This window comes from Fringilla coelebs, assembly GCF_963513975.1.
Source record: "Fringilla coelebs genome assembly, chromosome: 8".
NCBI lineage: Eukaryota > Metazoa > Chordata > Aves > Passeriformes > Fringillidae > Fringilla > Fringilla coelebs.
In genome coordinates, this window is record NC_140066.1 from 4,281,853 (window position 1) to 4,420,659 (window position 138,807).

At 53.1% G+C, this 138,807-nt stretch overlaps 5 protein-coding genes and 2 pseudogenes across 8 annotated transcripts; 4 read left to right on the top strand and 3 right to left on the bottom strand.

The window, feature by feature from the left end:
• Positions 1-10,582: 10,582 nt before the first annotated feature.
• On the top strand, positions 10,583-39,956 carry ADAMTS14 (ADAM metallopeptidase with thrombospondin type 1 motif 14; the record flags this gene model as incomplete). The annotated part of the gene is made up of 22 exons (XM_084210680.1): positions 10,583-10,655; positions 11,040-11,461; positions 18,023-18,179; positions 18,848-19,044; positions 26,191-26,274; positions 28,262-28,418; positions 31,265-31,370; positions 31,470-31,613; positions 32,169-32,301; positions 32,414-32,527; positions 32,678-32,826; positions 33,425-33,600; positions 34,651-34,784; positions 35,644-35,767; positions 35,877-35,957; positions 36,097-36,260; positions 36,698-36,863; positions 37,562-37,694; positions 37,813-38,020; positions 38,549-38,675; positions 39,016-39,126; positions 39,631-39,956. 22 exons carry the CDS (start codon positions 10,583-10,585, stop codon positions 39,954-39,956), a joined length of 3,486 nt encoding a protein of 1,161 aa, XP_084066806.1.
• A 5,581-nt stretch (positions 39,957-45,537) lies between these two features.
• LOC311156697 (microsomal triglyceride transfer protein-like) lies at positions 45,538-64,289 on the bottom strand (the record flags this gene model as incomplete). Its single annotated transcript, XM_084210882.1, has 18 exons — positions 45,538-45,685; positions 46,238-46,408; positions 46,599-46,723; positions 47,024-47,251; positions 47,716-47,837; positions 48,320-48,417; positions 48,987-49,201; positions 49,299-49,511; positions 49,626-49,733; positions 50,098-50,263; positions 50,465-50,622; positions 50,773-50,929; positions 51,010-51,149; positions 51,924-52,040; positions 52,588-52,695; positions 53,161-53,304; positions 54,768-54,946; positions 64,091-64,289. The coding sequence occupies 18 exons, from the start codon at positions 64,287-64,289 to the stop codon at positions 45,538-45,540; spliced, it is 2,796 nt and encodes a 931-aa protein (XP_084067008.1).
• Positions 64,290-67,593: 3,304 nt separating this feature from the next.
• LOC311156624 (C-type lectin domain family 2 member G-like) lies at positions 67,594-70,362 on the top strand. 2 transcript variants are annotated; one of them, XM_084210682.1, is made up of 6 exons: positions 67,594-67,665; positions 68,039-68,428; positions 68,759-68,857; positions 68,958-69,139; positions 69,340-69,440; positions 69,532-70,362. In XM_084210682.1, exons 2-6 carry the CDS (start codon positions 68,107-68,109, stop codon positions 69,647-69,649), a joined length of 822 nt encoding a protein of 273 aa, XP_084066808.1. In that variant the 5' UTR covers positions 67,594-67,665; positions 68,039-68,106; the 3' UTR covers positions 69,650-70,362. The 2 variants fall into 2 exon arrangements, with proteins under 2 accessions (XP_084066808.1, XP_084066809.1); XM_084210683.1 differs by lacking the exon at positions 68,759-68,857.
• Positions 70,363-75,046: 4,684 nt separating this feature from the next.
• Positions 75,047-76,319, top strand: LOC311156698 (C-type lectin domain family 2 member B-like; the record flags this gene model as incomplete). The annotated part of the gene is made up of 6 exons (XM_084210883.1): positions 75,047-75,079; positions 75,322-75,325; positions 75,435-75,533; positions 75,632-75,813; positions 76,014-76,114; positions 76,205-76,319. 6 exons carry the CDS (start codon positions 75,047-75,049, stop codon positions 76,317-76,319), a joined length of 534 nt encoding a protein of 177 aa, XP_084067009.1.
• Positions 76,320-79,539: 3,220 nt separating this feature from the next.
• On the bottom strand, positions 79,540-88,167 carry LOC311156623 (protein ecdysoneless homolog; annotated as a pseudogene). The gene is made up of 13 exons (XR_014617053.1): positions 87,980-88,167; positions 87,034-87,151; positions 86,591-86,678; positions 85,439-85,617; positions 84,551-84,746; positions 83,536-83,664; positions 83,267-83,392; positions 82,423-82,508; positions 81,674-81,780; positions 81,075-81,252; positions 80,566-80,633; positions 80,269-80,489; positions 79,540-79,752 (listed from the first exon to the last, which is right to left on the bottom strand). The product of XR_014617053.1 is annotated as a protein ecdysoneless homolog (transcript).
• Positions 88,168-95,024: 6,857 nt separating this feature from the next.
• On the top strand, positions 95,025-96,014 carry LOC311156626 (early activation antigen CD69-like; the record flags this gene model as incomplete). The annotated part of the gene is made up of 4 exons (XM_084210686.1): positions 95,025-95,220; positions 95,324-95,508; positions 95,709-95,809; positions 95,900-96,014. The coding sequence occupies exons 1-4, from the start codon at positions 95,145-95,147 to the stop codon at positions 96,012-96,014; spliced, it is 477 nt and encodes a 158-aa protein (XP_084066812.1). The 5' UTR covers positions 95,025-95,144.
• Positions 96,015-113,849: 17,835 nt separating this feature from the next.
• On the bottom strand, positions 113,850-123,259 carry LOC311156622 (protein ecdysoneless homolog; annotated as a pseudogene). The gene is made up of 13 exons (XR_014617054.1): positions 123,072-123,259; positions 121,884-122,001; positions 121,444-121,531; positions 120,294-120,472; positions 119,406-119,601; positions 118,392-118,520; positions 118,120-118,245; positions 117,288-117,373; positions 116,437-116,543; positions 115,838-116,015; positions 115,330-115,397; positions 115,033-115,253; positions 113,850-114,512 (listed from the first exon to the last, which is right to left on the bottom strand). The product of XR_014617054.1 is annotated as a protein ecdysoneless homolog (transcript).
• Positions 123,260-138,807: the final 15,548 nt, after the last annotated feature.

A 138,807-nucleotide genomic window follows, 5' to 3' on the forward strand; every position in this document is an offset into this window, starting at 1 on the left:
TTTGGGGCTGTGTGCTTTTAATTTTTTCTTTTCCTTCTCCAGGCAGAAATACCTGCCTGAACGTTCTGCCCCTCGCTGGGTGTTGCAGTGTTTGGATAGCTGATGCAGTCAGACAGTGGATTGAGTAATTTCAAGAGGCTTTGATTCTATTTTCCCTCTTTTTTTCCCCCTCTTAGTTTAGTTTTTAGCAGAGCACATCCTCTCTATCCTCACACCCCCATTTATTCTGCCTTGCTAAAGCAATTACCTGCAGGCTCTTTGGCTGCAAATCCTTCTCCTGCCCCAGCAGCAGCCCTTGGAAGTCCTGCCCATTAGCCCTGTCTTAATTAGGCAGAGTTTTTAATTGCTTAGGAAACCCCAGCCTCTTTTAATCTTGGTAATGAAGGCTGGAGCTTTGCATCACCTGGTCTGAGGGGCTCAAAGGCTCCTTTCTGCTTTCCCACCATCCTAACAAGTGGTTTCCAAAGCAGGGCTGCAGCAGTTGCCTGGGGGAAAAAAAAAAAAATTAAAATATCCTGGGAGATGGGAATGTGTTTGAATGTGAAAAATCAGCCCTGCTGTGTTTATTCCTTCTTTTGCCCAGGCTGGGGAGGCAGGAACCCAGAAACCTCTCCTGGATGAGGAGTTAAAACCTGGCTCTGAATGGCCTGGATTTTCTGCCCCCAGGGAAAAGGATTGGCAGTTCTGAAAGGATTCAGCCAGAGACAAAGCAAACGAGGGGTTATGGATCATATATGACATATCTGAAATTTAAAATCCTTGTTGAGTGGATATTGTGAATTTTGAATGCTATATATTGCACCTATAGCACACATCTTATTACATATACTGTGTATACATAGTGATAGAAAAATACACATTCTAGAATTATTCTGTACAATGTAAATTCTAGAAATATTAAATAGGTGAAATATTTGAAATTCTATATAATATAACAACCTGGGCTAGTGGAGGGTGTCCCATGGCAGGAGGATAAAAATCAGCTGTTAATTGGATGCTGTTAATGAGCTGACCTCCAGCCTCACTGGGGTTTATCCCCTGCAGGAGCAGCAGTTCTTCCCAGGGAAGCACCAGCAGGAGAGGCTGTGTGGACTAAAACACCTGCAGAAAAAGAAGCTCAGAGTGTGTTTTTACACTAAAACACCAAGAGCTCGTTGATCAATTTTATTGATTTTCATGAAAACTGGGTTTTCTGCAGGTTCCTGACCCTCAGTTAACTCCTAATTCTCCACCTCCCTCACCTTGTTCAGGGCTTGGGAGTGTGGGAGTACAGCCAAGGGGACCTGAGGTTATTTTGGGGTAGGGAATTAAATATTAAATCCCAGCCTGCAGCGCTGAGGGATGGATTTCAGGGCAGGAAACACGGATCTGTGCCTGCTTGTCTGCCCTGCTGCTGCTGATCCCAGGTCTGCATCTCATTTCCAGGGGGTATCCCTACAGCCATCACCCCTTTTGGGGGTTTTGTTTTGTCTCCTTTTCCCCAAAATCACCCCACTGCACTCTTGGTTGTACACACAGGCTGAGGTGGGTCTTGGAAACTCTGAATATCCCTTAAAAAACCCCAAATCCACCCCTTATTCCACCTATGGAAAAAGTTATTGGTGGCATTGGTGCTGCTGGAGCTTAGAAGAAAATCATCATCAGAAAGGATTTTCAGGCCAGCCTGGCTCCATTGGCATGAAAACAGTGAGGTTTTAAAATTTTTCTTTCCCCCTTTTTTTTCCTGGCTGCACTGTGGTGGCAGTGGGGCTGTTTGTAGCTGTGCTGCTGCCTAACAAAATTATATTTGACATGGATAATGAATTAATGAATGGATTATTAATGCTTCTGCTGGCCTTGCCCATCCCTGAGGGTTTGGGCTATGCTGACATGTCCTTGCCAGGCAGATGTGCTGCACTCCTGTTCTTGCCCCATAGCAAAGGTCATGTTTGAGGCTGTAATTAAAACATTTGATAAATTGAGGCATGATTAACCTGGCTGAATGGTATTTGCTATTCATAAGGGACAAAGCCTCAATTTTTATTCAATTTTTAAAATGAATTTTTAATTATTTATGTTATTTGTATTTATTTTATTTTAAAGTTTTTATTTGTTTATTTTAATTTTTTATTTATATTTTAAATTTTATTATAATTTTTTTATTATTAATTTTATTCAAAGTACAAAAATACAGCTGGCCTTGGCCAGATTCTCCCTTCCTGCAGCTTTGCATCAGACAGGGGCCCTGGCAAAGGGACCTTGGGCTCCACAGAGGTAAAAGGAACAGGGCTGCTCTGACCTCAGCCAGGGATTTTATTCCTCCTCCTCCTCGGGGTGTGTAGCAATCCCTGGAAGCTGAACTTCACGTGTCTTGCTGGTTTTTATCCATCCAAAAGGGAAAATGTGCCGAGGAGCCAATGTTCCACTGGCACATGGGGCTGCAAGGGGAAACCTGCCACAGCCCCAGCCAAATCACTGCAGCTATCAGAGCCTTCAGGGCTGTGTTTTTCCCCAAAAAATCCCATTTTTCCCTGTTTTTCTGCCAACTGCAGCCCAGCCCCACAGCCATCAGCTTTTCAAGGCCCAGCTCAGGAGTGTTCCCCTTTAATTTTGGTGAAAATTGAGGGTGTTTGGGGCTGGGGGTGAGATAATTTCTATTTGCAGCAGCAGGGAAGAGGCATGTGCTGGCTCGGGGCCAACCACAAACAGCTCTGGACATGAGAGCTCTTAAAATAATAATAATAATAATAATAATAATAATAATAATAATAATAATAATAATAATAATAATAATAGTAATAATAGTAATAATAATTTCCATGTTTTCCTTGCTGGGGTGTCCTCCTCCAGCAGAACTCCCCGATGAAACCTCTGCAAAGGGAGCACATCTGGCTTTCATTTTTACAGCTGAAGAATAGTAATTAAGATGCTTTTGCAGAGCCAGGGCTTGAAAAACTAAAAATAAAAGCCATCCAGGCACAACACCAGACCTCCAAGCACCAGAAATTCAACTTTGCCCCCCGTTTTCACCCTCCCAGCCCCTGTTCTGGGGAGCAGGGTCAGGAATAAATCATGGGCTGGAAGGGGATGGTGCAGAAAAGTGGGATTTTTGGCTGAAAACCCAGAAGAGCAATGGCAATGCTGACCTGTGCAGAGGGTGGCAGCAAGGGGGATATTCCCAAAGCTCCAAAACCTTGGGACATGGAGCAAAGAATCAGGCTTGGCTTTTTTTATTGCAGCAAAATGTGTTGCAATAAAAAGTCATCCCCAGGCTTGGAATGACTTTCTCCTCCTGTTTCTCACTTTTCTTACATGAATATTGCAGGGGAAGGGGGAAAAAAAGCAGCTGTTTTGCAGCCCTCCCACCACCTCAGGGTGCTTCTGGCCCCGAGCAAATGAAAAATTAATTTTCCCCAGCTCGAGCTAAAAGAGGAGATGGGGCTCAATGAGAGCACTCTCTGGCTGGGGAGGGTCATGCTGGAAAAATATCTGTGGGATGAGGGGATGAGCGAGGCCCTGGGGACTGGGAAATGCTCAGGAGTTCGATTTCAGAGGTGAAAAATGAAAAAAAAAAGAAAAAAAGAAAGGAGGATTTGGGGTTTACGCGGCAGTAAGCTTAATTTTAGCGGGAAGATGATAAAAAATGAATGAGGTGGTCAGTGTGTGGAGAGGGAAAGGCTGTTCTGGGGGGGTGCTGGGCAGGGTTAACCTAGTTTGTATCCAGCACCAGCAGGGAGAAGAGAAAGGGAAGGGCTGGGAATGCCGAGGCAGCAGGGATGGATGTCTTCAGACCCAGAGCTGAGGGGGTCCTGGGGGGACTTGGGTCTTAAAGGGAGGCTTTAGCACCCTGCTGGATCCCATGGATAGTTTTCTGAAAAATCCCTCCAGCCTGGATTTTTCTCCTGGGAAGCTGAGAAGCCTCAGAGAAAAAGGAAAACAATTCTTATCTCATTTGCTTCTCCTGTGTTGTGCTCACATGTGGAATGTGTTTGGAGATTGTTTATCCAACAGGTGATTGTTCCATTGGATTCTGCTGTGAGTTGTTTTGGCTCTCTGGTCAATCAGTGCCAAGCTGTGTTGGGACTCTGGAAAGAGTCAGGAATTTTCATTATTATCTTTTTAGCCTTCTGTCTGTATCCTTTCTGTACAGTTTAGTATAACATTCTTTAATATAATATAGTACCATAAAACAATTAATTATCCTCCTGAGAGCATGGAGTCAGATTCCTCATTCCTCCCTGCCACGGGGCACCCCTCAAACACAAAAACATTTCCCTCGGACGCCACGGCCACCAGGGAGCTTTAAGGCTCTGTGCTTTTGGCAAGGAGGCTTCTATGGATTTCCCACCCCTCTAGTGACCACCTCAGTGCTGCTGACCTGCAGTTCAGCATCTGCTGCAGCTGTGCTCAGAGAAACAGAGATTTTGGGGATCTTCTCTGCTTCCCCGTGGCGGGGACGCGGCCACGCCGGCGCAGCTCTCTCTGCGGCGCGGTTCCTAGAAGGAGAGCAAGTTTTTCCCTCCTCTTTTCCAAGGCTCTGCTGCTGACAGTAGGGGCTGGAAGCCATCCAAGGCTGTCGGTATAAATCTCACTGACCTTGTTTCACCATCCCTTAACTCGCGGCTCAGCCGGCACCGGCGTCGGCTTCCACTTTCTGGCTCATTTCTCCCTTTTCCAGCTTTACAGTTTGGGTTCCTCAGCTTGTCTGCTCATCCCTGGGTGGGCAAGGCAGTGAGGGGGGACTCCCAGCCCCTAGAAAACCTCCCAGCAGGGCTGCCAAGGCAAACATCTTGCAGGAATTTGCGGATGCAGCTGTAGCTGAGGAGCGGCGATGCTCGGAGGCAGTTTGGTGGGATGAGGGAAAGGTGCTTCTGTTTGGATTGGGCTGAACACGGGGCTCTGGTCCCAAAAAACACTGCCTAGGTGCCATCAGGAGATGAGCCTCGGTGAGATTTGAGCTCTGCTCCCACCATGATGTGCCTGAAGAGGAGTTTGCTCCTCTCCAGAGGTTTTTCGCTGTCACCCTTGCAACCTCCTGTGGTGACTCGGTGTCATCTTTGCTGTGCTGCTGCTTCCAGGGGTTTGGCTGTAGGGGAATGGCTCAGCTGTGGGATGCTGGGCTCACTGAGGGAGCAGGGAGGATGGCAGCCTCTGGAGATGTGGGATGCAGAGCAGCTGGCCATGGGGAGAAGGTTGGAAGGGGTGGTTTCCCACCTTGGCACACCCAGCTCTCTCTTCTGGGTCCTGGAAAAAGGAAACCTCTCAGAAATCCACAGCACTGTGTGCTAAACCCTTCATTCTCCAGCTCCAGTGAAGCCTCACAACCTCTAAAGTGTTGTGCTGGTTCCAGTGGGTTTGGGGCCTCGTGGAAGAGCTTTGCCAGTGGCTGCCACTGTCACTTGGTTCTGTGACAGCATCCAGAATCTTTGGCATGCTGGCAGGAAGAGTTTGGTGGCAGGATACGTGTTTTACCCGGGCTAAACTTGCAGATATACAGATTAACCAGGGGGAAAATCTTTCCAGGATAAGGAAAGTGAGACATGGCCAAAAAAAAAAAAAAAAAAAGAAATGTTCGCTTGTGGAGGCTCCCTCCATCTTTGGAGGTCTTAAAGTAGGGATTAGGGAGAGATCTGCCAGGAATGATCGTGCCTCGGGGCAGCCGGAGACCAGATGATGTGTCTGTCAGCTCCCCCCTTCCCTCCCTCCCTCCCTCCCTCCCTGCCTGCCTCCAAAATCCAGGCTCGTGCTTCTCCTGCTCCTTTCCTGGACCAGCGCAACATCTTCCAGCAGGACTCCTAAAAATCCCCCCGGGAAGAGCTGAAATCCCGGAAAATGGGTGCTTTCGGCCAGGGGCAGCTGTGGAGAGGGAGGGGAAGATGCTCAGGGGGGTTTTCGCTCCCCTCCTGCCCCGGTGCTCCCTGCGGCTGCTCCCTGCTCTGATCCCGGGGCAGCTCCGCGTGGCTGAGGGATGAGGTCATGCTCGCTCACCCAGAGCCCGCCGAGCTCCTGCTTCCATCCCTCCCTCCCTCCCTCCGCAGGGCAGGGTGCGACTGGAGCCGGCTGAGGCTCCAGGTCCCCGAGCGGTGGGTTTGGGATGCTTCCCTAACCGAACAATGCCTTGCTCTGAGCGTGGAATTGGGAAAACAGAAACTTCCACAGGCACGGAAGGGTTTGATCTGCACCCTTGGGAGAAGCTTGGATTGATGTAAAAATAAAACACACAAAGGCATCAAGCAGAAACACCATAAACTTGTGTTTCTATAGTTGTAAGAATATGCCTTCAGTAAGTGAGAAACTGCACTGATAGAATGGTGAAGGGTTCATGATGTAGAAAACTGCATTGATAAGATGGTGAAGGGTTCATAATGTAGAAAACTGCATTGATAGGATGGTGAAGGGTTTATAATGTAGAAAACTGCATTGATAGGATGGTGAAGGGTTCATAATGTAGAAAACTGCATTGATAGGATGGTGAAGGGTTTATAATGTAGAAAACTGCATTGATAAGATGGTGAAGAGTTTATAAGGTAAAAAACTGCATTGATAGGATGGTGAAGGGTTTATGATGTAGAAAACTGCATTGATAAGATGGTGAAGGGTTTATGATGTAGGGGTGTGGTTGTATGGAATAAGCTGAGAATTTAGAAGTTATAATAGAAACATATGTGTATAAATGTGGCAGAAGCCCATTAGATAAAAGTATCCACAGTGAAGTAAAGGTGGTAGGTTGGAAAAGCAAAATAAACCTTGTGGCATCTATCCATTGCTTTAGAAAGTTCTGTATTGCCTTGTAACGAAGAACTTGTGACTACTCTGAGCTATGGCCGAGTGCTTGCTCCTCTAAAACCTCACAGCCTCTGGGACTGATGTTTGTCTGAGAAATAAATCCTTTTGAGCCTGAAAATAGTCCCATCCCTTCATCTCTAGCAGTGACAGTGATCGATGTGCTGCACCTGGGCAGCATCAGGTAAAATCCCTGGCTCTGCCCCCTGCCCATCTTACCTGTGCCTAGGATGCTGAGCCATCCCTCCCAGTGCTTCTTCCTTCTTCCAGCTGCTTTTAAAACCTCAGACTAACCCAAACAGCTGCAAAACACTTTTTCCCCCCCTTCTTCTCCTTTAATTTTTATTTTTTTGGTGATTGTGACCATTTCTTGCCAGAAATCAGCCCGTGGCGAGGAGGTGGTTGCGCAACCTGAGCACAGGGGCAGCTGTTTCAGAGCCTTCTGGATTAACAAACAGAAGGTTTAAATCTCTGGGAAGAAGACATGTGGTGAGCTAGAGCTGGAAATACAGCCTTGTCCTCTCACTCTGGTACAACCCCAGCTCCTGGCTCCCAAACTCATGATGTTATGGGCAGAAAAGCCAGTTGGTGGAGGGGATTTGGAACATTTCACCTGGGCCCTGGCTCAGGGCTTGGACACTGGAGCACTCCAGGATGGCCAGAAATTGGCCAGAAATTGGCACTGCCAGATAAAAATCAGGCTTTGGGAATACTGGCTGGAGCTTCCTGCAGGAAAAGGAGCCTGATTTGGGGTTTTGGAAACAGCAGCTGCTGTCAGCTTTCTTCTCTGGAGGCTGGAAGGAAAACCTGCTCCTCCCCAGGCCTAGAGGTCACCTAAATAATGGGAAAGACCCCAAACTCACTGGTAAATCTCCAGGCTGCAGAGGGAAGCCTTGAATCATAAAGGATTCCAGAGGGCATTATCCATGGAGGAGATGGGGACATGAGATAAAATAGCACCTGAGAAGGGGAAAAACAGGAAAAGGAGCCCTTTGGACTCCAAAAGGGAAAGGAAAAGGTTAAGCCTAAAGTCAAGGAGAAGGGTGGGACAGAGTTAAAGGCTGGGAAAGGCAAAGCCAGGAGCCAGAGAGGAGAATGGAGGGGCCAAAGCAGAAGGAAAGGACAAGGGGAAGTTGCCTTGCTGCTCCTCTTCCCATCCTCTGTGACAAGAGCTGGGAAGAAAAAATCTGGGATAAACAAATTTTTCTGACTTAAATGATGGTGTATTGATGGAGATAACACCAAAATCCACACTAATATTATTGTATGAATATTTCAGGCAGGTAAGGCCAACACTTAGTGTCACAGTGACAAACAAACATCTTGTCATCTGTGAGCCCGAGAAATCCCCCTGGAAGTTGTTTTTTCAGCAGGTCCAGCATGTCACAGGTATCCAAACATGTTTAATTATTACCCTGAGAAGGCAATAAATGAGGCAAGCTGTGTGTCAGGTCATTGCCACTGTCATTCAGCCAAGCTTTTGCTGCCAAAGCCAGAGATTTGGTAACATCAGGGGAGGCATAAAGGTCTAGAGGGACTGGATGAATTCACAGATCTTGTGGATGAAGAAATAGTTTTTGCCTCTGAAAAACAGTAATTAAATGATGCTTTCCAGGGCTGTTCTTCACAAGTAAAGTATGCCCTTTATTGCATGTTTCCTCATAAATCTATTCAGCCAAACTAAGGGCTCATTCCAGCTTTGATGCTCCAGTATCTTCTGAAAATCATCCGAAATGCTCGGAGCACAAATTCTTTTTCTATCTCTTCTGCAAAGAATCTCTTGCAGATCATTTCTCCTCTTTAATTATAGATTGCACGAAGCAACAGAAGCATGAAAACACTTAGACTGGGAATTAAAATCTGTTTTTCTTCCAGCTTGAAGTTCTCTACTTGAAGTAAGTGTATTCCTCTCTCCTTTTGGAGGCATCCCGTGGCTTTAGCTACAGGGAATTTTGGATTGGATTTTGATCACTGCAGCCTCAGCCTCTCCTCTTTGCCCCAAAACCCAACCCAATCACCCAGCTGGAAGGCAAGGCTCTCCACCCTCCTCTGGAGGGATGCTCTGGCAGCAGAACACAGGAGAGTGGTGCCTCACCAGAAATGGACCATCTCCAAGGGGTTCCCCATCTCCACCTCTGCATCCTCCTCCTGGCACCCACACCTGCAGTGGAGGCAAGCAGGGCATTTTCCCAAATGCTGATCATTTCCTACCATTTCTGGACATTGCTGTGCTGATGGGTTGGGAACAAAGCTCCAGCTGGGCTCCTACCAAAGAAATCCAGACCCAGAATCCTAATTCCTGACAGGAAGCTTGCAGGCTGGCACGTTGTTTTCCCTGCTTGCCTGGATGACAAGTTCCTCAAGGCAGGAATTACCTCTTGGGAAAGGTTTTGGGTTGCTCAGTGAAACCCCCCCACAGCAGTAAAATCCCAGCACAGCCCACCTCCCTGGAGCTGGCCTTGGAGTCCCATCCAGAAGAAAAAATTAGCTGGACACAGCAGATGGAAACAGTGCCAGGTTTGTTTCTCTGTGCTGATGGGGGCCCCTGGATCCCTGGAAGTGTCCAGGGCCAGGTTGGACAGGGCTTGGAGCAACCTGGGATAGGGGAAGGTGTCCCTGCCCGTGGCAAAGGGGTGGAGCAGGATGATCTTGATCTTCCAACCCAAACCATTCCGTGGTTCCATGATGTGGGAAGCCCTTTAGGCACAGGGCTGGGTTTGTTGAGTTTTTTTAGGGGGATACTGGGTTTATTTGCCCCTTGTCAGGGTGGTGGGGAGGAGGAGTCTGAGGAAGCACAGCACATATTGAACTGTGGGGTCCCAGCTCTGGAGCTGTGGAAAACCCAAGGAGTGTGGGTTTTCCTTGGAGAGCCAGCAAGATGGCATCCAGGCCAGCACCTCCTTCTGTCTGTTTCCCCCCAGAAACAGGAGGAGAGGGAAGAAAGAAAAATTAAATGGGATCATGGAATAGTTTGGGTTGGAAGGGACCTTAAAACTCATTGTTTTCAACCTCCTGCCATGGCCAGCCACACCTTCCGCTATCCCAGTTTGCTCCAAGCCCCATCCAACCTGGCCCTGGACACTGCCAGGGATGGGGCATCTTCAGTTTCTCTGTTAGGGACGTTTCCACATCTGGAGGGCATCCCAGATGTTTCCAAAAGGGATGTTTACCTCCAGCTCACGCTGCGGCAGCGCCCTAAGCTGGGAGACGATGTGGCTCTCCCTGTGGAGCATCTCCCTCCGTGCGGGGTCCCGCTGCAGCGAGGGGCCGGGAGGTGGGACTGGGGGATTGGGGGACAGGGGCAGAGCTGGGGGCGCTCCCCGGCTCCCGGCGCCTCTCGCCTTTGTTCGGGCAGCGCTGGAGCCGGGCGGCCGCGGGGCGGGGAGGGATGGGGAGGCGGGATGGTGGGAGGGAGGAAAGGAAAGGAGGGAGGGCTGCCCGAAAACGCTTTTTTTTTTTTTTTCTCCTTTTTTAAATCTCCAAGAAAAGAACGATCCACAGGCAACGCGAGAACTTTCCCCCCCCACACTCCCCCCCCTCCCCCCCCGCGTCTTTAATAAGAAAACTATGTTTAAAAAAAAATTTAAAAATTCAAAGAAATTAAATTAAAACGAGCCCGACCTCCCACCCCCTGGCCCAGACCCGGCCCCCGGCCCGCCCCACGCCGCCCGGGAGGCGGCAGAAGCGGCAGCGGCGGCGGCGGGAGCGCCGGTGGCCCCGGCGGCGGCGGCGGCGGCGGCGGCGGGGGGAGGCGGTCGCCGGGCGCCGCCCGCCCCGCATCCCGCATCCCGCCGGCCCCGCATCCCGCCGCCGGCCCCAAATGGATTATCTGCGGCTGGTGCTCTCCTGCCTCGTCCCCCTGCACGGCTGCCTGGCCGCCGGCAGCGCCCCAGGTACGGCGGCTGCCCCGCGGGCGGGGGGCCCGGCGTGGAGCGGGGCTGGGGGGGCTGACAGGTGGCTGCGGGATGGGGAGAAGGCAGAGGGAACCCGCCGCTGGGGGTTTGGTTTCAATGGGAATTGGGGGAGATGGAGGCTGGGCGAGAAATAGTTGGCGTGCTTGGCGTGCGAGGGGACGTCAGCCCGAGTTCCTTCTGCTACGTTGGACGCACCCGCTTAAAACTACAAAGCGGAGCTGGGTCGGGACGGAAAAGCCGCTCTCGGGTTCGCCGGGCTCCGGCGTGCCCGCCAGAGGCTCCCCCGGCCGGGGCGGCCCCCGCGGTCCCGGCGGGATGCTCCGTGCCTGCCCACGGCCCTTTGCCCCGCCGCTGTCTCCGCAGAGCTCCTCCTGTCCGGCAAACTCAGCGAGTATGGAGTGATCGTCCCCTTCAGCACCGACTGCCGCGGCCGCTTCCTGTCGCACGTGGTGTCCGGCGAGGCGGCGGCGGGGCTCGGCCAGCCCGCCTGTCCCCCGGAGCCAGCCCCGGCCCCGGCCCCGGGCCGCCGCCGCCGCGTCCCCCGCAGCCCCCCGGAGGAGCCCCCCCAGCGCCGCCTGCTCTATTTCAACGTCACGGTTTTTGGGAAGGAGCTGCACCTCCGGCTGAGCCCCAACCGCCGGCTGGTGCCGCCGGGAGCCGTGGCGGAGTGGCAGGAGGATTTTGAGGTGCTTTTCCGGGAACCCCTCCAGCAGCGGTGCCTTTTCACCGGAGACATCTCCGGGATGCCCGGAGCTGCCGTGGCCATCAGCAACTGCGATGGGCTGGTAAGATGAGGGCTGGTGGTTTTGGTTTGTTGGGTTGAGATTTTTTTGTTAATTTTGAGATTTTCTAATGGGTGTGGTGGGTTTTAGTGCTGGATAATCGCTGGTGTACTTACCTTTTTGCTGTGAGGTAGGATTAGGAGAAAGGCAATGTAGGCTTAAAACTTTTTTAGAGTATAAAGAAAAATTTATTCACAGTAACTAAGAGTAATAAAAATCAGAGCAAAACCTTCAGAATACTTTTCTTCTCACTGACAATGTAAAGAAACAAAAGGTAAAAATATCACTTCCCTAAACGCCTCCATGCTAAACCACCACAGGTGCTTTGTGTGTGCTGCCTGTGTTTTGGTGCGGTTTCCTCTTAAGAGATCAATCCTGGTGTCCTGAAACCCGATTTCTTGGGGATGCTTTAGGTGTCTGTGCCGTGTGTTGCCCTTTAGGCCTTGACAGCAGCGGGTTCCCTTTCTCCTGGTGCTACCTGCCTGCTCCATCAGGGCGGTCTCTGCACCAATATTTGTTTAAAAGGCTTGAAAAAATTGCCAGTCCTGTGCCTGAAGTGCCTCCTGCCCACATGCTGTGCCCAGCCTCTGGGACAGGGACCCACACTCATGGTGATGCTGTTCCATCCTTGCCCGTGTTTTACCTTGGGACTGCTCCAGGAACTTTTCCTCTGCGTTTCCCACCTCTCAAATGATGCTGTGTGAGCTGGAGCACCTCCTGAAACCACTGTTAGCCGCAGCCTGGCTCCCACCAAGCATCTTTTTGCAGGAGGATGTCTTTTTTCTTCTTTTTTTTTTCCCCCTAATCACTCAGGGGCTCAGAGGCTCTTGGCTTTCTGAGCACAGTTCAGCATCAGTAACTTGCTGCCACAGCGCTTTAATTCCTTTAAATGGCTCTGTTACCTCATTATCCCCAGCATCTGCTCTGCCTGTGGGTTCCCTACCTTTGATACGCTTGGGGAAGCGCTTATTTTTTAATACCCTTGGCCCGCTGCCCTTCAGATTTCCTTTGAGCCAATTTAAATCTTGTTTGAGGTGCCAGAGTTTGCTGTTTTCTCCTGGCACCGCTTTAACTTACTGCTGGGTTGGAAGAAATGCCTTATTTTGTGCCTTCTTAAAAAAAAAAATTTTTTTTTTAATATACATTTCTTTTTTAGTTGCTTTATTCTGGGAGCTCTTGAAGCCAATTTTGGCCACCAGCACAAACAATTTGGCATTCCTTTCTTTTTATACAGTGCCTGATGCTACTGTACAAGCAGAAATGATAGAGCAGCACAGCTAGAAATACGTACTTCGCCTACGTACAGGAATTAAATTTTTTTAGCACGTAATCCACACCTTTTGAAGCATCCTTTTGGGAATGGGCTGGGGCTGTGGACTTGCAGACATTTCTCTGGGACACAGAATGTGCTGGGGCTGGCCGGTGTGGGCAGGCTTGGAAGCTTCAAAGGCATTTCCTACAGACCCAGCAAACGGTGCCGAGTCTGGAGCAGAGAGCAGGGTTTGGAGCCTGCAGGTTCCCTGGCAGTTCTCATTCCCTTTGGCATCACGAGCTAAAGGATGCTGGAGGCCATTGGCAGCTGATCCCTCTCCTGCTGTGGCACAGCTCTGGGAGTTTCCTTGCCCAGACCCCACTCTGTTGTTAATGTCAATCCCAAGGAGGCTTTAATTTAATTTTTCCAGGCTTTCCTAGGCTTTAGCCCCACGTTTTCCCGTCTCAGCCCTTTGCACACCTTGTTGGTTGTCATTCTTTTTGCCCTTGTTGCAGCTGGGTTAGGGTGTAGCTTGTGCCACAGGATGCTTTTCCATGTGAATCTATGCAGCCATATCCTGCAACCTGTGGATAAGCCCACCCTTTTAAGCCCATGTAAAGGAAGAAGTGGCTTTTCCCCTGTGATAAGGATTTTTTTTTCTATTTCCTACAATAAATTTATTGCTGAATTGCTGGTCTGGTGAAGGACACGAGGCTGAGGGGACAAGCAGGTGCTTGGCTTCCTTGCCCTTGGAATACATCCAAGGCCACAGTTGGTTTCTCTTTTCCCTGGGTTTTCTGGTTGTATGGCCCTCTGGCTTAAGTGACATCTACAGTCTGCTCAGGATCTCAGCTTTGGAGGAGTGGGGAGATCAAGAGGATTCCCTAAAAGCAGTGAGAAGAGCTTGATTTAGGAAACAGAGCCAAAAACAGAACCAAAACCTGGTTGTAGGTGTGGATGGGATGGGATGGGATGGGATGGGATGGGATGGGATGGGATGGGATGGGATGGGATGGGATGGGATGATGACGTTGCTGACCTGAGAAGCAGCAGAGCATCTGGGAGGGATGCACGTGGTCGGGAATGTTGCTGATGGGCTGGAGGAAACTCTTCCATGAGCAAGGACCCTGGAATTGCTGTGGACCTTAGCTGGGAGTTGTCCATGACCTTTGGGAGGGGGTTGTGGCTTTTGCATCCCGGGATAGCGCGCGTGGGAGGCGCGGGGCCGCGCTTGGCCGCCGCTGCCCGGCCAGAGGAAGCGCTCCGGGATGCTGCGGATGAGGGCTGTGCACACAGAGAGATTAGGCTGTGTGTAAACCGAGACTGAGATTATAAATAACAGGGGGGGGAGTGCAGGGGAGGAAGGAAAAAAACCCCAACACCCCAACCCAGCTCTTGAAAAAGAGAGTCCACCCAGAGTCTTTGCTAAATCCGTATTTAGCCGTGCCGATGCTTTTCCCAGATGCCAAAGCCGTGGCACCTTCCATGGCTTCATTCTCTGCAGGCGCCCACGCGTGAGAGTCTGGCCTTGCATATTTTGCAAGGGTGTCTCATACCAGGCTGGGAAGGTGCTGTGGCCCATAACATAATTTCAAAGCTGATCTAAGCCACCGAATTCCTGACTGGTAAAGTAGCGTTAGGCGGGAATCTCCGCCGGCAGACACGTCTCGCTGCAGTGGAGGCATCCCAGATTATTCCCCGCCGGCTTCAGCAGCGTGTGGTCGACCTGGCTTCCTTCCTGCTTTGCTGGTTTGCAGGGATGGGTGAAGGATTATCACCCACAGACACCATATTTGTGTGCCTGGCTTTGCCCTGGGGTGATCTGCCGGAGTGCTGCAAACTGTAGAGCCAGCGTTTTCCGTCCCCGTGGCCCTGGCTTGCTTCAGATGGGTGGCAGCAGATAAGCAGAACACAAAACCCCTCAGGAACAATAATTAATAGGGAACGGAGGGAGAAACAGCCCCCCCAAATTATGCCCCACTGAAAAAAGCGTGGCTTGGTTTTCCAGGATTTTCCTTGCGGTTCCTGAGCTGCAGGGTTAATTTTGGGGAGGAAAAGGGTGCAAGATGTCCCTTTGGCCACATGGATCCCACTGGCCTCAGCTGGTGTGGGTGTTAATATGGATATGAGGGCTTTTCTCCCAGGTGATAATCCCAAGTGCTAGCAGTGAGGTGCAAACCAGGTTCTGTTTGGGTTGAAAACCCAATTAATTAATTAGTGCCGAGCGTGTCTTCGTGTCCTCAGTCCAGCAGGAGCTACATTTGAGCTCAGGTCAGCTGGCAAAGCCTGGTCTGTAGCCACCTCAAAAACCTCTCACCTGGGCACAAAGAGCAGGGAAAAGGAGTCAAGGAAGGCAGAGAGGCATGAAAATAGTGATGGAGCACCTCTGGACCACGCCTGATGCCCTCTGGATGGAAGGGGAGCACTGTTATCCGTGGTGTCTGTGTTCACACTGCCTGGTTTTCCAGGACTTTTTGTCCAAATTATGTGTGAATCTTACAGGAAAAATACATACTGTGCACGCAGCTGGATTTCCCCCTGCTGTTAGCTTCCCTGGTCGAGTGCAGCAGCTTTATTAATTTTTCCACATCTCAGCTGTGTGAAGTGTCAGAATTTCCTCAATTCCTGTGGGACTTGGAGCTTTTTACCCAGCAGTGGAGGAGGAGTTTCTTACTCAGGGTCCCCTTAGTGAGGCAGGAATTCATCTCTCCCTCAGCCTGGGGAGGCATGGGAGAGCTGGAGAAGACGCTTCACCTTCTGTGAGCTGGTAGGAGTGAGTTTGGTGTATATTTTCCCTCTTTCCAGTGGAATTGTGTTTAAAGGGCCATTTTCTAGTTGGGGAGTACCTTCACTGAGAGCTGCAGGCAGCATGTCATGTTAATAGTCTCGCCAATTGATTTAATTCGATTTGGTATTATTAAACCAAATTAAAGTCAAGGGTGGGAAGCATATGGCTAATTGATCACTGAGGATGGGATTGAACTCTTGGAAAAAGCCCAAGAAAAGCTGAGTGGGATTTTTTGGGTGACATCTGACCTTTTCTGCTGCCTCTCTACAGTTACAACCCTCCCAAAATGCTGAAACACAGCCTGAGCTGCTCCTCTTTGTGAGCGGGCAGGTTGGTGCGCGCCTCTTGCGACGATGTTTTTTGGGTTGTTTTGCTTTTTAAATTTATTTTTGTGAGTGCCAGGGTGACCACTGCAGCTTCTGTTTCATTTCTTGGGCTGCTCTGATCAGATGGACACAAAAATCCCCGCGTTGTCCCCTATGCCCTCGGCCATCCCCGGAGTCGGCGGCGCGTTGCATCCCGCGCCTTTGGGAGAAAGTCCGGGCTGCTTTATTCCTTGAGCCAGATATAATTAGTCACGAGCTGCAGAGCAGCTCAAACCCAAGTGGGCTGGGGCTTGGGACCAGGCTCTTTTCACGTTTTAATCCAGCCTTGCCGCGGCACGGCTTTCCTCTGGCCGCCTGACTCAGCAAGTCCCAGCTTTGGCCCTAAACCCATAAACCGGCTTTGGGGTGCCTGGCCCCGAGTGAAACGCCCTGTGGCAGGGCTGGGAGGGGGTAGTGGTGTCCCAGAAGAGCTCCTCCCAGGGCAGGGGCTGCTTCTGCTCCTTCTCTTATTCTATAATGAAGAGCAATTATTTTGGAGCTGGAAACGAGGGGAATTTCTTCACGGAAGGGGTTGTCAGGCCCTGGCACAGGATTGTGTTCCCCATCCCTGGAGGGATTAAGATGTATAAATGTAGCACTTGAGGATGTGTTTTAGTGGTGGCCTTGGCAGTGCTGGGTCAATGGTTGGGCTCGATGATCTTGGAGAGCTTTTCCAACCTAAATTCTGTGGTTCTGTGCCTGCCCCATCATCGTGGCCTTGCCCAGCTGTCACTGAACCTCACGGGTGGTTTCACTCCCTGGCTTGTTCCCTGCCTCCACCCTGCCTGCTGCCCCTGGTGAAACCTGGCTGTGTTCTTCATCTCCTTGGCTGAGGGAGGGAGGCATAATCCCTGGCTGCCCTGGTTTCACCTGGATGTCTCCTGTGGGAACAACCCCAGATACGTGTGTCAGGCAAGGACTTGGATTCCTCAGGAAGGAGGTAAATCAAAACCAGCCAAAACCCCGCTTTGCAGCAGAGTTAAGCAGTTCATGAAACCCAAGCAGAGCAGGAAATCTGGTGGAATCCAGCAGAGTCAGGTTGGCCATTACCTGATGAATCCAATGGGATGTGAACACAAAGGAGACCAGAAGAGCCAGGCGGGTTTGGAACAGCCCCAGCCTCTGTCCGAAATACATCTCTGTATATATTTTACCTTTATTTTATTTTATTTGATGAGCACCATTCAAACACCCCAACACCCTTATGAGGACTCCAGTAAATCCACGCTGCTGAAGGCTTTGCTCCAAGAGCAGATCCAAACATTCTGCTGGAGCTTTCCAGGCAGCCCTTCAGCAGCGGGCAGCGCCGGAGGAAGGAACGCACGCGTGCGCCATGCAGGGAGCTGGGAAAAACGCTGAGCTGGGGGGGCTGCCTGTGGGAGAGGAGCCAAATCCTGGTGATCCTTTTCCTTGCCCGAGGTCTGAGCCGGCCGGCGCTGCGGGGTGTGAGCGCTCAGGCTGATGTAAGGGGGATTTGATGGGAGCTTGGTGTTAATTAGGAGCAGGTCGGTAGCCAGGACAACATTTCCAGCGATGTTTGCCCTGTCATTCATCTTCCCTGTGTTTGGGAGGTGGAGTTGTAATGCTCTCCGGCTTCTGCCCCGATGGGATTCCCCTGTTAATTCCCTAGTACTTCATGGGGCAGAGAGAATGGTTTCTCTTTCCTTCTTCTTGTTGCAGCTGGTGGTATCAGTGAAATGGCAGATATCCTAAAGGCACCGTGGGAATGGAAAGGGGAGGGTTCAGGGAGGCTCAGGAGTGTCTTGAGGGCTCCTTCAGCCTTGTATCCCTGAGTTCAGGGTCCAGCACAACTAGTAGAGGAGGCAGAAGGGAGTTTTGTAGCCATATAAAGACACAAATTGAATTGCAGCCAGGTTGGGTTTGTTTTTTTTTTTTTTTTTGTTGCTTGGTTTTTCCTTACTTTTTTTTTCCCCCCCCCATCTACAGGAGAAATTAAGGGTTGTCATAGATGAACACAGTATTAGAAGCATCCTGGTGTCATGGAGTAGGATCAAAACAAGATTATTTGGGATGCCTTTCCCCTTTGTGCGTGCTCTGCATCAATCTTTACCAAGCATGCCGAGCGTGCATGTCCCCCTCCACTTACACAAAACAACACCGGTCTTCCCCCCTTTTCCTTGCTTCTTTGTGGAGTCCAGGCTGGCCTGATTCGGACAGACAGCAACGAGTTTTTCATCGAGCCCCTGGAGAGGGGCCAGCAGGACACAGAGGAGCACGGCAGGGCCCACGTGGTCTATCGGCGCTCGGCCATCCGGCAGGACGGCGCCGAGCCGCCCCACGACCTCCACCCCGAAGGTAGGGGCTGCTGGAATCCAGTCTATCCCAGAAACTGGTAGTAAATATTGCACCTGGGCAGAGGATTTCTCCTTCCACGAGCCCTTGTATATCTCACCCTGTGGCTTCAGGCTCTGTTTAACTGCTAGAGTCAAGAAGAAGAAAAGGAAATGCTGGGCTGGAGGTGCTGCAGCCTTGCTTTGATCACCTGTGTTGTGAGAGTGTTGAGGTACTGGAAGTTGTTGTCCAGAGAAGCTGTGGCTGCCCCTGGATCCCTGGAAGTGTCCAAGGCCAGGCTTGGAGCAGCCTGGGGCAGTGGAAGGTGTCCCTGCCCACATCAGGGGCTGGAACAGGATGAGCTCTAAGGTCCCTTCCAACCCAGACCATTCTGCGATGATTCTACGAAATGTGGCCTCGATTTGGCTTTTTCACAGATCATAGAATCATTTAGTATGGAAGAAACCTTTAAGGTTCTCCAGTCCAATCATTAACATGTTGTCTTTTAGTGCTGGCCTTCCCAATTCAGAGCCATTTCCCTGCCACAGAGCGAGCTGGACCATCAACCAGCCGGACCTCAAATCCCATTAGGGTTAAATCTCATATTCTGCTTTCCCTACTGAATTTCTCCTTCTGTGGAGCGTCACCGTGGTGTCAGGTCACCTCTAAAGGCTCTTCCTTTTCCTGCCCAGGGCCCAGGGTGCAGGTTGGTGAGCTCCCCAATTCCCTGGAGCTGATGGCGGAGCGGCTGGGGGACGCGGAGCGCAAGCGGCGCCACGCCAGGAAGGACGACTACAACATCGAGGTGCTGCTGGCCGTGGATGACTCCGTGGTGCGCTTCCACGGCAAGGAGCACGTCCAGAACTACGTCCTCACCCTCATGAACATCGTAAGGCTCGGCTCTGGGGGTGTGGGTCCCACCTTCCCTGGGTTTTAGTGCTCTTCTGATGGTGCAAATCCTGGGAAAAGAAAGAGGTTTGGGAGGGGGAGCGGTGCTGCGGGGCTCTGGTGTTTGATAGCTGTGGGAATTGGAGGGATGGAAAGCAGAGCCCTTTGGTGTTCATCTCCATCACCTTCCCCTTGCCAATGGCATGTTGGTGCTGTCACTGTCACCTGAGTCCAAAAGTTTCTCCTGGCTGAGAACATTTCCTCCTCGTCACTGAAGTCTCAACAAATGCTAGAAAAGAGAATGGTCGTGGCTTACTTAGTTAGAAATGGCAATATCTGTAATTTGTTTTGCTGTGATGATGTTCAGGATTTATTCTGAATACTGTTTGTTGGTAGAGGAAATATTTTTATAGGTTTTCAGGAGCTTTTTGGAAACCTGTGCGCCTGGATAACCATTCAGGATATGTCTGAAAAGGAGTTTAGAGCAGCTCTACAGCTCCTGCACCCTTCCTCACTCTGAGGCATGGGGCAGCCTGTGCTGGTTCTTTACGCCCCCTTTCATTCCTTTCTAAGATAAAAAACATCCCTATTCCCTGAGTCCTGAGAGATGTGGAAGGATCAATATTTATTCATCCACTCATCCTGAAGGGAGGTTTGCTCCTCCAGCACCCGAATGTCTGCAAATAAGGTCTATGCTCAAGGATCTCTCCCAGTTTTGTTTTGTTTTCCATGCTTTCTTCTCACCTCTATTTATTTATTTTTCTTTAAGTGTTCTTTGACATAGTGGTGGAAAATGTTCAAAAGGCTCAACCAGCTCTGAATTGGCCGAGTTACAAAGGTGCTCTTGGGTGCTTGGTTGTTGCTTTGGACATTATTTCTGCCACATGTCTGGAAATGAAGAGGGAAATTATCAACGGGAGGGGGGAGGATTTGTGGGATTAGAGGGTGATGAGGTGAAGGATGAGTGAAGTGGCTGGTCCTGAACAGGTAAAATGTTGAAGAAGCAAACACCTTCATCACAATATTTTATTCTCTGGCGCGTTTTCCCGATGCCTGTCGTCCGATGCTCTCAGCATCACTTAAATTCACTTTCCAAACATTAAATCTTCCTGCCAGGGGGAAACCACCGGGCTCCCTGCTCTGCCCTCCGGCTCTTCCCACGTTACAGGGGTCGGAGATGATGTCATTTTTCCTTTCCGATCCCCGGGGGGGGGGGGGTCGGGATGGCCAGTTTGGGCGCCCGGGGATTGTCAGCTCTAATCAAAAGGTCGGTTTTCAGGCGCATTTCATGGTTCCTACCCCGCGGGCAGGACTTTTCAGGGAGTGAATGCGCGGGATGCTGCGCTGGGAGAAGGGAGGACCCGCTGCCTATTCAATTAAAGGCGGCGCTGGAGACTTTAATGAGGGGGGGAAAGCCCCAGGATAATACAGGCAACAAATACTTCCCCCCAAGTATTATTTCCTTCTATATATTCACCCCCCACCACCCCCTTCCCCTTCTTTCTTTCTGGTTTTTAGTGCGTTTTCTTTCCAGCTTTGCCGTGACCTCCGTCCGCCTCCTCTTCCCTTGGCGCCGCCTCGTTTCCTTACCGGCTCAGATTGCCTGAAAACACCCGATTCAGCAGAAAAAAGAGAGTCCTGCTTTCTGGCCTGGGTGGCAGAGGGAGGGAGAGAGGAGGAGCCTGCTGGGACCACACAGCTGAACATTAATCCCATTAGCTGGAGGCAGAGGGAAGAAGGATGAGAGGCTTGGCCAGCCCTCTAACGAGGAAAGGACTTAACGAGCTGGGCTGGAGTACATCAGGCAGCCAACTGGGAAAGTTTTCCTATCGAGATACATCCCAAGGAAAGGGGGCAACGAGTTTGGAAGTGGTGATAAACTCTCCTGGGTCTCCACTGAGTGAGGGAGCGGTGGGACACAGATCCCTTCCCAGCGCTGCTGTAGGTAGGGTCCCGGGGCTCTTCCCAAGACACAAAACCCTTTATTAGGAACTCTGTGTCGGCTGAAGCTTGGTGATAAATGATTTGTCACGGAGAAGGTTTTTTTATGAAAAGAAACAAACCCCACAGCCCTTATTTCACTGCCAGCAATGTGGATGCTTTTCAGTGAAGGGCGCTGTGTCCATCCTGGGAGGCTGACACGAGGATGACTGCTCCTTTTGTGCACCTAAGAGCTTCCCTGCAGGCAGGCTGCCTTCCCTGCTAGCTCCCAGCCTGCATTCCCAGCCTGCCCTGCCCTTCTTGGCTCAAATGCTGCCCAGGAATTTGGGGTCAGGTTGGAGGGAGTGGGAAAGGCACAGCTCCCCCTCTGCCATCAGGTGCTGAGCGGATCTCTGGGTGTTGCTGTGTCCACCTAACCAAACCTGGTCTGTTGGGCTCTTGGGATGAATGCTTGGTGATGTGGTGGCTCTGGAAAGCCATTCCCCTCTCTTGCTTGCTGCCTGTGGCAGGGGTTGTGATGTTACACGAGGAAAATTGGGATCCCCCAGCCGTGGTGGCTGCTGAGATCAAGGGTTGGGAACCAGGAGGGGATCCAGCACCTTGGAAAAGGAAGAGGAGAGGAAATACTCAGTGCTCAGTTCTTGCCTTCAGAGAGTTGGGCTTCTTGGTTTTCTCCACCAGCCTTCCCACTGTTCATCCCTGATTCTTTCAGGTCTGGGGGTGGCTCCACTTGGAGGGGAGAAGCCAAGCTGTGGCTGTGTTAAACCTGGCCCTGGCCTCGACTGGGTTCCTGGGCTTTTGTCTGATATTGCCCACGATTAGGTTAAGGATGCAAAGGTTCTTGGTGTTTTCCCATTGTTTTGGGTTACTAGGGAAACCCCATGAGTCAGAGCCCTCTCCAGGCTGGGACTTGCCTGGCTCCAGCTGAAATTATTGTTCCCAAGGGCAGAGCAACAAAGAGTGCTACTGAGACCCCACAGAAGAGGTGGTTTGGGAGCAAAAATAAACCTTCAGCTTTAATTTTAACCTGTGGATGGTTTTTTTCTTAGGTGAGGGGTTTATGAGCCACTTCCTTGGCAACTGATGATAACAAAAATACCTCTGATGTCTCTCATGTGTCCATGCACTTTTCCCTACCCTCTGTATAGGCTTACGTGTTTGCTGCTATTTTTTTGGGACAACAAAATAGAGAGCTCTGATCAAATCTAGTCTTGCCCTTGCAGAACAATTCTCCCCTTCCTCTGTTCCTCCCCACAGATAATGTGGGTCAGCCCTCACAGAGGTGACACTATGCATTATGCAAGCCCAAAAATGTGGTAAGGGGGGCTTTCCCCTCCCTTCCTCACCCCCCAGCCCCAGCAGAGAGGCTCAGGGTGAATCCACAGGCACAAAAACCGAGCGAGGGAATAAAAGAAAGGAGTTTAAAGATGACTTGGCTGTTCCGAGTAAGCGATGCCGGCGTTTTGAAATGTCAGCTATTCTGCTGCTTTGGCAAATTCTTCTCGTGTCTCTCCCTTTGTTTTCCTTCCCTGAAGAACAGCGAGGTCTAGACCTCGTTGCCAGTGCGGTTTTGCTGTCGGGATCTTGCGTCTGGGGCTGCAGACTCGGGGCTGGCCAGGCTTTGCAGGGCTTTGGGGAGGCAGCCTGTCCCTGCTCTCAGGGTGTAATGTTCCTGTCCCTGTACAGCAATGCCACTGCCTCCTCGGTGTTACAGGGTTTGGGGGGAGTCCTGTGGGGTGGTTGTTCCTGCTGGTTTGCCCTTAACTCCCAGCCAGCCTTAAGGGCTGGGCTGTTTATAGGTGGGAAAATTCCATTTTAAATGAGAGAGGAGAGCATTTCTTGCCAGGTGATGGTGTGAAACAGGCTGAGCATGGATGAGAGGGATAAGAAGATCTTTATCCCATGGCTCCAGGGATGTGGGTTATAAAAACTGGTATTTTGCTGCTGGAGCCCTTTGCTGAACAGCTCTTTTTGGGGGAAGGGGTTTCTCTGAAGACACTGTCATGTGTAATGGCATCTGCAGAGGGCAGGGGGAGTTGTGCCAAGCCTGCAAACTGCTCTCCAGGTGAATTCCCATTTCCAAGGTGATGCTTGGCCCCTCCAGCTCCATCCCCACTTCTTCCACAGGCCCTGGAGCACTTGGGGGAAGCTGGCCCTGCTGATGTTCTCATCCTGCCCCAAAATTGGGTCACAGCCCTTGCAGCAGCCAGCACCAAGCCCTTTTGATATGATTCTTTCCCCCCCTCAATCAATTATTTATATCTGGCTTTGAAGGGAAGTCTGTAGCCTTGGGCAGTCTGGTTCCACATCTGCTTTCTGAATTAACCCTAAAGGTCACTGCTGAGCTGGTATCTGTTAGGTGCAGATCCCTGCCTAAACTCTGGACTAAAAAGGGGCTGGGCTTTAAGTTAACTGTTCATTTCAGAGGCTAAAATGGAGCACCAGAGAGGGCTGAAATGGAGGACCATACTGAGGGAGTACCAGGCCCTTGTGAGCTGGAGGAAAGTGGGATTTATAAGGAAGATATATGCTTTATAAGGAAGATTTATGGAATTAAATCCCATCTTGGAATAATACAGCAGGATCTACTGAGCATCCTGCCAAAATATCCTGTGCAGCTGGGGAGGGAGAGGTCTGTGGTGCTCCCAGTCGCAGCAAGGTCAGGTTGTGCCTGTGGTTGGGAAGGGAGATGCAAGCTCATTCCATTCCTACCCCCTGCCATAGGCAGGGACAACTTCCAGCATCCCAGGTTGGTCTGAGCTCAACTAAACCTGGCCTTGGACACTTCCAGGGATGGGGCAGCCACAGCTTCTCTGGGCAGCCTCTGCCAGGGCCTCGCTTCTCTCAGTTCCTTCCCAATATCCCATCTAACCCTCCCCTCAGCTCCAGCTCCTGGCAAGTGCTGGGGGTGAAGGAAAAGGTGTGAAGATTTGGGAAAGTGAAGGAAATGGTTGTGTTTGCTGTCCTGTTCCCCACACCACCTCCCATCTCTTCAAGCATGGCTTTAATTTCTCCCTCTCTCCCCGCTTTCCCACCCTGCCATACTGCCAATATTTTTGTAAGGGATCAAACTTAGGATGTGGGGTGCCAAAGCCTCCTGCATGCTAAAACCCAGCCTGACATCCCAGGGGAGCTGCAGCTCCTTGCTGGGCTGGATCCTTCACACCTCAGTGGGTCTGGAGGCCTGAGTAATGTTTGCAGCTGCAACGCTGCGTGACCTTCCACCCTTCTGTGCGCATCCCCCAAAAAATGGGGTTGGCATCAGAAAAAATCCATCATATCCTCATTACTCTTACAAAAGGGGGAGGGTGAAGGAGCATTCCACCCACAGAAAGTAGGGATGAGCTGAGGGTGGGTTGACCAGCATTATCTTTCCACACTGATGGATAAAATACCCCGTGGCTCTTGCAGCTTCTGCATCCAAAGGGATGCATTAATGGGGATGGACCGGCAGTTCATTGATTAACTTTAATTTTTTATAATCGATTTTGCTGCATTCAAGGCTCAGGATCTGCATTACCTCTCTGCATGGCTCGGAGGCACCCCATGGGAGCGTTGGTTGTCAGGGGGAAAAGGTTAGCAGTGGGTTTTTGGGTTTAAAAATGGCCTGAGTGGGTATTTCAAATGGAATCCCAGGCTGGAAAATGGGGGGGGCTTGTAAAACACTGGGGAGTGGCTGACATGGACTTGGGCACCCTTCATGTAAAATTGCAAAAGCCGAAAGGAATGGAGGACAAAATAGAAAAGATCCATAAATCTGACTTTATAACCTTCATCTAGTCTGGAAGGCTATGACAGAGCTGAGGGAAATTAGTCCACCCTTGGGCAAAGCTGAAAAAGTATATTTTAATTAAAACACGAACTCTAGTCAGTATTAAAAATTGTCTTAATTCGGTCTCTTTGACTTCTGCAGTGAAACCCAATTTGTGGAACTGTTCATCTGAGAGGCCTTTTGGGAAAAAGAAAGCCCCATTCTCAAAAACCAGGGTGCTTTTCTTCCCTGGGCTGTGTTTTCCCACGTGCTTTGCAGGAGGTGCAGGGTCTCATGTGGGCCTGTGGTTGCCCACTCCGTGCCTCTCTCCGTGTCACTGGGCTCAGCTCTCAGGGACATTTCCCATCTGGGTGCCCTACTCTCTTGGTAGCATTTGGGAGTAGAATTTGTTTATTCATCCTGGAAACACAGAAGGAGGAGGTTGTAGGTGGTTATTTCCTTTGCAAGGTCATTTTTAATAGCTGAGGATGGTACAAATCTCATTGACTCATGAGCCCTCCCTGTTCTCTCCATTGTGTTGCCTTCTCCTGGGATTTCTGGAGCCTTAGGTCAGGTTTGACTCAACTGAGGAAAGCCCTGGCTTTGGAGAGAGGCAAAGGATTGTATCAAGAAGCTGTTTTTCCTTTGGGTGCTGGAGTCTGGAGCATTTCCATCCCTCTGAGGGATTCATATTCCAAAGGGCCAATGGCTCTTTGAGAAATGCTGTGGAGGAAACGCAGCCCTTGATGGAAATGGGTGATGTCGTTGACCATCTGAGCCATTCCTGGGGAAATTTTGGCTTATTCCAGCTTGGCTTTTTGGCTTTGTGCTTGTTACATGTGGGAAAATGGGAAAAAAAAGCCCTTTCCCACAGTGGGAGGAGGGAGATGACATCTTTGCACCTGGTCTTGGAAAGCCTGGAAGGGTGTGGAACGTGGGAGCGTGGAGGACAGGAGAGGCTTGAGGGCTGGGGTGGCCTTAACTTCTTCCATGTTGGATTTCCCTCTTGTGATAGATGAGTAATGCCATGACTGACTCTCACAATTAATGGACAAATATCATGTATATAGGTTAAGAAAAGTTTTATAGATTTCTAGTTATGTTGTACCCCCTGGCGTGGCTATCAAGGGACAGCTGGAGTTGGGACATCTGGGAGGGCTGGCTTGTCACTGTGGTGACATCTGACCTCCAGTCAGGATTTGAGGAAGAGATCTCCACCACTGGACAGCGAAGAAGGGGTTGATGGACAGAACTTTGGGAAGGGTTAAAGGGTTAAAAAGGGAAAAGCCTCCATTGGGAGGGGGCTGAGCACATAGCAGGGAAAACCTTTTGCTCCCAGCGCCATAACCTTTTTTCTTTATTCAGCCTTCTGTTGTATTTTTGAAAAGGTTTAATAAACCTTCCTAAACCATGAAAAGTTTTATGAAAAGCTGTTTCTCACGCTCCCTTCCTCAGGTGGATGAGATTTATCACGACGAGTCGCTGGGCGTGCACATCAACATCGTGCTGGTCAGGATGATCATGGTGGGATATCGCCAGGTAAATCTGGCGCTCGGGCACGCAAGCAGGAGATGCTCTAATGTTCATTTAGCACTTAGGTAAGCCCAGCCTTGGGAAAACGTGGCAGTTGTCAGAGCCCAGATGACAGCTGTGCTGAGCAGGGGTGAATTTGAACCTCCCTTAGCCTGGTTTTTGGGGGCTGAGGGGCTGGTGGTGGGTGGGGGGCTGTGATCTGCTGGTACCTGCTTGCTCTGGGATGTGGGGAAAACCACAGAGTCTTCCTTAGGGCTCTGTAGGGGATGGGGTAGAGGTGGCTTCCCACACTGAGAGGAGCTGGACATTAGTGAGGAGAAGCTGAGGCTGGGATCTCCTTGACTCGGCTCCCTGGCTGTCCTGTGGCTCTCGTGTGGCTTGGGCATGGCCAGGAAAAGTGTGGGAAGGTTTCCTGAGAAGTTTTCGTGTGATTTCTCAGGCTGCACTTATTTTTTTAAGGCTTGTTGGAGCGCAGCAGCCAGATTTTTCTTTAAAACAATGTGATTTTCTGCACTTTTTTTGGGGCAAGCCCCTGTCCCACAGGAAGTGTTCTAGCAAGGGTGTTAATGACTCAACACAGTGATGTCTCTGTGTGTGATCCACAAATAAGACCGGTTAGGTCTTGGAAAAAAGCTTCGTTATTATAGAAGTATGCTTGGCTGGCAGAAACCCAACACATCCTGGAGATCCAGGGATGGTTCTGAGGAGCAGGGATAAGGATGGAGGCTGGCCCAGTTTTGGAGGCTTCCATGGGACCAGGACCATTGTCTCTAGCTGAGAAAGCCAACAATCCATTTGGCTTTGTCCCAGTGACAAAGTTTGTGCTCCGGGCTGGAGGTTGATCTGAGGAGGGGAAGGGATTTGGAGCTGTGGTGATACAGTGGGGTGGGAACTGCCAGGCTCTGTTAGGGATGATTTATCCTCCCCAAAGCCAGCTCTGGAGGCAGCTGCTTTGTTCCAGCTACATCACTTCTCAGGTTCAGGGGATGATGTAGAAAATAAGGAGTGGATGTTTGAATCCAGGAGAGATCTCAGCTCACTGTTTGGATCTGATGCTTCCCTAGTGAGTCCTCCTGTAGCTTTGTCTTAGTTTGGAAAGACAGGTGTCTGCTAGGTGTCTGAGGCAGGAGCCTCCCCTGAAATGGAAAAATGTAAATCCCCTCCCTCAAATTGTTATAAATTTGAAATTAAGGGGCTCTCAGGCAAAGATATGGGAGCAGGAATAACAGTTCTTTAATAGGGAAGAAAATAAAAGGGTAAAATAAACAATGCAGTAAACAAAAAACAGCACTGACAGAGTCAGAACACAACCTGACACCCTGTGGGTCAGGGTGTTGGCAGCAGTGCCATTGGAATTGTGGCTGCAGCCCTCCTGCAGTGCCAGGGGTGGTTCTGCTGGAGCAGGGATCCAGTAGAAAAGGGTGGAGATCCAGGGGAAGAGGCAGCTCTTCCTCTGAAGATCCAGTGCAGAAGCCGTGCTGGAGTTCCAGAATCTCCAGATTATATCCGGGTAGGAATGCTTGGCTCCTCCCTCTGGGCTCACATCTCCCAGTGGGATGCTGTAGTTCTTATCAGCCATGCAGTGACATTCAATAGCCTGTTATCAGCAGGTGTCCCCCCAGAGGGAGGAGTGATTGTGGAAGAGATAAGGAAAACTGCCCACTGAACAGAAGACAACTGCCATGCAGATGGCAAATAGAATACAATTTGCTTGGTGATCTCCCACTTGGGAGATAAGAAGGAGAAGCAGAGGGAAGGAGAGGGAAGGAGAGGGAGATAACCCTCCCCTCTCTCAGTTTGGACCTCCAGCACCTGACAGCTGCTGGAGGTGAAGGAGAATGCGCGAAGATTTGGGAGAGTGAAGGCAATGGTTGTGCTTCCTCTCTTCTTCCCCAAACCACCCCACTTTGGGAGGACACCTCCTTGGCTTCCAGGGGAAGGGCAGCAGCTGCTCCTGCCCTGCCCAGCAGCGGGTTTCCCGTTCTCCCTGCAGTCGGTGAGCCTGATCGAGCGGGGCAATCCCTCGCGCAGCCTGGAGCAGGTGTGCCGCTGGGCGCACTCGCAGCAGCGCCCCGACCCCGCGCACGCCGAGCACCACGACCACGCCGTCTTCCTCACCAGGCAAGATTTTGGGCCCGCAGGTATGCAAGGTACTGTATTTGTCTCGATCAGGTATGTGCAGTCTGCCCCAGGGGGGAAAAGCCAGCGAGGGGTGAGAGGATTTTCTTGCGAGCACAGTTTCTTGGCCAGCGAGGTCCAGAAAAAGGTTATAAAAATCGGCTTTTTTTTTTCTTCTTGATGAGGAAGAGAGAGACAGAGAATTAATCCAGAGCATCAACCTGAATGGATAAAATGTCTTTATTTATTTATTCTCCTGCTCTTTGATTTCATTTACCAGTCCTCCCCGTGGCCCAAAATGCCTTAAAAATATAAAAATGAGATAAAAAAAGATGAAATACCGCAGGAAGCCCCATGGGGACAATCAATTTATTCTGTCCTCTGGAGGACCTTTAAAACCTGTTTTTATGTGGATTTATTTCTTGGACCTGGGAGCAATCAATGAACCCTGGGCCAAAGAGGAAGTTCTACTGCAGGAATCTCTCACCCTCTTGGTGCAGAGTTTGTGCTGGTGTGGTCTGAGAAGTTGGAGGCCTTGCTAATAAAAATTTTCAGGAAAACCTTCTGATGTTTCATGGCTCCATTAGGAAAACAGGTGCTTTGGTGTTACCAGGAGAGGTGACTTTTCCCACTTCTGAGCCTGCTGCTTCCAAATTCCCATCTCCTCCTTTCCACGCTGGTGGCCAGGTCTGTATTCCCGTCAGGAGGCTCCATGTGATGCCGTGGATGGGGTGGGTATTGTCACCCTGATCTGCAGCACAGGTCCCCCTGGTGTGCACAGGAGGAAGGAAAGGTGGAGAAGGAAACCTGTCCTGACTTGGATGACCTCCCTGAGAAGGATCCTCCTCAGCAGGAGATGAACCTCAGGAGATATCCAGCTGGAAACCCTCCCGAGTGTGCCAGTGGTCCTGTGGCCACCAAGTAGCAGACCTTGGGTTGTGCCAAGCTGGTGTCCTGCCCTGGTTTCCTTGTCCAGAGTCACATGGGTGAAATACCAGCTTTTGTTTCGTTTTTCTAGACCCTTCCTGGCAAAGTGACTGTGTCCAAAGGCATTGGTGAGAGGACCTTTTTTGGCAGAAGGGGGAGGCTCCCTAGGCTGCCCCTTGGTGGGAAGGAGTCGTGAGATCCGTGGAGTAGCCCTGCTCTGGGGGTGCTCCTTCCAGCAGCTCCTTCCCCTTTCCCCACGGATCTGGCTCTCTGCTTGTCACACATCTCCAGGACTTTCTGCAGAATCCCCGTGTCCTTGCCTGGCTGTGCTGCATGGCACAAGGAGCTCCTCGTCCACTGGGAATTTCCCTCTGGTTGGGCTGCTGGAATAGTAACACTGTGCTTGCTCTTGCCTCTTTTCCCCAAAACAAAGTCCTTGTGGAACATCCCCAGCACCCTGTCACGCTCGGGGATGCCTGGAATGAAGGACCAGAGTGTGGCACCCAATTATCCCCAGTATGCCCTTTGGAGAGAAGAGCAGTGGACAGATGGGTTGTAGATTTTAATTGCTGCTGTAGAGGTCATGTCCCTCTGAAATGGGTGGCACAGAGGGCTTTTCTGGCCTGGGCTGAAGGATGCTTGTGCTCAGAATTAAATATTTCCCAGGTAGTTGCTTCTCACCATCATTCTCCTCTGGAAAACCTTTTATACTCCTTCCAATTCTTACTGGAGTCTCCCTTACAAAAACCTGCCTTTGTGAGCATCCACCTTTTCATATTCCTTTGTCCCATCTCCCATCCGCAGCTTCTTTGCTTGGGAATTTATCCAATTTTCATCCTGGACAAAATAAATTTGCCTTCTCCTTGTAGAGAAAGCTTGCCACACCTTTATTCTTTCTTGTGGAAAGTTTCATGGGGGTACAAAAGATCTTTTCAAATGATTTATCCAGGGCTGGATTTATTACTCTGTGGTTAAACCCCATTATGGGCGTGACTTGGTGTGGATCAAGTATCCCACGAGGATGGGGGGCTCTGTGGACCCCGTGGTTTGGCCAGGGTGGGTGTAGGGATGTGCACCTCCCTCAGCTCATCAGCACCCCTCTGCTGCTGCTGCCCACTCCTGGCTGACTGAGCTCTCCCCTTCCAGCATCCCAAGGCACAGTTAGCCAGCATGGTCCTGCCCTGCTTTTGCCTCTCTGACCTCTAAGTCCTTCCTTCTCTAACTCCCTTGATGCCAAAAAGGGTCAGCCTTAAAAAAAACCAACATATATATAAAAAAAAACTCTGGGGAGCAAATTCTGGAGTGCGCCAACAAGTTAATTGAATCGGGCAGAAATAAGGTGAAAAAGACAAGAAAAGTGACCAAAATGGAGGTGATGTGTTGCTGCCTGGGCGGGGGAAGATTCCTCTGCCCACAGCTGCCCCACTGCACTGCACTTGATCGAGGGCCGGGGTCCTGGGGCCGGGGCGGGTGCATGTGCGGGTGTGCCCCGTGGGGAGCAGGGCTGTGGTTTTGGCAGGGCTCTGGGGAGAGCCTCATGCCTTTTCCTCTCTCTCTTTTTCCTTCTTTATTTGTTTTAAATGAAGAGGAATGCAGGGGAGGCCATTCCTGGGCTGGGAGGCGATGGCCACCCGTGCTGGCAGGGTGTTGTGGGTGCTGTTCCTGCCCTCCTGCCTGCCCAGGTGTGTTGGCACCAGGGCACAGTGGTGCCAGCAAGCCCCACAGCAACCTCTGCTGGCTTTTGTCACACGCTGGTGAGCCAGTCCTCGGGCTGCCACCCAAGTGACCTGGGCATCCCCTCCTCTCCAGCGCCTTCCCCTCTGTTTGCTCTTCCAGGTTATGTATTTGTGGGTTTCTTTTTTTTTCCTTAATATTTCACTTTTCCCCCTCCTCTCTCAAAGGGTTCCTCTCTCCTCTCCTCCTCTGTCCTTCCCTCCTGTCTTTGCCCCAGGCTACGCTCCGGTGACGGGGATGTGCCACCCTCTCCGCAGCTGCACCCTCAACCACGAGGACGGCTTCTCCTCCGCCTTCGTGGTGGCCCACGAGACCGGCCACGTGTAAGTCCCGGGGGCAGAGCTGCCCCTCCCTTCCAAAAGGGGCCTTTCCTCCTGCTGCAGCTACAGCTGTGAATCCCTCGGGATGATCTTCCCCTGCAGGTTGGGCATGGAGCACGACGGGCAGGGCAACCGCTGCGCCGACGAGACCAGCATGGGCAGCATCATGGCGCCGCTGGTGCAGGCCGCCTTCCACCGCTACCACTGGTCCCGCTGCAGCAAGCAGGAGCTCAACCGCTACATCCAGTACGCCCCTTCCAGCTGGGAGGGCACGGCCTCCTCCAGAGCCATCCTGAGGGGTTTTGGTAGCCAAAGGTGCTCCTGGGCTGGAGCCTCTGGAGACAGGCTGGAGCACCCTCAGGGGTTCGGCCTGGAGAGCAGGAGGATGCAGGGAGGCCTTGGAGCCTGCTGCTGTGCCTAAAGGGGTTCCCAGAGAGCTGGAGAGGGACTTGGGACAAGGGGGAAAGTGGGAAGCCTGTCCAAAGTAGGGTTAGATGGGATACTGGGAAAAAGTTCTTTGCTGTGAGGGAGGTGAGGCCCTGGCACAGGATGCCCAGAGAAGCTGTGGCTGGATCCCTGGAAGTGTCCAAGGCCGGGTTGGACATTGGGGTAACCTGGGATAGTGGAAGGTGTCCCTGCCCCGTGGCAGGGGGGTGGAACTCTGTGGCCTGGAAGGACCATTCCCACCCGAGCCAGTCTGGGATTCCATGGTAACTCAGATTTCTCAGTCGCTGGATTTGGAGGGCGGCCTGGCGCTGAGGGCTGGGGCGATGGAAGGAAATCCTCTGTCTGGCCCTGCAGCTCCTACGACTGCCTCCTGGATGACCCCTTCGAGCACCAGTGGCCCACGCTGCCTGAGCTGCCGGGGATCAATTACTCCATGGACGAGCAGTGCCGCTTCGACTTCGGCGTGGGCTACAAGACCTGCACGGCGGTGAGTAGGGGCTGCGTGTCCCCCCTCCCCGGCGTCCCCAGCCAGCCTGGGTGCCACCAGCCTGCTGGTCCTCGCCGCTGCTGTCCCAGCCCAGCCCCTCTGTGCTCCCCAGTTCCGCACCTTCGACCCCTGCAAGCAGCTGTGGTGCAGCCACCCGGACAACCCCTACTTCTGCAAGACCAAGAAGGGGCCGCCCTTGGATGGCACCGAGTGCTCTCCTGGCAAGGTAGGGGCTGGTCCTGCTTGCTGTGGGGGGGATGTGTCCAAGGGCACGACGAAGAGCCCCTTCCTCCCGTGCTGTACCCTTTCTGTAGTGCTGTGGGTGCAGGAGCGCTTTGGAAGAGGTCTGGAACTCATTCCTTCTCCTCCCTTCCAGTGGTGCTTCAAGGGCCACTGCATCTGGAAGACGTCGGAGCAGCCTTACAGCCAGGATGGCAGCTGGAGCTCCTGGTCCAAGTTTGGCTCGTGCTCCAGGACCTGCGGGGGAGGCGTGCGGTCCCGCGGCCGCAGCTGCGACAACCCGCCGTACGTCTGGGGTCTGCCTCCCTCCCTCTCCCCGGCTGGAAGGGGCCACGAGCCAGGGGTTCCTGGCTCTTCCCCTTGTTGGCAGGCATGGGGACATCTGTTCCTGCGGGAGCTGTGCTGTTGTATTTGTGGGGTGCCCTGATGAAGGCAGGAATGATGAATCTGGCTCTGTGTTCTCAGAATGCTAATTTATTATTTATGATACTATATTATATTAAAGAATACTATACTATACTAAAGAATATAGAAAGGGGTACAGACAGAAGGCTAAAAAGATAATAATGAAAACTCTCGACTCTTTCCAGAGTCCTGACACAGCTTGGCACGGATTGGCCAATGAGTCAAAACAATTCACATGAAACCAATGAAACAATCACCTGTTGGATAAACAATCTCCAAACACATTCCAAAGCAGCAAAACACAGGAGAAGCAATGAGATAATTACTGTTTTCCTTTTCTCTGAGGCTTCTCAGCCTCCCAGGAGAAAAATCCTGGGCAAAGGGATTTTCCCAGGATATAGGGATGCCACACTGTGCTGTGTGTTCGGGCACTGAGCCGTGCTGGGGTTGATCACCATCCCCTGGGTTTGTTTTGCAGCCCAGCGTACGGAGGGCGCCCGTGCCCGGGAGCCACCTACGAGTACCAGGTGTGCAATGCCGAGGAGTGCCCGGGGCCCTTCCAGGATTTCCGTGCCCAGCAGTGCTCCAAGCGCAACTCCTACTACACCCACCAGAGCAGCAAACATTCCTGGCTGCCCTACGAGCACCATGACGGTGAGTGGTGCCTTTTAAAATCATGGAATCACAGAGTGGTTTGGGTTGGAAGGGACCTTAAAGATGATCTCTTTCCAACCCTGCAGCCGTGGGCAGGGACACCTCCCACTAGACCAGGTTACTCACAGTTGGAAGAACATTTCCAGGGATGCAGGGGCAGCCACAGCTTCTCTGGGCAGCCTGTGCCAGGGCCTGCCCACCCTCACAATACAGAATTCCTTCCCAATACCCCATCTAACCCTGCCTTCTGACAGTTTGAAGTCATTCCCAGTCTTCACAAGCTGAAGGATGCTTGTGCTCAGAATTAAATATTTCCCAGGTAGTTCCTTCTCACCATCATTCTCCTTTGGAAAACCTTTTGTACTCCTTCCAATTCTTACTGGAGTCTCCCTTACAAAAACCTGCCTTTGTGAGCATCCCCCTTTTCATATTCCTTTGTCCCATCTCCCATCCGCAGCTTCTTTGCTTGGGAATTTATCCAATTTTCATCCTGGACAAAATAAATTTGCCTTCTCCTTGTAGAGAAAGCTTGCCACACCTTTATTCTTTCTTGTGGAAAGTTTCATGGGGGTAAAAAAAAATCTTTTCAAATTATTTATCCAGGGCTTGATTTATTACTCTGTGGTTAAACCCCATTATGGGGTTTAATGTGTCACACCTTTCTCCTTGTCCAAAGTCCCTCTCCAGCCTTCTTGGAGCCCCTGCAGGCATTGGAAGGGGCTCTAAGTTCTCCATGGAGCCTTCAGTTCTCCAGGCTGAACACCCCCAGCTCTCCCAGCCTGTTTCCAGAGCAGAGCTGCCTGCTTGCATTGCAGCCTCATGTAGCATTTCCTGTCCTTCCCTTAATTTCCTGAGTGTACCAGGCAAAAGTACAGGCTGCAAATGGCCTTGGGAGATCAGCCCAAGAATATCCTGCCCTTTGGAATTGTGGCTGTGCTCAGGGGTGCAATCTGAGGTGAGTCTCTGTCATCACTCACCCTAATGAATTTCCACAACTCCTTTTTCCCCCCACCTCTGTTTCTCTCCCCCTTCCCCTGTCCTTTGCCACAGATGCTCAGAAGTGTGAGCTGATCTGCCAGTCCGAGGGCACGGGAGATGTGGTGTTCATGAACCAGGTGGTGCACGACGGCACCCGCTGCAGCTACCGGGACCCCTACAGCGTCTGTGCCCGGGGAGAGTGCCTGGTGAGGAGCTCCTCTGGGGCTCTCCCTGTCCTTTCCCTGGCCAGGAGAGAGCTCAGCCCCTTGGGGGCACGGGTTTTAATCCCTGGGGACCAAGCCTGTGTGCTGCAAAGGGGATGGCAGAGCAATGGGCTGGGCTGCTGTCGGGGTGGCTGTTGCTGATTCCCTGACTTCTTGGACTCTGGCTGAGGCTCCCCTGTCTGGGGAGACCCTCCTGGAGTGGTCTTGTGTCAGGAAAGAGAGACCCACTGGATCTTTTCGGTCTTCAGGTTCTTGTTTATTGTTATCTTAGCTAAAGTTTTGCATGCTGTCCACACCAGGCTCAGCGCGCTGGAAAAGCATCACAAAAATGGCCAACAATCTCTTGGTACAAGGCCTTTTAAGGCTAAACTGTCCAATTAAGAACTGACACCTGGATTATTTTCCCTTTTAACCCAATAATGATCCCACAGAGCTGCAATGGGGATTTTCTGCCCAATTACAAAATGCCACCCAAACCCATGGAGAAGAAGGAAGAAGCATCATGAGGAAGAAGCCCAGGATGACACCCTGTGCCCTCCATCCTGCTTCCATCCACAACACACTAAAAATCCCAAACCCTAAATTTCTCACCAAGGGACACACCCACACTGCTCTCTATAATCTATTGCAGACTTTTGTGGGTTCCAGTCTATCTTGAAGCCCAGGAAACTTTCTCCATGAATGAGGGTCAGAGTCAGTGCTCCCCTGGGGCTCAGGGCACCCCAGAGCAGACAGAGAAATATTCCCTGTGCCCTGGGTTTGCACAGGCCATAGGGCTGTAACCCCAGGCTGGAATCAGGCATGTAACCCCAGGCTTGTCCTCTCGTCCCCCGGGTGCCAGCACGTCGGCTGTGACAAGGAGGTGGGCTCCCTGAAGCAGGATGACAAGTGTGGGGTCTGCGGGGGGGACAATTCCCACTGCCGGACGGTGAAGGGCACGTTGGCCAAGACCCCCAAGCAGCCAGGTGAGAGGGCTGGGAGGGCTTGGAAGCAGATTCACGAGCTGGATTCGTGTGTCCAGTTGGAGGAAACTTGCTCTTTCTCTTCCCTCCATCCTTCTTCCCTCCCTTTCAGGTGTTTTGAAGATGTTTGAGATCCCAGCTGGAGCAAGGCACCTTCAGATAGAGGAGATGGAGCCAGCATCCCACAGCATTGGTGAGCATGCCCTAGTGCACCTCTCCCTTCACCCTTTCTCAACCCTTCTCTCATAATTCCCACCAAAGAGGGTCTTGTTTACGTCATTCCTATCCTCCAAAGTGGGAATGATATTGAAAATATCTCCTTTCTCCTCCAGCTGTTAAGAATCAAGCCACAGGGAACTTCATCCTGAATGCCAAGGGCCAAGAAGCCAAAAGCCAGGTGTTCATTGAGATGGGCTTGGAGTGGGAATACACTGTGGAACAAGGCAAGGAGAGCCTGAAAACCAGCGGACCCCTGCATGAGGCCATCAGTGTTTTGGTAAGCCTGGCTGCCACGTGCTCTGGGGGGCTTGGGGACGACTGTCACAGACAGGGGAGCTGGTCTGAGGTGTGATGTGGCAGGTGATGGAAGGATGTGGGTAGAGGAGGAGGGCATCTCATTAAATCCAGGGAATGAGCCAGCCAAAAGTGAGGAGTGACAAGCTGCGTGAGGAAATGGCACGTGTTGCTCAGGCATTGCCTTTGAGTCCAGCTGCATTTTGCTCTGCAGCAGTTGCTTATGACTCCAAATCCCATTTTAGTTATGCTGGTATGTGGGGAATTAGAGATTGGGTTCCCTGGACGTGTGGGGAGGGGCAGGTCTGTGCTCCCATCCATCCCTGTGTCCCAGTTTTGGGCGTAGGCCACCTTGCCACGTGGTCCCTTTCCCATGGCATCATTCTTCCCCCTCTCTCTCTGTTCCCTCTGTGCCTGCAGGTCATCCCTCAGGAGGAGGAGGCGAGGAGCAGCCTCATGTACAGGTACATCATCCACGAAGACCTGCTGCCCATGATTGGGAATAACAATGTCCTGCTGGAGGAGATGGATTCCTACGAGTGGGCCCTCAAGAGCTGGTCCCAGTGCTCCAAGGCGTGTGGAGGAGGTAACTTGCTCTTCATAACAGCCTACAGGGCATGCCTGGGGGGTGCTGGGGTATGGTAGAGGGTGTGGGAGCCCCTTGGGGCATCTCTGGCATGGAGAAGTTGTTGCACAGCAGTTCAAGTGAGCCTTTTAGCTGGATTTCTTAGAGAAACAGGCTTGCATGATTGCGTGTGTGTACCTTTGTCTGTCTATCCATGGACCTGCTAGGATTTTTGAATTCCTCGGCTGTTTTTAGTTGCATTAGAGCCATGAAACAGTGATTTTTGAAGATGACCACTACTAAAGTTTGCACAGAAGTTTGCACAGAAGTAGGCGTGAGGTTTGCTGGTGAAAGCCTCGTTTCCATAGGGCCACTGGTCGTGGGGAGCACCTCGTGCTTTGGGAATGGAGTGGTTGGGGTTGGAAGGAACCTTTAAAAGCCACCTGGTCCAAACCCCTGCCTCGGGCTGGGACATTTTCCACGAGCTGTGTGCACTCCACAGCAGCCTGAGGAACCCTAGGGGTGGGTCCAGCAGCCACACGAGCATCCTCAGCAAACCTTGGGTCCCACCTGAGCGGTGACACCTGAGAGCACATATCCCAGCAGGATATGTGGGATATGCAGATATCCCAGCAGGATATGATGCAGGAGAAGGATCTGGGGGAACCTGGAGGGCCTCCCACACCCACCCCCTCACTGCCCACGCTCTGCCCCCTCAGGCATCCAGTACACCAAGTACGGCTGCCGTCGGAAAAGCGACAACCGGATGGTGCACAGGAACTTCTGTGACAACGGCAAGAAGCCAAAGCCAATCCGGAGGCGCTGTAACCTCCAGGAATGCTCCCAGCCCATGTAAGTCCCAGCGTGCTCCCATCCCTCCTGGGGGCAGTTCGGGAGCGTTTCCAGCCGCTTCCCGGCTCAAGCATCGCCTCAAACGCCTTCTCCTTGTCCGTCTTCCCCCCGCTGGCAGGTGGGTGGCTGAGGAGTGGGGCGCCTGCAGCCGCTCCTGCGGGAAGCTGGGGGTGCAGGCGCGGGCGGTGCAGTGCGTGCAGCGCCTGCAGGACGGCACCAACCGCACCCTGCACAGCAAGTACTGCCCCGGGCAGCGCCCCGAGACGCGCCGGCCCTGCGGCCGCCTGCCCTGCCCCGCGCAGTGGAGGACGGGAGCCTGGTCCGAGGTGAGGAGCCCCTGGGAGGAGGGTGTGGAGGTCAGGGGTTATAGGGGTCGTGGAGTCGAATCCTAGAGTGGTTTGGTTCAAAGGGAGCTGTGAAGGTCATCTAGTGCAACCGCCCTGCCATGGACAGGGACACTTTCCACTAGACCAGGTTGTTCAGAGTCCCACCCAGCCTGGCCTTGGTGGAGATCAGGGTACAAGAGACAGTGATGTTTTCACAGAATGCTGGAATGGTTTGGGTTGGAAGGGACCTTAAAGCCCATCTCAATCCAACCCCTTGCCTCAGTCAGATCATCTTCTACTAGACCAGGTTGCTCCAAGCCTGGCTTTGAAATCTCCCATGGATAAGGGTACAAGGAGAAATGAGAGAGGGCAGAGCAGACAGTGTGGGGGTTTGGGAGACAGGGAGGGAACCCCCACATCAGAAAGCAAAATCCACCTGAGGAACAGTCACCAGCACATCCTGGGTGGCTGTGGGGGTGTGGGGGCTGTCACTGACTGTCTGTCTGTCTGTCTGTCTGTCTGGCTCAGTGCTCGGTGACCTGCGGGGAAGGCGTCCAGCAGCGGCAGGTGGTGTGCAAGGGCAGTGACAGCGGCGCGCGCTGCGAGGGTGACAAGCCAGAGGCCATCCAGGGCTGCCACGTGGCTGTCTGCCCGGGTGAGAGCAGGAGGAGGAGGAGGAGGTGGCACTGGGATGGGGCATGTGCTGGTGGGGATCAACCCCCACGAATGCCTCCAGCCTGTTGAGACTTCAGGGGATGCCAGAGGACAAGGCTGGGTTGAACGTCCCTGATGTGGCTGGCAGTAAAAATCTTAAAATCCAGCCAAAATATTTCCCTTCTCTGCTCTTAGCCCGGGCATTGGCTGGTTTTGGGTTTTCTGGCAGTTAGAGCTCATGATGAGCTGGTGGAGATGGGCACCCTGGAGTTTATCTTGGGTGGGATTTGAGTGCCCTCAGCCTCCCGTGGCTGCTGGGCATCGTGGTGCTCTCTCTTCAGGGAAGCTCTCTGGCATCACCACCGGTGCCGATGCCGGTGACCACGGCATGACCAAAGGGCAGCGAGTGCCCCAGGAGGGAGCCAAAAACCCCGTGAGCAAGATCTCCTCCAGTAAGTGCTCGTGTAAGGGCGATGCTTCCCGGGATAACACTCCCGAGGAGCCGTGCAGCTCCCTGCGGGCAGGGCAGAGGTGGGAGCGCACCCAGCGGTGCTCCCGGCGAGTTCCAGCCTCTGCTCCAGAGCTTGGTGCTCCATTGCCATCTTGTGGTGTGCACGGTCCTGCAGTTTCCGTGCTCAGCTCCTTTTGCCTCCCGGATTTTACGCCCTTTCCTTTTCACTTTGGAATTTTTTAAGTAGGGAAATGGCTCCTGGCTTTTCCCCCTCGGAGTCCTTCAGAGCTGGGGCTCAGTGCATCTTGGTTTGGAGCATCCCTTGCTCTCTGTTTTCTCTCCATGCACAGAATCCTTCAGTGCTTTGAGGTCCCTCTTGCCCGTTTCCTATGTGGATGGGCAGCACCCTGAAAGGGTCCCTTGTTCCCTTTGGGAATCCCGTGGGAGGGGTGCAGGGCTGGGAGCCCAGTGCCACCTGATTTCGTGCTGCTCTGTCCCTCTCCAGGGGAGCCTTGCCTCGGGGACAAGTCCATCTTCTGCCAGATGGAGGTGCTGGCTCGCTACTGCTCCATCCCCGGCTACAACAAGCTCTGCTGTGAATCCTGTGGGAAGAAAGCCTCCTCCACCACCGGCTCAGCCCCTGTCAGCAGCATTCCCCCGGGAACCACCACTCCCAGCCCTGCTCTGGCTCTCCTCCCCTACCCCACTGCCCCAGCTCGGGGGGAGCCTGCTGGGGATCCCACTCTGGCACCTGGGCTATCCAGCAGTGGTGCTTTTCCAGGGGAGCTGCCAGCCCCCAGGGAGCAGGGAAGGGGCCAGGGGGCCAGGTAACCTGCTCAGAACCACCTCCCCGTGGGGCTGGGAAAGCCTTTCTCCTCTTCCCTCCCGTTCTCTCCATCTTCTTCCTCTCCCCCAACTTCCAGCGATGGTTTTCACTGCCAGGTTTGGGAATGACCTGGCTCCACACCCAGGAATTCCTGGGAAAACCACTCATTTCCCATGGTCCTGCTTGCCCTCCCAGCCATGCCATGGCGCTTTTTGACAGTGCTATGGGAAAAAAGGTGGAAAAGAGCAAAAAAAAAAGCTGTGGGCACACAGGCTGCTTCCTCCCAAGGTGCTAAAAAGATGTGGGAGGGGGATGGCTTTAATGTTGTGTTTTCCTTCCCCCTGCTCCAAGCAGCAACACAGGATGTGCTGGACAGGAGGGTCCTGGCTTGGTGGTTCAGCCCTGGAGCTTGGGGATAACAATGGGAGGATCCTGGGAGTCTGGTGGGGAAAACTGGAGGGGAGGTGCTGAGGTGAGGAAGGGGAAATCCCAAACTGCTGCTTTGGGCTGTCCTCAGTGGGGTAGAGAGTTTGGGAAACATGTCTGGGGGAAGGTGGAAACGTGACAAGCATAGAGCTGCTTCTGTCCTGGAGGCAGGAGATGGATGGTCCAGGAGATTCCAAAGTGAGCAATAAGAACCACGGGTCAAAGACCAAAAATTGATGTCAAAAATGCCTGTCACCTGGGGGTGACTTTTTTTCAGCCAGCCCTGAGCTGACAGCAATGCCCAGGATCCCCAGCCTCATCCCTGCCCCCTTGGACCCAGTGCCTCTGGGGCAGCAACAGCTTCCAGGGGGAAATAGGAGTGACTGGGAAGCCAGGAGGGGATTTTAGGGGCAGTCACGAGGAGAGGAGAGAGCCAAGGATTCATCTGCATCTCTCCTTGCTTGGGAAGGGGTGGAGAGGGGGTGATTAATGCTGTTACAAATCATTGTGCCAAGTACTAAACGTTTGCACAGCACTTTAGGAGCCTGGGGCTGCCCTCTCCTTGCTGGGTGTTGGGCCAGCTCTGGGCACAGGGTTTGCCTTGACGAGTTTCAGTCCTCAAAGACCTCCCAAAAATGGTGTCCCTGAGGGGGCTCCCATGGTTTTGGTACTTGGGGCACCTCTGGGGAAGGTGGGGAAGGCAGTTTTGGGAACGGGGAGGTGGAGTCCCAGTTTGGCATTGCAAAGTGGGATGTCCTTGGGAGCACAGGCACGGTGTGGGGGCTGGCCCTGAGGCTCCTGCTTCCCTGGTGTCCAAGGAGCAGGATGTGGCATCCCTAGGGACAGTATTTGTGAGCTCTGCAGGTAGCCAGGCCTTGCTGGTGAGGTGGCCTGGGGTGATTTTCCCACGGATTGTGACAGGGTTGAGGTGCTTGCTGTGCCTGAAATGGATGGAGACCCCTCTGCATTCTGGATGTTTCAAGCATTGGACTCTGCATTGCTCCCCCAGAGCTTCCCCACACCCTCCTGCTGCTGAGGCACAGCTGGATGAGCATTTTTCCAACTCCCCTTAAAGCACCTGAGGCTGGAGGTCCTCAGCCTCCTGGGTGCTGCCCTTTGGCCTTAGGTGGGCATCCCAAAACCTGGAACAAAGCCCCCCTTCTGTCTGAGCCACACAGCTGGCACACCTCGTGGCAGTGGGCACGTGCAGTGCCCAGACCCAGGACCTGCAGGCATTGGCACCCACAGGGGATCCTGTGGGGACACCAGGGTGAGGTTGGAATGCCTTCACCCCTGCCATGCCCCTCCTCAGGAGTGCCAGCATTTATTTATTGTGCCAAAGATAAGGCTTTGTTTGCTCTCCGAGGAGCAGAACAAAAAGCCCTTCTTTCCCCTCAAAAACGGGCTGTGATGTCCTTCCTCCAAAATCCCCAGCTGCTCCCCTCCCTCCCTTGCTGGCCTAGGCTTTGGTGCTTTATTGCTTTAGGAATATTTGCAGTGGTTCCTCCCTGCAGCTCAGGGCAGAGCTGGGGCTGGGCACTGCCCCAGCTCCCGGCACCCACAGTCCCTGGGGCTGTCTGGGCAGGGGGCTGCCCTGCAGGTGCTGATCCTGAGCTCAGGATCACCTGAGAGCTGGGGGGGGTCTAAAGCAGGCTGGGATCACCTCCCCCAGCAGCTGTGGGTGCTCTGGGGGGTGATGCTGCAGGGCTGGCACCCAGCACCGCGTGTCTCATGAAATCCTGGAGGGCTTTGGGTTGGAAGGAGCTGTGAAGCTCATCTAGTGCCAGCCCTGACACCTTCCACTAGAGCAGGCTGCTCCATCCTGGCCTTGAACACTTCCAGGGATCCAGGGGGATTTGTTCCAGCTGAAGGCAGGCTGAGCTTGGGTGGCTTTGTCCTGTCTCTGCTCCTGTCTCCAGGAGGAGAGGATGATTCTGCTCCCCTGCACCCTCCTAAGCCAGGTGGGTGCATGGAGTCGTTCCTGTGCTGTAACCTTGTCCAGTGTTACCATGATGTATAAAGTTTTGTACATACGAGATTCAGAGCTTTTTAACTTTTAATATTTATTAATTTTGTTGGGTTCTTTTTTTTTTTTTTTTTTGAACTCTAACATAATGTAAAAAAAAAAAAAGAAAAATAAATCCACATAAAAATCTCTTGCTGTTGGTCTGGTTTGGGGATGTGTGTGTGGAGGGGGAAATGGATTTACTCTGTGTTACTTCAACTCAGCCCTTCCTCTTTATCAGCCAGAATTTCACCCTGCTGTTTTGAGGAGGAAGAATATCTCTATACACACTCATAAATAGTTAAACCAGTGCAAAAATAAATATTGATGCATCACTGGTTCAGGCCAAAAAGAGTCCCTGATACCATGGCCAGGTAAAAAATACAAAGAGGTGAACCAGGGTAGGGATGAGGCCAGAGAGAAGTGTCAGGGTGGGTTTTGGCAGCCCCTCTTTTCTTGTTTGGTGCCAAAAGCCAGTTCCTGTTGACAGGGTTTTTAGGGAAACTCTTAAAGGTTTGTCCCAGCTCATGGATGCTCCATCCCACCCCCAGAGCAGCAGCTTCCCTCTCAAGGACCACTCCTGCCTTGCTTCCTGCCCTTTGCACCGCAGGGCAGGGCTGGGAGGGGACACTTGGGTGGTCCCCAGTGCCACTTTTAATCAAGGGCCGTGGTGGCAGTGGCCAGCTGGTGGCACTTGCACACAGGAGTGTGTCACCCTCAGGGCTGTGGGGGCTGCTCTAAAGTCACCTCACACAAATTGGTGCTTCCTGTGGAAACCTCACAGGTGTTGGTGATTGACTTCACTGTGATTGACAATTTCACTACATTAATGCTGCTGGAATCCCTCAGGAAAGGCTTTATTTTCCTCTCTCCTGCTTTGCACCCTTTGAAATGCCTCCTGCAGACCTCTGGTTCTCAGGGTGATGGTGGAACCACTCCATCTTTTGGTGTAATGAAGTCATTCCCCTTCTGTCTGTCCTTCCCCTTGTGTTTTTCATGGCCCCTCCCAAAAGGTGAACCTCAAACCCCACCAGCTCATTCCTCAAATCCCAGCCACACTGCATTCCTCTGGATCTTTGCAGTGCCTGCTTCTCCAAGTGCTTTGCAAACCCTGCTTGGATTTTACCATGGAAAAACTCTTCCAGCTGTGTGTTGGGTGCTTCCCCTCCACACAGCATCACTACAGCTCATCACACCTTCAGCTTTTTTGGCTGCAGCAGCCACAATATTTGGGCAAGGAGGGATTTTGGGGTTTAGAAGGGATAGGAGAGGCTTGCAGCTGGTGTGGTTGGGGCTTTTCTTGATGGGATGGCCAGGCCAGGTAAAAATAGGTCTTGGAGCAACTTGGTCTGGTGGAGGATGCCCTGCCCATGGCAGGAGGTGGAATGAGATGGGATTTAAAGTCCCTTCCAACCCAAACCAGCCAGGGATTTGGGTTCTGTGAGATGGGGCAGAGCAGGTACTTGTCCCCATTGTCCCCACCAGAACTGGAATTATGGCTGTGTCTCCAAACACCTTCCTCACTGCTCATTTTCCCACAGCAGCCATTGCATCCCTTCAGCACTCTCACTCTTGGCCAGGGTTGGAGTGGGTGGAACAGTTTTCTAGGAAAGTTTCAGCTTTCTTTCTCGTGGCTTTTGCCAAAGGATTTCATCTCAGCCCTGGAGCCTTGTTGGCTCAGCTCAGCCACTTCCCTGCCTGACTCAGCAGCCCTGGCCCTGAGCTTTCCCCCCCAGCTTTTCCTGCAGGGATCTCCTCATGACACAGCTGCTGTGTCCTATTGCAGCTTTCTCCTGCACTCCTGGTTGCTGGGCAGGTTATAACAGCACCCTGCCAGCTGCTGCTCCTGGGATGCTCCTGGCTGATGCCCCTGTGGCTGTCAGAGAAGCTGGGCAGGTCCCAGGAATGCCCTGCAGGGATCCTGCTGTGATGTGCATGTCCCAAGGCAGCCCTGCAGTGGAGGTTTGGGATGTGCAGCTGCAGCTTCTTCATGTGAGGTTTGCTGTTGCCACAGGTCAGTGCTGGGATTTCCAGCACTTTGGTGAGATATAAACTGATTTTTTTTAAATTTTTTATTTTTTGTGGAGTTTGGGGAGTCTCTGGTGCCCAGCAGTCAGGAAACACAATTCTTTGTATTTTAGGAAGGAGAAAGCAGTGGCTGATCACAGAGAGCTCTGTCCAGCACTTCAGAGCTGCCTCTCCACTAAATTCCCAAGGAAAGCTGATCCTCCCCATTCTTTCAGATGCATTCCCTCACTCTTTCTCATGGTGGCTTTGTCTCTGCAGCCATCTGGAGCAGACAGGCAGACAATGTTTTATTATCCCATGTGGTGGGTGGTGTCCATGTGCTCTGCTGAGGGCTACAGGGGATGTCCTGGCAAAATAAGAGTGACTTGCAGGGGGAAAGAAAACACGGAAAACTGCTTGTGCTGGCCAGCCTGGATATGGAGGGGCTTGCCAGCTGGCCTGCAAGCAAAGCTGAGTCAATAGAAGAAATAACAATTAAAGATTTTCGAGTGCATCCATAGCAAGGAGGGAGACAAGGCTGCCAGCATGTATCTTAGAAAAGATAGTGGACAGGTATCCCTTGGGACTAGGAGTGCAGCTGGGGCAAATATTTGGGGCAAATATCAGCTGGATGACAAATCTGCCTTTGTCACTCTCTAGAGGAGGAGGAAGAGGAAAGGGAGCACCCTAAATACAGACCTAGAAAGCAGGTTCCTGCTGGAAGTGCCTCTCCCTTCTGCCCTTCCATGTGCCCAAGAAAGTTAAGAGTCAAACAGAGACAATATGAAAATACAGGGCATTCATTTCTGTACATACCCAAAGCACTTGCAATTGGTGTCTCCAGATAGAAAACCAGGCAAGTCTCCTCCCCTGAACCAGGACACTCAGTGCTAACATTTCAGGCTCATAATTAAAAAAAAGAACATATACTCCATATCCCTCTTTTCTTTCCTAAAAAGCTCATTTTGCAGCACACAGGAGTCCAGGAGAGGGAAATCTCAGCCTTTGGGGTGTGAGGGCAGGTTTGGAAGCACGGGATGTGTCTGTTCTTCAGCAGCTCCTCCCGTGGTCCTTTCTGATGTCCTTCTTGCAGCATTTTCCTCATTCAGAGGTGGATGTGGAGGAGAATCCCGAGGTGCTGTGACTCCTCATTCTGTTTCTGCAGTCAGCAGGAGGTTGCAGACCTTGGAGTTGGTTTGGTGCAAGGCAAATTCCCTGCCGGGCACGGTGCCACGCCGGCCTCTCCGAGCAGCGCTGCTCTGGCTCCCGGCAGACTGGGACACTGTGAGGACTTCTCTGTGGGACACAGGGACAGCAGCATGGTCAGGAGGTGGGGTGGTGGTGGGGATCTCATCCTTCTCCTCCCAGACCAGCCCAGACACCATCTCCTGGTGGTCTTGTGTGTCGCCACAGGACACGAAACAACACAAGCGCACACGGCGCTGCTCTCGGGGTGAGGGAAAGGGAAGTTTAATTTCTGACTCCAATGTTTATGGTTTTCTAAAAGTGACCGTGGATTGGAGGTGACAGTGTCACCACTCCAATGACACTGGACAAACCAACAGTCCATCAAAGTTCTCCTCTTCTATAAAAGAATGCACAACAATGAGTTATTTACAGAAAGTGTGTGAGAAAGTTTGCTACGAGAATGTAAACATCAGAAGGCTTAGAAAATAAAAAAAAAATCAGAACAGCACTTATGGATGGTGCTTCCACTCATATCAGGAACTTGTGGTGCCCTTCCCTCATCCCTACCAATTCCCACCCAGTAAGTGCAACCATTAATCCCCTCCTCTCCCCTCCTTGCTCTCAAGCCCACCAGGAGGTTTCTACAGGATCTGGTGCTACCTGTATGGAACCTGTTCCTCTCTCAGCTGCAGGCACATGAGCACGGGGCTGCTGGAAAACCTCAGCTTGGTGTCGAAGTGGATGGAGGTCTCCACCTCTGTCTGGCTCCTCAGAGTGGCTTGCAGCAAAGGGGAATCCAGTTCTGCCTGGAAATCCATGGCAAGGCTTCCCCTGGGAGAGAGAAGCACGTAGGGTCTGCTCACAGAGCAGTGGCCTGAGCTGGGCACCAAACAACTCCATAAACACCTCAGTTAGAGGTCTGGCCATGGAAAGTATCTGTGTGAACATCAGGAAAGGCTGGACCCACCAGGAGAAGATCAGGAAACCCACCCTTGTCCCCCATTCCCAGAGCCAAGCTGACCTGGCACTGACGCTGGTTTTCAGCTCCTGCTCCCAAATGCTCACGTCCATGTCAGCTGAAATGTCCAGCCCCAGCCCACCCTGCAGTTTGACAGTCACTTGGAGGCCAGACTGCAGAGGAATCACCTGGAAGATGGAAAAGGCAGAGCTTCCAGCCACCAGGCACTGCTCTTGGATGAGTGGCTGACACCAGCAGGGCCTTGAGGCTGCTGAGAATGTCCATCCATCCCAACCCTGCAACTCCAGCCACGGGTCTCCCATGGCAGAAGAAGAAGTCCCACTGCTTTAGCAACCCCAAGACACATCTGGCAGTGCCACCTCCCTCCTAGATCTGTGTCTGTGGTGTGCAGCATCCACAGGCTCATTTCACCGGATTCCCTGGGATGTGGTGTGGAGACGGGCCACTGCTTCCTCCCCACCCAGTACCTGGTGATGGTCCATCAGCAGGAGGTTCCCCCTGACCACGCTGGTGGGCTCTCCACTGCTCAGCAGGACCTTGGCCATCAGGTCTGTGTATCCCTGGAAGAAGACAACTGGCCGCAGCTGGACGTCAAAGAAGGTGGCTGCCATCCCAGCCCTGAGCTCCGGCTCCTCCTCCCCTTCCGAGAGGTTTTCCCCCATCATCGACTCCATCCCTTGTGCTTCAAAGGTCACCTGGAAGACACAAGTGGACAGGAGCAGGACATCAGTCATGGAGTGACTTGGGTGAGGCATCCAAGCCCTCCCTGAGCACCCTGATGTGCAAGTGTGACATCCAAGCCATCCCTGAGCACCCTGAGGTACCAGTGTGACATCCAAGCCATCCCTGAGCACCCTGATGTGCCAAGTGAGGCATCCAAGCCATCCCTGAGCACCCTGAGGGGCCAGTGTGACATCCAAGCCATCCCTGAGCACCCTGAGGTGTGACATCCTCTGTTTTTTTGGGTAGCAGGGGTCTCCCTTCTCCCAAGCAGGAGTGTGTGGTTTCACACTGGTTATTTGGGAATTTGCCTCTCTCTGATACAGGATGTGCTGAGGGCAGAGGTGAAGGAGGTGAAGAGGGGACACAGGGACAGCAGTGGCACCCCTGGGTTGTGTTGTCACCCCCCTGCAGCCCCCAGCCCCTCTCTCAGTGGCACCTGAGCTGCACGAAGGCGCTGGCCGTGGCTGAGCAGGGAGAAGTCGGAGACGCTCTTCCTCAGGAATCCGCCCTCCAAAAACAGCAGGTCCAGCCCAAAAGTGGAAGTCAGGTCCTGGGTGACTGAAGGGCAGAGAGATGCCCATGAGCACCCCTGGCAGAAATGAGGGGTGAAGAATTCAGCAGCTATTTAGCAAGTGCTGCTTTTTGCAGTCTCTGAAGTTTGGTGCTTCCTTTTAGATGTCACTACAAGAATCCTCCTCTCTGAAGATCTTATTAAAAATACTAAAGGAACTGAGGAATGGAGTGAAATATCTTGACTTGTCAGGGAAAGCACAGAAAGTCCCACCAGCAATCTGCTGTTGGTTTCACCTCCAGCTGAAGCTCCTCTTTCAAACCAGCAGGATTTGGGAAAAGCTTGTGTTAAAGAAAGGCATGTTCATATCTCAGGTGGTGGCAGCCAGCCAGTGCTGGGGGACATTCTCAAAACCTCCCTGAGATTTTGGGGCATTCTATAGACCTGAATCCTCCTCTGGAAGCTGCATTTTCCCACCAACCCCTCCTTTCACCCTCTGAGGGGACCAAGGTGTCCTCTGTGCTGTCACCTGCCAGAGGTCCTGAGAAAGAAGAGGAGATGCCAACTTTAGAGAAGAAGTTGTAATTGTTTATCCGTGGGTCTCCCATGATGTCTTTCATTATCTTCCTGGAAAAGAGAGGGAAAGGATGTGTCAGCACTGGGAGGGAGGTCAGGGGGCACTACAGAAGGAAATATAATTTGCCCAAGTATTTCTCATGGTTGCTGACTGCCCAGAACAGCGTGAGTAAAAAATGAAAGCATTAAACGTGGGCTACCCTGGAATTTCCTTTTCCTCTGGCTTATTAGAATAAACCAGGCAGATATTTTTGTGCCAGCAGCTTTTGCTTAGCTCTGAAAAATGTGTTTGCTTTGTTCTGTGCAGACAGGAAGATTAATGCAGGCACAAATTGTGCACTGCCCTGGCAGCCAGAGCTTCAGCCTCCAAGGCTTCTGCTGAAACCACCAGCCTGGGTCCTGCTGCCAGGGGGCAGGATGACAAGGAACATCAGGTTTCACCTGGCTGTGTGCCATCTGCACCCCTCTTGTTACTCCAGGAATTCCAGGCAGCCCCCACAGAATGATGCTAGCACATTTTAAAGACCTGCTGGTCCAAACCCACAGCTGGACTGTGGAGGAGGAGGAGAAAAAGGCGATGCAGAGCAGAGGGAAAACGCCCTGGAGTCCTCAAGCCCCACCTTGCCAGGGGGTGGTGGTCACGCAGGCTGTTCTGCACCTTCAGCAGCAGGAAGGTGGCCAGCTCTGCCTCCATCTCCCTGGTGGCCAGCAGGATGTTGATGACATCCATGGGCAGGGGGTGGTTATCCAGCAGCATTTCTGCAGCAGCCAGGCGACAGGTTTTGTCATAACTCTTCCTCTTCTGGTGGAAAATCCTCCTCATCACCTGCTTCACCTGATGAGAAGGGGTAATTAAAAGAGTGCAAGTGCACCCCAGCAGCTTGGCTTGGAGTGGGGAGGGGAGCACCAAGCCTCACAACCTCCTCTCCTACCTCGCTGGAGATGTGGGCAGCGGGGAATCGCTGCAGGGCAGAGGTGGCTGCCGTGGTGACAGCCGTGGGACCGTCCTCAGCGTGCTCCAGGAGGGTGGGGATGGTCTCAGGGAGCCTGGCATTGCCCAGGGCCAGCAGGGAAATGACCACCCTGGGCTCCTCCTCAGCACCTCTGAGCCCCCTGAGCATGGTTTCCACCCCACGCTCCACCACCTGCTCGGGGTTTCCAGCAGGAGAGGGAGGTGAGGGACAGGAGAGATTCTGGGCACCCCTGGAATTTGGGGGGTGTCCCAAAAAGCCGAGTGGGAGGGGGTGGAGAGGACCCACCTGCAGCCCACAGAGCTGCTGCTGGCACAGCTTGCCCACCAGAGAGCCCACAGCAACTATTCCTGTCTCCCAGATCTCAGGTGCCAGCTGCTTCCCATCCAGCTTGTCCTGGGCAGCAGGAAAGGGGTAACAGGAAGCAGGAAAGAAGAAATTAGGAAAAAAAGAGAAGGAATAAGCTTTACCTCTTATCTCAAGCAAGTCAGGGAAAACTACTTACCTGCCCTGAAGGAGGCCATGCATGATTTAATTGGAGAAAATGCTGTGGCTCTAAGTTAAGATTTTATTATCTCTAATGCACTGGTAGAAAGCATCCTCCTCTGGGGAGCATCTACTCCCATCACCAGTGTCCCGTTAAATGCTCATGAAACAACCCCACGAGCAGGAAAATCAGTTTCTACAGAAAGATTTCCCTTGCTCCATGGTGTGTGGATCCAGCCCAGGATGGGGAAGAGAGGGAGGTGTCCACACTCACCAGGACGAGCTGGAGAAGCTCTCCTGAGGGCCGGGGAGAGAAAGCTGCTGCGTAGAGAAACTTCTCCAGGAGGGATTTGGGCTCCTGGCTGAAATCCAGGAAGTCTGAGAGCGCTGCCAAGGAAGCCACTGACTGTGTGGCCACGGCTGCCTCCACCAGGAAGGGGCTGGAGCAGGAAGAGGGGAGTCAGCAGTGGCACAGCCCACCAAAACCATGCAGTGCTTGGATGGGACGGGCATTGGGAGAGGCCAGGGAACACTGCCACCAGCCAGGATGGCTGCCTGGAGCAGGGATGTGCATGGAGCACAACCCTGGCTGCCTTGTCCAACACTCAGAATTTTGGAGAGTCAGCTCCAGGGGCTCTCACCGTGTCTCCTGGGGGGCTCTCCTCAGCAGCTGCAGGACATCCCTCCTCTTGGCACTGCGCAGCATCCGGATGAACCTCTGGAACTGCCAGGCTGTCGCCGCCCTCGAGGTGTCTGTTCTGATTTTCTGCCTGTCAAAAGCCTTCAGGAAGGCTCTCAGCTGCAAAGGTGAGGTTTGTTAGGGGGGTTTAGCCTCTTTTATCACAGGACAACATTTACACCAAAGCAGCCCCTCCAGAAGCACCACCAGGGTTTAACCCCAAACCCCACAAGTTGAGGGAGAGTTTTGGGGGTCAGCAGCAGCACTGACCGACGGGCAGCGGGTGCAGACCCTCCTGAAGGGCAGGCTGGCCATGCCCAGGGGCTGGGGCCGTGCCCCTGTGCCAGCCAGCACATCCTTGAGGCTTTGTCCAGACACCTCTGCTGCCAGCCCAGGCATTGCAGGAGACACCAGCTGGAGCTGCTGCCTGTGAAGGGAGAAACAGTCAGTGGGAAGTTTTGGGATTTCCACCCTCCATGGCCAGTGGTTGGGATCATCGTCCCTCACCTTGAGCTGATTTTGATGCCGGAGCGGGATCTCAGGGCTGGAGCCACCACGTGGCTTTCCTCTGCCAGGACTGACTGGAGCAGGCTGTCCCTCACCACGTACTGGCTTCTGCTGGAGGGCTGCCACTCCACCCCAAAAATCTTGGGGAAGGAAAGGCAACGAGAAAAAAAAGCAACTTTTTTTTTCCCCTTGCCCTCTCCCCAGGAGATTTCTCTCTTTACATCAGCAGAGAAAGAATTTTCCAGCCCACAAAGTCACCTGCTTCACTTGCAAAATGTAGGAAAGGCAAATCCATAGGAGCCTGCCTTCTTCCCAGATGTGGGAGAAGGCAACAGCAAGGGGATGCTCCCAGCCATGGCTGATGCAGGGAGACAGAGGGGTGACACCACAGGGACTTGCACAACAAGGAGGTGTTGAGAGCCCTGCCAGGGCCCCTGGGGTTTCCATGGGAATGTCCATTTTTATGTTGAATTCAGTAGAATTTGTACATTTTTTTTTAAAAAACCTTAAATTTTGGTTATGGCAGCTATGCCTGCATTAAGACCCACGGGATTTCATCTGTTTATGCCAGGGCTGAACACAAGCTACTGCTTTCAGCAGAACAGAATCCTCTCAAACTAATCCCCCATGCAAGGAGTCTGAGACCCAGAGATCATCCCTGCATCCCCAGCTTCCCAAGCAGGATCAGCTGACAGCTCAGAACTGATAACAAAAGCAGGGATGGGGTGACCCAGAGCACCTTTACTGCTCCTTCCCACCTCAAGACCCTCCTGAGGGATCCTGGTGCATCCCACTTTGGATCCCAAGCTGGTGCAGAAGGCTGGAGCCAGCTGGGAATGGGAATCCAAGCCACCTGCAAAAGGATTTTGGGGATGGCCCTGCTGAGCCCCCCAGAGTGAGAGCAATGGACTTGCTTTGTTCATGGAGGTGAATCCAGACTTTGGCTTGGAGCAGCTGAGGAGATCTTTGGCCTTGGTGATGGAATGGTTGGACACGGTGTAGGTGACCTGGCAGCTTCCAGAGGCATCTTCCTGAAACACAAATGGGAGTGACCATGAGTATTAAACACTCTGTGGAGAGGACAGGCACAAAGGCCAGCCTAGCAAAGAGAACAGCAGCTAAAATCCAGAAAGTGGGACAAATCAGGGGGTGGTTGGATAGCTCCAAGTCCATCTGGGCATCTTTGCAAATTCAGGCTCTAAATTAAGATTTAATTAAGCATCTCTGTGACTGCATTTGGGGTTCTGAGGTTATTTCATGTTGTTCAAAGGTCATTCCAGCTGCCTGCTGGCAATGCAAATCCTGTTGGCAGGAATGCTTGTGGAGTTTCTCCTCTGCTGTTCCTACTGTCCAGGGAAAGGCTGTGATTTTGTAAGGTGTGCCAATCGCTGAAAATTAAGTTATTTTAAGTTTTCTGCCTTTCCAAGAGTCATCCTTGCTCAGAGCCTGGTTGGAGCAGCAGACCCAATGTTATTTATCCTGAATTTTGCCCCCTCTGCTGAAGCTCGTGGGCTGGCTGGGCTGCAGGGCCAGCTCTCCTGGTGCATCTCTGATTTTTGGTCCCAGCTCTGGACCTACCTCCACTGTGGTGCCAGCATGGGGCTGAAACTGGAACAGGCTGAGGATGCCTCGCTTCAGGTTGGAGATCAGGATGTTTTCTGCTTCATTCCCGTAGAAAGCTGTGACCTGGGAGGGCAGGAGGGGGTGCCTGGCTGAGGGGACATCTCTGGGGTCCCTGCAGGCTCCCTGCTGCCTTCCCTGACAAAGAGGAACCTGAGAACACCCTCTAGACACCTGAGGAATTTTCTCAAGGAGGCCCTTATCCCTCAATAGCGTGAGCTCTGTGAACGCAAGAACACAAAATTTCCCTTTCCTTCCCACCCTGGGGTGCATAGCCTTAGAGGAGAAGGCCAGAAAGGAGCTTATATCCTGTGGTTAGGACTGAAGAGCTTTAACATGGGATTCTGCAGCTCCAGCTGAGTCCTCCTGGAGCATGGGACTCCTTGTGGGGTCCAGCACTGGCCACTCTGTCCTTCTTTGAAATCAGAGGTGTAGCAGGAGCCCCTATGGGCTTCATAGCCCAGGAAATTTAGGATGAGGACAGAATGCTTTGCAGAGGGCATGGACAAGCCCAGGAGGTGTCCAGCTGACCTTCCCACGGTTCCAGGAGATGAACACTGGCTGCTGGAGCTCTGCCCGTGCCTCTGGGCTCAGTGCAATCTCTACAGGGGAGCCTCCGGCGCTGTCCTGGCTCCTCTCCTCTCCTGGCTGGTGTTGGGCCTTCAGGTCATGGATCTACAAGAGCAGAAGAGGCAGAAAGCAGTGACCAAGTGTCTGCTCTAAAGCTGGTGTGCATTTCCCCTGCAGGCAGTGGATTTGGTCAGAGAGGTCATCTTTCAGCTGGCGTGGGCTACAAATGGAAGGGGTTGTGTGCAAACCCAGGGCACTGGGAATATTTCTCTGTCTGCTCTGGGGTGCCCTAACCCCCAGGAGAGCTCTGACTCTGACCCTCATCCATGGAGAAAGTTTCCTAAACTCCAGAATAGACTGGAACCCACAAAAGTGTGCAATAGATTCTAGAGAGCAGTGTGGGTGCATCACTTAGGTGAGAAGTTTCGGGTTTGGGATTTTTAGTGTGTTGTGGATGGAAGCAGGATGGAGGGCACAGGGTGTCTTCCTGGGCTTCTTCCTCATGCTGCTTCTTCCTCCTTCTTCATGGGTTTGGGTGGCATTTTGTAATTGGGCAGAAAAGTCCCCATTGCAGCTTTTTGGGGTCAGTTATTGGGTTAAAAGGGAAAATAATCCAGGTGTCAGTTCTTAATTGGATAGTTTAGTCTTAAAAGTCCTTGTACCAAGAGATTGTTGGCCATTTTGTGCCTTCTAATGAAAAGCTGCCTGTCACCATGATATTTCATGAAAAATCCCTTTGCCAGGATTTTTCTCTTGAGAAGTTGAGAAGCCTCAGAAAAGAAATATAAACAATAATTATCTGATGGCTGGGAATGTGGTTTGGAGGATGCTTACCAACAGGTGCATCCTTGATTGGTTCCATGTGAATTGTTTTTACTTAATGACCAATCCCAGCCAGCTGTGTCAGACTCTGAGTCCGTCACAAGTTTTTATTGTTCATTCCTGTCTAGCCTTCAGATGTCTCCTTTCTCTGTTTCTTTAGTATGGTTTTAGTATATAATTAAAATTAGAATAGCATAGCATAGCATAGAATATGATAGAATAGCATAGCATAGCATAGAATATGATAGAATAGAATATGATAGAGTAAGAATAAGAATAAGAATAAGAATAAGAATAAGAATAAGAATAAGAATAAGAATAAGAATAAGAATAAGAATAAGAATAAATCAGCCTTCTAAGAACTTGGAGTCAGATCTTTCATCTCTCACCTCATCTTGGGGACCCACAACACCACAACAATTGGTGACCACAGTGACAAAGTTCACAGCAGTGAGACTGCTTTACTGATAGGAAATAATAAACACCTGAGTCCAAACATGAACTGCTGTCTCAAGTACCTTCAATCCAGACCCTGAGAAACCAACAGGGTTGCAGTTCCTGGGGTGTTCCCAGCAGGAATCCCTGGCTGGGATGGCTGCACACCCCGTACACACCTGTAGTTCCTGGGGTGTTCCCAGCAGGAATCCCTGGCTGGGATGGCTGCACTCCCCTGTACACACCTGCAGTTCCTGGGGTGTTCCCAGCAGGAATCCCTGGCTGGGATGGCTGCACACCCCTGTACACACCTGCAGCTGGAGCAGCTCCTCCCCGGCCGGGTCCCTCCAGAGCTGCTGCAGATGGATCAGTGCCTCAGCCTGCAGCCAGGCTCCCCACGGGGATGGTGTGGAGGTGTGCTGCAGCTGGACAGCCAGGGAGTACTGGTACTGATACAGGCTCCTGGGCTGGAAGGAAGGCAGCAAATTCCCTGTGGAAAGATGGAAGTGTTGAAGGTAAGCAGTCGTGGATTGTGGATGCTGAGAGAAATGGATAATTCCCCAGGCATCGTTCTGGGAAAAGCTGTGAGAAGCTCAGAGGAAGGAATTAAAACAATTCTTATCTTAAGGTTTTGCAGCTGGTGTTTTGAACAGTTGTTTTCCATAAGGTGTTTAGAAGGGTGATTCCTTGTGGCAGCAACTCTCTGGCCACAGAGAGCAGGCACAGGCATTCCCAGGCATGTATCCCTGGGAAGGCTGCAAGAAAGCTCAGAGACAGAATTGAACCAATTCTTATCTCCACTTGCTACACCTGTTACTAAGCAAATATAGACTGTGCTAGAGAGATTTATTTACCAAAGAGCAATAGTGTTTTAATTAGTTAACTAACAAGGTCAAAGCTGTATCAAACAAACTGAAAAGAGTTACGAGTTTCTATAGTATAGTATAGAATAGATAATATAGTATAAAAAGATAAAACAATAGTTCAACCTTCTACATCTCAGAGTCAATACTAATTACACCCACATCAGAAACCCCTACAATAGCAGTTCCTTAATTAACCAATTGGGTGACAGGTGTTGTTAAGAACCAGTCAGGTTCTGGATGAATTATGTTGGTTATAAATTTTGTGAGAGAGTGTAATAAAGTAAGTTTTTTGCCTCCTGATCAGCCTGGAGTTGTGTCACTTCCACTCCTGTTCCTGACTGGATGGTGACAATGGATCACCTCAGTCCCAGAGGGCACCCAGACTTGCAGGGGTGCTGATGGCCTGGGTCACTCCATCCCCTGGGAGGGAAGGCTAGCTGATGGGAAGGTTTTCCTGGGCAATTATTTGTGCCTGTGGTTTGGGTATTTGGGTGATTCCTGCTCATGTTTCCAGCCCTGCCTTAAAAAGGATGGGCAGAGCAGCAGCTCTGCTTGGGCACTTCAGGACTTTTAGAAATGCCAGAAACACACTTTAATCCTGAAGGGAAGTTTCCTGAACATAGATATCTCCAGTGCCTTTTCAGCACTGGTTAACTGGGGCACAATCAACACTTTTAGGGGGGAAAAGAAGCAGAATCCTTCATAGTATGAGTTTTCCATCGGAACTTTTAACTCCTAATTAAATCACTGTCTCTGTGCTAAGGCACAATAAAGTTGGTGGGACAGCTTTAGATCAAAACTCTCTGCTTTAATCTTATTTCTCTAGACTTATTTGAAGTCCCTTCCCTTGCTCATATACAAGTGGGATTGAAGGGGGGAGGGCTGCCTTTGCCATGACAAAAGCAGTCAAATCTCTTTTCTGAAGTCACTCGAAATTCTCTTGCAAATTTGATGCACTTGCTGGACTTCTGAAACGTTTTGCAGCTTTGCTGCTTTTAACAACAAATGAATCAATGGAAGCCCAGCTCCGTCCCTGGGGCTTTCCTCTGTGAGACAGACTGAAGAGTTTTGCACTGTGTGCAGTTTAAAAAGCTCCAGCTCTCCGGTTTTCCTCACCCCCCCCTAAAAAGACTTTCACAACCCCCAAAATTTCCCAGCCTCGGGAGATGCTCATGCTGTCTGCAGTTTGCCAGTCCCTGTTCCCTGTTTGGCTGAGGACTGGGAGCACAAATGCTGGGATGAGCATCTCACCTCCCCGGGCATCCAGACCCCGTGGAGTCCCCTGACCCAAACCAGCCCAAAGCCTCTCTCACCTTCGGCTGCTCTCAGGAGGGAAAAGCAGAGCAGGCAGAAGCATCCCCAGCCTGCCTGCGGATCCATGGTGGGCTCCGGGAGCCGGGCAGGAGCAGGGAAGGGAGGGGGCGGGAGAGAGGGACAGCAGAGCAAAAGCGCCGAGCTCGGCAGTGCCGGGCGCTGGGGCCCGACCTTCCCCCTGTCCCCGCCTTACCCAAGGAAAGGGAAATTATTAAACCTTTGTGCCAGCCCCCCGCAGCCGCGGAGGGTTTGGAAATCAGCTGAGCTTCGCCAAAGGCCGGCGGGAGGCGAGGAAAGCTGGAAGGAAAAGAGCAGCCAGAAGCACCGAGGGGAGGAGAAATTGCCACTTTGTCCTGATACGGGAGGGGGATGCTCAGAAAGCTGCTCTGTCTTTTGGAGATCTCGCTCTTCCCATCACGGGATGGAAGACAGCTGCTTTCAAAAGAAGAGACCCAGAAGGGGGAAGGGGGGAAACAGCTTTTCCATCCTTTTAGCTGGAGACTGGGATTTGCAGCCTGGGGCTCAAAGTGATGAAAGGGCCAGGCTGGAGGGGACGGGGAGCGCGGCTTCCCCCAGAAAGAAACGGGAAAGGGCTTGGGAAATCCATCTCTACATCCCTTGGCCCACTAACCATGCAGGATTTTTATTAGTGCATGAACCCTCTGATTGCTGAGTTTGGTTGTTTCCTAAAGACACCACAGGAAGGGGCGGTGATGCAGCTCAGGGTCCTGGGAAAGCTTTTTGTATAGAATCATAGAATGGTTTGAGGTGCAAGGGACCTTAAAGACCATTCTCTCTCAACCCCCTGGCATGGGCAGAGAAGCCCATGGCCCAGAGCAACTGCCCCTGGATCCCTGGAAGTGCCCAAGGCCAGGCTGAGTGGGGCTTGGAGCAGCCTGGGACAGGGGAAGGTGTCCTGCCCATGGCAGGGGGTTGGAACTGGGTGATTTTTAAGGTTCCTTCCAACACAAAGCATGTTATGGCTCTGGGGGATTTGTGCTCTGCAGTGCAGTGTGAGAGTCAAGCACACTTTTCAGAGCATGCTGAGCACAGGAAGTTTTGGTTCTTTATCCAGCATGGGGGAAAAGGAAGCATTTCAGGGTGAGGTGGTGGTGGAGGGTCTAAGCCCTGAAGGTGAGGTCCCAGAATGTTTGCTGGCTGCAGCTCAATAAAATACCTGGAGAGGAAAGGCAAGCAGAAACAGCCTGTGAAAAAAACCTGCTGATAAGGATGCCTCAAAGTGGAGCTGAACTTTGGCAGGTTGCTTGTTTAGGTCTGGCTGCCAAGACTTTCCAGGATTAGGATGTGAAAAACTGGGAGAAAACCTGGTTTCTCGAAATCCAAACCTGCTCCTTCCTTTTGCAACTGAGAGAATCTGTGAAAAAGAATAAAGCAGAAGAACCCAGGGGGAGTTCAAAGCTTTGTGAAGCACTCTTCTCAAATCCATCTGGGGTTGCCATGCTCTGGGAAAGGTGCCTTATGGAACTTTGGACACCTGTGGGCAGATGGATGTTCCTAAAATCAGAGCTGCTGGAATCCTGGGTGCTCCCCCAGCCCCTCGTGTACCACCCCAGGGAAATGTGAGCCCCCACTTGTGTGCAGTGAAGGGACCTGGCTGCTGGACCTGCTGGGGCAGCTCTGAAAGCCACGGGCAGAGCAGAGCAGGGGCAGTCAGAGTGACCAGGTCAGCGTGCCCAGGTCAGAGAGGCACACAGGGACCTCACCACCCTGAGCTGTGACATCAGGCTGGACTTTGGCAAAGGGTGGCCAGGCTGCACTCACCTGCATGGGAGTGACAGGGGCTGCTGCATCACAGCCTGCAAACCTCGATTTCCTTCTCTTCTAAATGACCTTTAGCTCCAAAAGTCCCCCCCACCCCATCCCCAGCATCTTTCCCTGCCTTGTCACCTCCCTTTTTGCCACTGGAGCTTTATAAATATATATTTACAGGCCTGGCTTTGGACCAGACATATGTGTGTGTGTGTATAGATATATATGTATTTTTTAAGCCAGCTCACCCAAGCTGGTCTGTAAGACAGAAATGCCCCCTGTCCCACCTGTGTCTTTTAGGCAGTTGTTTAGCAATTTCCTATGCAGGCACACACCTATGGATTTTGTGGAGGAGAACAGCCCACACCAGGGATGAGGCTGTGGTGAGATGTATGAAAAGAGCTTCTCCCCCCAGCCCTGTGGGGAGAGGCTGGTGAGCCCCCTCTTGCAAGGAGCTGTCTGGCTGCTTTGTGTTTCATTGTCTGGAGGTTGCCAGGCTGCACTTTCCAGGACAGCCTCCTTTTTGTCTGCCTTTTTCTTTATTTTCTCTCCTTCTCTTTGCCTGAAACAAGCTGTGGAAAAGCCCCTGGCCTGGCTGGCTCCCTATGAGCTGTTGCTTGCTAAAGAGATTGGAGCAAGGAAAGGGGGAAAGTCTGAGCACAGCAAAGTGACGGGAGCTGGGTTTGCATCTCAATCTGAGGCATCTCAAAGCCTGATAAACTGAGAAAAAAGACTTTGCTGTGTTAGTGCACCATTATATTTATGAGTAATTTTTGGAAAATGAGGCTGGGATCAACCTGGGAATGTTTTCTGGCCCAGCTCCCTGAGCCTGGCTTTGGCATGGGGAATGGATGCCTGAACAGAGAGCTGCTGCTGATAGAGATTTCTCAGTTTCTATAGTGAATTTATCCCAGTACTTTGCTGCTATAAAGAAGTCTCCTCTTTCTACAGCTTCCCTCTATTACCTTTAACCCAGCCCCAACTGAGTTAGAATTTATTCCCAGCCTTTCCTTTCCTCCTCCCTTCTTTTCTCTTTTCTGTTTTAATCTGAAGAGGCCTCAGCTGCCTCCTGTTTTCCTTCCTCTCTCACCCTCCAGGTCCTGTTTCCCAGACCTTGTTCTTTCCTTATAAAACCCTCGATAACCCGTTCCCCACTTAAGGCTTTGTTGGATCCTTGTTTTTCTACCTTCTGGCTGCTGTGGGTGCAGGTCTGGCTTTGAGGAGCACACCCTGCTCCCTCTGCTCCAGAAACCAGCCTTGCAGTTATCCCAATCTCCTGCTGCTGAGGGCTTCCTCAGGCTCTTCTGGAAATCAGAAATATCCAGGAAAGTCTACTTGCTTGAGATTAGAATGGTTTCTCCAAGTCCTTGAGATGTGACCGTGATGGTTAAAACCTCACTGTGCAAATGAAGGTTTTCCCCTTCTTCCCCCCACTCCATGCTCCATCCTCTCCCTTGCTTTGTCATCTCAACAACTGCAAAGGAAACCTTTCTCATCTTGTCAATTGGCAATGCAACTGCTCTTTAATTCAGGTTTAAAACAGGTTTTAAAGTCAGGCTCTGCCCAGGCTATTGATTTGCATTTTGGATGAAGTTGTTGGTGCTTCCCAAGCTCTGTGCTGCTTTAAAGCCTTTCTGCAAGGCTCAAAGAATGGCCCTGGCAGGGAGTGCAGGAGCCTTGTGCACTCCTTGTTTAGAAATGGAGTGCATTACACCAGGTTCCTTTGAAAGCCATCTGGAGTCAGTGAAATTAAGGCCCTGGCATTCCTTTGGGAAATGCTCCATTTAGGACAGACCCACCCTGCCAGAAGCTGTTTGTCTGATGGTCAGTCCATGCTCTGGTCAGTGCAGGGCCAGCCCCTCAAGGAATGCATGAGCCAAAGCCAGCAAGGAGAGGAAAAGACTCGAGCTGAGCTCAGAGAGCTGGGCAGAGGAAATGCCACAGATGTGCCTGGAGCATGGCCCTCCCCAGCAGCTTTTCTTACAGTTCAGTGATCAAAAAGTTGAAAGCTGATGCTCAGGACTTTGGGATCTGGCTTGTAACTGCAGAGGGGATGAGCTCCCTTACTGGAACTCAGGCACTGGAGTGCCACAAGCCTGCAGCCAGATTGCTTCTCCTTCAGCTAAAATTCAGGGTGGGTTTTTTGTTGGGTTTGTTTTTTTTTCGTTGTCTGTTTGTTTGTTTGGTTTAGGTTTTTTAAAGTATCCTGAGAGATGCTACAAGTGAAAGAGAACAGAAATGGGCTGGAGCACCACTGGCACAGCAATTGATATTTTACTCTTTGTCTTTTCCTTTCCAAAATATATGTAGTTAACATGAACTTTTAAACTCTGTAGTCTGGGACAAACACTCTTTTTTCCCTTTCTTTGGAAGAGATATGCAAGTCCTGAGACCCTGGGCCAGTGCTCCCTGCATTTTGGGGTTTTTTTACAATTAAACAAGGGGCAGATAAGATTGACAAGGAAGGTACAACTCAGGAGCTCGCTGGGCAGCAGCCTCCAAACTCTTTGGCTGATGCAGAGAGCAGTAGGGTGTGAAGACGCGGCCCTTTCAGTGTGAGATTAATCCATTATAACCTGCTCACTGACATCAAAGTCACTCCTTAGAAGCCACTTGTTATTTCCCGAGGTGCAGAGGCTGGAGTGTTTGACAGAGCCCGGGCAGAATGATGAAGAATGTTCCTGTCAGATTTCTCCTTCTCTTCCTGTGCCAGCAAGAGAATCCCATCCTCGGTAAGGGTTTTGTTCCTGCGTGCCAGTGTGTAGCTCAGAGCTAAAGCAGTGCCCAGGAGCATTAATGATTTCATCTGCACTGCCCCCTCAGCCCTGTGAGCTCTGAGCAGTGCGCTGGCAAGTGGGCCCAGCCAATTTCGGGCACTCGGACTCGGAGCCTGAACGGTTCGGAGCCAACACCGGAGACTGAGCTCCCTCTGCGCTCAGAGAGGGGAGACACCTTCCTCTGCAGGGAACGCTTTCCCAGCCGGGTTTTCTCTCCTCACAGATCAAGTCTTGCCTCTTCAAGAGCACACCATGCAGTGCCCCCGGTGCTTTGCTGCTGGGAGCACTGGGAGAGATCTGGGAACACTGGGAGTGAACTGGGAGCACAGGGAATGCCAGGAGGGAGCTGGGAGGGAGAGTGGGAGCAGCGGGAGTGACCAAGAAGGAGCACTGGGAGGGATATCAGGAGCCCTGGGAAGGAATAGTGCTCCCAGCTCCTGCCCAGTGCTCTCCCCATCCCTGCCGGGGCTTGCCAGGAAGAGGGATACTGGCAGGGAACTGGCAGGGAACTCCTCAGCACTCTGCAGGGTGCAGCAGCCCCAGGGGTGATCAGTGAGGAGGGAGAAGTAACCCCAGTCCACACAAAAATGGGGGCTTGAGAGGAGAAAAGGGATTGAAATGGAGGGGGGAAAGCTTTTCTGTAATTGTGTTTGAACTGTCGAGGATCCCCATTGACCTGTGATTTGAAGGGTCTCAGCTGAAGGAAAACACAACTTTTTCACCTTTTAGAGTGCCTCCCTTGGTGGTGCCTCTCTCGGTGGCCACCTCTATTTTCCATAATTTTCATGTTTAAATTAAAGGAGAACCCTTTATGGTTGCTGTTTGAATTGAGGGAAAGAGCCCCATTTTCTTCATCTTCAGGTTCAAACTGAGAGCAAACACGGCTGCCCCTGCTTTTATAGGTCTTCTCTTGAGAGGAACCTCTTGATGTGCCTCTGTTCCATCGAGGGGGAGCCTCCATTTCAAGGGATCTTTACGGACAAAAAGATGTCCTAAAGCCCCCAGAATGCTCTTTGTCGAGGGAAATTGAAGGGGAAACTGAATTTGCCCTTGTTTTAGGAGGCTAAATTGAGGCAAATCCCCTCCTGTGAGAATAGCTGGGGCTGTGTCTGATTCCCACAGGGCAGAAGCTGCCTTGCCCTCAGCAGGGCACAGCCCTGGCCCATCAGGATGGGTCACAAAAGGGTCAGCAAAGACCACAGGAGCCCAGCTCAGATGGGGCTTTTGACAGAGCCCAGAGATCTTATCCTGGAGCTCTGAAAACACAGGAAAATGATGAGACAGCCCTGGCTCAAGGCACAGCAACCCTGCTGGAACAAGAGGAGGGTCCAAAGGCTGAGAAGGCAGTGCAGGGAAGGGCTGCAGGCAGCCTGGGCACAGAGATGCACCTGCAGCTGGGGAACAAACCAGAGAGATCCCAAAGTGACACCAGTCTGTAGACAGTCACACAAAGAGATGGCACAGCTCATGAAAAGCCAGCTATCAATAAGGTAATGATACCTTATGAATAATGCCTGTTCTAAAAATGAGTGAATTGACATGATGGAACCAAGAGATCAGCAGTGCCTGTCTCAGGAATTGCAGACAATATTCTTCCAGCATTCCTGTATCCATACCAGTGAAACACTGAACAGCTGACAATGGATAACAGCCATAATGTAGAACAACCCCCCACCCTGCTGTGTTATCTATGGAAGATAAACCAGAAGAGATCACAGTGAATGATCCTGTCAGGCAGTGCAGCACTGACACCTGTGCAACCTGTGAGAGGATCAAGGGCCCAACAAACTGTATCTGCTTCTACCCAAAAGCAGGTGTTTATCAGTGCTTCATCACAGCTGTTTTAGTTGGATTGGTCTTACCTCTTGGACAAAATAAAAATAACCACATCTTGCAATGTAGACAAACATATTTAAACAAAATTAACTTAGGACTTAAGATGAATTGCAGTGCAATTCAATGTCACCTCAGTAGAATTACAGGTACATATAAGAAAACTTAAAGTTAACATCTTTAATACTGAATAAAAACGGATGTTAATAAAACTGGAATAGAACATGAAATGGCTTAAAGTGAAGAAGACTGAAATTTGACCTCAGCCAAATTCAGCAACACTCAAACCTGACAGAAGTACACCTTGAAATAAATTACTCTCAACAAAAATAACAGAGTAACAAAATGTAACATTAGTCGGATCTAACTTTGCCTATAATCTTACCAACACTAAAATCATATTCGAATAAAAGATAACCGAACTAACAATCAATATCCTTAAAAGTTCTGGGTACTACAAAATGTAACTTATTCTGATGCTATTAATATCAAAAAGCACTGAAAATGTGAACAAAGCGTGGTTGAAAAACGGCATGATGGATTTACTGGAGGGATTAGAAAAGTGTGACAAATACATTGACCCTATGTAATTTAACATTGAGACAAACTCATGGTAGACGCAAATTTTATGGAACCATAAATTTACTCAGACCTTTTAAAGAACAATTGTAACAAAAGAAACAACAATGTAGAATATGGCAAAGTGTCCAACGAACCGGGATCTTCTCGAGATTGTATTTAGTGTAATACCATATGGGAAATGTTATCAGCATTTCTGTTAAAGAAATTAGATTTTGCAATAATAATAATAATAATAATAATAATAATAATAATAATAATAATAATAATAATAATAATAATAATAATAATAGCAGCCAGGCACTGGATTTACCGCTTTGAATCTCTCCAGTAACAATTGCCAGAGAAATCAGAGTTCAAGAAAAACACAAGATGAACTTTAAAGAACCATTTCAGCACATATTTGAGGCATTCTAGCACACGGTGCGTGAGGCTTCGGTAATCAGGGGCAATCAGAGCCCTTCCGGCAGATGCCGGGGGATCGCCCCGCCGGACGGGGGGAGCCACGGGGGGCAGTGAGGTCGCCCGGGGCCAAGCGGAGCCGCCGTGCCCGCCGGGCAAAGCCGAACCCCGGCAGTGGGGAAGCCCCGGCGGCAGCGAGGGGCTCGGCGGGGAAAGCCGAGCTGCGACCCCGCCCGGGGCTCGGGGTGAGGCGGGGCAGCCCCGCGCCTGCCGACACCGCCGGGGTTTGCATTGCGCTCGGCCGAGCCGAAGGCACTCGGGTTCTGATCCCCGGTGCGGGCCGGCAGCGCCGGGAGGCGGCAGAACGGTGAAGGAACCGATCCGGGAGAAGGCGGGGGGGGCCTTGGCGGGATGACGCGGGGCAGCAAACCCACCGCACCGCGATTGGCTGAACTGCAATCAGCTGTAGCCCCGCATCCTGATCAACCAACATGCCTTAAATCCCTCCCACACCGACGTCAGCGGGGCTGGTCACTGCAAGTGAGTGGAACCGGCGCGGCTGCCTGTCCACAGCCCTGAGCGGCGTTAGCGGAGCTTGGAGGCTGCTACAGCACAGGTGGGACGCGCGGTCGGCTGTGCGCCAACTCGGGGCCGGGGGTTCTGGTGAGTTCTGTGTGCCGGATTCCTCCGTGTTCACGGGCAGGGAGGCATACCGGCAGTGCCGGCGCTCGGTGTCCCCGGGCTCCGAGGCGCCGGGGCAGGGAATGCGGGGCACAGTGGTGAGCAGCCCGGCGCTGCTGGTTCTTCCCCTCGGCAGGCGGACTCCGAGCCGCAGCTGCCCCGGGCCAGCAGCACCCGGCAGCTCCCGTTCCCGGGGCGAGGCCGCCGCGACCTGAGTGGAGCCGGGCTCTCACGACTGCGGGGGGCGGCGAGAGCGGCTTACAGTGCGGCGTCCAGGCGAGGCCCCCCGCCGGGGCGCGCGCGCCGCGCCCCCCCGCCCCCCGCCGGGGAGCGCGCGCCGCCCCGCCCCCGCGCCCCGCCGGGGAGCGCGCGCCGCCCCGCCCCCGCGCCCCGCCGGGGAGCGCGCGCCGCCCCGCCCCCGCGCCCCGCCGGGGAGCGCGCGCCGCCCCGCCCCCGCGCCCCGCCGGGGAGCGCGCGCCGCCCCGCCCCCGCGCCCCGCCGGGGAGCGCGCGCCGCCCCGCCCCCGCGCCCCGCCGGGGAGCGCGCGCCGCCCCGCCCCCGCGCCCCGGCGGGGAGCGCGCGCCGCCCCGCCCCCGCGCCCCGGCGGGGAGCGCGCGCCGCCCCGCCCCCGCGCCCCGGCGGGGAGCGCGCGCCGCCCCGCCCCCGCGCCCCGGCGGGGAGCGCGCGCCGCCCCGCGCCCCGGCGGGGAGCGCGCGCCGCCCCGCGCCCCGGCGGGGAGCGCGCGCCGCCCCGCCCCCGCGCCCCGGCGGGGAGCGCGCGCCGCCCCGCCCCCGCGCCCCGGCGGGGAGCGCGCGCCGCCCCGCCCCCGCGCCCCGGCGGGGAGCGCGCGCCGCCCCGCCCCCGCGCCCCGGCGGGGAGCGCGCGCCGCCCCGCCCCCGCGCCCCGCCGGGGAGCGCGCGCCGCCCCGCCCCCGCGCCCCGCCGGGGAGCGCGCGCCGCCCCGCCCCCGCGCCCCGCCGGGGAGCGCGCGCCGCCCCGCCCCCGCGCCCCGCCGGGGAGCGCGCGCCGCCCCGCCCCCGCGCCCCGCCGGGGAGCGCGCGCCGCCCCGCCCCCGCGCCCCGCCGGGGAGCGCGCGCCGCCCCGCCCCCGCGCCCCGCCGGGGAGCGCGCGCCGCCCCGCCCCCGCGCCCCGCCGGGGCGCGCGTGGAGAGGGGCACCGAGCAGTTTTGCTGGCCCCGGGTACCTGGCCCAGCCCAGCCCAGGAATCCCTGCCATCATTCCCTGCACCATCACCCGGCCCCACGGCGGCTCCGGCTCCGTGGGCGGGCGGCTCCAGGAGCTCAGAGTGGGCAAAATGGGAGCGAGGGAGAGGAGGCAGCCGGTGCCAGCGGGTGAAATGGCTTTGCTGGAGCTGGCAGGGGGAGCAGGAGGAGGAGGAGGGACAAAGTAGTACAAAGAAAAAGGGAGAGAAAGAGGGACAAGGCTGGAGCGGTGGCAGGCAGGGGATGGCCATGGGGCAGGCGAGCATTTTCTTTCCCGCTCTGTGGAAAGCAAAGTTCCACAGAAGTTCCTTCTTGTGCTACAATCTGGAAATCGCTCGTGGTGGCGGTGGTGTGCTTATGAGATTTTTTTTTTTTTTTTTGGTTAAGATACTAAACGATTGCTGTGGGTTTAGTGTTGGTTAATTACTAAAGTATGTACTTTTTGTTGTAAGGTGGGATTCGGAGAAAGGTAATGTAACTTTAAAACTTTAAAAGGATATGGAGAAAAATTTATGAACGGTAATTAAAAGAAAGGGTACTAAGAGTTAGAATAAAACTTTTAGAAAACTTATTTTCCCCTATAACTTTTTGCTGTTAATGTAAAGAAACAAAACTTTAAGTTTTAGTTAGTTTACTACTTTTTATGTAGGTTTTTTTTTCAGACACCTTAGGGAGAGAAGTCTCTGTTGTTACTGTTATGGAGACTTTTCCACAAGGAAGAAAAACTAGTTTTTTTGTGGTTCTTAATTTTTTTACGAATAGCAGCCCCTTGGGAACACTTGTAATTGTGAAGTCTCTTATTTTTTACAAGCTTTTTTTACATCTTGCTTTTGGGGTATGTTGACTTATGGCATATTGTTTTAAAGATGAGCTATTTAAAGGTAAAGGGTTTTAATAACTATTTTTGGAGTTGTTTTTTATCTCTGGGAACAGAGATCTTTTTTTTTCTTGGAGGCACAGGACTTTATTACTCTTCTTTCTTTGTTCAAACTTTTTATAGGATTACAGTTACTTTAATATTTGCTTATTTGCTGTGGAGTCTTTTATTTGATATGAATTAGAACTCTTATCTCTCCATACTTTGAAGCGTTTTAGAGAAAAAAATATTTTTTCCATAGTTTTATCAGAGGATTTTAGCTTTAAGGTTAAGGCATTTCTTTATCTCTCTTGTTTGAGACTTAATTTCTTCTTTACTGATTTAGAAGCGGGTACAACTTTTAGTAGCTAAAATTCTTGCATCAGTTTTTTAAATACCTCCCGTGCAAAACCGAAACAGGTGGATATCGTCGAGAACTGGAATACAGTTTATCTGCCTGAACTGCGAAGGCCGGTGGGAGGGGACTGCGAATCCTGTGCGAAAAGCCCGCGCCGGGACCCACGCCGGAGGACCAGGTGAAGAACCTCAGTCCCCGGTGAAGCTGCTTCTGGGGGTCACCCCGCGGCGTGCAGCGATCGTCCCCTCTCCCCTTCAGGTACCCAGCCCTGCCATCTCCACCCCCCGCGGCTCGCCACGGCTCGGCTCGGCACGCCCATCTCCGCCCCGCGGACCAAGCCCCGACCCGAGCGGCTTTCCGCCGGCTGATTGGTCAAACCGGCCAAAACCCGCTCCCACATCCCAGGGGATCCTGACTCCGGCCGAACCGGGCCGGTGGGAACGGGACCGGAGCGGCTGCGCCGGGTGGCGAGGTCCTCACGGACTTCGCAAGCGGCGACGGCACCCGGAGCCCGGTGAGCGGCGGCGGATCTCGGAGGCGGCTCCAGCCCAGGTGGGACCCGCGGTCGGTGCTGCCCCAGCTCGGGGCTCGCTGCGGGCGGAGGGGCCGCGGTGAGGGGCGGGGGGCTCTGGCGAGTTCCTTGTGCCGGCTCCCCCCGTGTCCCCCTGCGCTGAGATCGCCCAGGGAGCGGCTGCCCGCGGTCTCCTCCGTGCCCGGAGCACCGGGGACGAGCCGGTGCCGCGGTAGCGATGGCTCATCCCGGCTGCTCTCGGTAGGACGGAGGCGGCTGCTCCGTGCCCGGGACAGTTCCCGGCCGTGCGGCACCGGGCTGGGGGCCGCTGCCCGGGCGGGAGGTGTCCGCGCCTGAGCCTCGGTGTCTCGCAGGGCCAACATCAGCAGTGACCTCTCATCGTGTCCCTTTCAGGGTGCCACCAACGCCGCTGTAAAGCTGCTCCCGAGGCCGATCTCCGAAAGGATTTGTTCACATTCCTGATGTGTCGGGAGCAAGGTGTTGCTAGTTCCAGGCAGAGAGATGCCGGCTGTGAGCAGAAGAAGAATGAATCCTGCTCCATTCATGGAGTTGAGAAGGAGCTCTTGCATCCCCAGGAGGGACCAGCAGCCGGGGTTTCACACCTGCCTGGGGCACAAGAAGCCGCTTGGCAGAAGCAGGGGGACGCCACTTGTGAGCGTGCAGCGAGTGCAGATGTGGAGAATGGATTCTGCACCAGGGATGGGAGTGTGAGGGAGCCCCTGGCTCCCCAGGGCAACTCAGCAACCAACAATGAACACAAAAGGAACCTCAAAAGATTGCTGGGTGAGTGCAGGGCCACCCCTGTGGCCTCTAGGGAGGGCGGCTGGCAGGTGTGTGGCTGTTTCCTGATGTCTGGAAGAGGCCTCGTGCTCTGCTGGCCCCCATCAGGGGCTGGAAGCAAGAGCCCCAGCTGCCCCCAAGGCTGTGCAGCTCTCCTGCTGCAGCCTGTCCCCAGCTGTGTCCCTGGCTGTGTCCAGGCTCTTGGCTCTCTGGCTGCCAGCTGAGTGAGGGCCACACTGGCTCAGGGCTCCCTGCTCTGCTCCCTGGCCATGGGCTGAGCAGATTGCAGGGCCAGCTCTGCTCCTGGCAGCCAGCAGCTCTTTCCTGCTCCAGGTGAATGGTTCAGGTCCCATCCTGTGGGCACGGCGGTGCTGATTCTGCTGCTCCTGGTGCTGGTGGTGGCTTTGGGGGTGGCCTTGGCTGTGCAGTCAGGTAAGGGAGGGGCAGCAGCCTGGGCCCAGCCCCTCGGAGCAGAGCGGGCTCCCTGCTCCCTGCACAGGAATCCTCACACCTTCTCCTCTTCCCCCTGCAGCACCACAGGTTCCAGTGACACCTGCGACTCCACTGTTGGTTCTGGGCTGTCCCCATGGCTGGGTTGGCTACAATGGGGTCTGCTACAACTTCTCACAGAATTACAGCACCTGGGCGCAGGCTCAGGAACGGTGCTCCAAGCTCGGGGCCTCCCTGGCCATTGCCAAGGATGAGGAGGCCATGGTGAGTGAGGGGCTGCGGGCGGTGTGGGGTGGCTGAGGGCAGCCTGGGGGTGCTCCTGGGCTGGGCTCGGTGCTCGTAGGGCCGGGGCTGCAGCCCTGGGCCGGGGCCTTGCAGGGAAGGAGCCCCGGCGTGCGGGGGCAGCCCCGGGCACGTGTCCCCCTGAGGGGCTGGGGCAGCTCCCACTCCTCTCTCCTGGACAGGATTTGCTCTTCCTCCTCCGCGGGAGCCGCGATTTCTGGCTCGGGCTGCGCAGATGGGGCGAGCGGCTGCAGTGGGAGGACGGCAGCAGCTACAGCTCCCAGTGAGTGCCGGGGAGCCGGGCAGGGCCTGGGGGCACAGGGGCACAAGGTGTTCCCCCTGGCAACTGGCGCTGGCTCTGCTCCTCCCTGCAGGGTTCCTGTCCTCGGCAATTCCCAGTGCGTGTACCTGGCTGATGGAAAACGATTCAGGAGTGAGTTCTGTACAACTGAGCGGCAGTATGTCTGCAGCAAGGCCCAAGCTCCCCTGTAGCAGGGGCTGCAGAAAGGACCTTCTCCACGCTGGGCAGTGCCAGCTTCACCTCTGAGCCCAGCACAGGGCTGTCCTTCCTCAGCTGCACCCTGTGCCTTGCACTTCCTCTCAGGGTCACCTCAGTGCCTCTTCACCCCCAGCTGGCCTGGGGCTGCAAAGGAAAAGTCTCTGCAATCCATCCTGCCACTGATGCTGCCTGGAGTGAGTGGGTTTCCCTCATGACAAAACAAGCTCCAATGGGAAATCCACATCTCCCTGGGATCTTCGAAATGTTCACAAACTGCCCAGAATGTGACACTTTTGGACTGTCTTTGGAAGAGGAGGAATAGCAGCTGACACGTGCTGAGCAGGAATTCTGCTTTTGGCATCAGGCTCCTGACTGTGAGGAAGGGTCTCTCAGTTCCTGACTCTCTCTCACCTTCGGAGGAGGACGATCAGAGGTGCTACTTGGGGAAGGGAATTCGCTGCCACAGCCATAAACCCAGTCTGGAGCTGCTTCTTCTGCCTTCTCCCTCACTCCATAAACCAGCCAGGTTTTGCCCTTGCACACTCCAGCTGGAGATCCTCATATGTGGGACTTGCCCCCGCTGTGACTCAGACTCAGCAGGATTTTACCCCAAAAGAGCCAGGCACTGGTTTCAAGCCCTGGGAGTCATTTATTTAATGGCCAGCCTGAGAGCTCCCCCATCAGCCTTTGGTGGTTTTATGTAAAGTTGCCCAAGTTCTGCTCCCCTTGTTTCCCCCATACGGTTACAGTTCTAGAATGTATATATTGTATACAGTTCCTGAGTGTATATATTGTTGCTTCCCTTTTGTTTGGGGTTTCTGGATCCTGCCCCTCGTACTGTGCACGGCTCCTCCCCGTTTGCTGTTTCTCACCCTTTATTAAAGTTCTTCTGGGCAGCTCCATCGAACCCGCTCCTTTTCATTTGCACCACCCTCGCCTGAAGTCAGGGAACCTGAGAGGTTTGTCACAGCCACCCTCACTGTGACACTGACAGAAAAGCATTTAAGAATACTTTTAGTACAAATATTGCATTAATCAGACATTCTTTAGGAGCCAATTCCCCTTTCTTTTTGTTTTAGAAATAACATGCATGTGTCTTGCTATGAGCATGAAGGGAACATCAAAACAAAACAATATATGCAGTGAAACAAGAAACTGACAGTAATCAAGAATCAGTCAGATAATACATGTAATTAATTCCAAATGTGAAATTGGATTATTATCAGGGTCTTAAATACTGCACCATCACCCAGAGGCTGCAGCAGCTGACAAACCTCATTTCAGTGAGGACCTGGAGAGCCATTCTCAGGAAAGGTGTCCAAGCTCACTTTAAAAATAGATCCAGCTGTCCTATTGTTGGAGGGTCAAATTGCCAAGTCCAAGAGACTTGGATACAGTTTTGAGGCAGAAAACATCTGGGTTTGTTGGCAATTTTCCAACCAGGGAGAGCCAGGGCCTGGCCAGAGCCCAGACCCTCACTGGGAGGGTCTCCCTCACACTCCTTAAAACAAATCCCTCAATAACAGCAGCTGTGAGATGCCCCAAACACAGCAAACTGCTGGAGTGCTCCTGTGAGAATAACTGGGGCTGTGTCTGATTGCCACAGGGCAGAAGCTGCCTTGCCCTCAGCAGGGCACAGCCCTGGCCCATCAGGATGGGTCACAAAAGGGTCAGCAAAGACCACAGGAGCTCAGCTCAGATGGGGCTTTTGACAGAGCCCAGAGATCTTATCCTGGAGCTCTGAAAATGATGAGACAGCCCTGGGTCAAGGCACAGCAACCCTGCTGGAACAAGAGGAGGGACCAAAGGCTGAGAAGGCAGTGCAGGGAAGGGCTGCAGGCAGCCTGGGCACAGAGATGCACCTGCAGCTGGGGAACAAACCAGAGAGATCCCAAAGTGACACCAGTCTGTAGACAGTCACACAAAGAGATGGCACAGCTCATGAAAAGCCAGGTATCAATAAGGTAATGATCCCTTATGAATAATGCCTGTTCTAAAAATGAGTGAATTGACATGATGGAACCAATAGATCAGCAGTGCCTGTCTCAGGAATTGCAGACAATATTCTTCCAGCATTCCTGTATCCATACCAGTGAAACACTGAACAGCTGACAATGGATAACAGCCATAATGTAGAACAACCCCCCACTCTGCTGTGTTATCTATGGAAGATAAACCAGAAGAGGTCACAGTGAATGATCCTGTCAGGCAGTGCAGCACTGACACCTGTGCAACCTGTGAGAGGAGCAAGGGCCCAACAAACTGTATCTGCTTCTACCCAAAAGCAGGTGTTTATCAGTGCTTCACCACAGCTGTTTCAGTCGGATCTGTCTGATCTTTAGAACAAAATAACTCTATCCTGCAATTTTGTTTAAATAAACATATTTAAACAAAATTAACATAGGTATTAAAATCAATTGCAGTGTAACTCAATGCCACCTCAGTTGAATTAGAGGTACCTTTAAGAGAACTTAAACTTAACATCTTTAATGCTGAATAAAAACTGATCTTAATAAAGCTGCAATAGAAAATGAAATGGTTTAAAGTGAAGACTGAAACTTGACCTTGTCCAAACTCAGCAACAGTCAAATCTGACAGAAGTACACCTCAGCATCAATGAGTTTTTACAAAATTAAGTCAATAGAGTAATAAAACATAACATTACTCAGACCTAGCTTTGCTTAATCTTAGCAACACTAAAATCATATTCAAACAAAACATAACCAAATTAACAATCAGTATCCTTAAAAGTTCTGAATAAGTTACAGAAGAAGAATAAGTTACAAAATGTAACTTATTCTACTGCTATTAATACCTAAAGGCACTGAAAATGTGAGGTCGCCTGCGGCCAAGCGGAGCCGCCGTGCCCGCCGGGCAAAGCCGAGCCCCGGCAGCGGGGAAAGCCCCGGCGGCAGCGAGGTGCTCGGCGGGGAAAGCCGAGCTGCGACTCCGCCCGGGGCTCGGGGTGAGGCGGGGCAGCCCCGCGCCTGCCGACACCGCCGGGGGTTTGCATTGCGCTCGGCCGAGCCGAAGGCACTCGGGTTCTGATCCCCGGTGCGGGCCGGTAGCGCGGGGAGGCGGCAGAACGGTGAAGGAACCGATCCGGGAGAAGGCAGCGGGGAGCGCCGGGGAGAGGGGACGGGGCGGGGAAGAACAAGGCCACACCTCCGAGCTGCGATTGGCTGCGCTGCGAACGCTGATTGGCCAGACCGGCCGAAAGCCCGCCCACAGCCGCAGTTCAAACTTTGGCGCCGGGGCCCCTCCATGCCTACCTTGCCCGCGCTGCAGCCGCGGCTGCGGGCGGCGCGATCGGGACATCCCGGAGCGGCGGCGGCGGCGTCCAGATCCGGTAAGGGGATGGCGGAGCTGGGAGGCGGCTCCAGCCTCGGTGGAAGCGGTCGGTTGTGCGCCAGCTCGGGGCTGGCTGCAAGCGGAGCGGGGTCAGGGGGGTTGTGGCGAGTTCCTTGTGCCGGCTTCCCCCGTTCACTTCTGTGAAAAATAGAAATAACTGCATAGTGCTTTTGAAAATTTAATAATAATATTTATAGCATAAGGGTAAAAAAGGACAAAATTTCCAGCGCTTGGTGCTCCTAGCCAACAGCCAAAGGACACGCCAGGATATACAGACAATGTTATATTTATACTGTTACCTCCCTATGATACTTGCATATTCATGTCATTCACGAATCGATCAAACATTCTTTCGAAATTCCTGATATTTCTGGAACTCTTTTCTGACTTCTTCACACTCCAGCTTATCTGTATGACATCCTGGGTTTCAGGTCAATATATTGTATTTCTTCTGGTGCCTCCATCCTGTTTCACATTCTCTGTTAAGATTTTAGCTGTACTCCTTAATTTTAACGTGGTATTCTCAGATTGTCCTCCAGTGGTCTGGTTTGTGTCCCGGTTATCTTATCATTTGTGTGAGAAACAACTGCTCCCTTTGAAAACTTAAAAAGGTTTATTAAACCTTAACAGAAATAAAACAAAGGACTACAGAAGGAAAAAGCTGCAGCGCTGGGAGCTGCCCCTCATGCACACCACGAGGCCAGTTCATCTTCCAGATGGGTGCTCAGCCTTTTATACCCCTGGGGGTTGCATCGGCCAGCCCTGGCCCCCCCAAAGTCTGTCAGTGTCAGCCAGCTCTTCTTTCCCTTTTATCGGTGGGGACTGCTTTCCTGTAACTGCACTGGAGGTCAGGTGTTGCCATGCTCACCCCCTCAGCACCCCCTGAGCTTTTCCATTCCCCACTGCCCCATGCAAGGGACACATGTGCAGCCTTCCCTCTGCCTGTCCTAGACACCCCCGGATGTCTGATGGCAGCAATGCAGGGGGAAAAGGGAACTGTAGGGAGAACAGAGGACCTGTATACTACAATAACATAGCTATACATCACTAAAGCTTTTCTTATTTTCCTATAATATTTGTATTTTAATTGCAAGAGCCAATCATCTTATTATCTATAACAATTGGGTGGGTCGGTCAGTGGATGGCCTTACAATGATTTTAGTTACACAAAAGCCTTTATCACATCTCCTGAGTTATAACTCCTACTATTTCTAAATAGTTATAATCACTAACAACATGCATACGCTAAAACATAAATGCGAAAGACAAAATTACCTGGTCATTTTTGACACGGACAGGGAGCCACAGCGGCCGTGCTGGCGCTCGGTGTCCCCGGGCTCCGAGGCGCCGGGGCAGGGAATGAGGGGCACAGGGGTGAGCAGCCCGGCGCTGCTGGTTCTTGTCCCTCGGCAGGCGGAGGCGGACTCGGACTCCGAGCCGCAGCTGCCCCGGGCCGGCAGCACCCGGCAGCTCGCAGGCGCTGTCAGCGCCCGTCCCGGCACGGAGCTGGGCTGCAGCGGCTGCAGAGCCACAGGGGCCGGGGCTGAGGGCACCGCAGAGCTCCCGGAGGCTGCGCTTGTCTCCGCAGCTGCCGCCGCCACATCTGGGCAGCGGGGACAGCGCAGCCAGAGCTGGCACCGCCCGCCTGAGCCGCGGGGTCCCGCAGGGCCGGCACCTGCAGTGACCGCTCATCGTGTCCCTTTCAGGGTGCCATCAGCGCCGGTGTAAAGCTGCTCCCGAGGCCGAACTCCCAAAGGCTTTGCCGGCACTCCTGATGTGTCAGGAGCAAAGTGCTCTTTGTGGGCAGGAGGAGAGTGATTCCTGCTCCATTCCTGGAGCTGCAAATGAGCCCCAGCATCCTCAGGAAGGACCAGCAGCTGGGGTTCCACACTTGCCTGGGGTGCAAGAAGCCACTTCGTATAAGTATGGGGATACCACTTGTGAGCATGCAGCAAGTGCAGATGTGGAGAATGGATTCTGCAGCAGTGATGGAAGTGTGAGGGAGCCCCTGGGGCCCCAGGGCACATCAGCAACCAACAATGAACACAAAAGGAACCTCAGAAGATTGCTGGGTGAGTGCAGGGCTACCCCTGTGGCCTCTAGGGAGGGGACACTGTCCCCTCCCAAGGACAGGGCTGGCAGGTGTGTGGCTGTTTCCCGATGTCTGGAAGAGGCCTCAGGCCCTGCTGGGCCCCATCAGGGGCTGGAAGCAAGAGCCCCAGCTGCCCCCAAGGCTGTGCAGTTCTCCTGCTGCAGCCTGTCCCCACAGCTGTGTCCCTGGCTGTGTCCAGGCTCTTGGCTCTCTGGCTGCCAGCTGAGTGAGGGCCACACTGGCTCAGGGCTCCCTGCTCTGCTCCCTGGCCATGGGCTGAGCAGATTGCAGGGCCGGCTCTGCTCCTGGCAGCCAGCAGCTCTTTCCTGCTCCAGGTGAACGGTTCAAGTCCCATCCTGTGGGCACGGCGGTGCTGATTCTGCTGCTCCTGGTGCTGGTGCTGGCTTTGGTGGTGGCCTTGGCTGTGCAGTCAGGTAAGGGAGGGGCAGCAGCCTGGGCCCAGCCCCTCGGAGCAGAGCGGGCTCCCTGCACAGGGGAATCCTCAGACCTTTTCCTCTTCACCCTGCAGCAGCACCACAGGTTCCAATTCCACCTGCAACTCAGCCGTCGCTTCTGGGCTGTCCCCCTGGCTGGCTTGGGTACAGTGGGGTCTGCTACAACTTCTCACGGGATTACGGCACCTGGGAACAGGGTCAGGAACGGTGCTCCAAGCTCGGGGCCTCCCTGGCCATTGCCAAGGATGAGGAGGCCATGGTGAGTGAGGGGCTGCGGGCGGTGTGGGGTGGCTGAGGGCAGCCTGGGGGTGCTCCTGGGCCGGGCTCGGTGCTCCTAGGGCCGGGGCTGCAGCCCTGGGCCGGGGCCTTGCAGGGAAGGAGCCCCGGCGTGCGGGGGCAGCCCCGGGCACGTGTCCCCCCGAGGGGCCGGGGCAGCTCCCACTCCTCTCTCCTGGGCAGGATTTGCTCCTCCGCCTCTGCGGGAGCGGCGATTTCTGGCTCGGTCTGCGCAGACGGGGCGAGCGCCTGCAGTGGGAGGACGGCAGCAGCTACAGCTCCCAGTGAGTGCCGGGGAGCCGGGCAGGGCCTGGGGGGACAGGGGCACAAGGTGTTCCCCTGGCAACTGGCGCTGGCTCTGCTCCTCCCTGCAGGGTTCCTTTCCTCAGCAATTCTGAGTGTGTGTTCCTGGCTGACAAGAGATTGAGGAGTGACAACTGCTCCAGTGAGCGGCCGTATGTCTGCAGCAAGGCCCAAGCTCCCCTGTAGCAGGGGCTGCAGAAAGGACCTTCTCCACGCTGGGCAGTGCCAGCTTCACCTCTGAGCCCAGCACAGGGCTGTCCTTCCTCAGCTGCACCCTGTGCCTTGCACTTCCTCCCAGGGTCACCTCAGTGCCTCTTCACCCCCAGCTGGCCTGGGGCTGCAAAGGAAAAGTCTCTGCAATCCACCCTGCCATGGATGCTGCCTGGAGTGAGTGCATTGCCCTCATGACACAACAACAAGCTCCGATGGGAAATCCAAATCTGCATGGCCTCTTGCAAATCATCACAAACGGGTCTGATGTGACACTTTTGGACTGTCTTTGGAAGAGGAGGAAGAGCAGCTGACACGTGCTGAGGAACTGAGCTTGACCTTCCCAACAGCTCTGCTCTTCACTTCCCAGCCTGGTGCCCTTGGGAATTTCCATCTGGGAGCGTTGGCCTGCTGAAGGAGAGGCTCTGTTCCAAACACCCACCCTTTGCAGGAGTCCCCCACGATGGCATGTTCTCCTGCCTGCACTGATCCCTTTGCCTCTCAGCTCCAGCTGCAGCCCAGAAAGCTGGCAGCTGTTAAGGGCCCTTTGCCATGGCACGGCCCCACCCAGCTGATTCCCAGCCTGGCAGCACAGTGGGCGCACATTCCCAGCCCTGGCGCTTGTTCCCATCCCACTGCACGGAGCCCACTTGTTCCCCAGTGTTCCTGCAGGAATCCAGGCCCAGGTGTCTCTGGGGGCTGCAGGGGCTCTCCTGGGGCTACGTGGGGGTGCCTGTGGCATTTGGGAGGGGGCCTGAGGTGTGGGGGTGTCTCTGGGAGTCCTGCTCTTTCCCCTCATATTTCCCATCCTTTTTCCACTCATGTTCCACACCCTTTTCTCCTCACCTTTCTAGAGCTTTCCTGCTTCCTAAACACCAACTTTTCACCATTATGCCATCTCCATTTTTAACTCTTCCCCCCCCCTTTTCTGCTGCTCTTATTTTTGCCAATTTTTGTCCCATTTTTTCCTGCTTTTTTCTGCCCTTTTTTCCTCCCTTTTTTGCCCCTTTTTTCCCCTCCATTTTTTCTTCTGCCCTTTTTAGCCACTGGTTTTTGCTACCTTCTTTTCCCACCCTTTTCTACCACCTTGTTTTTCAGGTTTTTTTTTTTGCTGCCCTTTTGTTCCGCTTTTTCTCCCAGCCTTTTTTTGTGCCTCAATATAAATCCCTCATATGATGGAATCAGTGGGGGTTCCTACCAGTTTAAACCCTCAAAGTAAGGCACAACAGACATACCTTGTTAATTTAAACTGAAAGATGATGAAAATTGAAGATTTGCTCTCATTTCAAACCTATCAAATCCCATCATAAAGGGTGTTCCCTGATCTATCTCAGCAGGAAAATGGGGATTCCCCATCCATCCATACCCCTGCAATAATGGCCAAGGCAGGGTTCCTTTCAATTGATGCCCTTAACACTGCAGGTGGATGGGGATTCCCCCAGCTGAAACACAGACAAGAAGGGAACATTACCCAGTTAAACAACTGCAGAATACACTTGGACAGAAATCCATTGAAAGGGAACTACACACCACCTCTCTTCCCTAATTAGCTCCATCAGGCTTCCTTCACTAAAATCACTCTCAGAATTCGAAGTGGAGAGCCTCGTGTGTTACCTCAAAGCAGAGGAAGAGGCAGCATGGAAATGCTTCTTCTTCCAGGGCAAACTCTGCTGGGAGCACTCCCAGAGCCTTGCAGGGCTCCACTGTGAAGCTGCTGAACAAATGGAAATAGTTGGGATGAGCACAGCCCCAGGGAAATCCCAGCCCCACTGATGGAAAAGTCAGATTATCCAGGCAGCAACATCAGCTGGAGTGTTTGCAAGAGAGCAGCTTTGTTCTGAACCTCAGCCCAGGGGTTCTCCTCATGCCCTAAGGGAGCCCTTCCATCTATTTGCACCTTTTGTACAGCACAGGCCACACAGCAGTTAAATGTGATCATGTTCTTCAACTCAGTTATGTTTTAAAGTATCTAAACTGGATCTAACTACTCATCAGTGGGGAGGTTTATGTATTTTCAGTGTAAATTACCTTCCCTGATAAACGCCAACCCTTCCCAACACCTCTGTTTTCCACCACTAACTGCTCATTATCCTTGTCTCAATTGAAAAACCTCTGTTAACCCCATTTTTCCACCACACATTTGTCTGTCTCTCACCTCTCAGCAGTCCAAATTCCTTGAAATTCAGCAGAACCTTCTTCACACTTCCCAGCTCCTGCTGTCCATCTCTAATCCCTGTCCAACCTGCCAGTGCTCTCCCAGAACTGCTGATAAAGTCAATTACACAACATCAGTGGAGGACAACTGATTACTTGCTGAATGAAAAAGAAATAAAGAGGAATTAAGAAGCTGATTTCAAACTGGCATTGGACTGCATTGCTGGTGTCTATGTAACAAGAATTTCTATGTATTTTATTTCAAATTTATCTTGTTGAAAATAAAGTTTTTATATTTTAAAAAGATTTTTCATTCCATATGAAAGCAACATGCTGCATGCCTTCCAGCCACATTTTCACTGAAAAAAGCCCCAAAACTGCTCAGCCTGGGCTCACATGCAGCTACTGCTGGCATGATACCAACGTTCAGCAATAATGGAACTCATTTAGATAATGAACTATTACAAAAATACTTTCCCTCCATGAACTGATACTGCACTGAGGAAGTTATGCAGACCTTCAAAAAAATTCAGTAAGCAAGTTTTATTTCAGTTTTTATTGAAATAATTTAAAAAATACTTCTGGCCAATATTTACACATTTGATCCAACTACTCTTCCTGCAATGTGCTATTTCCCCAGCTGCCCCTGAAGGCAGCAGCATTCTCAGAACAAGAACTGCTCCCCAGATATTGAACCCACTTAGCAATGAGTAAAATGACATTTTTGAAATGTGGCAAATTGGATCACTGATTGGAAAAATGGAAGAGAGGTTTTGTAATAAAAGAAAACCTCATTTCAGCCATTCATTCTACATCATTTTTCAGTTTTCTGAAAATGCGTCACCACTAAGAAAATCTCATTTCCACCCAAGCCAGTGTCCAAACAGGAGCTTTTGCAGGTAAATTCACTCTGCTGAAGTGACACATAATGAACAGGATGCTCAAATTAAAACCTTTGGCCTCTCCTTCCACACGCTGCTCGTCTGTCTGTGCTCCACCTCCCCACCAGCCATGTCTTGTCCAAAGGCTCTCCCTGCCTTGCTCAGCTGCCCGTGAGCTCGCTGCTCTCAGGTAAATTCAGCCCCAGGCTCTGTAAAATGTTCGAGGTGGGTCCTGCCAGGCCAGCCTGGGCACTGTAGGACTCCAGCAGGTTTGCCACCAGGTTCATGTCCACATCCAGGGCTGCCAGCTCAGCAGCCTCAGCTCCAGAATCAGGGCCAGCACTCTCACACGCGGCTGCTCCAGCAGAACTTGCCTGCAGTGAGTACAAAGAGAAAGGTTATCACATTGCATGAGCAGATTTAAAGGGGGGAAAAAAAGGCAAATAACAGGAGAAAAGAAACAACAATTCTGCAGCCAACAAAGTCCAGTACACTCCTGAGTCCTGACAGGAATTCAGACACCAAATGCTCATGGCAGCTGAAAATCACCACTGACCTTTACCCAGGTTAAGTTCCAAGAGAAGGACACAAAGTGTTGCTGAGTCCTGCCACCAACTCCTATGGGAGAAAACTACTACAGGAACTCACAAGTGAAGCTGCAGCTGCTTGCCCCACTACTCAAAACAGGGAAATGGAACTAAGCCTTGGAAAAGATGGACAAATTCCAAGCTTAGGTAAGCTTTAGTTTGACAAAAACGTATGGTGGTGCAGGTCCTGCACACTTTGCTTGCACGTGGGAAGGTTCTGATCCCATCACTCAGAATGGCCACTGGCAGCACATTTCCTGCTTGGAAATTACTGCTGCAAATCAGAGCTCAGGGCACACTCACCCCTCTCTTGTGGCTGCTGAAACTTTTCCCAACATTGGTCTGTGCCAGCTCACGGTCCATCTCCTTCATGTATGCCTTGAGACTGCCCACGAGCTCCTCAGGAGGCACCTTCTGCTCCTGCCTTTCATTCCCAGCATCCAGGTCTTCATCATCCTCATCTGAGAAACCAAACTCCTCCTCTTCATCCAGGTCATCAGAATCCAGCTCCTCTGAGTCTGCCCCTGGACATGATTTTGTGTCAGTACAACAGTAAAGAAATCAGTGCTGGGATTGGTTTAAATAAAGAAGCAATCTCACCTAAAATTCTGTCCAGGGCTTTTGTAAAAGAATCCACATCAAAGGTAACATGGGATTCATCAGATGACCTGAAATATAAAAACATTTTTAAAGAAACAAAACTTTTATACTTGCATAAGCCTGACACAAGCACAAGCCATACTGATTTCTCCCAAGCCAGGACCAAAGTTGGGACATTTGAATTTAAAAGTCCTCAGAAGTTTGAAGCCTGTATGCATTAGACACAAAACAGTCAGTGGAAGAATTCTTGGCATAAAAGAGAATAATTGTGAAGACACAAAATCCAACTGAGTGACAGAGAGCAGCTCAGCTTGCAGCACTCGAACCTGCACCAGTGCCAGAGTGGTACCAAGCTGATTTAAAGCAAGTACATGTTCACTGCTCTGGCTTTGCTTCAGGCCCCTGCTCAGCACAGCACGTTCCAACTCAGATCCTCTGCATCACAGTCAAGCACAGGGTTCAGCAGAGTGCAACATTCCACACCAGACCCAAACTCCAAGTGCTACTACCATGGCATTTCTGCTCCTTCGTGCGTGGACACTTTGGACACAAAAGCCTTCATGCTCTCAGCAACTGTTTCCAAGTCATAGTTTTGCTCTTCCTCATTGGTGGAAGGAAGGGACTCATTTCTTGTCTCCTTCAGCATCTGATCCAGAGCACCTGGTGTAATATCCAGCCAGCTGTCATCTGAAAGAACACAGGACAGATCTGTTACTCTGCACAAGCCTGCTGGCCCACAGGGCAAACCAGCTGAGTGACAGGACTGCAACCATCCTGCAGCTCAGTTCTGCAGTTCAGTTTTTGGGCTGATCCTGGGTCACACACAGCACAAGGCAGAGAGAGGCTGAGAAGAACCCAGTGGAGATTTCTTTTCACTGCTTAAAAACCTTGCTTTGCAGAGTTCAGTCTAAGAGAGACCATTCTAGCCACTGAGAAGCCTTTGGCCACTAAGTGGAGGAAGGAAGGCTTACTCTGAATTGGGAGAGCCAATCCAGTGTTTAGTCTTAAGGAAGGCTGGACTGGCTCTCCCCTCACAGCTGTCAGCATTCCCCCACTCCCCCCACAAATAATCATCTGTAATAGGAATAACTCCCCCCATCCAGCTCACCATCCTCTGGAGGAAGACAAGCTGCTTCTCTCTCAAATTCCTTCAGATCAATGGGTGTTGTCTGTAGTAGTGTCAGGATTTCATCACCTGGGTTCACTTCATCAGAGCTAGAAGAAAAAAAAAAGAATCAATTTACTGAAATGCATTCACTGGGATCACATGCTCTGCATTCAGGTTTTCACTTGAATTCTTCTTTCTTCCTTCTGTGCAAACACAGAAGGAAAAAAGGGAAATTAATCTGGGGAACTGCCAGAGTATTGGCCAAAACATAACACAGTCAGTCCCTGCAACTTCCAGCTGATGGCTCCAAAGCCTATTGGTCATGGCTCTTTTTCTTTACATTTAATTTGCCTTAATAAATATTAAAATTACCTGATCACAAAAAGCACAAACTGGAAACTCAAAAAACTAACAGATTACCCTGTATTCATTATTCACTGGGACTGCTTTTCAATGAAACTTTTATCCACTTTCTACAGTCAACCAAGCAAAAATTGCTTTGCAGTCACCACTTGGAATCCACTTGGAAGAGCTCAGCATTTCACAAAACCAAGATAAAAGAGTTACTCAAGCCAGAACTTCTCCCAGTGGAGTATTCCAGAGGAATTAGTACTTCTATGTCCTGGCCACAGCTCCCATGTTAAATGCGCAGTGGAGAAAAGGGTTCAGGTGCTTGGAACAAGGATTTCAAAGGTCACTTAGAGGATTTGTAGGGTATAGGACACTCATCAATCTCAAGTAGCTCTCACCTTTCTGGCACAGCAACAGATTGCTGGAAGTGATCTTCTGCCATGTGCAACAGTTCCAGGTACTTGGCTGATCCCTCCATTTCTCCCTATTTAATGCAAGGCACAGGCATGAACCCAAACAATTCTCCCTCCCCTTCCTCTTCACAGTCAGGCTTCCTAAGGATGACTGTTGGTCACACACAAATGCTGAGAGAACCGAAACAACTAAAACCTCTTTGCCATCTACACTTGGAACTCAATACAGCAAAGGGGCCATTCCTATATTTGAAGTCTATTAAAGGATATTAACCTAAGAATCTCAATAAAATTGTCCAATTTTATAACCTTCAAATAAGTACTCAATTTATGTCCAATTTATTAACTTCAAAGAAGTTGTCAAAGGCATCTTTTAAAAAAACCCCACAGAACCTCACCAAAATGCCCAGAACTCACAAAAACCACACACACATAAAAATTACACTTGCATGGGCCCAAACAGGTCTATGGTGTTATGTATGGATCTTGAAGAATATTTAATTTTAGAGGGGTGGAAATGAAATCTAAACCAGTGAAATCAGTTACACCTCACACAATCACATATGGTGGTTTTCTTCACTCAAGTGTATTTCTCCCCTTGCTTTAGATGAATGAATCAATCCCCACATCTTGCTTTTTCCTTTTTAATTTCCAAAACAAATTCCTTTCAAAGGGGAACAACCTGCACATGTCCCCTTTAAACACATTAATTCATTTGACACAGAGACAAGGATTCAAGCTCTTGCCCTGCGGCAACTCCTCACACAAGTTCAAGGGTTAAAATGCATTTTCCCTGGAATGTTAAAAAGCCACAGACACACTGCTTCACCTTGAAATAATCCTTCTCCTTCAAGCTCCTGAGGAATCTCTCCCACAGAGGACCGCTTAACACGTATCTCTTGGCATCAGGAGCTACTTTACTGCTCTTGGAGCACAGAATTTCAAAGCCATGGGCCTGCAGATAAAAGATGCAACAAGAGGTTCCCAAGGCGTGACAGACTTTGCTCACATTTTTCTGGACAAACAGGCCACTTCCAGACAAGCACCCATTCCCTGGACATGCATGAACCAAGTCCAAAATGCACCAGAAATCATTACCAGCTTCATGCCCAGCTCGTAGGCTCTGTACTGAGGATGAGATGGGGCGGGCAGGGTGTATCCACTGCGTCTGTCTGGAACAAACTGCTGCTGCACCAGCTGGGCATATAAACACCGAGTGAAAGTCACCTGAAACAGCCAGAGCACAAACAAACACTCCCTGCAGCGGGACTGGGCTGGGGACAAGCATCAAACTCCCTCCAGGCTCACCAGAGGGGTTTGAAGGCATCCATATTACAGGCAGTACCTGAGACTGCATTCAAAATACATCTTAGAAAGATTTCTCTGATAAATTGCTTTTCAGGCTTTACAAAGTTTGTTCCAAGTTGAAATACCAAAGTAAATACAAACTTTTGTCAGTCTAAATACATTAGGGAAAATCCTCATTATTTTGTATTCACATTAACAAGGTGTATTTTCAATAAAAATGAAATTTGCTTAAAAGATTTTGGCAACCATTTAGAAGTCCAAAATTTGACTCTAAAGCTTCTTGTCAGGAATCTAGTGGTACAACTCTGTAACAAAACACATCAGGTACAACAGAGCTTGGACAGAGTGTTACTAATAAAACACTTCATAAAGCTTTCACAGGGCTGTGAGAGCACAGCTGAGAAGGTGAAAAGGGAGCGAACCACTGGTTAGGAGCAACTTCTCCTGTTGGCTGGCAGGGCCGTCAAACCACTCTGATCACATAAGGAGATCAATTTACTCAGCAGGCACTTCAGCAGAGGAACTGTTACCAAAATCTGTGGTTTCAGAAACAATTCTCTCACGTTCACTCCCCTGAAAGTCCAGCCACACATTCCAGAGCAGCTGTTAATGTAATGTCCTGGAAATTCATCCCTATAACTCGTAATTTTAAGTTAAATCTCCGTGTTTATACCATTGGTCACAGAACCCTTGTCAGTGACAGAAGGGAATTAAGTGACCAGGCTTTAGGAGAGCACTAACCACGGCCACCAGAGGCGGTAGAGGAGCACACACCAGGGCCATCAGAGGCTCTGAGAGCACTTACCAGGGCCATCACTCGCTGCTCGGCAGGGAAGGTTCTGAAAGGGCGCCGGCAGGCCCCCAGATCGCTCGGATCCCGCAGGTAGAAGGCCTGCACTGCCGCAGCCACCAGGGACGGGCGCAGCCTCAGCACGGCCGCGATCCCGGCCGGCAGGAAGCAGCGGGCACGGTGCAGCGAGGCCTGGATCTTCTCGGGATACCTGAGCGGCAACAGAGCGTAGGGAGGGCACTGCAAATTAACCACTCCTTCTTTGTCAGGAGGCCCATTTCCCTTTAATATTGACCAGGATCATGGGTCAGAAGATTACTCTGGAGTTAACACTTGGCCAAGCCAATGCCTAGAATGGCTGTTTCTATAATACATACTCCAATAAATGTACACAGCTCATAAAATTGAATCCCCCACATGGGTAAGATGAGTCCCTGTGGACTTAACCAACATATCCAGCTATGCAGTATTCTTTGCCATACTTGCTGTCAAATCCTCGCAAAAAATAAAGCACAGGGCTGAGCACAGCTGTGACAAGCTGAAGCCCTGACAATTCTGCTGGTTCTACATTTTTGGTCAAATCCTCTTTTTTCTTGTGCACAGGGCTCCTAAAATATCACAGAACTTTCAGATTTTTCAGCCTAAGGAAGATGTGAAGGAAGAGTAACTCTTGTCATTGTCAGGGGTGGAATTGCAGCAGTGAACCAGTTTCAGATCCCCAGACCACAGCCTACAGGACACTGATCCCCCTCTTTCCACAGAAAAGTGCCACAGAAAATCCTCCAGCTGCTGGTTTCTGAAAAGGAACCAACTTTACCCCATCTGTCGGGGAAATGTTTAAAGCCCAGGGAGCACAGAACCAAACCCCACCACTGCACAGGACTGAAATGCAGCCCCACGTACCCTTGGATGCGTTTATTCAGCGCAGCTCTGATGGGCTCTGCAGCCAGGCACTCCTCGGGGCGGGTGGATAACAGAGCCAGCGCCTGTGGCAACGTGGGACAGGGAGCAGAGAGGGCCCCGCCCTGCTCCGGAGGTTCACTCGGCGGAATGATGTGCAGCTCTCCTTTGTAAAAGAACACCTGGCAGGCAGGAATGCTCTCATCACACAGGGGAAGAGCAGTCACACACAGAGCCATGGAACATCTCATTACATATATAAATGCATCTCTTTGAACACTGAGAATATAAAGGACAAATAGAGAACCAAAGGAGGAAGCAGCACAGCTTTTCTAAAAAAGTTATTTGAGATGCCAGAGACCACGAGCCAACCAGCAAAAATCCCTGTTTTAATTGCAACAAGTTTCATCAAATATATCTTGGTTCCATAACAACAATAATTGTTCCACGTTTCTCTTCACTAGAGAAGTGCTTCAGGAGAACCAGCATAACCTGACTGCTTCAGAGCATCACAGGCATTAAAAAGCATTATTTCAGGTGCCACATGCGACCTCTGCTGGTTCCTGATCCTAAGAAAAGCCCTGAATGCAATGCTCCCAACTCCCTCACTCTGGTTGCTCCCTCACACAGAAGGAAAATAGGAGCCTGACACTCCAGGTACACACTTGCAATCAATTTTGGTGTTGTGTTCCAGCCCTTCTAAGAAGGGCTGGAGTAGGGGAAAAATAATTGGAGTAGGGGAAAAAAAATTCAACAATTTTTTCAAGTGACCAAATTAATTATCTCCATTTTAATCTGTTGCCATTAGCAACCGTCCATATCCAGGTGAAGGTGTCTGCTCATTATTTCACCTGTACAGACAAAGCCTGTGTCCTTACAGAGACAGCAACACTCCAGCCCTGAGCATTCCCTACTCTGAGGCCTAAACACTCCACAATATGGTAAAATAAAAATTCATCCAAGTGGTTCTAGCAGAGCTTGAAAGTTCAGGTGGATACAGGAGTGCTCCTCTAGGGAGCAACAGTAAGGGACAGAAAACACTCTAGATTTGCAGAGGCTGTCAGACCACTTGGCTAGAAGTGCAAGAGAAAACTCCAGCTGCTACATGAAAGGCCACTGGGTGCCCCTGGCCAACTGTACACAAGTTTTACTCACCCTGTTCTCACTGTTCTCAGGATTCAGCCACTTTGGCAGAAAATCAGCTGCTTCTATCAAGAGAAACTCTCCATCGTTGTCATCAACACTGGCCAAGGAGAAATTGGAGATTTAGCAGGAAAAGCCTTGCAGAGCACAACAACACACTTCTGCATCCATGTCTGCCGGGCTTTTTTTTATATTCATAGAACTACAGAAAGGCTTAGGTTAGAAGGGACTGTAAAGATCAACACCTGGTTCCAACACCCTTGCCACAGGCAGGCACACCTTCCACTAGCCCAGGCTGCTCCAAGCCCCATCCATCCTGCCCTTGCACACTTCCAACGTGTATGGGATGGGGAAACACCTCCAAGGATGGGCAATGTTAAGACAGGACCCTCAGAGCACAGGCACTGTCCCTTGGCAGCCCTCCCACAAGAGCAGCTCAGCAGCACCCGCCTTACCTGGCTGCCAGCCCCGGAAACTCCCTGCTCATCTCCCGGAGCAGGTACACAATGAACCACTCATCCTCCACGTTCTCCCCGAACACCGTGCTGCCGCCCAAGTGTGCCGGAGTCTCACCTGCACAGAGAGGAGAGGTGGCTCAGCAACGCCATGCCCAGGAACAGACTGTCCACAGAGGCTGCAGAGTCTCCCTCACTGGGATATCCCAGACCCCGCTGACACAATCTTGTGTCCTGTGCTCGGGGATGGCCCTGCGGCAGCAGGGAGGTGGCGCCAGATGCCTCACTGGGTTTGCCCGTGCTGTGACACCGAGCGTCGGGGAAGCCGCCGCGTCCTCCCTCACACACTCCCGTTTCGAGCCCTCCGGATCCCCCTCACACCCCCTCTGTTCCCGGCCGCCGGTTCCCCCCCACCAGGCCCCAGTTTCCCCTCACACGCTCCTGATTCCCGGCTGCCGGGTCCTTCATACACTCTCCCGCTTCCCGGCCGCCGGTTCCCCCTCACACGCTCCCGGTTCGCGGCCGCCGGGTTGCCCTCACACCCCTCCGGTTCCCCTCACACGATCCCGGTTTTCGGCCGCCGGGTTCCCCTCACACCCCTCCGGTTCCCCCTCACACTCTCCCGGTTCCCGGCCGCTTGGGCCTCCCCACCGCGCTTCCGGATCCCCCTCACAAGCTCCCGGTGCGAGCGCGCCGGGTCCCCCTCACGCGCCGTCGGTTCCCGGCCGCCGGATCCCCCTCACACGATCCCCGTTCAAGAGCGCCGGACCCCCTCACACGCCCCGGTTCCCCCTCACGCGCACTTCGACTCCGGCCGCCAGATTCCCCTCACACGCTCCCGGTTGCCCCTCACACCATCCCGGTTGCTGGCCGCCGGGTCCCCCGCACAGTCCCCCCCGCTCCGGCCGCTCCTCCCGCCCTGCCTCCCGGCCCGCTCCCGGCTCACCGCGGCGCCGCACGGAGCGCAGGCGGAACGGCTGCCGCTGCCACACGCAGCCGGCCAGGAGCGGGCCAAGCGCACCAGGGCCAGCTCAGCGCAGCGCCGCAGCAGCGCCTCGCCGCCCGGGCCCCCAGGGCCAACAGGCGGGAGCGCAGCGCGTCCTCGGGCAGCGCCGGCCGCCGCAGCGCCTCCATCGCGCCGGGGCCCATTGCGCTCCGCCCCGGGGAGGAGCGGCGCGGTGGCGGCGGCGGCGCTGAGGATGAGATCGCGATACGCGCGCACACCGGTGCAGCCGTGAGTGGCCGCCGCTCCCCCGGTGCCCGGCGCGGCCCCGAGCCCCATCACGGTTCTGGGCACGATCCCCCGGCTCCGCTCCCCTCAGCACCGCGCAGGGCCCCGTGACGGCCCGGTCACCCCCTGTCCCCGACGGCAGATGGTTCCCGGCACTCCCGGGATTCCTGAGCACCGGACACCGGTGTGATATAGCGCGATTAAATCCCTGTAACTGCCTTTAACCCCTGACCCAAGAGTTGGGTCAGTTCTGACTCACTCGGCTCGTTTACTCTTGTTCTATTCCATGTAATTCAATGTAACTAATCTACAGGGATAATGGCATCATCTCTGCTTTTAGGGAGCTGTAGCCCAATTGACAGCATCTTAGGTTTAAGTTTACCTGATTTTGATCCAACTGTCCTATTGTTAGAGGGTCAAATTGCCAAGTCCAAGAGACTTGGATACAGTTCTGAGGCAGAAAACATCTGGGTTTGTTGGCAATTTTCCAACCAGGGAGAACCAGGGCCTGGCCAGAGCCCAGACCCTCACTGGGAGGGTCTCCCTCACATTCCTTAAAAACAAATCCCTCAATAACAGCAGCTGTGAGATGCCCCAAACACAGCAAACTGCTGGAGTGCTCCTGTGAGAATAACTGGGGCTGTGTCTGATTCCCACAGGGCAGAAGCTGCCTTGCCCTCAGCAGGGCACAGCCCTGGCCCATCAGGATGGGTCACAAAAGGGTCAGCAAAGACCACAGGAGCTCAGCTCAGATGGGGCTTTTGACAGAGCCCAGAGATCTTATCCTGGAGCTCTGAAAACACAGGAAAATGATGAGACAGCCCTGGGTCAAGGCACAGCAACCCTGCTGGAACAAGAGGAGGGACCAAAGGCTGAGAAGGCAGTGCAGGGAAGGGCTGCAGGCAGCCTGGGCACAGAGATGCACCTGCAGCTGGGGAACAAACCAGAGAGATCCCAAAGTGACACCAGTCTGTAGACAGTCACACAAAGAGATGGCACAGCTCATGAAAAGCCAGCTATCAATAAGGTAATGATCCCTTATGAATAATGCCTGTTCTAAAAATGAGTGAATTGACATGATGGAACCAATAGATCAGCAGTGCCTGTCTCAGGAATTGCAGACAATATTCTTCCAGCATTCCTGTATCCATACCAGTGAAACACTGAACAGCTGACAATGGATAACAGCCATAATGTAGAACAACCCCCCACCCTGCTGTGTTATCTATGGAAGATAAACCAGAAGAGATCACAGTGAATGATCCTGTCAGGCAGTGCAGCACTGACACCTGTGCAACCTGTGAGAGGATCAAGGGCCCAACAAACTGTATCTGCTTCTACCCAAAAGCAGGGGTTTATCAGTGCTTCACCACAGCTGTTTCAGTCAGATCCGTCTTATCTCTAGAACAAAATAACTCCATCTTGCAATGTAAACAAACATATTTAAAATGTCACCTCAGTAGAATTAGAGGTACATATAAGAAAACTTAAAGTTAACATCTTTAATACTGAATAAAAACGGATGTTAATAAAACTGGAATAGAACATGAAATGGCTTAAAGTGAAGAAGACTGAAATTTGACCTCAGCCAAATTCAGCAACACTCAAACCTGACAGAAGTACACCTTGAAATAAATTACTCTTAACAAAAATAACAGAGTAACAAAATGTAACATTAGTCGGATCTAACTTTGCCTATAATCTTACCAACACTAAAATCATATTCGAATAAAACATAACCGAACTAAAAATCAATATCCTTAAAAGTTCTGGGTACTGCAAAATGTAACTTATTCTGCTGCCATTAATACCAAAAGGCACTGAAAATGTGAACAAAGTGTGGTTGAAAAACGGCATGATGGATTTACTGGAGGGATTAGAGAAGTGTGACAAATACCTTGACCCTATGAAATTGAACACTGAGAAAAACTCATGGTAGACGCAAATTTTATGGAACCATAAATTTACTCAGACCTTTTAAAGAACAATTGTAACAAAAGAAACAACAATGTAGAATATGGCAAAGTGTCCAACAAACCGGGAGGTTTGTATTTAGTGTACTCGAGGTTGTATTTAGTGTAATACCATATGGGAAATGTTATCAGCATTTCTGTTAAAGAAATGAGATTGTGTTATGCTAATAATAATAATAGCGAGACACTGGATTCACCGCTTTGAATCTCTCCAGTAACAATTGTCAGAGAAATCAGAGTTCACGAAAAACACAAGATGAACTTTAAAGAACCATTCCAACACATTTTTCCGGCATCCTAGCACACGGTGCGTGAGGCTTCAGTAATCAGGGGCACTCAGAGCCCTTCCGGCAGATGCCGGGGGTTCGCCCCGCCGGACGCGGGGAGCCACGGGAGGGAGTGAGGTCGCCCGGGGCCAAGCGGAGCCGCCGTGCCCGCCGGGCAAAGCCGAGCCCCGGCAGTGGGGAAGCCCCGGCGGCAGCGAGGGGCTCGGCGGGGAAAGCCGAGCTGCGACCCCGCCCGGGGCTCGGGGTGAGGCGGGGCAGCCCCGCGCCTGCCGACACCGCCGGGGTTTGCATTGCGCTCGGCCGAGCCGAAGGCACTCGGGTTCTGATCCCCGGTGCGGGCCGGCAGCGCCGGGAGGCGGCAGAACGGTGAAGGAACCGACCCGGGAGAAGGCAGCGGGGAAGGGGGGAAGGAAGGGGGGGGGTATGGCAGGATGACACGGGGCAGCAAACCCACCGCACCGCGATTGGCTGAACTGCAATCAGCTGTGTCCCCGCATCCTGATCAACCAACACGCCTTAAATCCCTCTCACACCGACGTCAGCGGGGTGGTCACTACAAGTGAGTGAAACCGGCGCGGCGGTACTGCCCACAGCCCGGAGCGGCGTTAGGGGACCTTGGAGGCTGCTACAGCACAGGTGGGACGCGCGGTCGGCTGTGCGCCAGCTCGGGGCCGGGGGTTCTGGTGAGTTCTGTGTGCCGGATTCCTCCGTGTTCACGGGCAGGGAGGCACACCGGCAGTGCCGGCGCTCGGTGTCCCCAGACTCCGAGGCACCGGGACAGGGAATGCGGGGCACAGTGGTGAGCAGCCCGGCGCTGCTGGTTCTTCCCCTCGGCAGGCGGACTCCGAGCCGCAACTGCCCCGGGCCAGCAGCACCGCGGGCAAAGCGCGGCACCGCGCGGCGGCGGCCGTGGCCGGCCGGGCCCCGCCCCGCCGCCCCGCGGCAGCGCGCCCCGCCCCGCCGCCCCGCGGCAGCGCGCCCCGCCCCGCCGCCCCGCGGCAGCGCGCCCCGCCCCGCCGCCCCGCGGCAGCGCGCCCCGCCCCGCCGCCCCGCGGCAGCGCGCCCCGCCCCGCCGCCCCGCGGCAGCGCGCCCCGCCCCGCCGCCCCGCGGCAGCGCGCCCCGCCCCGCCGCCCCGCGGCAGCGCGCCCCGCCCCGCCGCCCCGCGGCAGCGCGCCCCGCCCCGCCGCCCCGCGGCAGCGCGCCCCGCCCCGCCGCCCCGCGGCAGCGCGCCCCGCCCCGCCGCCCCGCGGCAGCGCGCCCCGCCCCGCCGCCCCGCGGCAGCGCGCCCCGCCCCGCCGCCCCGCGGCAGCGCGCCCCGCCCCGCCGCCCCGCGGCAGCGCGCCCCGCCCCGCCGCCCCGCGGCAGCGCGCCCCGCCCCGCCGCCCCGCGGCAGCGCGCCCCGCCCCGCCGCCCCGCGGCAGCGCGCCCCGCCCCGCCGCCCCGCGGCAGCGCGCCCCGCCCCGCCGCCCCGCGGCAGCGCGCCCCGCCCCGCCGCCCCGCGGCAGCGCGCCCCGCCCCGCCGCCCCGCGGCAGCGCGCCCCGCCCCGCCGCCCCGCGGCAGCGCGCCCCGCCCCGCCGCCCCGCGGCAGCGCGCCCCGCCCCGCCGCCCCGCGGCAGCGCGCCCCGCCCCGCCGCCCCGCGGCAGCGCGCCCCGCCCCGCCGCCCCGCGGCAGCGCGCCCCGCCCCGCCGCCCCGCGGCAGCGCGCCCCGCCCCGCCGCCCCGCGGCAGCGCGCCCCGCCCCGCCGCCCCGCGGCAGCGCGCCCCGCCCCGCCGCCCCGCGGCAGCGCGCCCCGCCCCGCCGCCCCGCGGCAGCGCGCCCCGCCCCGCCGCCCCGCGGCAGCGCGCCCCGCCCCGCCGCCCCGCGGCAGCGCGCCCCGCCCCGCCGCCCCGCGGCAGCGCGCCCCGCCCCGCCGCCCCGCGGCAGCGCGCCCCGCCCCGCCGCCCCGCGGCAGCGCGCCCCGCCCCGCCGCCCCGCGGCAGCGCGCCCCGCCCCGCCGCCCCGCGGCAGCGCGCCCCGCCCCGCCGCCCCGCGGCAGCGCGCCCCGCCCCGCCGCCCCGCGGCAGCGCGCCCCGCCCCGCCGCCCCGCGGCAGCGCGCCCCGCCCCGCCGCCCCGCGGCAGCGCGCCCCGCCCCGCCGCCCCGCGGCAGCGCGCCCCGCCCCGCCGCCCCGCGGCAGCGCGCCCCGCCCCGCCGCCCCGCGGCAGCGCGCCCCGCCCCGCCGCCCCGCGGCAGCGCGCCCCGCCCCGCCGCCCCGCGGCAGCGCGCCCCGCCCCGCCGCCCCGCGGCAGCGCGCCCCGCCCCGCCGCCCCGCGGCAGCGCGCCCCGCCCCGCCGCCCCGCGGCAGCGCGCCCCGCCCCGCCGCCCCGCGGCAGCGCGCCCCGCCCCGCCGCCCCGCGGCAGCGCGCCCCGCCCCGCCGCCCCGCGGCAGCGCGCCCCGCCCCGCCGCCCCGCGGCAGCGCGCCCCGCCCCGCCGCCCCGCGGCAGCGCGCCCCGCCCCGCCGCCCCGCGGCAGCGCGCCCCGCCCCGCCGCCCCGCGGCAGCGCGCCCCGCCCCGCCGCCCCGCGGCAGCGCGCCCCGCCCCGCCGCCCCGCGGCAGCGCGCCCCGCCCCGCCGCCCCGCGGCAGCGCGCCCCGCCCCGCCGCCCCGCGGCAGCGCGCCCCGCCCCGCCGCCCCGCGGCAGCGCGCCCCGCCCCGCCGCCCCGCGGCAGCGCGCCCCGCCCCGCCCCGCCGCCCCGCGCTGCAGCCGCCGCCGCCCCGCGGACCAAGGCGCGACCCGAGCGGCTTTCCGCAGGCTGATTGGTCAAACCGGCCAAAACCCGCTCCCACATCCCAGGGGATCCTGACTCCGGCCGAACTGGGCCGGTGGGAACGGGACCGGAGCGGCTGCGCCGAGTGGCGAGGTCCTTGCGGACTTCGGAAGCGGCGGCGGCACCCGGAGCCCGGCGAGGCGGCGGAGGAGCTCGGAGGCGGCTCCAGCCCAGGTGCGACCCGCGGTCGGTGCTGCCCCAGCTCGGGGCTCGCTGCGGGCGGAGGGGCCGCGGTGAGGGGTGGTGGGCTCTGGCGAGTTCCTTGTGCCGGCTTCCCCCGTGTCCCCCTGCGCTGAGATCGCTGAGGGAGCGGCTGCCCGCGGTCTCCTCCGTGCCGGGATCGCTGGGGACGAGCCGGTGCCGCGGCAGCAATGGCTCATCCCGGCTGCTCTCGGTAGGACGGAGGCGGCTGCTCCGTGCCCGGGACAGTTCCCGGCCGTGCGGCACCGGGCTGGGGGCCGCTGCTCGGGCGGGAGGTGTCCGTGCCACCCGTGTCTGGGCTGCCACGGGATAAACTTGAACGTGCCTCAGAGCCCAAAGCGCTGCAGGCGCCGAGTGCAGGCAGAAAGCGCCGCACCCTGCCTGCTCCGGGGCCGAGGCTTCTCGGCGCTGCCCTGTGTTCCAGGAGCCGCTCCGTGTTCACGGGCAGGGAGCCACAGCGGCCGTGCCGGCGCTCGGTGTCGCCGGGCTCCGAGGCGCCAGGGCAGGGAATGCGGGGCACAGTGGTGAGCAGCCCGGCGCTGCTGGTTCTTGTCCCTCGGCAGGCGGACTCCGAGCCGCAGCTGCCCCGGGTCAGCAGCACCCGGCAGCTCGCAGGCGCTGTCAGCGCCCGTCCCGGCACGGAGCTGGGCTGCAGGGGCTGCAGAGCCACAGGGGCCGGGGCTGCGGGCACCGCAGAGCTCCCGGAGGCTGCGCTTGTCTCCGCAGCTGCCGCCGCACCTCTGGGCAGCGGGGACAGCGCAGCCAGAGCTGGCACCGCCCGCCTGAGCCTCGGGGTCCCGCGGGGCCGGCACCAGCAATGACCTCTCATCGTGTCCCTTTCAGGGTGCCATCAGCGCCGGTGTAAAGCTGCTCCCGAGGCCGAACTCCCAAAGGCTTTGCCAGCACTCCTGATGTGTCAGGAGCAAGGTGCTGTTATGTCCAAGGAGAGCAATTCCGGCTGTGAGCAGGAGGAGAGTGATTCCTGCTCCATTCCTGGAGCTGCAAATGAGCCCCAGCATCCCCAGGAGGCACCAGCAGCCGGGGTTCCACACTTGCCTGGGGCGCAAGTAGCCACCTGGCATAAGCAGGGGGATGCCACTTGTGAGCATGCAGCAAGTGCAGATGTGGAGAATGAATTCTGCACCAGGGATGGGAGTGTGAGGGAGCCCCTGGGTCCCCAGGGCACATCAGCAACCAACAATGAACACAAAAGGAACCTCAAAAGATTGCTGGGTGAGTGAAGGGCCACACCTGTGGCCTCTAGGGATGGGACAGTGTCCCCTCCCAAGGACAGGGCTGGCAGGTGTGTGGCTGTTTCCCGATGTCTGGAAGAGGCCTCGTGCTCTGCTGGCTCCATCAGGGGCTGGAAGCAAGAGCCCCAGCTGCCCCCAAGGCTGTGCAGTTCTCCTGCTGCAGCCTGTCCCCACAGCTGTGTCCCTGGCTGTGTCCAGGCTCTTGGCTCTCTGGCTGCCAGCTGAGTGAGGGCCACACTGGCTCAGGGCTCCCTGCTCTGCTCCCTGGCCATGGGCTGAGCAGATTGCAGGGCCAGCTCTGCTCCTGGCAGCCAGCAGCTCTTTCCTGCTCCAGGTGAATGGTTCAGGTGCCATCCCATGGGCACGGCGGTGCTGATTCTGCTGCTCCTGGTGCTGGTGCTGGCTTTGGTGGTGGCCTTGGCTGTGCAGTCAGGTAAGGGAGGGGCAGCAGCCTGGGCCCAGCCCCTCGGGGCAGAGCGGGCTCCCTGCTCCCTGCACAGGGCAATCCTCACACCTTCTCCTCTTCGGCCCTGCAGCACCACCACAGGTTCCAGTTCCATCTGCGACTCCACTGTTGGTTCAGGGCTGTCCCCATGGCTGGGTTGGCTACAATGGGGTCTGCTACAACTTCTCACGGGCTTACGGCACCTGGGAGCAGGGTCAGGAACGGTGCTCTGAGCTCGGGGCCTCCCTGGCCATTGCCAAGGATGAGGAGGCCATGGTGAGTGAGGGGCTGCGGGCGGTGTGGGGTGGCTGAGGGCAGCCTGGGGGTGCTCCTGGGCCGGGCTCGGTGCTCGTAGGGCCGGGGCTGCAGCCCTGGGCCGGGGCCTTGCAGGGAAGGAGCCCCGGCGTGCGGGGGCAGCCCCGGGCACGTGTCCCCCCGAGGGGCCGGGGCAGCTCCCACTCCTCTCTCCTGGGCAGGATTTGCTCCTCCGCCTCTGCGGGAGCGGCGATTTCTGGCTCGGGCTGCGCAGACGGGGCGAGCGCCTGCAGTGGGAGGACGGCAGCAGCTACAGCTCCCAGTGAGTGCCGGGGAGCCGGGCAGGGCCTGGGGGGACAGGGGCACAAGGTGTTCCCCTGGCAACCGGCGCTGGCTCTGCTCCTCCCTGCAGGGTTCCTGTCCTCGGCAACTCCCAGTGTGTGTTCCTGGCTGACAAGAGATTGAGGAGTGACAACTGCTCAAATCGGCGGCCGTATGTCTGCAGCAAGGCCCAAGCTCCCCTGTAGCAGGGGCTGCAGAAAGGACCTTCTCCACGCTGGGCAGTGCCAGCCTCACCTCTGAGCCCAGCACAGGGCTGTCCTTCCTCAGCTGCACCCTGTGCCTTGCACTTCCTCTCAGGGTCACCTCAGTGCCTCTTCACCCCCAGCTGGCCTGGGGCTGCAAAGGAAAAGTCTCTGCAATCCATCCTGCCACTGATGCTGCCTGGAGGGACTGGGTTTCCCTCATGACACAGCAACCTCCAATGGGAAATTCAAATCTCCCTGGGCTCTTGGAAATCATCACAAACTGGTCTGAATGTGACACCTGTGGATTGTCCTTGGACAAGGAGGAAGAGCAGCTGACACGTGCTGAGCAGAAATCACTTTTTGCATCAGGCACCTGACTGTGAGGAATGGTCTGCATTTGTCTGTCTGTCTGTTGCAAAGGATCTAATTCTCCTCCTGTGGAGGAATCCCAGTCTGGAGCCGGACAAAGATTTGTCTCCCTGAGGGAGAAGCAGAGACATGACATGACTGTAACCCTCATCCCTCTGTGCCACTGTATGGTGTGGAGGGAGAGAATCAGGGTAAAATGAATCCAGGTTTGAGAGAACAGTGTGGGGAAAGTGCATTTTTAGGATTTGCTGTGCATCTCATTCCCTTGCTCTGATTTGTTTGATAATAAATCCAATTAATTTTAATTTCTTCAGTCCAGGCCTGTTCTGCCCATGATGGGTGAGAGATCTCTGGCTGCCTTTATGGAGAGCCCCGAGCCTTTCCTGCTGTGTTCTGTTGCCTGCCCAGGGGCAGCAGGAGAGGCACAGAGCGCTTTTGCTGGCCCCGGGCAGCTGGCCCAGCCCAGCCCAGGAATCCCTGCCCTCATTCCCTGCACCATCACCCGGCCCCACGGCGGCTCCGGCTCCGCGGGCAGGCGGCTCCAGGAGCTCAGAGTGGGCAAAATGGGAGCGAGGGAGAGGAGGCAGCCGGTGCCAGTGGGTGAAATGGCTTTGCTGGAGCTGGCAGGGAGAGGAGGAGAAGGGAGAAAGTGGCACCAAGGACAGGGGAGAGAAAGAGGGACAAGGCTGGAGTGGTGGAAGGCGGCAGGAATGGCCATGGGGCAGGCGGGCATTTTGCTTTCCAGCTCTGTGCGAGGAAAGGAAGAATTGTCAAATCCATGCAGGAAAAGAGGGGGAAACTAGCAGGTGGTGGAAATATCTGACAATTGGGATTGTCAGTTATTTGAACTGCAGATGATGACAGATCCTGAGCACCACCAGCATTGTGATGTGTCTTGCCCTGCTCCTTCTGTCGCAGCCCCCTGGGCCTGTTGAGACCCCCAGGAGCAGCTTCCCGGGGGCTGTGGTTCTTCAGCAGCTTGACCAGTGCAGGGCTTTTTTTTTTCTTAACTTGGTCTTTTTGGGCCAGGAGCATCCTCTCCTCTCCAGGAGCAACCCATGGTCTGTGCTGCCCCAGCTCGGGGTTCTCAGTGGGCTGTGGGGGCCCCAGGGGGCCTCTGGTGAGTTCCTTATGCCAGGTCCCCCGTGTCCCCCCTGCGCTGAGATCGCCGAGGGAGCGGCTGCCCGCGGTCACAGAATCACAGAATTGCTTGGTTGGGTTGCAAGAGACCTCCAAGAGATCATCGAGTCCAACCAAGCCCCAACACCTCAACTAAACCCTGGCACCCAGTGCCACATCCAGTCTTTGTTAAACACATCCAGGGATGGTGACTCCACCACCTCCCTGGGCAGAACATTCCAGTACTTTATCACCCTTTCTGTAACAAACTTATTCCTAATATCCAGCCTATATTTCCTATGGTGCAGCTTAAGGGCCTGTGTCCTCTGGTTCTGTCAGTGCTGCCTGGAGAAAGAGCCCAGCCCCAGCTGAGCACAGCCACCTTTCAGGAGCTACAGAGAGTGATAAGGGCACCCCTGAGTCTCCTTTTCTCCAGGCTGAGCACCCCCAGCTCCCTCAGTGCTTCCTCACAGGGTTTGTGTTCCCAGCCCCTCTCCAGCCCCGTTGCCTCCTCTGGATGCGCTCCAGCCTCTCAAGGTCCTTCCCACCCTGAGGGGCCAGAGCTGGACACAGCACTCCAGGTGTGGCCTCACCAGGGCCAGGTACAGGGGCAGAGTGACCTCCCTGCTCCTGCTGGCCACACCATCCCTGATCCAGGCCAGGAGCCATTGCCCTTCTTGCCCACCTGGGCACTCTGCTGGCTCACGTTCAGCTGGCTGTGCACCAGCACCCCCAGGTCCCTTTCTGCCTGGGCACTGCCCAGCCTCACCGTCCCCAGCCCAGAGCATTGCAGGGGTTATTGTGGCCAAAATGCAGGACTGGGCACTTGGATTTATTGAACTTCATCTCCTTGGACTCTGCCCATCCATCCAACAGTTCCAGGTCTCTCTGCAGAGCCCTCCCACCTTCCCACAGATGGACACAGCTCCCAGCTCAGAGTCCTCTGCAGATTCACTCATGAAAGCCTCAATTTCCTCATCCATGTGGTCAATGCAAACACTGGGCAGAGCTGGCCCCAGCACAGAGCCCTGAGGGACACCCCTGGTGCCTGGCACCAGCTGCATGCAGCACCCTCACCAGCCCTCTCTGGGCCATCCAGCCAGGTCTGAGCCCAGCACAGAGTGCTCCTGTCCCAGCCCTGGGCTGCAGCTTTGCCAGGAGGGAGCTGTGGGAGACCCTGCCAAAGGCCTTGCTGGAGCCCAGACAGACACATCCACAGCCTCTCCTGTGCCCAGCAGGAGGGTCACCTGGTCATGGAAGGAGACCAGGTTGGGCAAACATGGCCTAGCCCTCCTAAACCCCTGCTGGCTGGCTCTGACACCCTGGCCATCCTGGAAGTGCTGCCTGATGAAATCAATATCAACTGCTCCACGGCCTCACTGGGCACTGTGGTCAGGCCAACTGGCCTGTAATTGCCAGGATCCTCCTTCCCAGCCTTGTTGTGAGTGGGTGTCACACTGCCCACCTTCCAGCCATCTGGAACCTCCCCAGTGAGCCAGGGCTGTTGGTAAATGATGGAGAGCAGCTTCCCAAGCTCATCTGCCAGCTCCCTCATCCCCCTGGGGTGGATCCCCTCTGGGTCCAAGGATTTATGAACATCCAAGCAGCTCAGCAGTTCTCTGAATGCCTCCTCCTGGATAACAGGGGGCCCATTCTGCTCCCTGACACCATCCACCAGCCCAGGAGGACACTTGTCCTGAGGACAAGCTGTGCTCCCACTAAAGGCTGAGTATTGGTGATGAGGAGAGACAGGGAAGGCTTTGAGATGGTCAAAGATTCTGATTTTATTGTGGGATACAAATGCTTATATATTTATTCTAGGAAGATTTGTAATGTTGTACTACAGTGATTGGGTTAATCATCACATAAACAAACTTAGACACTTTAAACATCTCTTGCTTGCTGAAGTCCTGTGTAATTTTCTTTTTCCAGTAAACCCATCTGATTCAATTTTCTTGCAATCTTGATTTAATCATCAACGTTCTGTTTGCAATTGCCAAGGCATAAAGCTCTGTTTGTGCCAAGGCACCCTGTTATCAAATTGTTTATTCTAACCATGTCCAAACTCCACCATCTGTCATTGATCCAATATTTAAACAGTTGAGCACCTCTGCCTTCTCCTCCTCTGCAGCTACCAAGTTCCCTCACGCATCCAAAGGAGAACAAAATCTGCTCTTCCCCTTCTATTTTTTTGTTAATATATTTGTAAAAAGAGTGTTTTATTAACTCTTCCAAAAATGCCAAATTAAGCTCAAACTGAGCTTTGGCCTCCCTTTTTTTTTCCCCCTACATTCCCTAGCAAACCCGTTAAATACTTCCTGAGAAACCTGACCCTCTTTCCAAAGATGACACATCCTCCTTTTATTCCTAAATTCCTTCAAAACCTCTTTGCCTTTTGGGAAGGATGAAAGTTTGACAAGAAAGTCTCACAGATATGTATGCTTGGCAGAAGGATTTCTAAATGTAGAATCTGAAGAAAGAAGAGAAATGAAAGCAAGTTTTGGTGCAGAAAAGAATTGCTGAGCCAGTCTTACTGGGTAACTAAGAAGGCAAAAGGTATTTTAGGAGAGATTTTATGACTTAGAGCAAAGGATAAACATGCCTCCAACAAGAGCTATTTTTACCAAGCAGAAAGATACCACAGGCAAACAAGACACATCGATGTGGCGAGTAGAAAAAAGGTCTCTGAATTTTCCCCTGCAAGAAAACTGAAAAACAACTTCTAGCTTAAACTGTAACATACTAACTTTTAGTGATTGGAGAATAGTAACATGAATATAGTAATTATAGTAGTTATGATAGGCTATAGATAAAAATCCAGGTATAGGTTGATTCTTCTGTATTAAGATGCTCAAGAAAGAAAAGTATATAATACAATGTAACCAAAACTAAAGCATCTTCAGGCTGGTCTGCAGCTGGAGCTGACAGCTGGAGCTGTGGCTCTGTCACCCACAGCCCTGGACTGCTGTAATGTCCTGGATACAACAAACTGCATCATGAAGAACTGCCTGGAGTCCCGCATCTCTCCTATCAGGCTCTTAAGGTTGCCCATCCAGGCTGGATGTTTTGCCTTGTGGACTCATCTTTGGGCACACAGGGACAGTCTGTTCCTGTGCCAAAGATCTCTGTTTTGAAGCAAGACCACCTTACCCCGAGTCCTTTGCTTTCAAGGGCTGCTTCCCAAGGAACTCTCTGAATAAGGCTCCTAAACAGACCAAAGTCTGCCCTCTGGAAGTCTAATGTAAAATCTTTATTTATGTTCCTCCTGATATCACCAAATATCGGGAACACTGTAATTTCATCATCACCACACCCAGGAGGCCTCCAACCAGCACATCTCCCACCCGCCCATCTCTCTTTACAAACCACAAGTCTAACAAAGCCCCTCCCATGGGAGGCTCAGTCACCAGCTGTGACTCCTGAGCCCTGGCAACACGCCCTAAATGCTGTGCACTCTGCACCTGGCTCCTTTCCACTCCATTGCTCCTGAGCCCTGGCAATACTCCCTACATACCATGGCTTTTGACCTGGCCCATTCCTGGATGCTCCTGAGCCCTGGCAACACACTTTAGCATGTGGGGAATCAGCGGCTCCAGGAGCTCAGAGTGGGCACAATGGGAGCAAGGGAGAGGAGGCAGCCGGTGCCAGTGGGTGAAATGGCTTTGCTGGAGCTGGCAGGGAGAGGAGGAGGAGGAGGGAGAAAGTGGTGCCAAGTAAAGGGGAGAGAAAGAGGGACAAGGCTGGGGCAGTGGAAGGCAGCAGTGATGGCCATGGGTCAGGAAGGCATTTTGCTTTCCAGCTCTGTGGGAGGAAAGGAAGAACTGTCAAATCCATGCAGGAAAAGAGGGGAGAAATAGCAAGTGGTGGAAATGGCCAACAATTGAGATTCATTTGATCTGCCTGAACTGCAAATGCTCCATGAGCGGGGAGGGCAGAGGGGGTTCCTATCCCCAAAATCACACACTAAGAAAAGAGGACCAGCCTGGTGGACCTGGGGAAGAACCTCAGCCCCCGGGTTGCTGCTTCTGGGTGTTATAGATGTGAAGCTTGACTAGGCCAATATTCAAGTAGCAATCAATTTATTAATTAATATGGTAAAGTATGAGCAAGACAGTGCTGGGTACAGTGGGGGAAGTTTCCCTCCAACTGCACACCCATAGTTGGGGCTTACAGGTATTTATCGGGGTACTCATAAGCTTTCTCAGCAGTTTCTATTCCCAGTTTTTACGTCACAATTCTATACACTGTTGTGATTTAGTTTTTGTCAGGATGTATCCCAGAAAAAGGAGTATCCCATGGGGTGGTGGTCTGGTTTTTGAAAGAAGGAAGAAGTCTCCCAGATGGTGAGGTCCAGTTTCCAGATGTGGGTCCACTTTTTGATTGCAAGGACTATAAATCTCATAACAGTGATGTTCAGCTTCCCTTGGTCAAAACGTTTAATCCTTGAGTTGATGTTCATCTTCCTTTCTCAAGCTGCATGTTTCCTTTTTATATATGCTAAAGCTATGGTTTCAAAGATCCTTACTACAAGCAATATTCGAAAATTATACTTCAAAAGGTTATTATAACAGGTATTATAATATATTATATTATATTATGCACACGTTGCCTCTATGTACCTGACACGACACACAGCTTTGTATTTCACGTGGGGGGGTCTCACCACACCGCGGACCGCGGCTCTGCCCTTTCCCCCCGCCGTACCCTGCCCTCCCATCCCCACTCCACGACACGGCGCGCCCGTCTCTTTCCTGCGGGCAAATGACCTTGTTCCTCCTTTGCCACTTTCGACTCCTTTATTGAAACTTTAAGCCATTCCCGAAGCCACTCCCACACGGTCATTGAACTGCGTTGGCAGCAGCCGTGACAGGGATTTTTCGCGAACACCGGAGCGGCTGCGAGCGGCTCCCGTTCCTGTCATTCCGCAGCGGCGGCACCCGGAGCCCGGCGAGGCGATTGCGGATCTCGGAGGCGGCTCCAGCCCAGGTCCGACCCGCGGTCGGTGCTGCCCCAGCTCGGGGCTCGCTGCGGGCGGAGGGGCCGCGATGAGGGGCAGGGGGCTCTGGCGAGTTCCTTGTGCCGGCTGCCCCCGTGTCCTCCTGTGCTGAGATCGCCGAGGGAGCGGCTGCCCGCGGTCTCCACCGTGCCCGAATCGCCGGGGACGAGCCGGTGAGAAATAGCTACTAAGTTTTCATAATTTTAGAGAGGTTTATTAAACCTCATCAAAAATACAACAGAAGACTGAATAGACTGAATACTTGCATCCTCTGGACTATGCTGGCAATCAAATAAAACAGGGGATTACACAAGGAAGAAATATCAAAACACTTGTAGCACATAAAAGGAAAAATCCTAATTTCTTCTATCATTTTATGTCTAATACATTACCCTATCAGCTAGGTTTTAGCATTGTTTTCTAATTTTGCACTGGCACCTGGGTTATTTTTCTGATATCTTTTGCTTTTCCCAGAAGAACATCTCTGTTGTCGTCTATTTTCCACAATCTGATATATTAAACTTTCCACAAGCACCCCCTTCTTTAGCCAATAAATAGTCCAAGGTCAGCCTACTCTGATACACCACAGTTTCTGTTAGGCTTTGCTGACTTGATACTAATTCCAGTGCCTGAGCAGCTTTATTTGTTATCTTTTCTATAACTGCTTGGCATATTATAATATGATTCAGCATATAATTTGGGGTCAATACAGAGTTATATTCCTGTGCTGGTTTTACTTTTTTGTTTACTAGTTGGTTTTTTTTGACTCCCAAACTGTATCTTTAAGATTAAATGTAAAACAAATCCATCTCTCTCCTTTTGGACATTCCATTCCAAATCTATTGCCACTTTTGCAGAAGTTTCTTGCAATCAATTCATTTTCCCCACTTTGCCTACAGGTTCTTAATCTGGTTGGGTTAAAACAGTGGCTGTTGACGTAGGTGTGGGTGGTAAAAGATGAACTTTGGTTTCTTTCCATGTACTGCTTTTGGCAGCATTTGTCACATGATCTTGCCAAGGTCCTGAAAGGGAAAAGACAGCAAATGAGTGAAAGAAAACGGAGTAACAGAGGTCTGGAATGGCTTATACCCCCACCTTCCCTGCCTATGGGGTTGCTGCCCATAGCAGGTGTGTGGATCTTCTCAGTAGTGAGTACAGTGGGCAACCCAGGCTTGCCCTCTTTTTCCCTTGTCACTCACTTCCTTTTAATTTCTAGGCCAATCATTTCTGACACCCCTTAACTGTGGTTTCCCACCATTCCTCAGGTGCCTCTCATTCAACAGGCACCAATAATTCCCATCCACAGACCAAAGTTATTACTTGGACACATCTTGCAACGAGAGCAGATTTTGTGAAATACAATAGCAATTATTCCCACAATGCAAACATTAACTTATAACCCAGCTAGCATGTCTAATATTGGGATGAATCAAATCAAAGTTTACTGTATGGCACTGATGGAAATGGTAATTCCCCCTCTTCCCTGTACAATTCATAGGCTAAGGTCAGAATATAAGAACTCTCTGACTAAAACAGACCTGATCCTTCTGTTTGAAGTATTCCCCAAGGAGAGGTTGGAGAAGTCTCAGGGTTTATTCAGGCAGTGCTTGAAACCAGTGGTGTAAGCTTTGCCTTATTTCTCAGTTAGGTGCTGTTCTTTGTACATTCCTTGGATCATTGGGGTCTTCCCAAACCATTACCACTCAGTTCCTGTTTGAAAGTCATCTTGGCATCACCTGGTTTAGATGTGATAGTCCATTCCTCAAGTTTCTTCACAAGTCCCTTGATTCTGCTGGCTTGATTTCACCCTCTTTCCATGGCTTGGATTGCTGCTTCAGTAGTACCAGGAAAGGACTTCTTAATAGCACAGTGACAAAGAAAGAGAATACTGTATCAACTTTTACTATCAGCTTTCCTCTAAACTTTCTGGGTTTAGCAAAAGCCTTTTTTATTTACTTTTGGTTTTTTTACAGCCACCTCTTTTTCTTGTATCCAGCTGTGCTAACAGCTCCAGAGGCAAATCCTCCTTTCTCTGAGCTACAATTAGCATTATAGACTCATTCCTCAGAACAAAAACCTCCCCTTTTTAACAACAAGAAAGCAGAAAGAAAAAAAAACGTTCCTAAAAAAAAAAGTAAATGACTTTATGAAGTTTGGAAGGTCAGCTATCCCTGCCTTGATCTTATCTTCATTGCAGCAGCTCTGACCCGAGCAGATCCTGCTGTAGCAGGAATGGGCAGAGCAGATCCTGCTCTAGCAGGAAGGAGAAGAGCAGATCCTGCCCTAGAAACAAAGGGCAGAGCAGGTCCTGCCCTAGCAGAAACGGGGGAGGAAACTCGCAGACAGCCACGAGCAAGGGGACCCTGAGGGTACGCCTCGAGTTCCTTTTGCCCTCTGTCTGTCTGTCTGTCTGTCTCTCTCCCCACTTGCCGGGGCCGAGGCTGCCATCCTGGACTCAGGACCCCCGCAGGCGGGGAGCCCCCTCGGCAGCTCCGCTCCTGAGACGCCGCCGCTCGTATCAGAGCGGCCAAACACTTTCTAGCCTTGATAACCCCAAACCTGGCGTCCCCAGGTGCTCCTGGCATTCTTTTCCTTAGTTAACATATCTTCTTTTTCCCTTCAAGGAGGGTCTGTTCTGTTAAACTTTCTCTGGATCTCAGTTCGGCATTGAGCACCTTCCTCACAACCCTGTGTTAAGACACTTCCCTTCCCTTCATACAGAAACTGCATTCAAACTTTTGTCCTCCTCCAGCACCAAGACATCATCACTCTGCATTCCAATATCCCACAATCTGCTAACCACCCCCTCCCCTTCTTCACCTTCTCTGTTTCTTTTCTTCTTACTTTCTTTTCTTTTCCCAATCTTTTATCTTTTCTTTGTTTCAAGGTACCTCGGACTGTTTGAGGTGTACACACAACCAGTTTACTTCTAAAGTAAGCTTACAACTTTCTTGTACTAGGACTGCAGTAGCTGTTATAGCTTGGATACACGCTGGCCAGCCAAGGCTTACTGGGTCCAACATCTTTGATAAATAAGCTGCTGGTCTCTTTACTCCTCCCACTCCTGAGAGTGAGAGACTGGTTTTGCTTTCAAAAATACAATTTATTATGGAAGAGGAAAAACCAAAATACGTTGAATTAAGTAATCCTCTTTCTTTCTAAATTTTTCTAAAGGTATGTACTACTCCAAAAGCATACCTTGAATCAGGATATATGGTTCTTTTCCTTTGTGCTAAATATTCTAGTGCTTTTTTAAAAGTATATAATTCACAAGTTTGAGCTTACCAGTTTGAGGTTAAGGTTAATTTCCCTTATTCAATAGTTTGTGTGTTCAATAGTTTTTCCTATCAACTATTGCATACCCTGTATTTTATCATTTTGCAAGGGTTTGTATCTCTGTTAGCTAACATAACTCCCAAAGGGCTATTTTGGGCTATCTCTGCTAGTGTGCTTTTTACTCCCTTTTTTCTTTCCTGTATTTAGCTTCCTGGTTTTCTGTCCCATTTTTCAAGATCTTATCTATCCATCCTCTACCTCTGTTTTTCACTTTCTCCAGCAACCTAAATACCACCTTCTTCCGACCATACACACAAAAAATTAAAAACCTTTTCTCTCAAACTACTTTTCAATACAATACAGCTCCCTCCAAGGACATATAGTGAAGCTTAAAATAAACAACCTACATTACACTACTTTCATTTGTCTACTTTCACTCACTTTTATTGCTCATTCACCTTCACACATGCCTTCACACCCTCAAAACCCAAAGCAGATCCCTGTCACCAGGGAATCGCGGGTCCCTTTGGCCCCCCTGGCCTCGGGGTTTCAGGATCGCCGGGTTTCAGCATCGGGGTTTCAGTACCGCCTCCGGGAGGGGCCCCGGCTCTGCTCACCTCCGGTGCCCGTTCCCCTGCGAGGCTGGCTGCGTGTCAGTCACGCTCTGTAGCCACGACCCTTTAACACGCCTGAGAGAACAATGGCCTGTTTGCAGGTCACACACGTGTTCTGCCACAGCCCCCACCCGCCCGGGGGACAACGGCTGATGTTGTGTGGGACTCACTCTCACACACACACAAGAAGAAAACAATAAGGTACCTGTGACTTTCAAATCGCCTGTTACAATTCCAGGTGTTACTGGCCAGTCCCAGTACTCTTGAATATCCCTCAATCCAGCTGTGTTGTCCGGCTCTGGATGCTTTGGGCATTCTCAATCCAGCAGAATTTTGCTCAGCCCTGGATGTTCCTGGGAATATTAATACCTCAACTCAGCAGGTTGAATCCTGGATGCTCTCGGGCATTCTCATCCCTCAGCCCAGCAGAATTTTTAAGGGCCCCTTCCACACTTTTCTCACATTTCTTTTTTATTTTATTCTGCTTTCCCAGTGGATTTTGTCAGGAAAACCGTCAGCTCCCTTTCTCCAATGGGTCCCAGCCCTTCCCTGAGACCTGATCCCAGTTTCTCCAGGGGGGATTCTCTCACACTTTTTATCACTCACTTTGTCTGTTTACTGGCTGCTTTTCTTGGGAAAAGATGAAAACACAGCATTTCATCGGGGACTACTCACTCACTTGGCAGGTCTGGGATATGCAGCCCATCTCTCAGCCACACACAATCATCCCCCCACCCCGTACCTGCTCCAGCCTAAAAAATACCCATCCTTTATCCTTGGGTCTTCATCTTCATGTACACTTTTGTCTTAGGGGGTCAATGACCGTGGTTTTAGAGAATACTTTCCCTTTTCTTTGTTTTATTGTCTCTTTTTGTCCACTGGTTGCAGCCTGCATCTGTTGGCCATCCAGAAGAAACAGAGGGAGGCTGCCGAATGGGCAGGGTGTGCCTTCCCTACTTGGGATCCCCTAGGGCCCTGGCAGCGAGGTGTTGATCTGAGTCACAGCACCAAAACTGTGATAAACCCCAATCCCCTGTTTTAAAATTGTCGAAGTTTAATACTAATAAAATGGTCATAAAAATAGTAATACAAATTAGAGCAATAAGTATTTGGACAATCAGAGTTAGGACAATAAAGGACAATAAGAGCAAAGAATGATGAACGTTCAGATGCTTTCCTCAAAAAAGCATGGCTCACTAACAAAGGATTAACTCATAAAAGCAATAGCCTGTTGCATATTCATACATCTCATACATGATTCAAAAACTCTTTTCAAACAACGGATGTTTTCTGGTTATTGTCAACTCCCCCCCCATCTTGTAAATCATGGTCAGACTCCGTTGAGTCACTCTCTTCCTGATTGAATGGTTTCTTAGCTCCTATGTACATGTTTAATGCTCGGCATGTCCATCCCTCGTCTGACCCGTATCTCGGCCAGTAGACATGATCATTCCTAATTTCCCTTCCCGTCCATTCCAATACCAGTACTGAACCGCTTTGTTCTCATCCTTATCTCTGGTCTTGGGGTCATTTTTCCACCGGGCTAGCTTCCTTCCCAGTGGACTATCTGGAGGGATGCCCATTGGTTCCTCTTCAATTTCTGCTTCTTCCTTTGGGGATCCGCTACTCACCCATGATCCCATCCTGACCAGCAGATCACAGGTCTTTCCCTGACAGAGCCCGACTTTCCAACCGCAGGGACTCCCGACTGAGCCTACCTCCCAAGAAGGGCGAAGAAAGGGGAGAGAGAGAGGGAAAAAAAAAGGGGGAAGAGAGAGAAAAAAAATAGGAAAAAAGCTTTACTTCTCTTTCGAAAAAACCTATGGTCCAGGAGGCTTCTGTCCCCAGCCCAGCCTGGCTCAACACGCTCCGCCCCGACTTGCACGGCACGTCAAGTGTTACACCTACTGGCCGCGCGGCAGTGCCCCTCGTGAACCCCCGCTCGACGCCCTTTATGTGCGCTGGTTCTGTGCTGCAAAACCCTTCCCAAACCCTCCACCGGCCTAAGGGAAATCCCTGCTTTCCTCTTCACCATGCGTCCCGCCCTGCCCTCCAACCACCCAATATCCTAAAACTCCAACAGATCAGGACGGGTCTAATACAGTACTGACGTGGAGTTCGCTTTCTATACCGGAGTTACGGAGTAATTGTCTGGCCAAAAAATAGTACCCACCCCTTTTCTTCTCTTTTCTTTATCCAGCCTCTTGCTGTCTCCGGGCTTCAGCCGGCAACCAACAGTGGCCCTGGGAGCGTCCAATAGACCCCGCTAAATTTGTGGTGTGGGTCACAAATTGCAAAAACTCCTGGCACCAGAAGACTGAAAAGAGAAAATTCTATGGAGCTGGGAGCAAAGGATTTTCCCCACGACGTGCTCATCCACACAATGGATGTTTCACATTTTAAGCCTTTAATCCTTCCCAAAGATCTGTCCTTCGTCACTGTCCAGTGCTGGAGATCACATCCTCCTGACTGGAAGTCAGATATTGACACAGTGACAAGCCGACACTCCCGGATGTCCCAACTTTGGCTGCCAGTTGCAAACAACGCAGGGTAAATCTATAACTTTTTTCTTAACCTATATACATGATATTTGTCTGTTAATTGTGAGAGTCAACCATTCCATTACTCACCTATAACAAGCCGGTGCCGCGGCAGCGATGGCTCATCCCGGCTGCTGTCGGTAGGACGGAGGTGGCTGCTCCGTGCCCGGGACAGTTCCCCGGCCGTGCGGCACCGGGCTCGGGGCCGCTGCCCGGGCGGGAGGTGTCCATGCCACCCGTGTCTGGGCTGGCACGGGATGAACTTGAACGTGCCTCAGAGCCCAAAGCGCTGCAGGCGCCGAGTGCGGGCAGAAAGCGCCGCATCCTGCCTGCTCCGGGGCCGAGGCTTCTCGGCGCTGCCCTGTGTGCCAGGAGCCGCTCCGTGTTCACGGGCAGGGAGCCACAGCGGCCGTGCCGGCGCTCGGTGTCCCCGGGCTCCGAGGCGCCGGGGCAGGGAATGCGGGGCACAGTGGTGAGCAGCCCGGCGCTGCTGGTTCTTGTCCCTCGGCAGGCGGACTCCGAGCCGCAGCTGCCCCGGGTCGGCAGCACCCGGCAGCTCGCAGGCGCTGTCAGCGCCCGTCCCGGCACGGAGCTGGGCTGCAGCGGCTGCAGAGCCACAGGGGCCGGGGCTGCGGGCACCGCAGAGCTCCCGGAGGCTGCGCTCGTCTCCGCAGCTGCCGCCGCACCTCTGGGGAAAGGGGACAGCGCAGCCAGAGCTGGCACCGCCCGCCTGAGCCGCGGGGTCCCGCAGGGCCGGCACCAGCAGTGAGCTCTCATCGTGTCCCTTTCAGGGTGCCATCAGCTCGCGGGTGTCAAGGTCTTCCCGAGGTCAAACTCCCAAAGGCTTTGCCAGCACTCCTGATGTCTCAGCAGACAAGCAGTGTTTCTTCCACAAACAGCGATTCCGGCTGTGAGCTGGAGAGTGAATCCTGCTCCATTCATGAAGAGAAGAAGCCCCAGCATCTCCAGGAGGGACCAGTATCCGAGGTTCCACACTTGCCCGAGGCGCAAGAAGCCTCTTGGAATCAGCAGGGGGATGCCACTTGCGAGCGTGCAGCGAGTGCAGATGTGGAGAATGGATTCTGCACCAGGGATGGGAGTGTGAGGGAGCCCCTGGGGCCCCAGGGCACATCAGCAACCAACAATGAACACAAAAGGAACCTCAGAAGATTGCTGGGTGAGTGCAGGGCCACCCCTGTGGCCTCTACAGAGGGGACAGAGTCCCCTCCCAAGCACAGGGCTGGCAGGTGTGTGGCTGTTTGCCGATGTCTGGAAGAGGCCTTGTGCTCTGCTGGCTCCATCAGGGGCTGCAAGCAAGAGCCCCAGCTGCCCCCAAGGCTGTGCAGTTCTCCTGCTGCAGCCTGTCCCCACAGCTGTGTCCCTGGCTGTGTCCAGGCTCTTGGCTCTCTGGCTGCCAGCTGAGTGAGGGCCACACTGGCTCAGGGCTCCCTGCTCTGCTCCCTGGCCATGGGCTGAGCAGATTGCAGGGCCGGCTCTGCTCCTGGCAGCCAGCAGCTCTTTCCTGCTCCAGGTAAATGGTTCAGGTCCCATCCCGTGGGCACGGCGGTGCTGATTCTGCTGCTCCAGGTGCTGGTGCTGGCTTTGGTGGTGGCCTTGGCTGTGCAGTCAGGTAAGGGAGGGGCAGCAGCCTGGGCCCAGCCCCTCAGGGCAGAGCGAGCTCCCTGCTCCCTGCTCCCTGCACAGGGGAATCCTCACACCTTCTCCTCTTCCCTCTGCAGCAGCACCACAGGTTCCAGTTCCATCTGTGACTCCACTGTTGGTTCAGGGCTGTCCCCATGGCTGGATTGGCTACAATGGGGTCTGCTACTACTTCTCACGGGATTACAGCACCTGGGCGCAGGCTCAGGAATGGTGCTCCAAGCTCGGGGCCTCCCTGGCCATTGCCAAGGATGAGGAGGCCATGGTGAGTGAGGGGCTGCGGGCGGTGTGGGGTGGCTGAGGGCAGCCTGGGGGTGCTCCTGGGCCGGGCTCGGTGCTCGTAGGGCTGGGGCTGCAGCCCTGGGCCGGGGCCTTGCAGGGAAGGAGCCCCGGCGTGCGGGGGCAGCCCCGGGCACGTGTCCCCCCGAGGGGCCGGGGCAGCTCCCACTCCTCTCTCCTGGGCAGGATTTGCTCTTCCGGCTCTGCGGGAGCGGCGATTTCTGGCTCGGGCTGCGCAGACGGGGCGAGCGCCTGCAGTGGGAGGACGGCAGCAGCTACAGCTCCCAGTGAGTGCCGGGGAGCCGGGCAGGGCCTGGGGGGACAGGGGCACAAGGTGTTCCCCTGGCAACCGGCGCTGGCTCTGCTCCTCCCTGCAGGGTTCCTGTCCTCGGCAATTCTGAGTGCGTGTACCTGGCTGACAGGAATAGATTGAGGAGTGACAACTGCTCCAGTGAGCGGCCGTATGTCTGCAGCAAGGCCCAAGCTCCCCTGTAGCAGGGGCTGCAGAAAGGACCTTCTCCACACTGGGCAGTGCCAGCCTCACCTCTGAGCCCAGCACAGGGCTGTCCTTCCTGACCTGCACCCTGTGCCTTGCACTTCCTCTCAGGGCCACCTCAGTGCCTCTTCATCCCCAGTGCTGGGCTGGGGCTGGGGCTGCAAAGGAAAAGTCTCTGCAATCCATCCTGCCATCGATGCTGCCTGGAGTGAGTGCATTGCCCTCATTACACAACAAGCTCCGATGGGAAATCCAAATCTGCCTGGCCTCTTGGAAATCATCACAAACTGATCTGAATGTGACACTTTTGGACTGTCTTTGGAAGAGGAGGAAGAACAGCTGACACGTGCTGAGGAACTGAGCTTGACCTTCCCAACAGCTCTGCTCTTCACTTCCCAGCCTGGTGCCCTTGGGAATTTCCAGCTGGGAGCGTTGGCATCCTGCTGCACGGAGCCCACTTGTTCCCCAGTGTTCCTGCAGGAATCCAGGCCCAGGGGTCTCTGGGGTCTGCAGGGGCTCTCCTGGGGCTACGTGGGGGTGCCTGTGGCATTTGGGAGGGGGTGTCTCTGGGAGTCCTGCTCTTTTCCCTCATATTTCCCATCCTTTTTCCACTCATGTTTCACACCCTTTTCTTCTCACCTTTCTAGAGCTTTCCTGCTTCCTAAACGTCACCTTTTCACCATTATGCCATCTCCATTTTTAACTCTTTCCCCTTTTTCTGCTGCCCTTTTTTTTGCCAATTTTTTGTCCCATTTTTTTCCTGCTTTTCTCTGCCCTTTCTTCAGCCCTTTTTAGCCACTGGTTTTTGCTACCTTCTTTTCCCACCCTTTTCTACCAACTTGTTTTTCAGGGGTTTTTTTGCTGCCTTTTTGTTCTGCCTTTTTCTCCCAGCCTTTTCCCTCAAATGATGGAATCAGTGGGGGTTTCTACCAGTTTAAACCCTCAAAGTAAGGCACAACAGAGATTCCTTGTCAATTTAAACTGAAGGATGATGAAAATTGAAAATTGCTCTCATTTCAAACCTATCAAATCCCATCATAAAGGGTGTTCCCTGCTCTATCTCAGCAGGAAAATGGGGATTCCCCATCCATTGATCCCCCTGCAATAATGGCCAAGGAAGGGTTCCTTTCAATTGATGCCCTTAACACTGCAGGTGGATGGGGATTCCCCCAGCTGAAACACAGACAAGAAGGGAACATTACCCAGTTAAACAACCTCAGAATACACTTGGACAGAAATCCATTGAAAGGGAACCACACACCACCTCTCTTCCCTAATTAATTCCATCAGGCTTCCTTCACTAAAAACACTCTCAGAATTCAAAGTGGAGATGCCTCATGTGTCACCTCAAAGCAGAGGAAGAGGCAGCATGGAAATGCTTCTTCTTCCAGGGCAAACTCTGCTGGGAGCACTCCCAGAGCCTTGCAGGGCTCCACTGTGAAGCTGCTGAACAGATGGAAATAGTTGGGATGAGCACAGCCCCAGGGAAATCCCAGCCCCACTGATGGAAAAGTCAGATTACCCAAGCAGCAACATCAGCTGGAGTGTTTGCAAGAGAGCAGCTTTGTTCTGAACCTCAGCCCAGGAGTTCTCCTCACGCCCTAAGGGAGCCCTTCCATCTATTTGCACCTTTTGTACAGCACAGGCCACACAGCAGTTAAATGGGATCATGTTCTTCAACTCAGTTGTGTTTTTTGAGTATCTAAACTTGATCTAACTACTCATCAGGAGAGAATTTTATGTAGTTTCAGTGTAAATTCCCTTTCCTGATAAACACCAACCCTTCCCAAGGTTCAAGTACCTCTGTTTTCCACCACTAACTGCTCATTATCCTTGTCTCAATTGAAAAACCTCTGTTAACCCCATTTTTCCACCACACATTTGTCTGTCTCTCACCTCTCAGCAGTCCAAATTCCTTGAAATTCAGCAGAATGTTCTTCACACTTCCCAGCTCCTGCTGTCCATCTCTAATCCCTGTCCAACCTGCCAGTGCTCTCCCTGAACTGCTGATAAAGTCGATTTCACAACATCAGTGGAGGACAACTGATTACTTGCTGAATGAAAAAGAAATAAAGAGAAATTAAGAAGCTGATTTCAAACTGGCATTGGACTGCATTGCTGGTGTCTATGGAACAAGAATTTCTATGTATTTTATTTCAAATTTATCTTTTTGAAATAAAGTTGTCATATTTTAAAAAGATTTTTCATTCCTTATGAAAGCAACATGCTGCATGCCTTCCAGCCACATTTTCACTGAAAAAAAAAACCCAAAACTGCTCAGCCTGGGCTCACATACAGCTACTGCTGGCATGATACCAACGTTCAGCAATTATGGAACTCATTTAGATAATGAACTATTACAAAAATACTTTCCCTCCAAGAACTGATACTGCACTGAGGAACTTATGCAGACCTTCAAAAAATTCAGTAAGCAAATTTTATTTCAGTTTTTATTGAAATAATTTAAAAAATACTTCTGGCCAATATTTACACATTTGATCCAACTACTCTTCCTGCAATGTGCTATTTCCCCAGCTGCCCCTGAAGGCAGCAGCATTCTCAGAACAAGAACTGCTCCCCAGATATTGAACCCACTTAGCAATGAGTAAAATGACATTTTTGAAATGTGGCAAATTGGATCACTGATTGGAAAAATGGAAGAGAGGTTTTGTAATAAAAGAAAACCTCATTTCAGTCATTCATTCTACATCACTTTCCAGTTTTCTGAAAATGTGTTAGCACTGGGAAAATCTCATTTCCACCCAAGCCAGTGTCCAAACAGAAACTTTTGCTGGTAAATTCACTCTGCTGAAGTGACACATAATGAACAGAATGCTCAAATTAAAACCTTTGGCCTCTCCTTCCACATGCTGCTCGTCTCTCTGTGCTCCATCTCCCCACCAGCCATGTCTTGTCCAAAGGCTCTCCCTGCCTTGCTCAGCTGCCAGTGAGCTCGCTGCTCTCAGGTAAATTCAGCCCCAGGCTCTGTAAAATGTTCGAGGTGGGTCCTGCCAGGCCAGCCTGGGCACTGTAGGACTCCAGCAGGTTTGCCACCAGGTTCATGTCCACATCCAGGGCTGCCAGCTCAGCAGCCTCAGCTCCAGAATCAGGGCCAGCACTCTCACACGGGGCTGCTCCAGCAGAACTTGCCTGCAGTGAGTACAAAGAGAAAGGGTCATCACATTGCATGAGCAGATTTAAAGGGGGAAAAAAAGGCAAATAACAGGAGAAAAGAAACAACAATTCTGCAGCCAACAAAGTCCAGTACACTCCTGAGTCCTGACAGACAGGAATTCAGACACCAAATGCTCATGCCAGCTGAAAATCACCACTGCCCATTACCCATGTTAAGTTCCAAGAGAAGGACACAAAGTGTTGCTGAGTCCTGCCACCAATTCCTATGGGAGAAAACTACTACAGGAACTCACAAGTGAAGCTGCAGCTGCTTGCCCCACTACTCAAAACAGGGAAATGGAACTAAACTTTGGAAAAGATGGACAAATTCCAAGCTTAGGTAAGCTTTAGTTTGACAAAAACGTATGGTGGTGCAGGTCCAGCACACTTTGCTTGCACGTGGGAAGGTTCTGATCCCATGACTCAGAATGGCCACTGGCAGCACATTTCCTGCTTGGAAATTACTGCTGCAAATCAGAGCTCAGGGCACACTCACCCCTCTCTTGTGGCTGCTGAAACTTTTCCCAACATTGGTCTGTGCCAGCTCACGGTCCATCTCCTTCATGTACGCCTTGAGACTGCCCACGAGCTCCTCAGGAGGCACCTTCTGCTCCTGCCTTTCATTCCCAGCATCCAGGTCTTCATCATCCTCATCTGAGAAACCAAACTCCTCCTCTTCATCCAGGTCATCAGAATCCAGCTCCTCCGAGTCTGCCCCTGGACATGATTTTGTGTCAGTACAACAGTAAAGAAATCAGTGCTGGGATTGGTTTAAATAAAGAAGCAATCTCACCTAAAATTCTGTCCAGGGCTTTTGTAAAAGAATCCACATCAAAGGTAACATGGGATTCATCAGATGACCTGAAATATAAAAACATTTTTAAAGAAATAAAACTTTTATACTTGCATAAGCCTGACACAAGCACAAGCCATACTGATTTCTCCCAAGCCAGGACCAAAGTTGGGACATTTGAATTTAAAAGTCCTTAGAAGTTTGAAGCCTGTATGCATTAGACACAAAACAGTCAGTGGAAGAATTCTTGGCATAAAAGAGAATAATTGTGAAGACACAAAATCCAACTGAGTGACAGAGAGCAGCTCAGCTTGCAGCACTCGAACCTGCACCAGTGCCAGAGTGGTACCAAGCTGATTTAAAGCAAGTACATGTTCACTGCTCTGGCTTTGCTTCAGGCCCCTGCTCAGCACAGCACGTTCCAACTCGGATCCTCTGCATCACAGTCAAGCACAGGGTTCAGCAGAGTGCAACATTCCACACCAGACCCAAACTCCAGTGCTACTACCATGGCATTTCTGCTCCTTCGTGCGTGGACACTTTGGACACAAAAGCCTTCATGCTCTCAGCAACTGTTTCCAAGTCATAGTTTTGCTCTTCCTCATTGGTGGAAGGAAGGGACTCATTTCTTGTCTCCTTCAGCATCTGATCCAGAGCACCTGGTGTAATATCCAGCCAGCTGTCATCTGAAAGAACACAGGACAGATCTGTTACTCTGCACAAGCCTGCTGGCCCACAGGGCAAACCAGCTGAGTGACAGGACTGCAACCATCCTGCAGCTCAGTTCTGCAGTTCAGTTTTTGGGCTGATCCTGGGTCACACACAGCACAATGCAGAGAGAGGCTGAGAAGAACCCAGTGGAGATTTCTTTTCACTGCTTAAAAACCTTGCTTTGCAGAGTTCAGTCTAAGAGAGACCATTCTAGCCACTGAGAAGCCTTTGGCCACTAAGTGGAGGAAGAAAGGCTTACTCTGAATTGGGAGAGCCAATCCAGTGTTTAGTCTTAAGGAAGGCTGGACTGGCTCTCCCCTCACAGCTGTCAGCATTCCCCCTCTCCCCCCACAAATAATCATCTGTAATAGGAATAACTCCCCCCATCCAGCTCACCATCCTCTGGAGGAAGACAAGCTGCTTCTCTCTCAAATTCCTTGAGATCAATGGGTGTTGTCTGTAGTAGTGTCAGGATTTCATCACCTGGGTTCACTTCATCAGAGCTAGAAGAAAAAAAATCAATTTACTGACATGGATTCAATGGGATCACATGCTCTGCATTCAGGTTTTCACTTGAATTCTTCTTTCTTCCTTCTGTGCAAACACATCAAAAAGGGAAATGAATCTGGGGGAAGTACCAGAGTACTACACAGAGTATTGGCCGAAACAGGACACAGTCAGTACCTGCAATTTTTGCTGATGGCTCCAAAGCCCACTGGTCATGGCTCTTTTCCTTTACATTTAATTTGCCTTAATAAATATTAAGATTACCTGAGCACAAACTGGAAATTCAAAAAACTAGCAGTCAAGATATTATGAGCTGGCAAAGCCTCAGATATTTCTGCAGTGATTTATTTTTTGGATTTGATCATCCAGAGAAATCCACAGCCAGCTCCTTGAGCAAAGTAGACAGATTACCTTGTATTCATTATTCACTGGGACTGCTTTTCAATGAAACTTTTATCCACTTTTTACAGTCAACCAAGCAAAAATTGCTTTGCAGTCACCACTTGGAATCCACTTGGAAGAGCTCAGCATTTCACAAAACCAAGATAAAAGAGTTACTCAAGCCAGAACTTCTCCCAGTGGAGTATTCCAGAGGAATTAGTACTTGTATGTCCTGGCCACAGCTCCCATGTTAAAGGTGCAGTGGAGAAAAGGGTTCAGGTATTTGGAACAAGGATTTCAAAGGTCACTTAGAGGATTTGTAGGGTATAGGACACTCATCAATCTCAAGTAGCTCTCACCTTTCTGGCACAGCAACAGATTGCTGGAAGTGATCTTCTGCCATGTGCAACAGTTCCAGGTACTTGGCTGATCCCTCCATTTCTCCCTATTTAATGCAAGGCACAGGCATGAACCCAAACAATTCTCCCTCCCCTTCCTCTTCACAGTCAGGCTTCCTAAGGATGACTGTTGGTCACACACAAATGCTGAGAGAACCAAAACAACTAAAACCTCTTTGCCATCTACACTTGGAACTCAATACAGCAAAAGGGCATTCCTATATTTGAATTCTATTAAAGGATATTAACCTAAGAATCTCAATAAAGTTGTCCAATTTTATAACCTTCAAATAAGTACTCAATTTATTAACTTAAAAGAAGTTGTCAAAGGCATCTTTTAAAAAAACCCCACAGAACCTCACCAAAACCCCCAGAACTCACAAAAACCACACACACATAAAAATTACATTTGCATGGGCCCAGACAGGTCTATGCTGTTATGTATGGATCTTGAAGAATATTTAATTCTAGAGGGGTGGAAATGAAATCTAAACCACTGAAATCAGTTACACCTCACACAATCACATATGGTGGTTTTCTTCACTCAAGTGTATTTCTCCCCTTGCTTTAGATGAATGAATCAATCTCCACATCTTGCTTTTTCCTTTTTAATTTCCAAAACAAATTCCTTTCAAAGGGGAACAACCTGCACATGTCCCCTTTAAACACATTAATTCATTTGACACAGAGACAAGGATTCAAGCTCTTGCCCTGCTGCAACTCCTCACACAAGTTCAAGGGTTAAAATGTATTTTCCCTGGAATGTTCAAAAGCCACAGACACACTGCTTCACCTTGAAATAATCCTTCTCCTTCAAGCTCCTGAGGAATCTCTCCCACAGAGGACCGCTTAACACGTTTCTCTTGGCATCAGGAGCTACTTTACTGCTCTTGGAGCACAGAATTTCAAAGCCATGAGCCTGCAGACAAAAGATGCAACAACAAGAAGTTCCCAAGGCGTGACAGACTTTGCTCACATTCTTCTGGACAAGCAGGCCACTTCCAGACAAGGACCCATTCCCTGGACATGCATGAACCAAGTCCAAAATGCACCAGAAATCATTACCAGCTTCATGCCCAGCTCGTAGGCTCTGTACTGAGGATGAGATGGGGCGGGCAGGGTGTATCCACTGCGTCTGTCTGGAACAAACTGCTGCTGCACCAGCTGGGCATATAAACACCGAGTGAAAGTCACCTGAAACAGCCAGAGCACAAACAAACACTCCCTGCAGTGGGACTGGGCTGGGGAGAAGCATCAAACTCCCTCCAGGCTCACCAGAGGGGTTTGAAGGCACCCATATTACAGGCAGTACCTGAGACTGCATTCAAAATACGTCTTAGAAAGATTTCTCTGATAAATTGCTTTTCAGGCTTTACAAAGTTTGTTCCAAGCTGAAATACCCAAGTAAATACAAACTTTTGTCAGTCTAAATACATTAGGGAAAATCCTCATTATTTTGTATTCACATTAACAAGGTGTATTTTCAATTAAAATGAAATTTGCTTAAAGATTTTGGCAACCGTTTAGAAGTCCAAAATTTGACTCTAAAGCTTCTTGTCAGGAATCTAGTGGTACAACTCTGTAACAAAACACATCAGGTACAACAGAGCTTGGACAGAGTGTTACTAATAAAACACTTCATAAAGCTTTCACAGGGCTGTGAGAGCACAGCTGAGAAGGTGAAAAGGGAGTGAACCACTGGTTAGGAGCAACTGCTCCCGTTGGCTGGCAGGGCTGTCAAACCGCTCTGATCACATAAGGAGATCAATTTACTCAGCAGGCACTTCAGCAGAGGAACTGTTACCACAATCTGTGGTTTCAGAAACAATTCTCTCAAGTTCACTCCCCTGAAAGCCCAGCCACACGTTCCAGAGCAGCTGTTAATGTAATGTCCTGGAAATTCATCCCTATAACTCGTAATTTTAAGTTAAATCTCCGTGTTTATACCATTGGCCACAGAGCCCTCGTCAGTGACAGAAGGGAATTAAGTGACCAGGCTTTAGGAGAGCACTAACCACGGCCACCAGAGGCGGTAGAGGAGCACACACCAGGGCCATCAGAGGCTCTGAGAGCACTTACCAGGGCCATCACTCGCTGCTCGGCAGGGAAGGTTCTGAAAGGGCGCCGGCAGGCCCCCAGATCGCTCGGATCCCGCAGGTAGAAGGCCTGCACTGCCGCAGCCACCAGGGACGGGCGCAGCCTCAGCACGGCCACGATCCCGGCCGGCAGGAAGCAGCGGGCGCGGTGCAGCGAGGCCTGGATCTTCTCGGGATACCTGAGCGGCAACAGAGCGTAGGGAGGGCACTGCAAGTTAACCACTCCTTCTTTGTCAGGAGGCCCATTTCCCTTTAATATTGACCAGGATCATGGGTCAGAAGATTACTCTGGAGTTAACACTTGGCCAAGCCAATGCCTAGAATGGCTGTTTCTATAATACATACATCAATAAATGTACACAGCTCATAAAATTGAATCCCCCACATGGGTAAGATGAGTCCCTGTGGACTTAACCAACATATCCTGCTATGCACTATGCTTCACCATACTTGCTGTCAAATCCTTGCAAAAAATAAAGCACAGGGCTGAGCACAGCTGTGACAAGCTGAAGCCCTGACAATTCTGCTGGTTCTACATTTTTGGTCAAATCCTCTTTTTTCTTGTGCACAGGGCTCCTAAAATATCACAGAACTTTCAGATTTTTCAGCCTAAGGAAGATGTGAAGGAAGAGTAACTCTTGTCATTGTCAGGGGTGGAATTGCAGCAGTGAACCAGTTTCAGATCCCCAGACCACAGCCTACAGGACACTGATCCCCCTCTTTCCACAGAAAAGTGCCACAGAAAAACCTCCAGCTGCTGGTTTCTGAAAAGGAACCAACTTTACCCCATCTGTCGGGGAAATGTTTAAAGCCCAGGGAGCACAGAACCCAACCACACCGCTGCAGAGGCCCGAAACGCAGCCCCACGTACCCTTGGATGCGTTTATTCAGCGCAGCTCTGATGGGCTCTGCAGCCAGGCACTCCTCGGGGCGGGTGGATAACAGAGCCAGCGCCTGCGGCACTGTGGGACAGGGAGCAGAGAGGGCCCCGCCCTGCTCCGGAGGTTCACAGGGCGGAATGATGTGCAGCTCTCCTTTGTAAAAGAACACCTGGCAGGCAGGAATGCTCTCATCACACAGGGGAAGAGCAGTCACACACACAGAGCCATGGAACATCTCATTACATATACAAATGCATCTCTTTGAACACTGAGAATATAAAGGACAAATAGAGAACCAAAGGAGGAAGCAGCACAGCTTTTCTAAAAAAGTTATTTGAGATTCCAGAGACCACGAGCCAACCAGCAAAAATCCCTGTTTTAATTGCAACAAGTTTTGTCAAATTTATCTTGTTTCCGTAACAACAATAATTGTTACACGTTTCTCTTCACTAGAGAAGTGCTTCAGGAGAACCAGCATATCCTGACTGCTTCAGAGCATCACAGGCATTAAAAAGCATTATTTCAGGTGCCACATGCGACCTCTGCTGGTTCCTGATCCTAAGAAAAGCCCTGAATGCAATGTTCCCAACTCCCTCACTCTGGTTGCTCCCTCAAACAAAAGGAAAATATGAGTCTGACCCTCCAAGTACACACTTGCAATCAATTTTGGTGTTGTGTTCCAGCCCTTGTAACAATTTAAGAGTAAAGGAAAAAGAATTAAATTGCTTTTTGCTAATGACCAGATTGGTTATCTCCATTTTAATCCACTGCCATCAGCAACCATCCATATCCAGGTGAAGGTGTCTGCTCATCATTTCACCTGTACAGACAAAGCCTGTGTCCTTACAGAGACAGCAACACTCCAGCCCTGAGCGTTCCCTACTCTGAGGGCAGCAAATCCTCTGGCCCAAACACTCCACAATATGGTAAAATAAAAATTCATCCAAGTGGTTCTAGAAAAGCTAGAAAGTTCAGGTAGATGTGGGAGTGCTCCTCTAGGGAGCAACAGTAAGAGACAGAAAGCACTCTGGATTTGCAGAGGCAGTCAGACCACTTGGCCAGAAGTGCAAGAGAAAACTCCAGCTGCTACATGAAAGGCCACTGGGTGCCCCTGGCCAACTGTACACAAGTTTTACTCACCCTGTTCTCACTGTTCTCAGGATTCAGTCATTTAGGCAGAAAATCTGCTGCTTCTATCAAGACAAACTCTCCATCGTTGTCATCAATCCTGGCCAAGGAGAAATTGGAAATTCAGCAGGAAAAGCCAGAGCACAACAACACACTTCTGCATCCATCTCTGCTGGGCTTTTTTTTTATATTCATAAACTCATAGACAGGCTTAGGTTAGAGGGGACCTTAAAGATCAACACCTGGTTCCAACACCCTTGCCCCAGGCAGGCACACTTTCCACTAGCCCAGGCTGCTCCAAGCCCCATCCATCCTGCCCTTGGACACTTCCAACGTGTATGGGATGGGGAAACACCTCCAAGGATGGGCAATGTTAAGACAGGACCCTCAGAGCACAGGCACTGCCCCTTGGCAGCCCTCCTACAAGAGCAGCTCAGCAGCACCCGCCTTACCTGGCTGCCAGCCCCGGAAACTCCCTGCTCATCTCCCGGAGCAGGTACACAATGAACCACTCATCCTCCACGTTCTCCCCGAACACCGTGCTGCCGCCCAAGTGCGCCGGGCTCTCGCCTGCACGGGGCACAGAGAGGACAGGCGGCTCAGCACCGCCATGCCCAGGAACACATTGTCAACACAGGCTGCGGAGTCTCCCTCACTGGGATATCCCAGACCCTGCTGACACAATCTTGTGTCCTGTGCTCGGGGATGGCCCTGCTGCAGCAGGGAGGTGGCACCAGATGCCTCACTGGCTTAGCCCGTGCTGTGACACCGAGGGTCGGGGAAGCCGCCGGGGCCCCCCTCACACGCTCCCGGTTCGAGCCCGCCGGGTGCCGCTCACACGCCCCGGTTCCCCTCACACGCTCCAGGTTCCCGGCCGTCGGGTCCCCCTCACACGCTCCCGGTTATCGGCCGCCGGTTCCCCCTCACACCATCCCGGTTCCAGGCCGGCGGGGCCCCCCTCACACCATCCCGGTTCCAGGCCGGCGGGGCTCCCCTCACACGCCCCGGTTCCCCTCACACGCTCCCCGTTCGAGCACGCCGGGTTCCCCTCACACGCTCCTGGTTTCTGGCCCCCATGTCCCCCGTACACTCTCCCGCTTCCCGGCCGCCGGATCCCCCTCAAATGATCCCGGTTCCCCCTCGCACGCTCCTCGACTCCGGCGGCCGGGTTCCCATCACACACTCTGCCGGTTCCCGGCCTCCGGGTCCTCCTCACACATCGCCGGTTCCCTGCCGCCGGATTACCCTCAAAATTGATTTCGGTTCCGGCCGTCAGGTGTCCCTTACACTCTCCTGACCCCCCTCACACGCTCCCGGTTCCCGGCCGCCGGATTCCTTTCAAACGATCCTCCCCGGTTCCACTGAGACCCTCCCAGTTCACCCTCACACGTTCCCCGATTCCGCCCACCGGGTTCTCCTCACAGCCCCCCGATTCCCCCTCACACGCTCCAGGTTCGCGGCCGTCGGGTCCCCCTCACACCATCCCGGTTATCGGCCGCTGGTTCCCCCTCACACCATCCCGGTTCCCGGCCGCCGGGTCCCCCTCACACCATCCCGGTTCCCGGCCGCCGGGTCCCCCTCACAGTCCCCCCGCTCCGGCCACTCCTCCCGCCCTGCCTCCCGGCCCGCTCCCGGCTCACCGCGGCGCCGCACGGAGCGCAGACGGAACGGCTGCCGCTGCCACACGCAGCCGGCCAGGAGCGGGCCAAGCGCACCAGGGCCAGCTCAGCGCAGCGCCGCAGCAGCGCCTCGCCGCCCGGGCCCCCAGGGCCAACAGGCGGGAGCGCAGCGCGTCCTCGGGCAGCGCCGGCCGCCGCAGCGCCTCCATCGCGCCGGGGCCCAAAGCGCTCCGCCCCGGGGAGGAGCGGCGCGATGGCGGCGGCGGCGCTGAGGATGATATCGCGATACGCGCGCACACCGGTGCAGCCGTGAGTGGCTGCCGCTCCCCCGGTGCCCGGCGCGGCCCCGAGCCCCATCACGGTTCTGGGCACGATCCCCCGGCCCCGCTCCCCTCAGCACCGAGTAGGGCCCCGTGACGGCCCGGTCACCCCCTGTCCCCGACGGGAGATGGTTCCCGGCACTCCCGGGATTCCTGAGCACCGGACACCGGTGTGATATAGCGCGATTAAATCCCTGTAACTGCCTTTAACCCCTGACCCAAGAGTGGGGTCAGTTCTGACTCACTCGGCTCGTTTACTCTTGTTCTATTCCATGTAATTCAATGTAACTAATCTACAGGGATAATGGCATCATCTCTGCTTTTAGGGAGCTGTAGCCCAATTCACAGCATCTTAGGTTTAAGTTTACCTGATTTTGATCCAGCTGTCCTATTGTTGGAGGGTCAAATTGCCAAGTCCAAGAGACTTGAATACAGATCTGAGGCAGAAAACATCTGGGTTTGTTGGCAATTTTCCAACCAGGGAGAGCCAGGGCCTGGCCAGAGCCCAGACCCTCATTGGGAGGGTCTCCCTCACATTCCTTAAAAACAAATCCCTCAATAACAGCAGCTGTGAGATGCCCCAAACACAGCAAACTGCTGGAGTGCTCCTGTGAGAATAACTGGGGCTGTGTCTGATTGCCACAGGGCAGAAGCTGCCTTGCCCTCAGCAGGGCACAGCCCTGGCCCATCAGGATGGGTCACAAAAGGGTCGGGAAAGACCACAGGAGCTCAGCTCAGATGGGGCTTTTGACAGAGCCCAGAGATCTTATCCTGGAGCTCTGAAAACACAGGAAAATGATGAGACAGCCCTGGCTCAAGGCACAGCAACCCTGCTGGAACAAGAGGAGGGACCAAAGGCTGAGAAGGCAGTGCAGGGAAGGGCTGCAGGCAGCCTGGGCACAGAGATGCACCTGCAGCTGGGGAACAAACCAGAGAGATCCCAAAGTGACACCAGTCTGTAGACAGTCACACAAAGAGATGGCACAGCTCATGAAAAGCCAGGTATCAATAAGGTAATGATCCCTTATGAATAATGCCTGTTCTAAAAATGAGTGAATTGACATGATGGAACCAATAGATCAGCAGTGACTGTCTCAGGAATTGCAGACAATATTCTTCCAGCATTCCTGTATCCATACCAGTGAAACACTGAACAGCTGACAATGGATAACAGCCATAATGTGGAACAACCCCCCACTCTGCTGTGTTATCTATGGAAGATAAACCAGAAGAGATCACAGTGAATGATCCTGTCAGGCAGTGCAGCACTGACACCTGTGCAACCTGTGAGAGGATCAAGGGCCCAACAAACTGTATCTGCTTCTACCCAAAAGCAGGGGTTTATCAGTGCTTCACCACAGCTGTTTCAGTCGGATCTGTCTGATCTTTAGAACAAAATAACTCTATCCTGCAATTTTGTTTAAACAAACATATTTAAACAAAATTAACATAGGTATTAAAATCAATTGCAGTGTAACTCAATGCCACCTCAGTTGAATTAGAGGTACCTTTAAGAGAACTTAAACTTAACATCTTTAATGCTGAATAAAAACTGATCTTAATAAAGCTGCAATAGAAAATGAAATGGTTTAAAGTGAAGACTGAAACTTGACCTTGTCCAAACTCAGCAACAGTCAAACCTGACAGAAGTACACCTCAGCATAAATGAGTTTTTACAAAATTAACTCAATAGAGTAATAAAACATAACATTACTCAGACCTAGCTTTGCTTAATCTTACCAACACTAAAATCATATTCAAACAAAACATAACCAAATTAACAATCAGTATCCTTAAAAGTTCTGAATAAGTTACAAAAGAAGAATAAGTTACAGAATGTAACTTATTCTACTGCTATTAATACCTAAAGGCACTGAAAATGTGAGGTCGCCTGCGGCCAAGCGGAGCCGCCGTGCCCGCCGGGCAAAGCCGAGCCCCGGCAGTGGGGAAGCCCCGGCGGCAGCGAGGGGCTCGGCGGGGAAAGCCGAGCTGCGACCCCGCCCGGGGCTCGGGGTGAGGCGGGGCAGCCCCGCACCTGCCGACACCGCCGGGGTTTGCATTGCGCTCGGCCGAGCCGAAGGCACTCGGGTTCTGATCCCCGGTGCGGGCCGGCAGCGCCGGGAGGCGGCAGAACGGCGAAGGAACCGACCCGGGAGAAGGCAGCGGGGGGGAACGGGGGACGGGACCGGGGAAGAACAAGGCCACACCTCCGAGTCGCGATTGGCTGCGCTGCGAACGCTGATTGGCCAGACCGGCCGAAAGCCCGCGAACAGCCAGTTCAAACTAACCCCTCCATGCTTGCCTGTCCCATGCTGCAGCAGCTGCTGCGGGCGGCGCGATCGGGACATCCCGGAGCGGCGGCGGCGGCGTCCAGATCCGGTAAGGGGATGGCGGAGCTGGGAGACGGCTCCAGCCTCGGTGGAAGCGGTCGGCTGTGCGCCAGCTCGGGGCTGCCTGCAAGCGGAGCGGGGTCAGGGGGGTTGTGGCGAGTTCCTTGTGCCGGCTTCCCCCGTTCACTTCTGTGAAAAATAGAAATAACTGCATAGTGCTTTTGAAAATTTAATGATAATAATTATAGCAATAGGGTAAAAAAGGACAAAATTTCCAGCGCTTGGTGCTCCTAGCCAACAGCCAAAGGACACGCCAGGATATACAGACAATGTTATATTTATACTGTTACCTCCCTATGATACTTGCATATTCATGTCATTCACGAATCGATCAAACATTCTTTCGAAATTCCTGATATTTCTGGAACTCTTTTCTGACTTCTTCACACTCCAGCTTATCTGTATGACATCCTGGGTTTCAGGTCAATATATTGTATTTCTTCTGGTGCCTCCATCCTGTTTCACATTCTCTGTTAAGATTTTAGCTGTACTCCTTAATTTTAACGTGGTATTCTCAGATTGTCCTCCAGTGGTCTGGTTTGTGTCCCGGTTATCTTATCATTTGTGTGAGAAACAACTGCTCCCTTTGAAAACCTAAAACGGTTTATTAAACCTTAACAGAAATAAAACAGAGGACTACAGAAGGAAAAAGCTGCAGCGCTGGGAGCTGCCCCTCATGCACACCACGAGGCCAATTCATCTTCCAGATGGGTGCTCAGCCTTTTATACCCCTGGGGGTTGCATCGGCCAGCCCTGGCCCCCCCAAAGTCTGTCACTGTCAGCCAGCTCTTCTTTCCCTTTTATCGGTGGGGACTGCTTCCTGTAACTGGACTGGAGGTCAGGTGTTGCCATGCTCACCCCCTCAGCACCCCCTGAGCTTTTCCATTCCCCACTGCCCCATGCAAGGGACACATGTGCAGCCTTCTCTCTGCCTGTCCTAGACGCCCCCGGCTGTCTGATGGCCGCAATGCAGAGGGAAAAGGAACTGTAGGGAGAACAGAGGACCTGTATACTACAACAACATAGCTATACATCACTAAAGCTTTTCTTATTTTCCTACAATATTTGCATTTTAATTGTGAGAGCAAATCATCTTATTATCTATAACAATTGGGTGGGTCGGTCAGTGGATGGCCTTACAATGATTTTAGTTACACAAAAGCCTTTATCACATCTCATGAGTTATAACTCCTACTATTTCTAAATAGTTATAATCACTAACAACATGCATACGCTAAAACATAAATGCGAAAGACAAAATTACCTGGTCATTTTTGACACGGACAGGGAGCCACAGCGGCCGTGCCGGCGCTCGGTGTCCCCGGGCTCCGAGGCGCCGGGGCAGGGAATGCGGGGCACAGCGGTGAGCAGCCCGGCGCTGCTGGTTCTTGTCCCTCGGCAGGCGGACTCCGAGCCGCAGCTGCCCCGGGCCAGCAGCACCCGGCAGCTCGCAGGCGCTGTCAGCGCCCGTCCCGGCTCGGAGCTGGGCTGCAGCGGCGGCAGAGCCACAGGGGCCGGGGCTGCGGGCACCGCAGAGCTCCCGGAGGCTGCGCTTGTCTCCGCAGCTGCCGCCGCACCTCTGGGCAGCGGGGACAGCGCAGCCAGAGCTGGCACCGCCCGCCTGAGCCGCGGGGTCCCGCAGGTCCGGCACCAGCAGTGACCTCTCATCGTGTCCCTTTCAGGGTGCCATCAGTGCCGGTGTAAAGCTGCTCCCGAGGCCGAGCTCCCAAAGGCTTTGTCAGCACTCCTGATGTCTCCAGGGCAAGGGGCTGTTTGTTCCTGGCAGAGAGATGCTGGCTGTGAGCAGGAGGAGAGTGATTCCTGCTCCATTCCTGGAGCTGCAAATGGGCCCCTGCATCCCCAGGAAAAAGCAGCAGCCGGGGTTCCACAGTTGCCTGGGGTGCAAGAAGCCACTTCGTATAAGTACGGGGATACCACTTGTGAGTGTGCAGCAAGTACAGATGTGGAGAATGGATTCTGCAGCAGTGATGCGAGTGTGAGGGAGCCCCTGGGGCCCCAGGGCACATCAGCAACCAACAATGAACACAAAAGGAACCTCAGAAGATTGCGGGGTGAGTGCAGGGCCATCTCTGTGGCTTCTAGGGTGGGGACAGAGTCCCCTCCCAAGGACAGGGCTGGCAGGTGTGTGGCTGTTTCCTGATGTCTGGCAGAGGCCTCGTGCTCTGCTGGGCCCCATCAGGGGCTGGAAGCAAGAGCCCCAGCTGCCCCCAAGGCTGTGCAGTTCTCCTGCTGCAGCCTGTCCCCACAGCTGTGTCCCTGGCTGTGTCCAGGCTCTTGGCTCTCTGGCTGCCAGCTGAGTGAGGGCCACACTGGCTCAGGGCTCCCTGCTCTGCTCCCTGGCCATGGGCTGAGCAGATTGCAGGGCCGGCTCCGCTCCTGGCAGCCAGCAGCTCTTTCCTGCTCCAGGTGAATGGTTCAGGTCCCATCCCGTGGGCACGGCGGTGCTGATTCTGCTGCTCCTGGTGCTGGTGCTGGCTTTGGTGGTGTCCTGGGCTGTGCAGCCAGGTAAGGGAGGGGCAGCAGCCTGGGCCCAGCCCCTCGGGGCAGAGCGGGCTCCCTGTACAGGGGAATCCTCAGACCTTCTCCTCTTCACCCTGCAGCAGCACCACAGGTTCCAATTCCACCTGCAACTCAGCTTTCGCTTCTGGGCTGTCCCCATGGCTGGCTTGGGTACAGTGGGGTCTGCTACTACTTCTCACGGGATTATGGCACCTGGGAGCAGGGTCAGGAACAGTGCTCCCAGCTCGGGGCCTCCCTGGCCATTGCCAAGGATGAGGAGGCCATGGTGAGTGAGGGGCTGCGGGCGGTGTGGGGTGGCTGAGGGCAGCCTGGGGGTGCTCCTGGGCCGGGCTCGGTGCTCGTAGGGCCGGGGCTGCAGCCCTGGGCCGGGGCCTTGCAGGGAAGGAGCCCCGGCGTGCGGGGGCAGCCCCGGGCACGTGTCCCCCCGAGGGGCTGGGGCAGCTCCCACTCCTCTCTCCTGGGCAGGATTTGCTCTCCCGACTCTGCGGGAGCGGCGATTTCTGGCTCGGGCTGCGCAGACGGGGCGAGCACCTGCAGTGGGAGGACGGCAGCAGCTACAGCTCCCGGTGAGTGCCGGGGAGCCGGGCAGGGCCTGGGGGGACAGGGGCACAAGGTGTTCCCCTGGCAACCGGCGCTGGCTCTGCTCCTCCCTGCAGGGTTCCTTTCCTCGGCAATTCTGAGTGTGTGTTCCTGGCTGACAAGAGATTGAGGAGTGACAACTGCACCAGTGAGCGACCGTATGTCTGCAGCAAGGCCCAAGCTCCCCTGTAGCAGGGGCTGCAGAAAGGACCTTCTCCACGCTGGGCAGTGCCAGCTTCACCTCTGAGCCCAGCACAGGGCTGTCCTTCCTCAGCTGCACCCTGTGCCTTGCACTTCCTCTCAGGGTCACCTCAGTGCCTCTCCATCCCCAGTGCCAATGCTGGCCTGGGGCTGCAAAGGAAAAGTCTCTGCAATCCATCCTGCCACCGATGCTGCTTGGAGTGAGTGGGTTTCCCTCATTTCACAACAACCTCCAACGGGAAATCCAGATCTCCCTGGGTTCCTTGAAATCATTACAAACTGGTCTTAATGTGACACTTGTGGACTGTCCTTGGACGAGGAGGAAGACCAGCTGACACGTGCTGAGCAGGGATCACTTTCTGCATCAGGCACCTGACTGTGAAGAATGGTCTGCATTTGTCTGTCTGTCTGTCTGTTGCAAAGGATCTAATTCTCCTCCTGTGGGAGGAATCCCAGGCTGGAGCAGGACAAGGATTTGACTCCCTGAGGGAGAAGCAGAGACATGACATGACTGTAACCCTTATCCCTCTGTGCCACTGTGTGGTGTGGAGGGAGTGTATCAGGGTAAAGTGAAGCCCAGGTATGAGAGAACAGTGTGGAGAAGGTGCATTTTTAGGATTTGGTTTACATCTCATTCCCTTGCACTGATCTGTTTGATAATAAATTCAATTAAATTTAATTTCCCTACTCCGTGCCTGTTCTGCCCATGATGGGTGAGACATCGTTTCTCTGCCTTTATTGAGAGCCCCGAGCCTTTCCTGCTGTGTTCTGTTGCCTGCCCAGGGGCAGCAGGAGAGGCCCAGAGCACTTTTGCTGGCCCCGGGCAGCTGGCCCGGCCCAGCCCAGGAATCCCTGCCATCATTCCCTGCACCATCACCCGGCCCCACGGCGGCTCCGGCTCCGCGGGCAGGCGGCTCCAGGAGCTCAGAGTGGGCAAAATGGGAGCGAGGAGCCAGCGGGTGAAATGGCTTTGCTGGAGCTGGCAGGGAGAGCAGGAGGAGGAGGGAGAAAGTGGTGCCAAGTAAAGGGGAGAGAAAGAGGGACAAGGTGGTGGGGATGGCCATGCGGCAGGCAGGCATTTTGCTTTCCAGCTCTGTGGGACGAAATCAGGACCTGTCAAATCCATGCAGGAAAAGAGGGGAGAAATAGCAGGTGGTGGAAATCTCTGAATATTGAGATTCATTTGATCTCCCTGAACTGCAAAAGCCAACAGTCTCCAAGTACCACCAGCGTTGTGGTGTGCCTTGCCCTGCCCCTGCCCTGGCTGCAGCAGCCGCCTGTTGAGACGAGCCCTGTTCTCTAAAAGAGCTGCACCGAGGGACCATTGGGGCAGGGCTGGTTAAGAAGAGAGGAATGGAAAAGGGTGGAAAGTGTGAAGGGAATAAAAAAGAATGGTATAAGGAAAAATGATAACAGAACTGCACCAGGAATGGCCACTGACTGCTGTCACTAAAAGAGCTGCACAGAGGGACGGCCACACGATTCCATTTCCACACAGAAGTGGTGGGACTTGCCTTTCCCTTAATAACCACCAGTGGCATTTCCAAGGCCAGCAGGTACACTCAGAGGTGTCCAGAATCATCATTACACTGGGAAAACTGGGGTTGGCATCAACTGTGACAAACATCAGGAAGAGCACAGCAGCAGAAATACAGATTTCCCAGCTCCCTCCCAGGGAGAACAGTATCAGCACAGGCACAGAAAATGCTGATATAACATCCTTTCCCACTGGTCCCTGTGCTCAGATGGAGGCAGCATCCTTTAGGTAGTGCTCCTCAGTGTTTTTACCCATGGAAATGCTGCAGAGGGACGCAGAAGATTTACTAGCATGTTAAAAAGAAGCTGAAGGCCAGGAAGGATGACATTTGGGATAGGGACAGAAGCAAATTCACACATCATATGGCAGTTAAATATGGCTGCTGTGAGTATGCAGCATGGAGGACAGCTAAATTAAATTAGTATCTATTCCAAAACTATTTGGCCTTATAACTGCAAGTAAGGTTAATAACCCCCACCAATTTATAAAAAGGGAAATCTGCTCTGAACTAATTTGGATCACCATCCCTGCAGCCATTGGGTATCATGACTCCTTTTCCCCACCAAACTACAAAGGCTTTCCTGGAAATCTCTCATTTCCTGTGTCCTACCTGTAACAGTGCTCCAGTGACCTGTGTGATCTCTCTGAAGGAACTGAGCTTGACCTTCCCAACAGCTCTGCTCTTCACTTCCCAGCCTGGTGCCCTTGGGAATTTCCATCTGGGAGCGTTGGCCTGCTGAAGGAGAGGCTCTGTTCCAAACACCCACCCTTTGCAGGAGTCCCCCACGTTGGCATGTTCTCCTGCCTGCACTGATCCCTTTGCCTCTCAGCTCCAGCTGCAGCCCAGAAAGCTGGCAGCTGTTAAGGGCCCTTTGCCATGGCACAGCCCCACCCAGCTGATTCCCAGCCTGGCAGCACAGTGGGCGCACATTCCCAGCCCTGGCGCTTGTTCCCATCCCGCTGCACGGAGCCCACTTGTTCCCCAGTGTTCCTGCAGGAATCCAGGCCCAGGTGTCTCTGGGGTCTGCAGGGGCTCTCCTGGGGCTACGTGGGGGTGCCTGTGGCATTTGGGAGGGGGCCTGAGGTGTGGGGGTGTCTCTGGGAGTCCTGCTCTTTTCCCTCATATTTCCCATCCTTTTTCCACTCATGTTTTGCACCCTGTCCTCCTCACCTTTCTACAGCTTTCCTGCTCCCTAAACGCCACCTTTTCACCATTATGCCATCTCCATTTTTAACTCTTCCTCCCTTTTTCTGCTGCCATTTTTTGTCCCATTTATTCCTTCTTATTTCTGTCCTTTTTCCCCTCCCTTTTTTCCCCACTTATTTTGCACCTTTTCCCCTCCATTTGTTTCTTCTGCCCCCTTTTTCTGCCTGTTTTTGCTAGTTGTCCAATTTTATAACCTTCAAATAAGTACTCAATTTATATCCAATTTATTAACTTCAAAGAAGTGGTCAAAGGCATCTTTAAAAAAAAATACAAAACCTCAGAACTCCCAAAACCCCAGAACTCACAAAACCACACACACTTAAAAATTACACTTGCATGGGCCCAGACAGGTCTATGCTGTTATGTATGGATCTTGAAGAATATTTAATTCTGGAGGGGAGGAAATGAAATGTAAACCAGTGAAATCAGTTACCCCTCACACAATCACATATGGTGGTTTTCTTCACTCAAGTGTATTTCTCCACTTGTTCAGATAAATAAATCAATCCCCACATCTTGCTTTTTCCTTTTAGATTTCCAAAACAAATTCCTTTCAAGGGGGAACAACCTGCACATGTCCCCTCTAAACACATTATTTCATTTGACACAGAGATAAGGATTCAAGCTCTTGCCCTGCTGCAACTCCTCACACAAGTTCAAGGGTTAAAATGTATTTTCCCTGAAAGTGCTTCAGGAGAACCAGCATAACCTGACTGCTTCAGAGCATCACAGGCATTAAAAAGCATTATTTCAGGTGCCACATGCGACCTCTGCTGGTTCCTGATCCTAAGAAAAGCCCGGAATGCAATGTTCCCAACTCCCTCACTCTGGCTGTTCCCTCAAACAAAAGGAATATAGGAGCCTGACCCTCCAGGTACACACCTGCAACAATTTTGGTGTTGTGTTCCAGCCCTTGTAAGAATTTAAGAGTTAAGGAAAAAGAATTAAGTTGTTTTTTGCTAATGACCAGATTGGTTATCTCCATTTTAATCCACTGCCACTAGCACGCATCCATATCCAGGTGAAGGTGTCTGCTCATCATTTCACCTGTACAGACAAAGCCTGTGGCCTTACAGAGACAGCAACACTCCAGCCCTGAGCATTCCCTACTCTGAGGGCAGCAAATCCTCTGGCCTAAACATTCCGCCACATGGTAAAAAAAAAATTCATCCAAGTGGTTCTAGCAGAGCTTGAAAGTTCAGATTGGTACAGGAGTGCTCCTGTAGGGAGCAACAGTAAGGGACAGACAGCACTCTGAATTTGCAGAGGCAGTCAGACCACTTGGCTAGAAGTGCAAGAGAAAACTCCAGCTGCTACATGAAAGGCCACTGGGTCCCCCTTGCCAACTGTACACAAGTTTTACTCACCCTGTTCTCACTGTCCTCAGGATTCAGCCATTTTGGCAGAAAATCAGCTGCTTCTATCAAGAGAAACTCTCCATCGTTGTCATCAATCCTGGCCAAGGAGAAATTGGAGATTTCGCAGGAAAAGCCTTGCAGAGCACAACAACACACTTCTGCATCCATCTCCGCTGGACTTTTTTTTTTATATTCATAAACTCATAGACAGGCTTAGGTTAGAGGGGACCTTAAAGATCAACACCTGGTTCCAACACCCTTGCCACAGGCAGGCACACCTTCCACTAGCCCAGGCTGCTCCAAGCCCCATCCAACCTGCCCTTGGACACTTCCAACGTGTATGGGATGGGGAAACACCTCCAAGGATGGGCAATGTTAAGACAGGACCCTCAGAGCACAGGCACTGTCCCTTGGCAGCCCTCCCACAAGAGCAGCTCAGCAGCACCCGCCTTACCTGGCTGCCAGCCCCGGAAACTCCCTGCTCATCTCCCGGAGCAGGTACACAATGAACCACTCATCCTCCACGTTCTCCCCGAACACCGTGCTGCCGCCCAAGTGCGCCGGGCTCTCGCCTGCACGGGGCACAGAGAGGACAGGCGGCTCAGCATCGCCATGCCCAGGAACACATTGTCCACACAGGCTGCGGAGTCTCCCTCACTGGGCATATCCCAGACCCTGCTGACACAATCTTGTGTCCTGTGCTCGGGGATGGCCCTGCTGCAGCAGGGAGGTGGCACCAGATGCCTCACTGGCTTAGCCCGTGCTGTGACACCGAGAGTCGGGGAAGCCGCCGGGGCCCCCCTCACACGCTCCCGGTTCCCCTCACACGCTCCCCGTTCGAGCACGCCGTGTCCCCCCTCACACGCTCCCGGTCCCCCTCACACGCTCCCGGTTATCGGCCGCCGGTTCCCCCTCACACCATCCCGGTACCCGGCCGCCGGGGCCCCCCTCACACACTCCCGGTTCGAGCCCACCGGGTGCCCCCTCACACGCCCCGGTTCCCCTCACACGCTCCCGGTTCGAGCCCGCCGGGTTCCCCTCACACGCCCCGGTTCCCCTCACACGCTCCCCGTTCGAGCACGCCGGGTGCCCCTCACACGCTCCTGGTTTCTGGCCCCCGCGTCCCCCATACACTCTCCCGCTTCCCAGCCGCCGGATCCCCCTCAAATGATCCCGGTTCCCCCTCGCACGCACCTCGATTCCGGCCGCCGGGTTCCCCTCACACACTCCCGGTTCCCGGCCTCCGGGTCCTCATCACACATCGCCGGTTCCCTGCCGCCGGATTACCCTCAAAACTGATCTTGGTTCCCGGCCGCCAGGTGTCCCTTACACTCTCCCGATCCCCACTCACACGCTCCCGGTTCCCGGCCGCCGGATTCCTTTCAAACGATCCTCCCCGGTTCCACTCAGACCCTCTCAGTTCACCCTCACACGTTCCCCGATTCCGCCCACCGGGTTCTCCTCATAGCCCCCCGATTCCCCCTCACACGCTCCAGGTTCGCGGCCGTCGGGTCCCACTCACACGCTCCCCGTTCCCGGCCGCCCGGTCCCCCTCACACGATCCCGGTTCCCGGCCATCGGGTCCCTCTCACACACTCCCGGTTCCCGGCCGCCGGGTCCGCCTCACACTATCCCGGTTTCTCGGCCGCCGGGTCCCCCTCACATTCCCCCCGCTCCGGCCGCTCCTCCCGCCCTGCCTCCCGGCCCGCCCCCGGCTCACCGCGGCGCCGCACGGAGCGCAGGCGGAACGGCTGCCGCTGCCACACGCAGCCGGCCAGGAGCGGGGCCAAGCGCACCAGGGCCAGCTCAGCGCAGCGCCGCAGCAGCGCCTCGCCGCCCGGGCCCCCAGGGCCAACAGGCGGGAGCGCAGCGCGTCCTCGGGCAGCGCCGGCCGCCGCAGCGCCTCCATCGCGCCGGGGCCCAAAGCGCTCTGCCCCGGGGAGGAGCGGCGCGATGGCGGCGGCGGCGCTGAGGATGATATCGCGATACGCGCGCACACCGGTGCAGCTGTGAGTGGCCGCCGCTCCCCCGGTGCCCGGCGCGGCCCCGAGCCCCATCGCGGTTCTGGGCACGATCCCCCGGCTCCGCTCCCCTCAGCACCGCGCAGGGCCCCGTGACGGCCCGGTCACCCGCTGTCCCCGACGGGAGATGGTTCCCGGCACTCCCGGGATTCCTGAGCACCGGACACCGGTGTGCTAGAGCGCAATTAAATCCCTGTAACTGCCTTTAACCCCTGACCCAAGAGTTGGGTCAGTTCTGACTCACTCGGCTCGTTTACTCTTGTTCTATTCCATGTAATTCAATGTAACTAATCTACAGGGATAATGGCGTCATCTCTGCTTTTAGGGAGCTGTACCTCAATTCACAGCATCTTAGGTTTAAGTTTACCTGATTTTGATCCAGCTGTCCTATTGTGAGAGGGTCAAATTGCCAAGTCCAAGAGACATGAATACAGTTTTGAGGCAGAAAACATCTGGGTTTGTTGGCAATTTTCCAACCAGGTAGAGCCAGGGCCTGGCCAGAGCCCAGACCCTCACTGGGAGGGTTTCCCTCACATTCCTTAAAAACAAATCCCTCAATAACAGCAGCTGTGAGGTGCCCCAAACACAGCAAACTGCTGGAGTGCTCCTGTGAGAATAACTGGGGCTGTGTCTGATTGCCACAGGGCAGAAGCTGCCTTGCCCTCAGCAGGGCACAGCCCTGGCCCATCAGGATGGGTCACAAAAGGGTCAGCAAAGACCACAGGAGCTCAGCTCAGATGGGGCTTTTGACAGAGCCCAGACATCTTATCCTGGAGCTCTGAAAACACAGGAAAATGATGAGACAGCCCTGGGTCAAGGCACAGCAACCCTGCTGGAACAAGAGGAGGGACCAAAGGCTGAGAAGGCAGTGCAGGGAAGGGCTGCAGGCAGCCTGGGCAAAGAGATGCACCTGCAGCTGGGGAACAAACCAGAGAGATCCCAAAGTGACACCAGTCTGTAGACAGTCACACAAAGAGATGGCACAGCTCATGAAAAGCCAGGTATCAATAAGGTAATGATCCCTTATGAATAATGCCTGTTCTAAAAATGAGTGAATTGACATGATGGAACCAATAGATCAGCAGTGACTGTCTCAGGAATTGCAGACAATATTCTTCCAGCATTCCTGTATCCATACCAGTGAAACACTGAACAGCTGACAGTGGATAACAGCCATAATGTAGAACAACCCCCCACTCTGCTGTGTTATCTATGGAAGATAAACCAGAAGAGATCACAGTGAATGATCCTGTCAGGCAGTGCAGCACTGACACCTGTGCAACCTGTGAGAGGATCAAGGGCCCAACAAACTGTATCTGCTTCTATCCAAAAGCAGGGGTTTATCAGTGCTTCATCACAGCTGTTTTAGTTGGAGCTGTCTTATCTCTAGAACAAAATAACTCCATCTTGCAATGTAGACACACATATTTAAACAAAATTAACTTAGGACTTAAAATTAGTTGCAGTGTAATTCAAACTTAAAGTTAACATCTTTGATGGTGAATAAAAACTGATCTTACTAAAACTGGAATAGAACATGAAACAGCTTAAAGTGAAGACTTAAACTTGAGATCGTTCAAAATCAGTAACACTCAAACCTGACAGAAATCCACCTCAACGTAAATGCGTCTTAAAAAATTAACTCAATAGAGTAATAAAACATAACATTACTCAGACCTAGCTTTGCTTAATCTTACCAACACTAAAATCATATGCTTAAAAGTTCTGGGTACTACAAAATGTAACTTATTCTGCTGCTATTAATAGCAAAAGGCACTGAAAATGTGAACAAAGCATAGCTGAAATAACGGCATGGTGGATTTACTGGAGGGATTAGAAAATTGTGATAAATATGCTGACCACATGTAATTTAAGACTGAGAAAAACTCATGGTAGCCACAAATTTTAAGGAACCATAAATTTACTAAGACCTTTAAAGTGCAATTGTACCTAAAGAACCAACAATGTGGAATTTGGCAAACTGTCCTACAAACCGGGAGCTTCTCGAGATTGTATTTAGTGTATTACCATATGATCAATGTTTTCAGCATTTCTGTTAAAGAAATTAGATTGTGTTATGCTGTACATTACAATAATGCACTGCATTGACCGTTTTGAATCTCTCCAGTAACAATTCTCAGGGAAATCAGAATTCAAGAAAAACATCAGGGGCACTCGGAGCCCTTCCGGCAGATGCCGGGGGTTCGCCCCGCCGGACGCGGGGGGAGCCACGGGGGGTGAGGTCGCCCGGGGCCAAGCGGAGCCGCCGTGCCCGCCGGGCAAAGCCGAGCCCCGGCAGTGGGGAAGCCCCGGCGGCAGCGAGGGGCTCGGCGGGGAAAGCCGAGCTGCGACCCCGCCCGGGGCTCGGGGTGAGGCGGGGCAGCCCCGCGCCTGCCGACACCGCCGGGGGTTTGCATTGCGCTCGGCCGAGCCGAAGGCACTCGGGTTCTGATCCCCAGTGCGGGCCGGCAGCGCCGGGAGGCGGCAGAACGGTGAAGGAACCGATCCGGGAGAAGGCAACGGGGGGAACGGGGAGAGGGGACGGGGTGGGGAACAAAACGGCCGCACCACGATTGGCTGCGCTCCCGAAGGCTGATTGGCCAAAACGTCCAAAATTCCTCACACACCTGACGTCAGCTGTAAATGTGTAGCAGCAGCGGAAGGAACCGCAGCGGTGGCAGCACCCAGAGGTTGGCAAGGCGGTGGTGGAGCTTAGAGGCGGCTTCAGTGCAGGTGCGAACCGCGGTCGGTTGTGCTCCGTTCACGGGCAGGGAGCCACAGCGGCCGTGCCGGCGCTCGGTGTCGCCGGGCTCCGAGGCGCCGGGGCAGGGAATGCGGGGCACAGTGGTGAGCAGCCCGGCGCTGCTGGTTCTTGTCCCTCGGCAGGCGGACTCCGAGCCGCAGGTGCCCCGGGCCGGCAGCACCCGGCAGCTCCTGTTCCAGGGGCGAGGCCGCCGCGAGCGGAGCCGGGCCAGCAGTGTTGCTCTCACGGCTGCAGAGGGCGGCGGGAGCGGCTTGGAGTGCGGCCAGCGGTGACTGCATTGGCGGGGCCGCGCGGGGGCTGGGCCGGGGTGAGAGGAGAGGCCCAGAGCGCTTTTGCTGGCCCCGGGCACCTGGCCCGGCCCAGCCCAGCCAAGGAATCCCTGCCATCATTCCCTGCACCATCACCCGGCCCCACGGCGGCTCCGGCTCCGCGGGCAGGCGGCTCCAGGAGCTCAGAGTGGGCAAAATGGGAGCGAGGGAGAGGAGGCAGCCGGTGCCAGTGGGTGAAATGGCTTTGCTGGAGCTGGCAGGGAGAGGAGGAGGAGGGGAGAAAGTGGAGCAAAGTAAAGGGGAAAGAAAGGGGGACAAGGCTGGAGCGGTGGCAGGCAGGGGATGGCCATGGGGCAGGCGAGCATTTTCTTTCCAGCTCTGTGGAAAGCAAAGTTGCACAGAAGTTCCTTCTTGTGCTTCAATCCGGAAATCGCTCGTGGTGGCGGTGGTGTGCTTATGAGATTTTTTTTTTCTTGGTTAAGATACTAAACGATTGTCGTGCGTTTAGTGTTGGTTAATTACTAACTTTTTGTTGTGAGGCAGGATTCGGAGAAAGGTCGAGTAACTTTA

Excerpts from the sequence above, each read along its gene's own strand:
- LOC311156624 (XM_084210682.1), top strand. The coding sequence starts at position 68,107 with ATGTGTCGGGAGCAAGGTGTTGCTAGTTCCAGGCAGAGAGATGCCGGC. Across the intron at positions 68,429-68,758 it reads GAACCTCAAAAGATTGCTGG|GTGAATGGTTCAGGTCCCAT; the intron begins GTGAGTGCAGGG and ends TTCCTGCTCCAG. Across the intron at positions 69,140-69,339 it reads CCAAGGATGAGGAGGCCATG|GATTTGCTCTTCCTCCTCCG; the intron begins GTGAGTGAGGGG and ends TCTCCTGGACAG.